Source organism: Solanum lycopersicum, chromosome 3 (genome assembly GCF_036512215.1).
Source record: "Solanum lycopersicum chromosome 3, SLM_r2.1".
NCBI lineage: Eukaryota > Viridiplantae > Streptophyta > Magnoliopsida > Solanales > Solanaceae > Solanum > Solanum lycopersicum.
In genome coordinates, this window is record NC_090802.1 from 3,260,145 (window position 1) to 3,401,673 (window position 141,529).

Consider the following 141,529-nt stretch of genomic DNA (forward strand, 5'->3'; position numbering starts at 1 on the left):
AACATTTTATACTTTTAGGCTCCGAACTCATCTTTAAATACTTTGCAAAATATAGCGGTCTATGTCAATCCTAATTGTTTTTATCACCAATAATCGCATAGTTTTCATCTAAAAATTGACCCTTTTTGTTCTTAAATAATTATTGCATGGTATTAATCTGAAATGGCTTTTTCATCACCAAATTTACATTTTTCTTTTTTTTATATAAAGGCAATAACTGCATGATTTTTATCTAATCCAACGTTCTATTCTCAAATAATAATATAACCATCTCTAAGCCAAGAAATATAGATGGTAATTCTATTTTAAAAAATGCTAAATGCCTTCTTGCTAAAACTTGATGAGAAAACGATCTTTTATACACACTTAAATCTTAGTAAATAACTTTTTTTTTTACTCAACTCAACAAATATTTCTTTTATTTTATAATAAATATAATTTTAACATCATATTATAATTGTAATAATAGACTTGAATCATATTTTCAAAGAGGCCAGTGAAGTTGACCTGTCGATAAAGGCCTACATATTTTTTGGAGCCTAATATCCTATCTTGTTCCTCATTTTATTATTTCTGCTTTGGAAAAAAGACTTTAGAAACTTTTTTCAAACTTGTAATGATATTGTTGTATTTTATTTTATTTTTTCAAAAAAAAATATTTATTACACAAAAGAAAACTTGCCATTATCATGGATAATCAATTTGGCATTGATGAAGCACGTAAAAAATAATTGTGGGGGTACGTTTTTTTGTGGGTTTTTATCATTTAACAAGTCCATTTCATTACACTTCTTAATGATAATTTGTCAAATTTGGCGGCTAATTAAATCATATTTGGCATAACTTATAAAAATAAATTACTTTAGAAAAAATTTCACAAATCTAGAAAGAACTAATTGACTCTTATGTCTATAAAATTAATTCTTTATTTGGAAAGCATACATTGAGCTAGAGTTTTAGACTTATTCCATGGAAACTTGAATTCCGTAGCCAATTCAAATTATATTGTTTCTTCCCTCTTTGCTTCACAATTACTCGTTTTTACCAAATAAATGATATCTTTTTAACTTCCATCCACTCTTTACTAAACTCCAAATCAAATTTTTATTACGACGTATTATGATTTATTTTCTATTACTAGTAAGTTGATATGAAGTGCGTGTTCAACCTATAATATACTGATCTGATCGGTCTATAATTCGAAATAGGTAATCTTCAAATTGATGTTTAAATATATACATCAATAAAGAGATGTTATAATAAACAGTTTAATCGAATAAAAATGTAATCATGGTAAAAAGAAAACATAAATTTGTACAAAGCTATTTTTTTTGTTCTTAAAAAGTCACAAAACTCTCACGGAATATATATTAGACTAACAGTGATAACATGACATGAATCAAATTCATCGCATATCCAACATACGTATATTGATCTGATCGATCTATAACTCGAAATAGATGACCTTCAAATTGACGTTTAAATATACTCATCAATAAAGAGATGTTTTAATAAACAGTTTAATCGAACAAAAATGTGATCATGGGGAAAAGAAAACATAAATTTGTACAAAAAGCTATTTTTTTTTTCTTAAAAAGTCACAAAACTCGCAGGGAATATATATTAGAGAGTAACAGTGATAACATGATATGAATCAAATTCATCATGAATATCAGTTCAACAGATGACACAAGAATTTGGATCTTCTTCAACGCTTCGTTGGTGATAATAAGCAGGAACAGGGGTTTGATAATGTTGATAAGGATGCTGATTATAGTGATAAAATATAGGAGCTGGAAAAGCTTTCATTACTGGAAGAGCTTCTTCTTTCGTCTTATCGGCTCCTCCTTTTTTATCATCCCCTTTTTTAGCCCCATCATCTTTTTTGCCGTCATCCTTTTTAGCCCCTTCATCTTTTTTGGCACCGTCGTCCTTCTTTTTCTCAGGCTCTTTTGCTGGTCCAACTGAGACGATATCAGTGTGACAGAGCTTCCTCAATTTTGAAACCAGTGAAACTGGATCTATGTTCCCTGTTATTGTTAATTTCTTCTCTTTTGAATCTATTGAAATTGATTCCACTCCTACAACAAAATTCACACCACAAAACCATCGAAATTTTCAGTATCTTTAACTTTTGGGCTCAATTTTTCAACAGCCATCGAAATTGAGTAATTATAGCTTAATTCAACAATACCTTCAAGACCAGACACTTTCTTCATGGCTTTCTGCTTGATTTTCTCGTCGAAATACTCCAATTTCAGAATTACTTTCTGTAAAACAACGTTTCGAGTTTAAATTTTAGTTTTCCTTTGAAAATCCACCAATAGCGTGAAAAAATTGAAACAGAGAGAAAAACTAACCTTCATCTTTAAATATGCTGATAATTAGAGATCTGCTTTTGCTGGTGTATCTTACAAAGTATCAGATAAAGAACTGTTTTCTTACTTTTTGTAAGATTGTTATTATTCCGTCTCTAAATAGAAGAGAATATTCAAAGGAATGAAAGACAAATAGAAGAAAGAGAAAAGAGAAATGAGAAACTTGTTCAAGTGTAATGAATAATGAGCTTATTTAGTTGTTTGTATTTATATGAGTGATATTTTCTTTTATTAGTTTGAGTGGGTAATGTGAGGAAGAAGCAACGTAACTCATCAAAGTCAAGTGACATTAGAGAAATGAAGAAAAGTCGACTTATTGGTCAATATGTTTTAAGTCATCAAATGTGGCTGCCAGCTTCTTTTACTTTTACCGTTTCACCAAAGAAAATAATTAAACGCATAATGTATTTTTTAATTTGCCTTTAAATTATATTTATGTCTTTCAATTTTAAATGTGTACAAATAGACACTTAAATATGTATAAAGTTGAACAAATAGACACACATGTCCAACATGTCATTCTACGTGTCATTTTTTGTCTTACATAGTGTCCTACGTGTATTTTGCCATGTCGGATTCATGTGTTTTATTTATTTAAAAGTTGGACAGTTAAAATGTCTATTTGTGCATTATGAAAAATTGGAGGTCAAAATTAAAATTTAAAGTCAAATTTAGGATCCAATATATGTACTATGTCATTATTAAAATATCTATATATTCCACTGCTGCACGAGCGCGATGGAGAAGAAACTTAGAATGCAAATTAAAAAAATATTGATTTGGCTAAACTCGTAAACTATATATTAGCTCCGCCCATGGACGTGAATAAACAACAAACGGATCGATCCCATATGCTCATTTTCTCCTTTAATTTTTGAAATTAAATTTTTTTCTTCTGAAATATATAGTTCAATGTTTCTTTTTTATTATTGTCCGAATAACATTATATATTTCAATTTAAAATATTTCAGGATGATTTGTGCTGCTAATCGGTTAGAGTTATAGAGATTTTAATAATATTGGTGACAATTATTTTATTTTTTTAGCTTGCATAAAATTATGCTTCTAACATATCAATTTTTGAATTACAAATCAAAGTCATACTATGAATATTAACTTACTCAATTACTCTTTAACAACTATCAAATATGACGTTGTATAACTCATACAAAACTAAAACATGAATAAGTTGCATCCTTACTAACATGGCCAAAAGAATATACACATTATTAGTAACATTAAAATAGAGGGAAGTTTGTTACGTAGAGCTGTCAATATGGGCTAGCCCATCCCATTCGGGCTAATTCATATAGATTTTTGATATTTTACGGGTCAGGTCGGATTAGCTCATTTTTGTGTGGGCCAGAAAATGGTTAGACCAGGCCGACCCAACGAGCCTAGCCTATATTGACTGACTCTATTTATATGCTTGAAAATTCTTATGCGTAGAACACTAAAAAAACAACAATTTGACAGTATTTGGCATGTACCTAAAAGTAAAGGATGATATTCAATTTGTAATGGAGAAGCAACATTTCATGTCCTTTGGTCAATTGTCACACACCAACTTCTTTAACTTTTTTTGTCATCTATATCCTTGTTTTCATTTCCTTTTAGCTTCCTCTGAAAGCTTAAATACATACTACGTATAATAGAGTACTATTTTAATATTAACAATTACTATAGGAATTAATATTTTCAGAATATTTAATTTGAACAAAAAATAATAATTCGGAATATGCATTTGTATGAATTTTGAAACAATCTCTGCTAAGTGTTTGAGCTATACGACCGTCTTGACACGATCGATTTCTCTATATTACTAAGTTAATTAATGTATTGAAAATTTTCACTCAAAAATGTTTTGTGACTATTCCTACAAATATTTTAATTGAATTCCTGAGAAAAATAAAAAAGTTCAAATATAATTATTGCCAGTATTTCAACGAAAACTTATTTTCTAACATGTATACATTTTCCTAATGAGCTAATTTGGTGGGACTAATATGAAAATTCATGTTTTATAATATGAATTTCTTAGTGGAAAAAAATCTATATTTCTAATATAAACTAGTCTGTTATGTGGTATTTAAAAGTCCTATAGTATTATACAAAGAATGACTAAATTGAACACAAATAAAAATAACGAGATGTTTTGAATTTTATATAGGACTTCACATAGGCATTCGCTAGTGCGAGATTGGATTGTTTTTCCCAACACTATGTTCCATTGGAACTTCTGTCTGAAAAATATTAGGTAACTATTTTCACGAATATTTTAACATTTCATGAGAAAAGTAAACGTTGAGCGGCTATTTTCAGTATTTGAATGGAAATTTATTTTTCATTGTGCAATTCGCGGTGAAAGCATGGTTTGATTCGGGTAAATCTGTTAACGGCAACCAGCTTGAAAGTGTGGTTTGATTCAAGTAAATTAGAGGGTTAAAAATGAATCCAAATATATGTAATCCGTTCAACTTATTCAGAATTTTAAGGGTTGGAATCAAGATAATTTGAATTGAGTTTAATCTCAACCCATTCAAGTCTAACCATTTTAAGAAAATCCTCAATTGAGCCCACGTATATTATTGAGATTAATCGAATCACATTGAGCAGGGTTGAAACCCAACTCGTTTTTTAATTCATTTGCACCCAATCCATTTGAGACCAAAGTAAACATGGACGGATCAAGACGCAATTCGATCTCTATTCCAACTCATTTTAATATCTCCAATTTCAACTCAATTCGCCTATTTGACGTCCCTAAAATAAATGATATGATGGTCTTTGCAGACATTTCACATCTTTTTGTCCGACTGAGTTGTATAACTCTCTAAAACTGATTCAACCACAGGATATACAGAACAACGGCGGATCAAGGATCTATAGGATATTACTATATAGCAGCCATGGATTTAGCTTAATAACAAGTACTTATATATGCGTTATTGTTTTCACCTGTGCAGTTCGTCCATACTGTAAAAAACAAACAGAGATGAGAATTGTGATGCTGAAAATTGAAGAAAGAAAGGAGTCAGTGATATTCTATTTCCATCAAGGTTATTTTAGTTTCCTTAATTATATTATAATCTAGAGAGTATCTGATTATCTAATCATTAATTAGTTTAAAAGACAAAGAACTTGTTAATTGCATTGCAGAAATCGTTCAACTCTAGTATGTTTACATATACTGGTAACTGGTATGAATCAAGATATTGATATCCAGAGATAAGAACTGAAGTTTGATTTATTTAACATCCTGATGAATGTAGTGTTATCCTATAGTCAGTTACTTTTGCTACTAAAACAAGTGCCTGCAAGCTGCCTTTCTGTCCAAACCTAATGAGGGTATTATCTTCAAACTTCAGCAGGAGATGAGATCTGTGCAATTATTGTCAGCAAGCAATTGCGCACTCCATCAAAATGATCAATATCTACTACATACTAATATTCTATGGCGCATACTTTGCTGCAGAGACCGGAAGTTGGATAGCTGCAATTGAGTTTCCTATTTGCTTCCGGTTATACATCAGCAGCATCTGGATAATTTGCAGTATGATAAGGACCTTGAAATCTGTCTTCAGATGAATCTAGCAGATGGAAATAAGAAAAACAAAAGAATAGGCATGCTAACAAATTGGCAATTGCTTAGCATTATGATTTGAGGCTGAAGCTGTTTTGAACATCTTCATCCAGCATGAAACTAAAATAAAGACATTACAGTTGATACAGTTGAAACTTATTGAGAAGATGGTCTTATGCTTTACATGGTGCTAACATAAAAGTTTCATCTTCTTCTTCATCATAACGTGTGCTACATAGCAATGACAGATCTTGAGAAGAAATTAGAGACTGCTAAATGTAACATGGATTAGAAGCAGTACTAATCATATGTCATAATACGCTAGATATGTAACTACTTATATACACCATATAGAGATACATATTAACTGCTTAAACAGAGATATATAGTTGAAATGTTCTTGGTACTTTTCAGTTAAAACATTTACCTTTCCTAATACAAAAGAAAATGGGAAAAGTAGCTGAGACAAGTATGGAAGGCAAAACCTGAAGTCACTGCCCAGATGATTAAGTCATCATAGCCTTTCGAATTCGAAAGGAGTCGCAAAAAATTGGGACTTGGGAGAAAGAAACTACTAGAGTAGGGTATTTGAACTTTCTTCTAACCGAAATTTGGAAACATTGCAATGATGAAGAGAAATTGAGTAATTATTCAAACTCTTTTTCCCGCTCGTTGGGTTTGGGTGATGGAATCAATTCCCATTGCTGGAGAATGACAAATTTTAAACAGTCCAGATAAAAGGAAAAGATGTTTTCATGCAGTATCAAGGATGGAGAATGACCAAATGAATACAAGTTCCTGTCTTTCTCCAATGACAGGGTCTTATGTATAATTTAGAGGTAAGAGAACAGGGTCGGAAAAGGTACCTCACTTCATATTGGAAATCCAAATCCGGGGTAGTGTAATTGTTGATGATAAGTCTCAGGTAATTTTTGCATGTCATCCCATTGTTGTACAACATCATAAACGACATGCTCACTAGGATCTGCTTGTGATTCACGTAGCAATTCCATATGCTGAAGAGAATTATCTGGCTGATACAACATTGGATACCGTTCAAGATGTTCATATTTCTTTTCCATGGCAGGTGCGGTTTTCATGGAAGACTCGTGATGAATTTTAGACCAAGGGTAAAAATATATTGCAGGAGGGTAATAATGACCATGTTTTTCTTCTCTTATATTCTTGAAATGACTGCAAGTAAAATAAAGATCCAATGGATGAAAAGTTGGAATTTCTGGATTAACATGGATACACGAGGTCTTAGAAGAGATCTGATGGGGATATGGTTTCTGGTGGATTGCAGAGCTTGAAACTTTCCGACCAGGTAGAAAGGATTTCTCATAACAATGAGCAACTTCTGGGTGTCCGGTACTGTCAGAAGTGAGATTAGGCTTCAATCTATCAGTTCTACCAACAAAAGTTACCTCTGAGCAATGGTCTGAGAGGGACAAAAGATGGTCAACAGAAATCAAACTGTCCTCATCAGGCAAATTGATTTCATCTTCCACAATATCTAAATCAATAGAAGTGTCCACATTAGCGATTTTGGGATCTTTTGGCTCTTCCTGATAATTGAGCAAATCCAATTCATCTTCATCCTGTATATGTAGTGGAACTTCAGATTCAGTTACTTTAACTGTATCAGCTGAGTAACTGTCCCTAGATTCTTGCTCCAAATGAATAACATCCAATATTTCAGTCCAAAAATCATCAAATGGACATTCACTCTCCTCGATCTCATCCAACTCAAGCTCACAATCAAAGATAGAATCTGCGATGCCTTCACCATCTGTCTCAAAAGCTCCACAATCGCTGAGAACTGATGCTAAGAAGAATTCATTGGGCTGTAATTCTTTGGTTTTAGATATCCTCTCATACAAATTTTCCTGTGAAGGAAAGAATGCTTCTCCTAAGAGCAACTCATTATTGATTTCAGCTTCAAAATCTTCCTTGGACTCCCAATTCAATTTAAGATTTTCATGGCTTTCTGCTGCTAAAATGTTGGCTGTATGAATACCATTCTCCATTCTACCAGTACATGGCCCCTTCAAGCATCTTGTTTCAATGACAGGAAAGTCAGTATGTTGCAGTGATACTTCCTTCTGCAAAGAAGATGAAACAAGACAAACTTGCATCACTATAATTGCAGTTGTGAGTTAGGATGTATCATGCTTATCTAACTGGATGAAAATGGACTCTACAACCACATTTCATTTGTTTTCTCAACCTTCCTACCCCTCCCTCGTTGACTTAACGAAATGTCATCTAAATGTCAAAGCAAACTATAAAATGTGATACTTGCAAGGAAAATAAACTTTCAAATCTAGGAATGTCCCTAACACCACTTACAAGACAAAGCTGATAATTTATCACAAACCTACCAAGAAAAGAGGGAAAAGGGGATAACAAAACGAAAATTGGGACTTAAGTATCTCTTAGTAATCAACATCTAAGCATGTCCACAACTTACCTCTAGTGACTCTCCAAATTGTCTTGTTTCAAATTCTTCCAGATTAATAATCGCAATTGATGCTTTAGGTTCAGAATCAAGAAGTTGTTCTTGCTGAGTAGTGATGGCACCATTGATAGAACCATGTGTTTTGCAATGTGACTTCTCGTCATCCACAAACTTGATGACAGATTTTTGGGCTTCAGATAAGTTTGCAATCTGCTTTCTCCAATGAGTACTTTTATTCCCAAGTACATCATCTTGAAAAGTATCATTTTTTGATTGTACATCCTCTTGAACAGAAAAGGCCGTGTTAGTCAGAGACTTTGTTCCTTTAGATGAATGGCTAGCATATGAATTGGAACCGCCAACCTGCATAATAACCAGTCTTAATCTATAAAAGTTAAATGCTCTTCATGGAACACGTACAAAAAGATCAAGCTTATGTAGGTCACATACAAGTGAGTTATTCTTTTGCTCAAGAGACGTACTAGAACATTACAAGTGAGTTATTCTTTTGCTCAAGAGACGTACTAGAACATTATAGTGTTAGAGGAGCCATAATCATGACCAATTTTGAGTGCATAATAACCAGACCTTGTAATACTGTGGTGGACGATAAGGGTTCTTGCTCTTACTAAGAAATGATCCCAAAATCCCAGAACAATAATTCTGCGCCCTGGAATCTGCATTACACATATTATCAGAACAGGGCTATGAGCACTACGTTCTTAGCTACGTATTAGTTAAATAGTGAACCATCTGTGACTGAGCCTTAGAAATGTATGCAACATCAACACGTAGAAAAATGAAGTGTGCTATTGAAGCATTGATTTAGCCAAGAGAAATTGATCCACCAGAACATAGAAAGCTATTACAATTGTTTCCTGTACATAAAAACTCTGTTTCTTGAAAGAAGCTTGATAATACAGTTCAAGTGCTCTGTGCATAAAGATTTTACACTTAAGCCTGTTCCTTACATGGTTCACAAAGTGAAAATGTGATATCAAGGATTGAGTTTAATTGATCATAAAGAAAAAGAACAAATTCGATGCACGCACTGACTATACCTGAATCACAGCATCCCTGTGAAACTTGTTTTCCCAATCTCCCACAGCATAATCGAGAATCGGCAACCAAATCACATCTAAGAACAGGTGATGAGCCAGTGTAATAATTGTTTGAAGTATATGGGGGTAGGATTGTAGATGTTTGTTGCATTCCCAGCATACACTCAGATAAACCATCAAGTTCGCTGTTTCAAAAGCGATTATAAGAACACGGAACCACCACGTCACGAGAAACAAATAAGAAAATTTTTAACCTATCAGTGTCGTGCGTCCACCAGTCAACGTTGGCTTTGAATATAATATTTCTGTTTTCATTTCATTTTCTTCTTTTTCGTATCATTTTCTTCTTTTTCGTATGGTAGGAAACTGAGTTGTTATCAGCTAATAAATGTAAGACAATAACGACATCAAAATTCTAAGCTGTACATGGAAATACACAGATTAAGTTCATGGTGGCCAGACAATTAAATTCAAGTGAAATTTCTTCTTTTATTAGCAATAAGTGGCAGTTCAGCACTTTTTCTCGCAGCTAAATCATGATGAACTATAAAGCAACCAATAATGCAATGTCAACAGCAGAGATCTAAGCAAACAACAAAAAGTTGTGAAACATCACTCACCGCAAAATGGATGGATCAAAATCTTTGGGCAAGTCTTCACAAATTTGCAGGTTAGACAATGATAGCATGAATGTTTTAGTGTACGTAAGCCTTGAATATCTGCGTATAAAGCATGATGAGATAAAGCAACGAAGAATCCAATGTCAAAAACAGAGACCTAATCAAGCAACTGAAAGTTATGATTTATCACTAATCATTACCGTAAAACTGATGGATCAAAATCTTTGGGTAAGTCTTTACAAATTTGCAGGTTAGACAATGATAACATGAATTCCTTAGTGTACGTAAGCCTTGACTCTCTGCAGATAAAGCATGATCAATTGATGATATAAAGCAATCAATAATGTATTGTCAAAAATAAAGATCTAATCAAGCAACTGAAAGCTGCTACTTATCACTCACTGTAAAGCTGATGGATCAAAATCTTCGGGCAAGGCTTTACAAATATGCAGGTTAGACAATGATAACATGAATGCTTTAGTATAAGTAAGCCTCGAATCACTGCAGCACAAGAATTAAAAGAAATTCACGTCAACAGTTGCTAATTGATTAACCGCTAGTATATGTAGCTAGTTTCCGTTAAATAAACGCAATAACTCAAAAAAGTACTAATATCACTTTAAGATCTCTGCAGTGGTTCTGGTTTCCTCCGATTCCAACTGCTCTTTCGAGCTGCATTGTTCAACTTCCACACTCATCCCAAAGTCACAGCACAAATTTTCACAGCCCGTACAAGTTCCTGCAAGCTTATGCAGTTCCCGCATATAACTCTCCACTACGTTCATCTTCCGAGCGTCAAATTCACACTCGCAACCAAAATCAACTCTTTGTTTGAGATAACAAGCTTTTGTATCGTCAACGTTGATGTATATGTTCTGTAAAACCTTAGCTACCGCACCTGTGCAGAATGAGGAAACTAGAAAACTCGATTTCCAAAGTCCAAACGGAACTCCATGGAAATGCGCAGAGACGATTACCTGTTTACATTCTTTCGCGGTTATGAAGATGAGAGAGCTTTACAAATTGCTGGAAAACGTGTACTTTTTTCATACTAAAAGCGGAAAGAAGATTGTAGAACAAGAAATAAAAGCATGACTCTCCAAGAGTAGCAGAGGTGAGAGGTACCTGTCTTTATAGTAACAGATTAACCAGAGGTACTTTTGCTTCTCCACCAACGTACAGAGGTATAGGTGGGGTTAGAACAGTCTTTACACTATAGACATATTTTGAACAACATTTTTTTTATTTTAGAAAATTTTCAAAAACTTGCCAATAATTAATTTCATTTTCAGTATACAGTCTCAGAACTGTTTCGAATGGCAAAATAGAGTCCTATTGTGTTGTGTTAATGAAAAATTTTCTTTTAAAAAGTTCGGAAAACTGACGCAAAGCAGAAAAACACTCTAATAGTTTTTTAAAATAGAAGCAAGGTTACAGGTCGTTGCAATTATTTCTTGCCACAGTCGATTTAAAAAAAAAAAAAAAAAAGACGAAACAAATGAGTAATAAGAATAAGAAAAAAGACCCCGAGAAGATGATCTCCTGTCATATAACACCTATCATAATGTCAAAATTACTTTTTTTTGTTCTTTAATGAAAATGAAACTAGACTTTTCTCTCTTTCTTTTTTTTCTCTCTTTAGTTGAAAGGATTAGTGGTTCAATTTTTGGTATTTACAACTTTTCTGGAAAATGTTAGAACTCATAATGTATTGTCATTTAAAAGGTTATATGACTTCATTAACATATGGTGAGAATAGCCAATTGTGTTATGTGTTGTACATGGATTTTAAACATATTTTTTTTAAGAAGTACTATTTCATACATTCACTCTTTCAATGCTTTTATCATTTAAATCGGTAGAGTAAAATAAAATGGATGAAATAATTTCTGTAAACTACATGATAATTTTAGAATTCAAAATTAAGTTCATCATTTTTTTGACCCAACAATATAAATATATATCATTTATTACACAGCTGATATATACACCTTTTCACTCAAATGCCTCTGTATTTGGTCCCTTCGGGCAATCATTTTATGCTACAAAGATGGATAAGAGGACGGAGTCAGCTAAGAAGAATACTATGTTACGATTGATTGCAGGAACTTCTCCTCTACCCAACTCACCAACTAATACAGTTTGTTAATCCAACGTTATGTTTCCCTAGTACTTTTTGAAGACTAACAGGTTGGATTATATATACTGGAAAAGAGAAGAACCGAATGAGAATAGCTAAAACCAATGTGACCAAAATAGAATTTTATAACATTTCGGTTAACTGATGGACATATTCTCTTTAACACTTGGACAGGACACAAAAACACATTACTTACACAACAGACGAATAACCCATCTGAACTACTAGCCACAAAAAAAACTATACTAGACACAAGATGAGAAAAAAAGCAACACGCTCAAATTGTATTTTCACGCATCTCAAAAGTCTCAACTGATTTCAATGATTAGTCCACTTCTTCCATCTTGCTTTCCTCACCAATTTCCTCCAGTGCAGGCATGTCGGCATCTTCACCAGCTCCTTCTTCTTCCTCTTCTATGCTAAGACCCAACTTTAACATCCTGTGAATTCTTGCGGCAAAGGTATTAGGGTCATCAAGGCTAAAACCAGATGTTAGTAGAGCTGTCTCAAAGAGCAACAACACAAGATCCTTCACTGATTTGTCATTTTGGTCTGCCTCAGCTCTCTTCCTCAATTCCTCCATGATTCCATTATCAGGATTAATTTCCATCGTCTTCTTGCTGGACATGTATGAACTCATGCTGGTATCCCTCAAAGCCTGAGCCTTCATGATCCTCTCCATGTTGGCTGTCCAACCGTATTCACCAGTCACCAAGCAACATGGAGAATCAACAATCCTATCAGAAACAACCACCTTTTCGACCTTGTCACCAAGAATATCTTTAATTATCTTGCAGAGATTCTCAAAAGACTTCTTCTTCTCCTCCTTTTTCTTCTTCTCTTCTTCACTATCATCATCAAGCTTCAATCCCTCCTTGGTGGCAGAGACCAGTTTCTTACCATCATATTCTTTCAGCTGTCCCACAGCGTATTCATCAATAGCATCAACCATATAGAGCACTTCATATCCTTTTTTCTTGAGACGCTCCAAGAACGGAGAGTTCTCAACTGCCTTCTTGCTCTCTCCAGTAATATAGTAGATGTCTTTCTGGCCCTCCTTCATCCTAGTAACATAATCCTTCAGGCTGGTCAGCTCATCACCGCTCTTGGTAGAGTGGTAACGGAGGAGGTCAGCCAACTTGGCTCGGTTCTGGCTGTCTTCGTGAATTCCCAACTTCAAGTTCTTTGAGAATGCCTCATAGAACTTGTTATAGTCCTCCTTGTTCTCAGCAATCTCATTGAACATCTCAATACATTTCTTCACCAGGTTCTTCCTAATCACCTTGAGAATCTTGTTCTGCTGCAGCATCTCACGAGAGATGTTGAGAGGCAAATCATCGGAGTCCACAACACCTTTCACAAACCCAAGGTACTCAGGCATAAGTTCCTCACAGTTATCCATAATGAATACCCTCCTGACATAGAGCTTGATGTTGTTCATCTTTTTCCGGCTGTCAAAAAGATCAAATGGAGCTCTCTTGGGCACAAAGAGGATCGCCTTGAACTCTAGCTGCCCCTCAACAGAGAAGTGTTTGACAGCAAGGTGATCCTCCCAATCATTGGTCAAACTCTTGTAGAAGGAGGCATATTCCTCCTTTGTGATCTCCTCCGGTTTGCGCAACCAGATAGGTTTCTGCTTGTTAATGAGCTGCCACTCGTGAGAAACCTCCTTGATCTTCTTCTTCTTGCCTTTATCCTTCTCTTTGTCCTCATCAACCTCCTCAACCGCACCCTCTTCGTCTTTCTTGGGCTCATCATCTTCATCATCACTGATCTCTTTCTCAGTAGTCTTCTCTGTCCAAAGGTAAATAGGGTAGCTAATGAATTCAGAGTGCTTCTTTACGAGGTCCTTGATTCTTCTTTCTTCCAAGTACTCCAGCTGCATAGTATTAACCCAAAATTAATAACAATCATCTCTGAGTCAGGCCTAATGAAATTATGTACAACCACGTAGGAAATACTGCTGCTTACCTGGTCCTCCTTGAGGAAGAGAGTTATTTTAGTTCCTCTGCCTAATTGCTCTCCACTGACATCCCTTGTAACGGTGAATGAACCACCGGCTTGTGATTCCCAGACATACTGCTCATCATCATTGTGCTTGGTGGTCACAATAACCTTCTCCGCTACGAGGTAAGCAGAATAGAAACCAACACCAAATTGACCAATCATGCTCACATCAGCACCAGCCTGCAAGGCTTCCATAAATTCTTTGGTGCCGGACCTTGCAATTGTACCCAGATTGTTCACCAAATCTATTCGGAACCACAAACAGAGACATCAGTACCGTTATCCCAACTGAATCTAAAGACCAAAAACACCTCCTCCTAAAAATATTCACCACTAGTACCAAACCGTTCACAGTCCTACTCTAAAGGATCAGATTAAGTCTCTGTGAAATTAAAATTTCTAGCAGGATCGACAAGAGAATAATTAATTCTAAATGCAGAACATATTACATTATTTCGAAATCCAAAACATATCGCAAAATCCATAGCTGGTCGCTAATCATTGAGAAGATTGGATATCACAATTCACAGGGACCAAACGGAGAGCTTAAATATGTAGTTATCACTAAAAGGAAAACCGATATGTTCAGCCGTAGCTAAATTTCATCCGTGCATTATTTATTTCAGATAAAACACAAACAACGCATGCAGAAAAAAAACGTCCATCGCCAAAATACAAGTGCACAAAACTTAGCTCTCGCATTTTTCTATGTAAAATAAACAAAGCATTTATGCAAATAACAGAAAAGGAAAAGTAGAACAAATGCGATTACCTGCTTTGGTCATGCCGACACCGCTATCAATAATGGAGAGCGTCTTGTTCGCCTTATCAGGAACAAGGCGAATGAAGAGCTCAGGTTGAGCATCTAGCTTGCTCTTGTCCGTCAAACTCTCGAATCTGATCTTATCCAATGCATCAGAAGAATTGCTAATAAGTTCCCGAAGGAAAATCTCCTTGTTGCTATAGAAAGTGTTGATGATCAAGCTCAATAACTGGTTGATCTCAGCTTGGAAAGCGAAGGTCTCTGCCTCAGCCATTTGAACAACTGCCATTAGAGAAAAAGCTTAAAAAATGTAAGTCGTTACTTGCAGAAAGCAATGGAGAATGAAAGCCGATTATGAATGGACACTTTCGGTTGATATTTTCGTGAGGGAAGGGAAGGAGGAGGGGTGATTTATATATGAGTGTAGAAGATTTCTAGGCTCTTCTAGCTTGGAGAAAGAGGTGACGACTGTGCTTCTGGATTTCTTTTATTATTTTTTACTTTCTTTATCTTCTGGAATATTCTACGGCCCTCTACAACACATATTTCTTACTTCTACTCGTCTCTTCTGGTACAATCCGACCCGGCACCATTTTTAATGCCTTCTCATTTAGTTTGGAGATAAATTTAGATTTTAACTTTTGTGATATTTGATAAAAACATTTTATTTTGATTAATCTAAATATATATTTAAAATTATTTTTTAGCTATTGAAAATGTCATAATTACCCGTTCCCGCAAATAATAATCATTTTATAAATAAAAAAATTGAATATAGAATCGTTATAATTTTGAAATTTGAATAACTTCAAAAAAAAGAAATTCTGCTTCATATAATTTTAAAATATGAAAATCTCTATTTTATGGAACAACCAATTTGGTATGTTCCTATTTTTACTTAATTTGTTTTTTCAATTATATCTTTACATATTATTTCAAAATATTATTTTAACTTTTACCTTAATTATTTAAACCTATTCAAACCCACTACCCTAGAATAATTATGGATATTTAAGTAAATTTATAAATTACAATATAGTACCATAAAATCAAGCCAAACAATTAAAATGTTATTAAACAACAACAAATAATACAATCTAGTTAAACATTGTATCTATCATACAATACAGTACAATAGAGTACAATACAATACAAAACATTATGAAACAATGGGTAACAATGATCTAAACAAAGTGTAATTGTCATGGTTTTATTTTTAGAGACAAAGTATAAAAACTTTGACTAACATTTTAAGATGTATTCTTTAATCATGTTGATGTGCAAAAAATTGCAATGTATAGTACTTTTTATATAGTTTTTGAATATCTAAATTTTTTGCCTAAAATATCGAATTAATGTAATCTAAATTAACTTTGAAAAATAGTTAAATTGACTTTCAAAAAATGCAACATGACAAATAAAAATGGACAGAGAAAATAAATTTTTTTGTCTCAACTTGTATGATATCATGAAACTTTAGAGCTTATCAAAACTTTATATAATTTTAAAAACATTTTAAATTGTTAATTATTATAATTTATATATTTTTTGCGTATTATAAAATAATAGCATATATTTTTCTCTTTATTTTAATTATGTGGTATATATAGGATTCAAAAATCAGCCTTTTTTTTGTCTTTTAAATATATTAAATTATTAATTATTATAATTTATAATAACATCGTTTTAACGTAATTTTCAAACAATATATGTTATGTTCAAAGTTATGTGACAATGATAGATTTTCTGGAGTCAAGTAATATTTTTGTATGTATTTTATTTTTTAAAAATTATGAATTATTGTGATTTATAATAATTTTTACGTCAATTTTAAATAATATATATTTATCATCTAATCAATTTTAAAATCTTCCATATTCTCAAGTAATTTAAACCTTGTCTTTTTCTTAAATTAAAATCCTCCATTTTTCTAAGAAATCTTAGAAACCATTCAAAAGAATTTCAACCTTTGTGGATGTATTGAGATACAAAAGTATTTTATATATTTTGTATGTTGGATCTTCATCTGGAAGAAATATCGGGTGAAAAAATGTCATTTTTGAAGTGACAATATTAGGATAAATCGCTCAAAAGTATTGAATTGGATCTGGAAGATGTGTCAGGTGAAATAAGTGATTCTCGAACACACTCTTCACCATTCAGGTTAAAAAATAAGACATATTTTAGTTCAATCACATCACAACAACTCATAAAGTTATTTCTTATTTAATTAATGTTAATTACATGCTTACTGTTATAATTTTTTTTTTATTCTTATTAACTTAATATACGTTTTTTACTTTCATCACTTAATCAATATATTTGAATGGATAGGCACTATCATGAAATAATATTTAGCGCGATTTCAAAAGATAAGAAAGTATTACTTATTTGATCGATAACAATAACAAATGTCTATTATAAAATAAAATATATTCCTAAATAATATATTTACTACTTTATGTATATTATTTTACATTGCATTATATTAGATTAACAAAGTTTTTTAATACAAAAAATAGTAATATTAACGATGTAACTTGATGTTGAATTTTTAAAACATAAATCAATATAACCTTGTTAAGGTAAAAATGCTCAAAATATTATTTTCTATAAAAAATCTATTTTACTAAGATGAGGTTTTTATAATATTTTATTGATATAATATTTAATTTCATATGCACATTTATGATAACTTTATTGGTTTAAATTTAAAAATTATTTTATTTGAAATATTATTTTCCTTGATTTTCTCCTTTATTAACTAATTATTATTTTTTTCAAATTAAACAAATGATAAAAATACATAAATCAACAATATAACAAACTAAATATTGTCATTTTTAATAAATATTAAAAATTCTGCTATGAGGCCCCATTAAATATTAAAATATTATTGTTTTGAAATATTTTTCGAATTTCAAACTATTAATAACGATAACAAGAGAAAATCAAAATCTATAGCAAAAAATAAATCAATAATTTTTTTTTATTTGAGTTATCAATGTTGATTCAATTTTAAACCCCCTAAATTACCATCTACTATCACATAATTTTAGAACATAATATTCTCCAAACTAATTAATTCGTATAATCAAATATAAAACAAAATAATTCTTACAAAATATCTCAAATTTCCAAATGAACTCCAAAGACATATTTGATTAATTGGAAGTCAAAGTTGGCAATTGGAATTAGTCATTAGACCACGCTTTTCATCGCGACTATTCACGTAAATCTCCCACCCCCAACAATTTCCGTCGTCGTTCCCGGCGTGCCCTTCCGATAGACCGGAGGAATCCATGAACGTCGGCGTTTATGAGGTGTGGACCACATGCCAGGCGCAAAAATGAGAAAGAAATCTAATTCTAGGAGAGTAAACTCCCTACCTCAACAACCTTCCATGGCTTCTTCCCTCGCTAGTTCCTCTCGTTTTCTTCTCCATTACAGAAAGATCTCCGCCCTTGTATTTTTTATCCTAGTTGTTTGTTTGATAGTTGTTTTGAACACCTCGTTGCGAAAGGAAGGCGTGTCTCAATCAGATGTTCCCTCGAATCGACTTTACACAGTCGAAGTGGTCAATGAGTTCCCTCACGATCCCGATGCATTCACTCAGGTTTGTTTTTGTTTCGCTTCTATTGATCCCAGTTGATCCTCTAGATTTATGTTGAATTCTAGTGTCGCTTGTATTTAATTTGTGTAATCAGAAAGAGGGATTAGAAATTTAATCATACATGAGGAGAAAAGAAGTCCAATTTGGATTTCTAGTAGTGTAAGATTGAGCTAGGATATTGCTTAATTTTTTTAAGTGAAAAAGAAGAAACTTACTCAGTTCACAGGGCATACCCCGGCTTACTATAGCGAAGATAAAGAGAGCCCCAGCTCCTCTTATCAAACACATGTTGCAGGATCCGCTGGGTTTCTAATTCTAATTTCTCTAGGGATGTAATGAGAGCTAGTCTTTTGCTTAACAACAGTACAAGCATCTGGCATTTTTATCCTTTCAAATCGAAACCATGATCAGTTATTTAGCTGCATTTACAATAAACATCACCAAATAATAGAGAGTTCAGCTAACCGACTATAAGAATGAACATCAAGATGGTATCTGATGACTGCAGTGGATATGTGAATCTGCCAGTGAAGTGTGCATTTTAGATGAAGTATCTAGAAAAGATTCTTTGTCCATGGATTAGCTTGTGTTCATTCACATTTGATGTTTCTGTTTCTGTTTCCTTAACATTTATAAATGAAATGGCTACAGGCGGAATATTTTAATGTGATTATTCATTCCCTGTCTACAGATGTGGAAATTGTTTTCCATGTACCTTGATCAACTATGAGGATAGATTTATGTGTAGTGCGGTGAAACTGTTCAGTCTAATTACAATTAACATTTACAGCGAAAATCTAAATAAGTAAAGATAAAATAGATTTTTCTTTGGATCATCAGCTTTCAAATAGTAAAATCTTAACTATTGTTGTAATATGATTAAAATCTGTGGATGGTGTGCTATTTGATATGAATGTTCTTTCCTCTCTTTGGTTGCTTTTGAGGTTTCAAGCTTCTTTGCTTGTTGATAAACCTGAATATTATGGGTTCACTACACTTATCCTACTTCATTCTATTTAGAAATCCAAAGAGTTATCGTATTAATCAGATGGTGCTTTTATCTTGGTGAGTTATTAGATACTAGTGTTTTTCATATCTAATAGTACTGAACATTTTTCTACAGGGACTACTGTATGCAGAAAATGACACCCTATTTGAGTCTACTGGGATGAATGGGGCTGTGAGTTTCCCTCTGGTTCTGTAGTTGACTCCAATTGATTATTTATTTGGAAGAATTGATTTACCAGAATATTGTTTTGGGTTCATAACTGATCGTGCTTATAATATTTGATTACAGTCATCTGTTCGGAAAGTCACTCTGCAGACTGGCAAGGTAATTGCCTAGATGCTCTGAGTGAAATCGGCCTTGATGCTGAGTTGGTATATCATTGAGCCCTTTCTTTCTGGCATTCGCAGGTTAAGGCTATTCAGAGAATGCCGTACTCTGATTTTGGGGAGGGCTTAACTCTTCTTGGTGATAGGTTTGTGATCTGAACTAAAAGGTTTTGCCTCATTCAGCTGATGCTCTAGGTTTTTTCTTACCTTGATTCAGTAAGGGAAGAAATTCATGTGACATAAGCAATTTGTTCTTTTTCCAAAACAAAATAGTGGTTCCCATTAGTTATAAGTTATACAGGTTGTCAATAATGCTTCTCTGGAACATACTTTCCAGGAAAACAGGATGTTGACGGATATGTTGTTTTTGGTTGATTACAAAAAAGTTGTTTTTGTTGCCCACATGGGTACAGGTCCTTTTAGGCTTCTGACCACTCTTATCTTTTATGACTTGACGATTATGTCCCTTTTTTTGTGATAACCGTATCTTCTACCTTCCACCAACACAAACATCTAGCATCTTTGCTGTCTGCTGGGATTTTTTTATTTTTTTAATAATGGTAACTGTTGCTTTCTGCTGGAATTTGAACCTTTGACCTCATAGTTCTCAACTCACTTCGTTGACCTCTTGGCCACACCCTTGGATGCTTTTGCATGATTATGTCTGCTAAATAAGTTGACAATCTCCTCAAATCTGAAGGACTTCTGAAACGCCTTTGATTGGGAAAGTACCCACTATACTTCCTAACGGTGATCTAAATTGAATTAAAAAAAGAGTTTTGACCCCTTTACTGCATGGTATATTCTCAAATTCAGTCTTTCCGTGTACAATTGATTGCTGCTTTCTCTTTTTATGTGAAAAAGATGGTCCTATCATCTAATGTAGTATCTTAATATATTTCGCAGGTTGATTCAAGTAACTTGGCGGCAGAGTACTGGTTACATATATGATCGGCATAATCTCAGCAAAGTATGCTATACTTTTTCAGTGTTTTTTGCAATTTTGTGCTATTTACGTTTGTATCTTGCTTAGATGATTTCCAGTTTATCTTGTACTAATATTATGATGTTTATTGCGAATATTCTAGTTTGAAAAAGGAGATTTTCCAGTGCTGATCATTCTATTTTGATCTTGTTTGCCAAATCCCAACTTTTGACTCTAAGTCAGGGCCAAAAGGGTGAAAAACTTAAAAATGGTATCATGATCTCATTGACTACAACAATATGTTTCTGGAAACTTCTACTTTGGCTAATAGTATGATATTGGGAAAATTATTTATCTTTGGCTGCTCAGTTATATTATACAGGTCTCCCTAACCCTGAGGGTAGCTCAGCTGGTAAAGGCCTGAGGACAAAGTTCTTCAGGTCGCCAGTTCGAGCCCCAGCAGGGCCACTGGAGGCATTACAAACCGGCCGCGTCTCCAGGGCCCCGTGGAACTAACCGTGGTGCACCCGTCTTGAAACAGCGGGACCCGGTGGGTACAGCTAGTCGGGTTCGCAAAGCGATACCTGAAAACCACGGCAAAAAAAAAGAAAAAGGTCTCCCTGTCAGTTGGGACCTTTTCTGAGTTGTCACTAGCAAAGCATTCCACTACAGTTTCTTTGACAACCATCTGTATACAGTTAATATGTAATCAATTATAATGGGTTCTTTTTAGTTTGCTGATAATGCTTAAGATGATATGGCAATATCAGGCAATTTCATCTATATTCTCAAGGTTTTGACTCTTCTTCCGGTGTATATTTCAAACTGGAAAAAAAACCCTCCAAAAACTTAACTTCAATTTCCTTCTCCTCACAGAAACTTAGAGCTGGTTTCGCTTCGATTTCAGTTGTCTTCTGTATTCCATCTGCTTGAACTGTAAGATCACCATTTTCAGAAAATGACGCTCGGGTTTGTCCAAAATCTTCTTATACCATATAAACTGTCATTTTGTTATGCAGAAATATGCTGTGTATTAATCCTTGCCTGTTTTGTGGTTATTTGTATTGATATGTACTCGGAATTTCCTTTATCACCCCTCCCCCACCCCCACCCCCAAATATTCTTACAGTTACAAACTTGTAATTTCTCTTCAGTTTGAGAAGTTTCGCCATGATATGCCCGATGGTTGGGGATTGGCAACTGATGGAAAAATCCTTTATGGGAGTGATGGATCTTCTACACTGTATCAGATTGACCCTCAAACTATGAAAGGTTTTGTCGTCTGAAGGTCAAATTACAATTCAGTTGTTTTATTCTTCATATAAGAATGTATTATTTTGTTCTTATGCTTTCTTTTCTCATTGTTGCAGTAGTTAAGAAACAAATCGTAAATTATCAAGGTGATGAAGTACACAGACTCAATGAACTAGAGTATGTTTATGACGAAGTTTGGGCGAATGTTTGGATGGTATGGACTTGTTCTCCCACAACCTCCTCTTTAGAACGATTGATTTCCTATTATACATCACAATTATATTCATCAAACATGAACCTGTGAAAGTTATTAGGAAGAATCTTTTCTCTAACTACGAAGCAGAGCATCTTGAGATTCTTTTTGAAACTCAATCTGTATTTTACTTGTTCTGCTAGTGTGAGTACTTATGCACAAGTCCATTTATGGGGCAACAAGGCATCATCATTAAGACTTAACAATGACTGCTTTGTCCGAACTCAATATATGGGTTCTGGATATTGTACCTTATCACCGAACTTGGATCAATTGCTGCTTTTTGATTTTCCGTGTAGTGGTTTCTTCGATTTCTATGTTTAATGAAGAGCTTTCTTTAATAACACGAGCAACCAAAATGATAGAGGATATTTTCCGAGTACATAAGTTCTCAGTGTTGTCAAAGGATCACTTCAGAATTCAGATCCTTATATAAAAGAATCACCCAGAGACATCTTTAAACCACGGTGTTCTTGTAGGCAACACTTCACATCACTTAGACAGAGCTTCAGAGAGTGCACGAAAGCGCTAATGCATGAGCCTCAACAATTCTGGCTTGCGCTGTCTTGAAGAGAGTGTGGCTCTGAACTCTTTTAGGTGGTAGTCCAGTTTAGAAACCAAGGCACCTAAGCATTTGCCTGAGTGTCCATAGGCTCCATCTTGCACGAGACATTAGGTATTAATTAACAAAACAATTGGTTGTTAATAAAATAAGAAAAACTAGTCCGTAAGTTTGAATTGGAGACTCAAAGCTGCATCATCACAACTGAATCAGGTATTTAATTGGTATTTGAATTGATTGATTTATAAAAAAGTGATTTTTGAGCTTGATTGACAAAGCTTTCTGTTTCATATAATTCACTGAATTGTTTCCAACTCCTTTTTATCTATAATTACTTTTGTACTTATAGTTATTTCTGTAATCTGCCTTTCTTTGCCAAAGAGCGCATTAACTGTGATTTGTGCTGGAGTCCTAGCTAACTTTTGTGATTTTTTTGTTTAACAACAATACCAGTTCTAGTAAACATCATTGTACAATAGCTCCTGTTTGATTCATGAAGCCCAAACCATTTGGATAATTTCTTTTACAACTCAAGTGTGACGTAGGGTTAATTCTGACACAATGTCTCTGCAGACTGACTGTATAGCTAGAATATCACAAACTGATGGCTCAGTTCTTGGATGGATTCTTCTCCCCAATCTGAGGTTCTTCTATCAACTCTTTCCTAGTAGCATCATTCCAGTATTTGGAATTTTATTACTTCATGAAAAAGTTCTATGTAGAGTGAAATGATGCATTAACTTCTATTTCTTATGTAGAGAAGGATTGCTACACAATTTGAAAAAGGTCAGTGTCCTATAGCAACTGCTTTAGGTTCTGGGTATGATGTTTACTTGGACCGTTGGAACATTTCCTTTAACACTTAAATTTTCTGCAGCAAATTGACGTGCTGAATGGCATAGCATGGGATAGGGATGGTGACCGTCTTTTTGGTAAGCTCCGTTTGATATAAATTCTATTGTTCTTTAGTAACAAGTATACCATTGCGAGGAAATATTCATTACGGCAAATTCATTCTTTATTCAGTCACAGGCAAATTATGGCCGAAGCTTTATGAGATTAAGTTGCACCCTTTGAAGACACCATTCAACGGAGACATCAAGCAGATGTGCATGCCCCCGGCATTTCCATTTTCATGATCCCTCCAGTGGATTTTTCTTTTTCAAATTCTGGATTATTCTGTTAGTGCATCGATTTTTGGGTCTAGTTGGAGAGAGAGAGAGAGAGAGAGAGCCACATGCAGATTTTGAGAGTGTACTGAGTACACAGATTTTTCTATATGTACTTCCCCAGAAAAGAAACAAATTGTAGATACTCAACTCAATTATTATTTGGTTTAGAGTAAAATGCAACTCAAGTAGAAACAAAAGATGACGTTTATGATCGAGTATACTATTCAGCTTTTCATTTGATTTTTAGTTTGATCCTTCAAGCTTCAGGAGTTAATTAATTTCACCATTGGCTGCTGTTTGAAAAGCAAAAGGTATGGTACCTTCATCAAGCTTTACTTGGGAAAAAATTCATTATTTTGTTGGGACTTGGGAATACCTCTCTGATCAAACACAGTTACAATCTTCATATTTTTTTCTAATCAAGTTTTTGCGTGGATCAATTATTTTGGGGTGGTCTTTAATTTTTGTTTCTACGGTTCTTTTAATAAAGAATTATGGGCCAAAATATTTTTAAATATGATCTAAAAATTGTGTTATATCGACTTCGGAGGACATAAGTACAAAAAACTTTTGACCTTATACGACAAAAGTTCTATATAGATAAGTTGCATATGTGGTTTCTAATTTGAACTTATGCCTTTACCGGTGCAAATATCGCAGGAACTAAAATATGTTTTGTAAGGTATAACTTTGTGATTTTTGAATTGAACTTATGACTCTATTGGCTTAAGTCTTGTAGAACCAAAATATGTTTGTAAGACCTAACTTGTGTGTGTTATGAATTTTTTAATGCATAGTGTTTTCAAATTGAAGTTAAAATCCCTTCTGCCGTAAACTAGGTAATGCCTAGTAAGACATAGCATATTCTAGTAGGACTTAAGCTTATTATGATACAAAATTTCAAACATTTAAGGTTATTTTCCACCACTCTTTAGGGCGAAAACTAAAGACCACCAATAAATTGAGGCATTGTGACCAATAAATCGAATAAAAAGAAAATGTAATTGGGTTATTGGGTTTATAAAAAAAATTTATTGAGTTATTGGTTCGATATGAATTTTTTATTATTGGATTATTGGGTAAACGGATAATCTAATATGACAATAATAATTTATAATATTACCCTTCCTAAATATTAGATATTACAAATTTAATATATAACTAAACACTCTAATTATATCGAAGTGCTCTATCCACTTCAAGATTCACAATTATAGCTTATATTGATTTAGTTTTAGTTTTAGTCTTGTTGGACTATTTGATTTTAGTTTTAATTTATAATTGCAGGTTGTAGCTTTTGGTTATTGTATGTCATGTGTATAAATTTATAATACATTCTACTTCATTAAATCACGTAATAATGAAAATTGCATTGCTTTGGTGTTAAAATACGGTGCAGATGTTTTTTCCTTTTTGAGCTATATTTTCTCTCATTGATACAATAAAAACATTTTAGAGAACTGAGAAGTCATATAATATTTTATGGACATTTTCGATTAAAAATAGATAAAAAATATGTCCTATTAATTTGTTATTGGGTTAACATACTTAAAAATAAAAAATTGATAATACATAAAACGGAACCGAAACATGATTCAATATTTGTGCGAATGAACCAATTTTGTTGAAGATATCCCGCTGCATAAGGATGTCACAATTTTGTTATATTAAATATCACAGCATTTAAATTACGAGACGTTAAGAGTTTTAGTTGAAAACAAACTCTCTCTTATTCAAAGTCTCTCTCTATAAAAGGCTTTTTTACTCCACTTTTGCATTGTGTGAGAATGTATCTCAACTTATCAACCATCATACAGAGGCTTTCGAAGCCAATTCCATTATCTGGGATCAAATTATGGATTGCAATTATCACTTGCATTGTTCTTTTCGTCCTCATCTGTATCACTACTCTCTGTATCATCATAACCAGACAGTGTCGCCGCCGTAAAGCACGTAAATCCTTGAAGCCAATCGACATGAAAAGTATCCCAGGAAAACAAGTGATAGTTTCTACTAGTAGAGCAACTAAGCCTAATTATCAATTCAGATTGATAGAGATTCAAGCGGTAACAAATGATTTTGCTGATGAAAACGTAGTTGCTTGCGGAGATTATGCCATTGTTTATCATGCTATCATGTTTGGCAATACTAGAGTTGCAATAAAGCGGTTGCTCAGTTGCAGGTAAATATAAATAGGTAGACATTCTCGTTTGAATTTTAGGAGGATCAATTTTTTCATTGTATCTTATTATTCAATTCTTGTTTCGAACATAGGACTAAAGCAATGGAATTTACAGGGGAGGTGGAAGTATTATTGGGACTGAGACACAAAAACTTGGTGAAATTGATTGGTTATTGTTTTGAAGGGAACTACAGGTACTACAAATCCTGTATCTATAATCCATTAAACTTCCATTCTTAATGCATTTGGATGCCAACTTTGTTTATAAATTATTCGATCAGGATAATCGTGGAGGAGTATGTAGACAATGGCAATCTAGGGCAGTGGCTTCATGACTGCACCAGTGAAGTTAGCCCCTTGACATGGAATATTCGGATGAACATTGTGCTTGGAATTGCAAAAGGGTGTGTGTGTTTTAATTAACAATTTAGTTAAAAATAAAACTGGTGCACTAAGTATGCACACACGCTCAAACCAGTGACCTATAGGTCGTCTCACGGAACATTTGGATAAATTATTTACATATTTGTTGCAGTTTGGCTTACCTTCATGAGGATACTGAACCAGCTGCTATAATACATCAACACCTGAAGTCAAGTAGCATTTTGCTAAATAGGCATTGGAATCCAAAAATTTCTGATTTTGGTATCACCAATTTCTTAGATTCTGATGAAAGGAGTAATCACCCAATAACAACCCCTCCTGGAATGGCAGGGTGAGTTAGTTTCTTTGTATATATTGCTCGAACTCTTCAAAAATGTTTTCATCTTACAATTTTTGAGGATCCAATACAAGGTGCTATAGCATTTTAACACTACAAGCCTCTCTTTTTTCGATTGATTAATAACTTTCTTCTTTATGGCCTTGTTTCAGCTATCTTGCACCAGAATATTTATCCACCGGAATTTTCGACGAGAAGAGTGATGTTTACAACTTTGGTATACTTATCATGGAGATAGTGTCTGGAAAGCCTTCCATAGAGTACACTAGCACAGAAGATGAGGTCAAAAATTTTCTACTCTTTTTTTGGCATAATTGCTCAAAAAAGTGATCTAAAATGAGTTATGATCAATTTGCAGGAATGTTTAATTGACTGGATGAAATCAATGGTGGAAAGACAACAATATGATCAAATAGTGGATCCAAAGATAGCAGAAAGGCCTAATATGAAAGAAGTGAAAATATTTCTGCTCATTGCTCTTAGATGTGTTGATCCAGATGTCAACAACAGGCCTAAAATGGGAGAAGTGATTCATATGCTGCAGCCGCGCGATTTACTATTGAGCGATGTAAACATGATTCCTCTGCTTCATCATAACTTCAAAAGCATTAATAAAAACAAAGGCGTTTAATCTTTATACACTGACTGATCCATATGTTACCGCTCATAGTAACCTGAAAAATAAGACAGATAACTTGTTACTATGACATGTTAGATCACAGCATCACACTAATAGTTTGGAAACAAAGAACCTATAACAGGTATGTTTGTCCAAGAAAATTTTGCTAAAGTAATCGAGTTGTGGTGCTTACATTCCCTTGTTTACTCATTTTTTAGAGCGTGTTTTTCCAATTTTCTTGTGTTTGGTTGGGACAAAGTTTTGGAAAATGTTTCCAAATCAACTCATTTTCCTCGAAACTATGGAAAATGACTTTCCTTCAAAAATTAAAGAAAACATTTTCCAAATCTTTCCTCCAATTTTAAATTAAATTTTTTTAGGAAAAACGATAAAAAAAAATTTCATTTGAATTCATATTTTTTAATTGACATATTTAAATTCTAATAAATAGCTAAAATAGGAAAATATATTTCTACCAAGTAAAATTATCAAAACTAACAAATTTTAGATTGAAAATAATGAAACCTATATAACAAGTTGATAACTTGAATCACTTTTCGATACTTTAATGTGCTTAAAAATATTGAAGTATAGATCAAACTAAGCTATTATAGTATTCACCAAACTAAGTCATTATATAAAGTAATTCACCAAAATAATATATTTTTAAATTTTTTTACAAAACTAGTATAAACGTATTTTACAGTAACGTTTTAGGGTATATTTTATCATAGTAACCTTTTACTCCTAAAACGTTACTGTAAGTACGTTTTAGAAGTAAACCGTTACTCAAAAAAATATTTTAGGAGTAAAACGTTACTGACAGTATCGTATATCAACCTAACGCCGTTAGCTTTTAAAAAATGAAATATACCCTAAAACGTTATTGTGAAATACGTTTATACCAGTTTTGTAAAATTTTTAAAAAATATATTATTTTGATAAATTATTTTATATAAGGTAAATGATTAATATTGGTATAAAACAAAAAAATTAAAATAAAAATGGCAATTTACTTTGAATTGTCTTGTTTTTATAGAATTGTTTATGAATGGAGAAAGGACCAGAAAATATGGAAGGTAACAAGAGAAATATATCCTATTCGAAGAAAAATTTAAAATAAACTAATTTTGGTTTCAAGTTCTTTTCTGAAAGAACCTTACATTTCTTTTTAAGTCAAACTCCATAAAAAAAATTAACCAATCACCATACACCAACCTAAATAATTGTACTGGCTATAATGTAGTGCATATTTTGATAGAGAACCATTAAAATCACAATAATTATATTTAATTGTTTACTTTGTAAAATACTAGTACTAAAAATAAGATGAATATTACTGCTATAATATTTTAAGTAGTTAACGGTTAACAATTGAATCATGCTTGACACTAATCTAAAAGCATTTTAAACAAGTCTTTTCTAATTTCTAACTAAATAGAGAACATAAGAATTAACAAATTAATTAACATCAAGCTGAATTTAAAAGAACAAAAGATAATAAGAACTTGTTTGGATGAGATTTCAGCTTTAAGTCAACCGTCATAAATTAGAAATTCCTATTATTTTGGCTTAAAACTAAGTGTTTATAAGCACTTCTTTGAGGTAAGCTATACAATTAGGGTTGACTTGGTAAAATGTATAAGAACAATGCAAAATAGGATGTATTAGTAATACTTGCATTACTAGTGCTTGCACTAGTTATGTTTGCATTATTTCTTTTTAATACTGTATCAAATTTATTAACATTACATGAATTATTATCAAAAGAAATAATTTCACTCTAAATAACAAGATTGATGATATATCAAATTTTTTTATTTTTTATTTTTTAAAATTTCTAAATAGTCACGACAAGAGCATTTTCATTTTTAAAGGAAGGAATAGATTTTCACATCCATAATTAAATTCAAACACGCGATGCACATGGAGTTTGAGCAAGTATACTGGGGCAGAAGGGCCAAGCCGGTTACCCATCTTACCCTATATCAATCAAATCCGACGGTGGAGATAACTCGACGTTGTCAACAGGTCAACTGATTTATAATTATTTTTCATCAAATCCTCTTAATAATTAATCATCAATGGCTTCTTCTGCTTCAACTACTCACCTTGACGAGAAAATGTCTCTGCTAATTCGAAGGTTTGTAGTTGTAGGCTTGATTGTTCTGCTGAGCTTTGCCGTATTGAGTGAAGCTGAAGCATCCTATGGAGCTTACAAAGTCGAAGTCATCAATGAATTCCCTCACGACCCCGAAGCTTACACTGAGGTTCCTTACTCTTTTCGCGATTTTCTCTATTTTTCAACATTAGCATTATGATTTTCGAGTTTTCTGGATTATATAGTTGGTGGAAATGAGAAATTTAGGCGCTGATCACAATAGCTCAGCTAATGTTGTTCGTCCCCAAATTTTTGGTAAAATGTACTTTCTGGTGACGGTAGCTTTTACTTGGAAACATTTTTTTAAAAGTTGAATCTGAAGCATTTTGGTGATATTTTTTGAGTTCATGAAACTTAATTATTTGTGTTCGGTCCTGATGCGATGTGTTTATTCTTCAGGGGCTTCTCTACGCAGAAAATGACACACTCTTTGAATCAACTGGACTTTACGGACGTGTGAGTTGTCTTGTATATATATATATACATATTTGATTTGACTTCATGATTATTTTTTAGGCTTGACATGGATAGTTCTCTCTTTCTGAAAAGTGCAGTCATCTGTTCGGAAAGTTGCATTGCTGAATGGTAAGGTATGTCTACAATTGCTTACGAAAAAGTAAAACTACAATACAATTTTGAAGTTCTGTGAGGATTTAAAATAAGTATTCATGTTTGTTTTTTCTCTGTTGGCTTCTCCGTCATGGCTGGAGAATAAGAAGATTTTGTCACTACATTTCTGCTTAGTATAGCAGGCGCACAGGGCAGCTTCTGCCAATTGAAAATGCTAACATATCTATCTATAAGCTGCATTATCTGTTTTTATGAAGTTTATGGTGCGAGAAAGAACAGGTATCTATTGTTGAAACATAAAGTGTGCCATCTTGGACCTAAAAGGAACCTTCTATTGCTGGCTCCGCAGGTTGAGACTGTTCATGACATGCAGGCTTCTGACTTTGGAGAGGGTTTAGCTCTTCTTGGTGAGAGGTAAGGCATTGATTCTGGAAATAATGTGGAAAATATGTTGTGATAACTGCTAAGTAAGCAACCTTTCATTTATCAGATAGGATAATATGTAGCACTTATATGCTGTTCTATCATCTCCTTGTAATGGTTGAAATTGAATTCTGTCCTGAATATTGCAGCATTTTTTGAATGGTTATGAGCACATCAAATTTTTGTAGGAATATCTGTAAGCCTAGTGTTGCTTGTATATCAATAGCATTTAGCTTTTGTATTAGTTTTGGGCCAATTGTCATTATGAAACTGCAGATAAGTAAATGCTGTTGCAAATAATAATTAACCGACTCGAATTCGGTGAAACTTTGTTTATAATCTGAAGTTTTGGCTGTGCTCTAGTAGCAGTCTTTTACTTAATTAACAACTCCGGCACTCCCTATGTCCAATTTGGTTCTCCAACTTTGACTAGGTACATAGAAGAAGAAGTAAGAGTTGAAATTTTATTCCGTCTTTAGAAATGGGTTTAAAATTATACATGTATGGAAGCTTCCCTTTAATGAAAACATGCTTGAGATAGCCGAAAATAGAAACTATAACAATTGATTCGGAAGAGAGACAAAGCTGATTTTCGGATTACTTAGATATTCATAAATCATGATATATTTTCTGGTTGTACGTTAGACCAGACCAAGTTTTCTCTTCTTTAGCTTTTCCTTTTTGATCGTTATGTCTTTTTGTTTCCTTTCCTTTATCTTTTAGTGATAGTTTACTATTTTGAATTTAAATTGATCACTAGTTCTTATGCAACAACTGTCGATTTTTGCAGCTTGTTCCAACTAACATGGTTGCAGGATACTGGTTTCATATATGATCGATACAACTTTAGCAAAGTATGCTTGGCTCCATTACTTTGTGTGCTTTCATTTGAATCATCTTCTTTTCATGATTTTAATTTGGATGTTGCTTGTTGTAATATGAAAGCTCCTCATGTATTTTATGAGAAAAGTAAGTAGGATTATTGCCTCATTTAACTTCACTGCCTTCACATGTTAGTTAACTGTTTATATTGTGCTGTTTCATCCTTGATATGTGGTGTCAGGTCCTCTGTTTGACGTTCAAGTTAAAATTGTCATCTCGAATATGAAATTCTCCTTTCCTATAACTTCACATGGAACTATGAAAATTTGATTGACTATATCCTTCTCTTAAGAAGCTGGCGGAAGCCCTTTACTGGAGCAACCAAATTCTTTTTTATAGTTACCCCTAGCTCACTATTTTTTTAAATTAAAATTATATGCAGTTCAAAAAGTTTACTCATCACATGCAAGATGGTTGGGGATTGGCAACTGATGGGAAAGTACTTTTTGGAAGTGATGGAACATCAACATTATATAAGATTGACCCTAAGACAATGAAAGGTTTTTCCATCTACGGTCTACATGATATTTAGTTTTTTCTTTGCTTCCTTAAAATGGAGATACTTATTTTCTTAATGCAGTCATCAGAAAACAAGTTGTCAAGTCTCAAGGGCATGAAGTGCACTACCTCAATGAGCTGGAGTATGTGAAAGAGGAAGTATGGTCAAATGTCTATGCGGTACAAATCTCTCTTTTACTGAGTTCCATTTGGGCTTTAGATTTGTTATCCCCATTTATTTACACTATCCACATATTTAGAAGCCATGGAGCAACTTTAACAATAGTTGTTTTGGTTATGGTATTCAGTGGAATAAGTCCTGAAAACAACCTTGCTCAAGAAGCTAGTTGTATTATGTCAAATAAGTTTGTACAACTTATTAGGTTTCTGATAAAGATATATATTGTGCATGACATCACTGTACGAACCAGTATTCTATTTGTGCCACTTAGTTAAGTCCTCTCCTTTTCTTATTCAGCTAGAAATTAGAGCAACCTGTCTAGGCTAGCCTCTTTATAAGCATACTCCCATTTGATATGGTTATGAGTATGACACTCAGATGTGGAATATGACACTAAATGGTGGCAGATAACATTCTTTCCACATCTGAGTGTCATATTGTTAGCTCCAAGTTTGACACTGAATTAGAGACCAAAATAATGTTGGTATTGCCTTTCTCTGCAGACTGATTGCATTGCTAGAATTTCACCCAAAGATGGCACTGTGATCGGATGGATTCTTCTTCAATCTCTAAGGTATTAGCTTTTGTTCTTTGTCGTAATGTATTGCAGTTCACAAGTTCTGGTCAAGATTTTTTAACAGATAGCTTCTTTTAACTTCTTTCAGAGAAGACTTAAAATCAAGAGGCTATAAGGTAACTTTTTTTACTATTTTACATAAGATGCATTACTTCCTTTTTGATTTTTATTATGTTCTGTTTGGTAGCCTTTGATAGTGTAACACTGGTTGATGATATGGATGGGTAATTAGCTGTACGGCTGTACCTTGTTCGGAGGGAAGATGAAAGAAAAGTTAATAACCTCTACACTAGATGGACAGAAGGCTATACTGATGGGAAGTGAGAAATGCTTACCTATATGAAATAAGTTACACCAAGATTTTAAGGATTTGATTACCTTCATTTCCTCTCCTTTAACTGAATAGACAGGAACTAATAAAGTCCTTAACTTCCATTATTGAAAGAAATTTATCCCTTGTGCTTTCGTATTTCCATGCTCATCCCCCCCCCCCCCCCCCCCCGCCCCGGTTCTTTGATGCAAATATAGAGCAAAAGCTAAATCCTCTATTGCTCTTCACTGCAGTATATTGAGGTCCTGAATGGAATCGCATGGGACAGAGACGGTGACCGTATTTTTGGTAAGAATTGATCATTATAGTATTATGTGTGATCTTCATCAGCTTTTTGGATAGATAGGCACTCAAGCTTAACCTCTTAGCATTTATTCTATAATACACAACCAAATTTCAATTTTCACCGAATGAGTATCAATAAAATATTTCTAATCCTCTCCCTCTATCATTAACCTGCAATCCAAGCATCGGAAGCTCTCATTCAACTTAAGTAGTAGCCTCGATTTGTAAGGCACAAAACAATTTGTACCTTTGGTACCAATATAAGATCTCCGATAAAGGAACGTCCGCCATGATGCTGTGTTTTTAACAATGTTAATTTAGTGATACTTAGAATTTGGATGGCTCTATGAATGATACCATTCTGTTCTTCATTGCAGTGACAGGGAAACTATGGCCAAAGATATTCGAGATCAAGTTGCTCCCCCTCCCACCAAGTGCTCCATTAATTCGAGAAATCAAAAACTTGTGCATGCCAACACCATTCTATCTTGGAAATTTGGAGAGCTGATGATGTTTATCATTTCTCATGTAAACATTTGGAGCTGTTTTTTGCAGCAACATCCATATCTTGATCACCTCATCCTATATTTTACTTCCATTGCTATGTATAACATCAGCTACTTATGCATATTGCAACATAATTAAAAAAATGGAATAAGGCAGTAAAAGTCGTACTTAGTTTTATCTGGTGTGTTTTAACACCCACTCCGACTTCTTTTGAGGCCTTTCAAAGATTATTCGCTACTTTATCCTTAAAGACATATTATCCAAGTCTAAGGGTGAAGCATTTTGCAGGAACATCTATAAATTGAGTTTACTGGAAGACTGGAAACCATGGACTGGATGTTATTTAATTAATAATCAAAATGGTTCCAAAAAATTAAAGCATAACAGGGGACTAGCTGGGTACTTCACTATCTTTTACTTAATGCATAGTAGTAGCTGCAGCACATGTCTGGAACTGAATCTTATCAACAGGTAAAGTATCAGTGGGAAAAGGACACTCAATATTCTTATCAGGCAACAGAGCACAGGGCTGAGGAGTGACTTGGCTAGAAACACCTTCGATATTACTTCAGTTCCATTGTAGTTGCTTAGCCTGTTCTGACAACTCGATGGCCACATTCGATATGCAAATTCCATTGAAGGTATCACCATCTATCCCCACTAATTTCCCTGCTATTGTCACATTCTTAGCTACAACGTCTTTTACATTGATTCCTTGAATGACAGGAAGTGCTTTCGGATCATAATGCTCGTCAGGATGAGCCCCATAATCGCCTGTTATCCAAAAGGTATATTTCATTGTCTGCAATGTCATTCCTCTCACAAACACGTCTTTAATGTACGCCCCTCTTCCTATAGCAGTTTTGATCCTCAGGCCTGATTCAGAACTAATTGCTCCAATGTTTTCAGCTCTCACATCTTGAATGCCACCGGACATTTCGCTTCCGAGAGCAATGACTGCACTATCAGGTGATATGCAGGTGAGGTTTCTTATGATTAGGTGCTTTGTAGGCATTCCAAATGCAATTCCATATTCATCCCAACCGCTTTTCACTGCTATGCAATCATCTCCCGAGACTATGAAGCAATCTTCAATTCTTGTGTTGGAACAAGAATCTGCACAACCAAAAATGAATTAGTAACTACTTCACTAGAGGATGTCATCTTCTCACATTTTTACTATAGTTTGTTCTTGTAACAAACCAGGGTTAATTCCATCTGTGTTTGGCGAATCAACTGGTGCAAGGATTGTTAATCCCTTGATTACCACAACACTGCATTTTTCGGAAGTAAAAAAAAGTTAGAATCAAAGAGTACATATCAAAGTAAGTTAACAAGCACCACTAGGGAGTGTGGTGGGATGATAAGATCCCTCCACCCTAATCAGATGCTTAGTTCGTCCCTTGAAAATGTAGAAACTCCTGGTAGGCGGGTTTTCCTTTGGTGGGCTCCAGATGGCACAAATCCAAAGATGATCACGTGAAATGTAAAAGGATATGATATAATGAAATTAGAGGAACAAGAAATAAACCTGCTGTAAACAGGATGGACATTCCATGAAGGAGAATTGATCAATGTAAGATTGGAAATCTGAACATGATCAGAAAACATGATCTCAATCAGGTAAGGTCGGGTTTTTTTCAATTGACCTTGTCGAAATTTAGTCCACCACGGTTGACCTTGACCATCTATGGTGCCATTTCCACCTAATCATCATCACCATACATATAAAACAACTAACACTACAAGTGTTGGTATCAGTATCTGAAATATTATAGACCCAAACAAAGGATTTATTATATTAAGGATTCATATGTCCGATCCCAATTAGCTTCAGACTGAAGCGTAGTAGTTGTTGGCATATTATTTTGACTTGATAGTACAAAGAGGATATTTACCTGTAATGACTACATCAGTCAAGTTTGTTCCAAAAATGAAACTGATAAACCTTGGTCCTGGAGTATCCCTTCCTACTCCATAAGATGGCAATGGTGGAATTAAATCCCACTCTGCCTCATCCTGTACAAACAATCACATATGTGTATATCAGCAACAGCTGTTGCATCATCTTAAGTGAAGTCAAGAATTTGTTAAGGGTATCCGAGATTCATTATATGTATAAAACAGTAAAGTTTGATCTATATAATTAGTATGTGGCTACACCACTGCTTACGTCAAGGAACCTCGTCTAGGTTCGCTAGGTCAACTCAGATATAATGTTAATGTAGTTCTTTAAAGTGATATGTCTAGCTTAAGTAGAGATTCTTATGTGTCATTTCTATAAATGAAATATCAAAAATTAATTAAAAGGTGAAACATTGAGACAATTATAGAAAAATGTTGTGATAATACACAATTGGTTTATCTGAAACATTTATATGGTGTAAATTTTCTGGTTTAATTTGTATCGTTGATACCTGCTGACGATTTTAAGGGGTATCAAGAAACAAAATAAATTCTGGAGACCAAATTCCTCTGTCCTCCCATCACTCGAATGGATAGAGCGGGAGAACAGGGATTTTGTTTGTTTGTAATGTTGTCAAAGAGTTGAACAATATTTTTTTCGTACACATTTAAACGTGAATAGATTTAATTCAGTGAGATCCTTCATTCGCATTCTTTTTCACCAAAACATTTTGGTTCGGTGATTAATCTATGTGATCAACCAGATAGTTTTCGGGCTGATTCTTTCCTTTTTACCCCCTAGATAAGAAAAAAGATCAAATAAATGTGCTTTTTCTTCTTCTTCTTCTTCTTCTTTTAAGGGGGAAATAGAGGAGGGGATTACAAGATGGGAAATCGAACTCTCACCCACAAGGTGAGTTCAGGTTTCCGCTCAAACCAATTTTTTTTAAAGTAAAAAGAGAAAGGGACAAGGAATGAATGAAACCTGAGAAACTAGAAGGACAGCATCCTTGTGTATATAAAGAGTGAATTTACTAGTAAGATTGAATGGCCCTGTTAACCATTTCCCAGGAGGAACAATGAGCTGTGCTCCCCCATCTGTTGCAAATTTGCTCAGTTCATGTATAGCTTTTCGAAATGCCTTTGTGTTCGACGTTTTTCCGTCACCTTTGCCTCCAAAATCTGTCAATAATGCTGTGTGTTTTCGACAACTTAAAGCTTCATACTCAATACAGTCCGCTGCTCTAAGACAAAGTATTCCCCATGTCAAAGCGATAATCAGTTTCCCTAGAAACTGTTCCAAAAAATAAAGAAAAATCCATAAGAATCAATGAAAATGGTAAATTATATAATTAATGGACATTGAGAAGATCTATGCATAATGTATATTGCCTAAATAAAGAGAAATATATTTACATGGCATGTTGATTGGTGGTACAACTCCATTGATGAACAAAAAGCTTTCGAATGAATGAATATTGGTTGTATGATTCTGTTATATAGTGTAGTGTAGATTGTGCGTCAAACTAAACATTTAATAACTAACCATTTTAAGAGATTTTCATATTGGTAAGTATATTAATCTTATTCCAATTATTATGGCGAAAACTTTGCTATTTATTAAAAGTCAAGAGAAATTGAAATTTACTAGATGCAAATTTGGTAATAAGAAATTTAATGATTTAGTTATGAGAGAATCCACTTGCTATATTGCATTTGGAAAGTGTTTATTCGGTAATGCAATATTAAGCCAAGGCAATAAATCTTACAAATGAAATAAATAAGAGATAAATCGGGACAATGAACCCTGACGTATCAATTGTAGAGAAAAGGACATAACGGTTTGTTATATTTACGAGTAGATTCAAAATAATTTTGTATGTATTAACACAGTTAATAAGTTTTTCCTTCTTTTAAGTTAAGTCAAATATTCTTTTAGTCTACTTTTACTATAAGATACGTTTTTCGAAAGTCAATTAAACTAATTTTTAAAATTAAATTAAATTATTTTAATCAATATTTTAAACAAAAATAAATAAATACTTAAAAACTATACAACAAGTACTATAACTTGTAAATTTTTACCTATCAATATAATGAGAAAATATATCGTAAAAATATTGATCATAATTCTTATTGTTTGACTTTAAAAAAATAATCGATAATTAAAAATGAACGAAAAAAATATATTTTATCTGTCAAATATTTATTGAATTCTATTGGGATTTAGTAGGAACTCACAGTTGAAAGGGACCATTTTTGTAGCATATGCTATTCTTTTGTTTATTTCTAGAGTTTGGTATGATGTTCACTGCTTTCTTCTCTTCTTTTTTTTTGGAAATTTTTAATGTCTAGAGTAATTTTTTGTGTGTTCTAAATTTTTTAAATTTAATGGAGCTTTTTTGGTGTATATGATTAAATCTTTGACTTTTTCACTATTTCATCACATCTAACGAACATAAATAATTAAATATTTAATGGATATTCAAAGTGTTGATTTTGATTAAGTTTAAAGGACCAAACTTGTTCCATGCATAGATTTTTGCATTTGCCCTTCTAAATGGGAGTATCGTTTTATCATAATTAAAATCAAATGTCCTTAATATGTATAAGAACAAGCAAAGAGGGTAGGTCATATTATCAATTTTAATTGACTAAAGAACCTCTACTAATTAACAAGTATGAGTTAGACAGAATTAGATATTCTATGATCATTATTAAGTTTGTACAAATTTGTATAAATGTATAGATTTAAATCATAGATCGTCCATCTATAGGAACCAGAAATATGTTTTTCTTATCTTTAACTTTCAAATCTTTTTGATAATACTTAATAATTCATCACTTCTTGGATTTATCGAATTTTATTGAAGCTATTGACATTGTCATGTGATTTTGATTCGCCAATCGCATTGATAGAGATGATAGGATTGAATTTGTGATATTTTGTGATCTCGCGGGTCAAGCCTATTTTAATGACTCTAGATGTGAGTATGAAGTAGGTATTGAAAGTGCAATCTTATTAATTTATGTATGATTTTAGTGAAAATCTACTATCATATAGGTTCCTAACCCTTTTTCAAACTGTATAACATTAGCTCCCAATTGATTTTTTTTAATTATTGATTAAGCTTTATTCCTCACTTATTACCATTTTATATAATAAATTTTATGTATACACTTAATTATTAAAAAAACTTGTTTTAATACCAATTTATACATCACTATGAATTATTGTTGGTGGATGTGAGTATTAAATAGATATTCAAAGTGCAGTTTATTTATGATTTTAGTGAAATGTGTGAAATTCATATTATAATATAGGTTTCTAATCCTTTTTCAAACGGTATAAAATTAGCTTCCAATTAATTAAGCTTAATTCATTGCTTATTATCAGTTAATATATATGTCATTATTTGTGAATTATACTATTAGATCTCGTGGGTATTAAAATAGATTAAAAAAGTTATGTTTGTGTGACGTTTGGAATCTATACAAATAAAATAAAATAAATTATTAACTCTCCTCAATGTGTGTAAAATCAGATCCAAAATAATTAAATTTAATTCATCGTTTATAATCAATTTATATATTAAATTCATACACTTAATGAATAACATCGTGAAGCGATCCCCATTAATATTTGTTTAAATATCAATTACATACTCTACCTTACATAATATTGTGACCAACACTACCTTGTTTGAATTTTCTTATATTTATTTTGTTTAGAAGTCTTTTTTATATTTTGTTTTAAAAAGAAAAAAATCAATTTGGATACTACAAAAAAGAAAAAAACATTAACATTTTCTCATGTACCACGAAAAAAAAGTGATTAGAAAAGACAAGAAATATATATTTTTTTAAATGTAAACAGAAAAGATGAAAGAAAAATAAAATTTTCTGATTAATAGGAGAACTCAAAACAAACCAATTTTGAGAAATTTATGGAAAGCAACATTTAATATTATACTCCTAAATTTATTGAAAGTATATACTCTTACCAATCCATTATTAATTTATTTATTATTTACATGTTTTCTTTTTAATAAAAAACAAATATGTTAAATGTTGTTAGAATTCTAATGTTAAACTTAGAAAACATAAAGTCCTGTTAAGACTGGTAATAATAACATTGAAATATGTCATTTATTCAATTTACTCTTAATTTTTTTACGAATATATTGTATGGTATAAATTTCTTTCTCCTCTTTTGATACATTTCTTTTATGTCATTATAATTAAATAATTTATTTTATTTCTTCATAATAGAGTTAAAATATTAATAAGTTGCATATGACGAGGGGTTTGACAAGGAGCTGAATATGGTGATGGATCTACTCGTAAAGGAAGGCCTAGAAGAAACTTGTCGAAGCATACCTAAAAATTATTTTTGCTAGAAATTTTCTTACCTTTAACTTGTAATAGTAGTTTTGTTACGCCTCTTTATAGTGTTGTTCTAAAACTTATGTCATAAAAAAAAAATCAAAGTCTATATAGAAGATCGTAGTCTATAAAAGATCGAGAAAATTAAAAAAAAAAATCTTCAATTCAATGCCGTAGATTATTGTTTCAAAATTAACCTCTTATATTCCATTTACCTTACCACTTACATATCATTTTTTTGTTTAACAAATAATATTTTATATATTGAAAAAAAAACTATATATTATATTCAGGACAAAAACAAAAATCTATAGTATCTTCATTGCCTAATCTGAAGGTATATAAATATTACATACTACTTCGTTTAAAAACAAGAACCTATCTTATCCTGTGCTCACCTAAAGGTAGCAATTACTAGTTTTCGTTATATCAATTATTATTATATAACTGTGTGAAACGCGGATAATTTCACTAACAAGGGACTGGCTGGGTATTTGACTATCTTTTACTTAATGCATAGTAGTAGCTGCAGCACAAGTCTGGAACTGAATGTTATCAACAGGTAAAGTATCAGTGGGAAAAGGACAATCAATTTTCTTATCAGGCAACAGAGCACAGGGCTGAGGAGTGACTTGGCTAGAAACACCTTTGATATTACTGCAGTTCCATGGTAGTTGATTAGCCTGTTGTGACATCTCGATGGCCACATTCGATAAGCAAATTCCGTTGAAGGTATCACCATCTATCCCCGCTAATTTCCCTGCTATTGTCACATTCTTTGCTACAGTGTCTTTTATATTGATTCCTTGAATGACAGGAATTGCTTTACGATCATAATGATCGTCAGGATGAGCCCCATAATCGCCTGTTATCCAGAAGGTATATTTCATTGTCTGCAATGTCATTCCTCTCACAAACACGTCTTTAACGTAAGCCCCTCTTCCTATAGCAGTTTTGATCCTCAGCCCTGATTCAGAACCAATTGCTCCAATGTTTTCAGCTCTCACATCTTGAATGCCACCGGACATTTCGCTTCCCAGAGCAATGACTGCACTACTAGGTGATATGCAGGTGAGGTTTCTTATGATTAGGTGCTTTGTAGGCATTCCAAATGCTATCCCATATTCATCATAGCCACTTTTCACTGCTATGCAATCATCCCCTGACACTATGTAGCAATCTTCAATTCTTGTGTTGGAACAAGAATCTGCACAACCAATAAATGAATTAGTAACTACTTCACTAGGGGATGTCATCGATCTTCTCATCCCTTAATTACTTGAATCTGTTCTTGTAACAAACCTGGGTCAATCCCATCTGTATTTGGTGCATGAAATGGTGCAAGGATTGTTAATCCCTTAATAATCACAAAACTGCATTTTTCGTTAAGAAAAAAAAAATCAGAATTAAAGAATACATATCAAAGTAAGTTAACAAGCACCACTAGGGAGTACGGTGGAATGATAAGATCCCTCCGCCCTTAATCAGATGCCTAGTTCGTCCCTTGAGAATCGAGAACCTCCTGGTAGGCGGGTTTTCCTTTCGTGTGCTCCACATGGCACAAATCCAACGATGGTGACATGAATTATAAAAGGATATGATATAAACAAATGAGAGGAACAAGAAAGTAAACCTGCTGTAAATAGGATGGACATTCCATGAAGGAGAATTGATCAATGTTAGATTGGAAATCTGAACATGATCAGAAAACATGATCTCAATCATGTAAGGTCGGGTGTTTTTCATTTGACCTTGTCGAAATTTAGTCCACCACAGTTGACCTTGACCATCTATGGTGCCATTTCCACCTAATCATCATCAGCATACATATAAAAACAACTAACATTACAAGTGTTGGCATCAATGTCTGAAATATTCATGATATTGAGGATCCATACGTCTTTTTTGATCCCAATTAGCTTCCGACTAGAGCGTAGTAATTGTTGGCATATTATTTTGACTTGATAGTACAAAGAGGATATTTACCTGTAATGACTACATCAGTCAAGTTTGTTCCAAAAATGAAACTGATAAACCTTGGTCCTGGATTATCCCTTCCTATTCCATAAGATGGCAATGGTGGAATTAAATCCCACTCTGCCTCATCCTGTACAAAAAATCACATGTGTGTATATTAACATTGATACCTGCTGACGATTTTAAGGAACAGAATAAATCCTGGAGGCCAAATTCCTCTGTCCTCCCATCCCTCGAAAATAGATAGAGCGGGAGAAACAGGGATTTTGTTTGTTTGTAATGTTGTCAAAGAGTTGAACAATGATTTTTTCGTACACATTTCTGTTTCGATGATTAATTTATGTAATCAACCAGATGGTTTTCGGGATAAGAAAAAAGATCAAACAAATGTCCTTTAAGGGGAAATGGAGGATGGGATTACAAGATGAGAAATCGAACTCTCACCAACAAGGTGAAAGTTCAGGTTCCGATCAAACCAATTTTCTTTTAAGTAAATAGAGAAAGGGACAAGGAATGAACGAAACCTGAGAAACTAGAAGGACAGCATCCTGATGTATATAAAGAGTGAATTTACTAGTTAGATTGAATGGCCCTGTTAACCATTTTCCAGGAGGAACAATGAGCTGTGCTCCCCCATCTGTTGCAAATTTGCTCAGTTCATGTATAGCTTTTCGAAATGCCTCTGTGTTCGATGTTTTTCCGTCACCTTTGCCTCCAAAATCTGTCAATAATGCTGTGTGTTTTCGACAACTTAAAGCTTCATACTCAATACATTCCGCTGCTCTAAGACAAAGTATTCCCCATGTCAAAGCGATAATCAGTTTCCCTAGAAACTGTTCCAAAAAATAAAGAAAAAAAATCCATAAAAAATGGTAAATTTATAATTATTGGACATTGAAAAGATCTATGCATAATGTATGTTGCCTAATTAAGAGAAATAAATTTACATGACATGTTGATTTGTGATACAACTCCATTGATGAACAAAAAGCTTTCGAAAAAAATAAATATTGGTTATTTGATTCTGTTATATAAGTGTAGTGTAGATTGTGCGTCAAACTAAAATAACTAACCATTTGAGGAGGTTTTCACATTTGTAAGTATGTATATTTAATCTTATTCCAATTATTATGGCGAAAACTTTGCTATTTAGAAGTAAAGAGAAATTGAATTTACCACATGCAAATTTGTATGTGTTGTAAAATTCTATAATTTAATGGAGTTCTTTTGGTGTATATGATTACATGTTTAATTTTTTACTATTTCGATCATAATTGTTAAATATTTAATGGATATTCAAAGTGTTAAATTTTTACAAGTTTAAAGGACCTGTTTGTGCATAAATTTGTACCACTAAATGGAGTACTGAATGTCCTATTAAAATTAAAATTAGAAGTCCTTGATAGAATAAGTACAAGTAATTAAGAGGGTATGTCATGTTATCAGTCGCATTAAGAAAATAAGAGTTAGAATTAGGCAAACTACGACCATTATTAAGTTTGTATAAATTTTCGGTATAAATATACAAATTTAAATAATAGATTGTCCGTCTATAAGAACTTAAAGTATGTTTTTCATGTGTTTTCAAATTTTTTTAATAATACTTGATAGTTAATCACTTCTTGAATTTATTAGATTTTGTTGAAGCTAATAACATTGTCACGTAGATAGAGATGACAGGATGGTACCCGTGGCATTTTGTAGCCAAAACAAATGTGCTAATCCTAACTAAAACTTCAAATTTTTATTTGTAAAGAAGAAAGCGAATCAAAACATCTATTGAATGGTGACTTTAGCTTACTAAAGACATCAACATATTGTTTTAGCTTGATGGAAACAAAATATTTTTCCTAAAGATCATACTAAATAGAGATCAATTAAAATGATATTATATTTTAATTCATATTTGAAGCGTGGATACCAAGCAATCCATTTAGATTTATTTGAGATATCAATGAAATAGAATATGAAAAAGTCTATATTTAAGTGTTTAATCTGACTAGTTATGTCTTGAAACAAAATCCCCAATTATTTTACTATCCTAATTATGCAGCGTTCAATGTGTTTACTTCTTTATTTTGTTATTTCCTTTATGATCGAAATCAATTAACTAATTCTTTTTCAAATAAGCTCTTCAAAAGAATTTCTACGAACAATATCCTTTGACGCATTAGATTGTACGTAAACTTAATCAGACTTTATTTTTTTAAAAAAAAAATTGCAATATAATCTCCCTTTAAAGTGAATTGCAATTGTACATACTTACTTTTAATAATCCAATGCGTGCTATATTTACCCTTAAATTATAATTGTTGAGACAATAATTTTCTTAGATATAAATTTCTGGCCATAAATTACTTAAGAGAGAGGGGATAGCTTCTTCTCTTTTTTTTTTAAGTCTAATGTTCTGTCTGGATCATTGCTATCCATTGTATTGCATCATTACTATACCTAAAAATATTTGTTTTGATGGTTACTTAAAAGATATTATATTGTATTGTTAAATTCTGTTGTTACGTTATAATGAAAATTCTCATTTTATAAATTAACTAATTTGGTGTGTTTTCATTATTACTTAATTTCTTTTTTCAACTATATCTTTACAAAACCTTTTACCCTAGAATAATCAAAGATATTTTAATAAATTTATAAATTACAATACAATACGATACAGTAAAACCAAACAAAAAAAATGTTATTAAACAACAAACAATACAGTCTAACCAAACATTATATCTACTATACAATAGAGTACAAGACAATATATCACGAAAAAATGGATAACAATGATCCAAATAGAGTGTAAAATTTCTTGATACTTTTTGTCTTGAAATTTTAGAAGTTTATAGTGATTAATAAGAACTTACCCTCAAACATAAGTAAATGGAGAAATTATTCAATTATACAAATATATCTATCATATTTATTATTTTTTTCTATAGTTTAAAATAATTACATTTTATCCCACTAATTAATAATTTCATATCATATTTCAAGTGCAGTATATTTCGAAACACATTTTGCTATCAGATACACTCAAATAGAAAAAGTGACGAGCGAAAATGGGAGGAAGGTGAGTGAGATTTGTCTATGTATCTCGGAGATACATGCAAATCATATAAAATACATGTATTTGGTATGATTTGCATGTATCTGGAATAATATGAGAGTGATGAGCGAGATTGGAGAGATGAAATTTATCTATGTGTCTCAAATACATGAATTCACTTGAATACAGTGTATCTAGAATAACTTATATATAACTTTGACACCATATATCCCGAAATACATGTGTGTATACGTATTTGGACGCATCAATTAAAAATTAGCATATATCTAAATAATTATCTCCTAAACTAGTGGAATTTTTATAAGTTACATAAATAAATATGACTCCAACTAATTAGTGATCTTCCCAAACTCAAAATTTCACTAGCCTTTTGCATTTCTTGATTGATCGATTGTGATAGTTTCGCATTTCAAACTCCATCACCAACGGAATTTAGATTTATTTGAACAGACTATACTCTTTTTATTTTTGTTTTACTTTGATTCTTATATTAATTTCTTTTTTCTTTTTATAGCACTAAGGCAGTGGATAGATTTCTTATACGATGAGCAATTATAAACCATCCAATCATATTTTCTCGAAGAAGAAACAAACTATAAAAACTTTTTGTAATAACGTTTTTTCCCCAACATTTTTAGCTATAGAACAAAACCCTGTCCCCGTCCGTAAGTACAAATTAACCTAACTCGTCATAATTTGCATAAAATAAAATGTCTTTATAAATTTCTAGAGATAATATTTTCGTACTTAATTATGCCCTAAAGGTTATTTCGATAAATCAATGGATGAATTGAGGCTTTCGCGTGTCCTTAGAAATTATTTAATTTTTCTTTATAGCCTTAGAGATACTTAACTATTGAATATTATACCTTTAAAATCATTTAATTAAGAGTAAAAAAGTAGAATATAATTTATTTTTAAAGTATATCAATGTTCTTTAAAGTGTATTTCAAGTGAAAAATTATTTAATTTGGAATAGATAAAATAACTAATATCAATTTTTAATTATGAATTAATTAATTTTTGAATATATTAAACTGAATACCAAACGTCAAAAAGAATAAAATGAGGCCAGAGTTATGTCAATGGCAAAGCTATAGTTGGGTCCATGTGCAACGCCGTGAAGAGAGAGTATTTGTCTATTTAATGTGAAGGAAATCTTTTCTCAATTATATTTTTTATAATTAATTATTTAAAATATCTTAATCTTTTAGGTTCTAGTCCATTTCGCTTATCTAATATTTTAATATATTAATACAAATAGAGGAACTTTCACGTATAATCATTTTAAAATAGTTTAATTGCTCATTGTAGTTATAGTTTGATAGTCACAATTCGTAGCAAGCGAGACTGGGAGAGAGAGGGGAGAGGAGAGTGAGAGAGGAAAAAAGTGAGAGAGAGATGAATTGTATATTTATATTTATTAAATAATTGTATATTAGACATATGTATTTGTATGTATGGCAAACAAAATTGGGAGAGTGAGGAGAGAGAAGAGCGAAAGAGGACATAGAGCGAGAGAGAGATGAATTGTATAGGTATATCGGTTAGATACTTGTATATTATACATATGCATTTGCATAAATGGCAAGCGAGATTAGGAGAGGGATGAGAGAGGCGAGCGAGAGAGGGCAGAGAGTGGGAAAGAGGTGAATTGTATATGTAGATAATTGTATATTATACATATATAGTTGTATATTCTGATAAATTATACATATAAAAATGTGGCTAATTATAGAAATTCGAAGTCAACCTACGTTATTAATGTATAATGTTAGTCGTGAATAGTAATTATAACAAGTTATATGTGATGAGCCCGTTTGGATTGACTTAAAAAAATAATTTTTAAATCAAAAATAAAAAATTAAACTTAAATGACTTTTAAGTTAAAAAAATAAAAAGCACGGGGAGAACTATTTTTGGTTTCTGACTTAAAAACTTATTTTATGTCATTTTTTACTTATTTTAAGTTATTTTTATCTTGTCAAACACTTCATAACTTATTTTAAGTCATTTTTGACTTATTTTGAGTTATTTTTTTATATATGTCAGACACTTTCAGGAATTAAAAACTAACTTAAAAGTAGATTTGATTAACTTTTAAGTTAATTTTAAAAAACTCAAAATTTTGTGTAACCGCATAATTTTTTCATATATAAGTAGGAATTTTTTTTATTTAGCAAATATTGAAATACTTATAATTTCAAACAAAAACTCATTTAGAATTTTTTTTTTAAGAAAATATTTTTGCGTCGAATCAGACACACCATTGAGTTAGTCGGTCAATAAATTTGTATTGGCTGTTGCTAAACAATTAAGTGCTAAATTTCGTCATACAATGGAAAATTAATTTCTTTTTTTTGGTTCACCAAGTAAAATTAGACAAGTCCCATTTCTTAATCCATGCTTAAAGTTTTTAAATATTTAATTCAAAATAATGAAATATAAAATTGCGCCGATTTATCCCACCGCCCTTTCCTCTTATGCCCTTTCATGGTCATCTTTTATTTTATTATTTTATATGTATTTTATTTTTTTTCTTTTATCGTTCCTCGTCAATTAAAATTAATCTAAAGTATTTAAGTAAATACATTTAAATATGTTCAAAGTTACATTCAAATAGTTAAAAATGTGTTTGTCATAATTCATTATATCATTTTGTCTAATAAATTCATTATCTAATTTTATTTTATTTTTCTCTCACTAATTAAATTAATGATTTTTTTGGAATATGACTCTAGATATATTAGTAAGATATACTCATAACTCATCAAATTAGTGTTTTATATAATTAATTTGTATTATTTTATCTTAATAGTTTTGTAATTTTTGTTTTTCTCTATATAGTTATGCTTTTATTAATTTAACTAGTCAGGTCTTATTATATTAGAATATACTCAAATAATTAAATTTATGTGTTACGCAACTACTTGATATTCCTTTTTAAAGTAGTTAACCAAAGAGAATACATTTTTCAAGATTTGTGAAATCAGTTAGTTAATTATTTTTTCAAAAAAATTGTAAAAGAAGTATTACGTCCGGTTGCGATTTAGGATGATTTATGCCAATAATAAAAGCCTATTTGACATTGTGGTTAAAAAGGCTTGTTTTTATAAGTGTTATTTTAGAAAAACAGCTTTCAGAAAAGTGTAAAAAAAAATATAAATATTATTTAAAGTCAAATTATGAAAAAAGAGCAATTGTTAATGTACTTTTAATATTAAAATTATTTTATGGAGAGAAACTATTTTAAATATTTATTACAATAAATTAAAAGGTACATAACTAGATTTTCAATAAATATTATACCTTTTTTTGAAGGATTGAAATCTTTAATTTTTATTTTTTTTCATTTCTAGTCTTGCAAAAATATTATTGTTACCTTTTTTTAAAAAAAATGTGCATATTAATACATATAATGTTAAATAAAATAATAATAAATAAGCATAAAATAAAATAATAAAATATATCATATAAAAATAAAAATATGAAAATCTTATATGAAACAGTACAAACTTAATTAGATATGTTAATTAATTAATAAGAGATATATTGAAAAATATGTATACATGGAAGGATAGAAAATATGATTTTCTGCTTCTATTTTGCCTTTTTAAGAAATAAAAGTTTTTAGTTTCTTCTAAAAAAGAAATCGTTTTTGCTTCTATTTAAAAATTATTTTATCGATTTGATAATCACCTAATCTTTCATGATTTTTCAAAATAAATATTTTTTAACTTTCAATAAAAATCTCAAACAAACCTTAAAGCATGCATTGCTTTTAGTAATAACTTAACGTTGTGTTTGATTTACAATTTTAAAATTTATATAATCAATACGTACATAAATTATGAAAAAAATTATATGTTCCTTGATCAAAAGCAAATACCAGATAATTATACAAAAAATAGTAATCAAAATTTAGAAGGGAGTGAGACTACTTTAGAATTGTGAGAAAATTAAATAACTAAAAGTGGCAATCTTGTAGTATTTGTGGAAACAAGGACTATAAGTTTAACAACTAGTTAGTTAAAGAGGACCCCAGTCCCCTCCATGCTTAATGGTGCCAACACGTTGTTTGCACTCTATTTATACACTTTCTCCACAAACTAAAAATCCATCGTATTCGTATATTTAACCTTCCCTTTCATTTTCACTGAATTTGGATCCTCCACCGTCCATGGCGGCCGGAATTTCAGCCTCCGCTAGTTCCCGAACCATTCGCCTCCGTCATAACCCGTTTCTCAGTCCAAAATCCGCCTCAACCGCCCCGCCGGTTCTGTTCTTCTCTCCGTTAACTCGCAATTTTGGCGCAATTTTGCTGTCTAGAAGAAAGCCGAGATTGGCGGTTTGTTTTGTGCTGGAGAATGAGAAATTGAATAGTACTATCGAAAGTGAGAGTGAAGTAATAGAGGATCGGATACAAGTAGAGATTAATGAGGAGAAGAGTTTAGCTGCCAGTTGGCTGGCGGAGAAATTGGCGAGGAAGAAATCGGAGAGGTTTACTTATCTTGTGGCAGCTGTGATGTCTAGTTTGGGGATTACTTCTATGGCGATTTTGGCGGTTTATTACAGATTTTCATGGCAAATGGAGGTACTAATTAATGAATCACTCCATTCTTCTTTCTTCTTCTTTCTTAAGCTTAATCTTAAAGCTTTTTGATAGGGTGGAGAAGTGCCTTTTTCTGAAATGTTAGCTACATTCACTCTCTCGTTTGGCGCTGCCGTAAGTTCCTTTTTTTTTCTTCTTTCACATGTTCGATTCTTCTTCCCATTTTGTCTAATTTGTGTGATATAATTTAAATTTTGAGAATTAAATATTTTGATTTTTGATTTTTTTTCAACTCAAAATTCAAACTATTTGATATAAATTAAATATAATACATAAATATGTACTTTAACTTGGTTTCAAATCACATTTATGTCATTCAATTTTGGATGTGTTCAAGTAGATACTTAAATTTGTATAAAATTGAACAAATGGACACACATGTTCTACATGTGATCCTACATGTCATTTTTTGTCTTACATTATGTCTTATGTGTATTATGTCATGTAGGATTCATGTGTTTATTTTTTTAAATGTTAGATAATCAAAGTGTTTGTTTGTGCATTATGAAAGTTGGAGGTCAAATTTAAAATTCAATATATCTATAATAAAATGTTTAAAAAGTAATAGAAGTTTCAAAAATGAGTTGATTTGCTGTAATTTAATGCTGTGGTCCTTCAGGTAGGAATGGAGTACTGGGCGAGATGGGCTCATAGAGCACTATGGCATGCTTCTTTATGGCACATGCACGAGGTTAATTTCCAAATCTTTACACTAAATTATTAGGCACTAATTTGGATTCTTATTTAAAAAAAAATAAAGATTCTTGTCAAAGTTTTTCAAAATTTTGACTGTTCATGATTTTTATATAAATATTTGCAGTCGCACCATAGACCAAGAGAAGGACCTTTTGAGATGAACGACGTTTTCGCCATAACAAATGCTGTTCCAGCTATAGCTCTTCTTTCCTACGGTTTCTTCCATAAAGGGATCGTCCCTGGCCTCTGTTTCGGCGCTGTATGTAATCATCGACTAATTATATGTATCGATTTTTTTTTTTATGAGTTTAAGTTATATATATTAATGCGGTTTTTATCTCCAGGGATTGGGGATCACAGTATTTGGGATGGCTTACATGTTCGTTCACGATGGACTGGTTCATAAGAGATTTCCCGTAGGGCCTATTGCCAACGTGCCTTACTTTCGGAGGGTAGCTGCAGCACATCAGGTAATAAAAAGTTTATTGGACTGTAGCTATACTCTTAATCTTACTTTAATCAAAATTAGTACCATCATTTAAATAGATTAATATTTAATTGATTGTCTTTTTTTTAATTAATTTGTATTTTAACGACTCAATCTTCTTTGATTTTGCTGTCTGGGGATTTCAGCTTCATCACTCGGACAAATTTGATGGTGTCCCATATGGCTTGTTCCTAGGACCTAAGGTGCTACTTTTTCCCTCCCTTTTTTCGTCGAATGAATTACGATATACTGTTAATTCGAAAATTTTAGTAGCTCAGTTCATTGATTTTTTGAATTGTTACTTTATCAATGTGGGTTTGATTCCCTTACCCCAAATTTTATTTTTAATATGGATTAATGGCTATTTGGTGCAGGAATTGGAAGAAGTAGGAGGACTTGAAGAGTTAGAAAAGGAAGTCAACCGAAGGATTAAAATTTCTAAGGGATTATTATGATCAAAAGATACGTCTGATAATAATAAAATGCGATTGTATTTAGGCTGTAGATTATTATTGGGAAAAAGATAGAAAGATATATATATGAATATAATATAAAATGCAACAAGCTTTCTATGGAGAAGTCCTTTTCTTTTTTGGTTCCTGTACGTAAAAGGTGAACAATTTGATGTCCTAGTACTTGTTGACAAACCAGAAGAACGATAATTCAAAACAAAGAAATGTACAATTACACTTATCGTATTGGATAATAAGAATATAGTGTTTTGGTCGTGAACTTAGAATTTGAGTCCGTGAAATCACCAAGAGCTTATTTAAATTGATTTTTTTAAAAAAAGAAAATATATTTTAAATTAAAAATAAAAAATTAAACTTAAAATTTTTTTAAGTCAAAAATAGAAAACAGGGTAAACATATTTTGATTTAATATATTTATTTTTAAGTAATTTAAATTATTTTTAAATTTGTCAAATATTTTTGTTTTAAAATAGATTTAATCAATTTTTAACTCAATTTAAACACTCTCTAAATCAACATCTATATTTAAAAATTGAAATCTCTATACATAAATAAATTTATTTTTTTATATTTTGTGTATACATATCGTGTAATTTATTATCGAAAGTGTTTTGAGCCATAAGCCTGGTCATTTCTCAACGTGCTACATTCATTGGCGCTTGTGCTTTGCGTGTGAGATCCTGAGGTGTGTTAGGTTTGGCCGGTACACGTCAAACACGGGAAAATAGAACCGACTCTATTTGCTCCACCTTTGATATTAATCAAAATTTTCTTATATTTAATGATTTTAAATTAAAATAATATGCTAGTTACTACATTTTTAAAAATCAAATTGTTCATAAATATTTTGTTTATTTATTAATTAAGTGAGAATAAGAACCGACTCTATTTGCTTCTATGGTCCATTAAGTTTCTTGGTTATTTATACAAATTGAAAAAATGAACAACAAAAATTAAGACGAAAGTAATTCTTCTTTATTTATGCTTTGCAATGATTTCATGTGTTATAGACAAATATAATTGTGAAATAAAAAGTTCTAAAGAGTTTTTAATATACTTTTTTTATTTTTTATTTTGACTGAATTTTCCTGAGACAATTTAAATCTTTTAAAATGATCCGGTTGAGATTCATGTTAGCTGATTTAAGAATAATATTTGTTGTAATGCTAGAATTTAAAATGTCTATTGCATGTCATTTATCCAATTAAAGTAACTTTAATTAAATTAAAACATTAACAATAACTAGCAAAAAGGCCAGTGAATATTGAATAATGTAATGTGACATGTGTCGCCTCAATAATAATATTGTAGGTGGCCAGTCCAAATACATCTAACTGAAAACAAAAAAAAAGAAAAAAGAGAAAAAGAGGATTCAACTTTTGTCTTGATAATGGTCTCCCTTATTATTTCCATTATAATCCATTTATCTACATGCCAAATGTTGTTTTTCTATTTAAAGAGAACAAATCAGATCAAATCAAATAAATATATAAAAAAAAGTTAATTCCTTTACTAGTCTAGTATACTGCTTTAATATTATTTTAAATTGAGCCAAGAGTGTAATTCCATTATTGATTGAGTTGTCCACCAAAACCAATCAACCAAAGGAACATATATATCTTTGTTACCAACAGTGACAACATTCAGCGTTGTTAGGTCCAATAGTATAACACAAAGAAAAATAGTAAACAACAAATATTAGTGATCGATAAATTTTTATAGTTTCACAAAAAACACATGATGTAATTAATATATTTTGAATCAAACTATTAACGGTAATATCGATTTTAAATCAAATTATTGATTTTGTTCTTTATATTCTCCTTTTAAATATGATTATAGATTCTCAACGAATCAATTGATCGATGACTAGGGCTTAGGGGCTTAGTAATGGACTTGACAGTAATAATAGTTTATTTTTAACTTTATCATTAAAAAGAAAAATTTATATATATTATCGGATAATGTTATTTTGCTACTGGTTGAAAGACTATACGTTTTATCTTTTAAGCTACTTTGACCTTAATAACTTAAATAAACACATTATTGCTATGAATCTAGTGGGAATAAAGTGGGGGAAAAACAGTCAATAATTATGCTCTAGACAATATCATTATTTTAGTGAGTTGACCATCAAATCTTATCGTAAAAAACAAAGGTCGGCTTATAAAATGCCAGGTGGTTATGTAATAACAGTGTTAACTAACTGATTGTTTAAATAATTATATATATTTAGAGTAATACTTTATGTATTATCCCTCCATCATGAACTAACAGATAAACGTCACTTTGTTACATCCTCCACCAATTAACGTTGCTCTGTCATCTTATCACCAAACTATCATTCTATTTATTTTTGAAATTTTGATATGTAACCGTTTAAAAATAGTTTAATTATCCTTCATGATTATAGTTTGTTAAATACAATTCAAATCTATATGTTATAGGAAGGAGGGTAACGAGCAAGATTGAGAGAAAGAGAAGAGAGGCAAGTGAGAGAAGGCAAAGAGTCAATGTATATATATGTATATCTGTTAGATTATCGTATATATGTAAATATTGTGCGTGTATATATATATATATATATATATATATATATATATATATATATATATACTGTATTTGTATACCTGCATAAAAATTTGAATTCATATACAATTGAATGGAGTTAAAAATTTCTCTCGCATTATACAATGTATAATTTGTGTTTATATAAAGCAAGAAAGAGAGAGAGGCGAAAGAATTATGGACAGGAATAGATTTATATTTGTATCATTATAAGTGTTAAGGCTAAGAGATATGTATTTTATTTGTATATCCTGTCTCTCTCGCTTTATACTAATAAAAATACAAATTGTACATTTGTATTTGTATAAGCGAGGGAATAAAGCGCGCGAGAGAGAAAGAGAGAAACGCAAAAGAAAGCTGACATAGGAAGATTTGTATCAAGTGTATAGAGCGGAGAGATATGCATTGGTATTTGTATATCCCGCTCTCTCGCTTTATACAAACACAAACACAGACTATACATTTGTGTTTGTATAAATTAAGAGAGAGACTGGCAGAAGAGAGGCGAGAGAGAGACAAGGCAGGGAGAGGAGAGAGGCAAGGGAGAGATGACTGGACAAAAAAAAAGGAAAATGGCGAGCGAGATTCCAGAGAGAAGGGAGAGAGGCGCGAGAGAAAATGTAATTATAGCTAGAAGTAAGTTCTAAATTGTAATTAATACAACTTGTAAATATGTTAGCTAATTAGTCTCTCCGTCCGCTACTGTTTGTCATGACTTCTATTTTTAAAGTCAAACTATAAGAATTTTGACTAATATTTTAAGATTTATTACTTCATCATATTGATATGCAAAAAATTGCAATTTATAGTACTTTTCATATGATTTTTGAATATCTAAATCTTTTGTTTAAAAAATATCAAATTAATGTAATCTAATTTAACTTTGAAAATTAGTCAAAAAGATACAACATGACAAATAAAAATGAATGGAAGAATTAACTAATATATATTTGCTTAACCGCGTAAATTTTTTATAACTATAGCTATTATAATGGGGAAAACAAAACAATTTTTCAATGGAAACCCTATAAAATTGATAAAAATATAGATGGATACAAATATAATCTTTATAAAAATGAGAACAAAATCAATTAATAGATAACTTTCTTATTTAATATTCTCTTCATTCTTTTTTATATGTCGTCTTTTTAAATTGCACTTGCATCAAGAAATTAAATAATTTTGCCCTTATATCTTTATTAAATGTTTTTTTAAGTCAACTTTTTAATAAATGATGAATATGTTAGATTTCAAAAATTAAAATGCATTTGGATGACTATTTAAAATTTTAGAGTTTATTTACAAAATCAATTTTTATAGAATAGTGAATGGAGAGAGTAATTAATCAATGTGCGAAGTACTCCAATCAATATTAATTACTTATTAGTTTTGCTAGTTTGATCAAAGCATAAATGTTTAAGACTATTTAACTAATCTATCAAAAGTATAAATAGGAAGAATATAGTACTTTATGCATTAATTTTATGAAAATGATAAATCTGATCCAACTATTTATAAAAATGGATGACATATAAAAAAACTGCGAGAATATTTCATATCTTTCCTGATTATTTGTTGAAAAATTTACATAAATATATTATAATTAAAAAATATTTATCAATTATGGTAATTAATATTTTATTTCACTTAATCACTTTTAATACATGTATAATACACTTTTAATACATATTGCAAAGAATAATTAATTATTCACATATAAGACAATTTTTATTGATGGATAATAGATTTAATACACTTTTAATATGATGTGTCAATTTGTTACCAAACAAGCATAATATATTTTTTTTAAAAATGGCTATAATACATATACACTGAATACATAATTTACTTTTAATACATATAACAGATTTAACATAGTGTTTTTATAAATGATAGTAAATGAAAAATATTGCTAAAATCAGTAATTATTTATTAAAAATTACAACTCCTGTATATGATCAACTTTGTTATTTATTGTGTATTTGTATTCATATAATATTAAAAAAATTATAGCTATTTATTTTAAATGTATATTAATATTTGTCATAATCTATAAGTTTTCGTTGTTTTTTAGTTGATATGTTAGAATACTCCTTTTTTATTTTGGATAGAACTTCTTTCGTAATTGGTTTGGTTTCCATTATAATATGTTGAGTAACAGATATGAGTCAAATGAACTGATTGAGTTGGATTTTAAAATGTAAGGTAAATTGAACTAATAAATAAATAGAAAAATAATTTATTTTAGTAAGAAGTAAATTTAAGTAATTTTTTTGAATAAATTAATTGCTAATAAATTCTCAATAATTTAACTTCCTTTTTAAACACGTAGATTTTGCAAATTTAGAAATTACTTTAGTCTTTGGCTGAAAACCCTTTTCCCTATTAGTAGACAACAACAAAAAATAAATATAAAAATTGCAGATACTGCATTATTAGTGACCCCATTTTCAATCAGATAAAAAGATGCTAAAATTGGTAAACGTACCCCAAAACAATTTATACCTATAGATGTTATGATATTTCTTCTTTTATATTGTTTTTTCTAAATCGTGGATCAATGTTGTCTAAAGTTATTCTATTAAAATTAGTATAATGTAGAATTCACGTCATAAATATATTAATATTGAGTCATTCATTCATAATTTTTGGGTTATTTTTATTTTTAATCGCATAATCACGAAAGAAAGAAAAAAAGAGCTTTAACAAATAATGTTACAAAAAATTTGTACCTATTTAGCATTAAGGCTCTAATATTAGTATGTGCAATACCTAAATTATCCCTCTTAAAACTAACACATCATTATTCTCATAAGTCATAAGCTTCATTTAATAATTTTTCCAAGATCACCCATATTTTTTAATTATGGCTCGTTTGGCTTAAATATTAGTCATGTCGAAATTAGTTATAGTATAAAAAGTAATGTCATGATAAGTTATGATGGAAAAAGTTATATAGTGAGTAAAGGTTGGTCGTTTGGTAGAGCGTATAAGAATAATGGTAAATAGAGTGTATTAGTAATGCTTACATTAGTAATGCATGTATTAGTTATGTTTGCATTAGTTATACATAGATTATTTTTAGGGTTAAGTCATTTACGGTCCCTTAAAGTTGTCTGCATAATTCATTTAGACACCTTAACTAAAACCTGTACGTATTTGAATACCTCAGATGGTCACTCAACTATGCACTCTTCTCTCAAAAAGTCACTCAACTTTCAATTTTCACTCAAAAGTCACTCAACTATGCACTTCTTTCTCAGAAAGTCACTCAACTTTGAATTTTAACTCAAAAGTCACTCAACTATCCATTCTTTCCTCAGAAAGTCACTCAATCTATTAAATTGTTTTTTTAACTAAAATTTGTTGATATTAATTATTTATATAACAAATCAAAAATTTTTAAAAATAAAAATACCATTTAAACCATTTAGTGATCCACCCACGTAACCAATCCATTAAAAAAACATGATATGACCCATTTTATTTTATCTTTAATCCTAATTCAAGGTTTAAAGAGAGGGATTAATTTAGGATTAAAGATAAAATAAAATGGGTCATATCATATTTTTTAATGGGTCGGGTTAGGTGGGTGGATTACTAAATGATTTAAATGGTATTTTTATTTTAAATTTTTTTTTGTTTGTTATATAAATAATTAATATCAATAAATTTTAATTAAAAAATAATTTAATAGATTGAGTGATTTTCTGAGGAAAGAGTGGATAGTTGAGTGACTTTTGACTTAAAATTCAAAGTTGAGTGACTTTCTGAGAGAAGAGTGCATAGTTGAGTGACCATCTGAGGTATTAACTCGATATTTGTGTGAAAGTATTTCATTAGCTTTCTTCTTCCTTACCTCTTTTCCATCTGTTCTTCATCACACTAGTTTGCTCCATTGTCCTTCATGTTATCAGTCCATCGCTATTACTGTCTTTTATAACGGTCATTTTTATCATTTTAATTTGTAAAGGATTAAAGTTTGAAATTTGTTTCTTTAAAATCAATATATATTTTATGTAAATGTAAGATGTTCTTTTATTAAAAAAAAAAATCAGTTATGAATCAGACAAAAATATTCGATGTAACTTCACTTTTTCTAACAATATTGATAAGAACTTATTAATTTTTAGACCGAATTCGTCTTTATTTTACCAAAAATGGGAAAGAAGAAGAAAGGTACAATTTATTTTGATTATTTAAGAGATCGAAGAATTAACGTGTTAGAAAACTTGATGGCTCGTTCGTTCCTAAGCCATCAAAAATAGTCATAAAATTTTTAATCCTTTTGCCTTTTCTTTTGATCCTCTATAGTAGAAGTATAAAAAATGTTTAAAAACAATATAACATGGTGGGTTGCCGTGTTATTGAAATGTCTATGTCATCGTGCGTGTATTTCACACATTTTATATTTTTAGTTTATTGTCATAAAATATTTAAATAGTTCAAATTCGAAAGGATAGAAGTGTTAAATAGATAGATGTCTTAATTCAGGTGTCTATAGTAGAAGTATAAAAAATAGATAGATGTCTTAATTCAGGTGTTTATAGTAGAAGTATAATAAATAGATAGATGTCTATAGTAGAAGTATAAAAAATGTTTAAAAACAATATAACATGGTGGGTTGCCGTGTTATTGAAATGTCTATGTCATCGTGCGTGTATTTCACACATTTTATATTTTTAGTTTATTGTCATAAAATATTTAAATAGTTCAAATTCGAAAGGGTAGAAGTGTTAAATAGATAGATGTCTTAATTCAGGTGCCTAAGTAAATTATGCGGACAACTTTAAAAGGCCGTAGATGACTTAAACGTTATTTTTATGCATTGTTTCTTTTGATGCATAAAAAGATAACATGCAGTGCATAAAAAATTAATCTACAAAGATACCCTACACTATTATGGTAGAAAAGATGTAAAAAAGATTTTGAGGGGCAATTGGATCTTTAATCATGCTAATGCATGCATTAAAACCATTGCATTGCTAGTAGCTAAAAATCCATACATGGCGTTAACAATACACACCTTACACAATAGAGTGTATAAATAATGTAAGTTGAAAAAGAGTACCAAACAAGATATTAGTAATACACAAGATTAATGTATGCATTATTTTTCCTAATACACTCTACCACACGATATGGACATCTCCAACCCAAATCATCAAATTTTACACTAAATTTGGTGTCAACACTATTTTTGGTGTAATCAACTCTAACCCACCACATCAAATTTTACACCAAAAAGAAATATTTCTCGCTCTCTTCATTATTATATTATTATTTCTTATTTCATTGATATTTTCTTAGACGAAACAAATCATTTCTAAACATTTACTATCTATAATTCACATTATTTCATTTTATACTCAATTATGATTTATATTATAATATAGTAAAATTAACATAAATTTAATTTTAAAAAAAAATTATACATAAAAAAAATTATATATAAAAAAATTAATTAATAAAAAAGGTAACTATTATATCTAAAATTAATATTATGAAAATATTACATAGAATTAATTAAATATATAAGAAATTTAATTAAAACGTACTATTTATATAATGTGTAATTAAAAGCTTGTATAATAAATTAAAATAAAAATTTAAAAAGTAATTTAGTGTAATTAACAAATTTGGTATAACACTATTTATTTACGCGTTAAATTTGACGTAAAATTTGGTGCGAGTTGGAGATGTCTTTGGTGGAATATTACAAGGCTAACAAAGTAAATTAACAAGGATATAAGGACCTAATTTCCCTTTGTATAATTTAATTTTCTTCACTTTTTCTCTGACGAATTTTGAATGCTCCCTAACAGTAAACACGACATAAGAGTGACTTTGCTTTGAGCCCCGACGTCCCCACCTCGAAAAATGGAACTATCGGCAATAATGTCGCCGGCGAATTACCTAGAAAAAAATTCCAGTTATTCTCAAGCAATTACTCTCACAAATCGCCGTCAAATAGTTCACAGTAGCAAATTAAAATACGTTCGAACAACTTCCCCTTCTTTGAAATTACCCCCAGTGACTACGGATTGCGACAATGCAGAAGTCATCGGTGCAAGAGAGCGCAGAGGGAAGGAATGGATTCACTTTGTCGGCGTCGGAGGTTGCGGTTTGTCCGCTCTCGCCATGCTTGCTCTCAAACAAGTATATATTCTCTGTCATTCACTGACTCACACACTATGTATATTTGGTGGCTAACTTCTTTTTGCTATAAATTTCTGTAACTATAAAGTTGTGATTATGATGTTGCTTGTCTGGAGTTTCAGAAATGTTAATTTTATTTGCCAGTGATTATATATCATGTTTGAATTGAATAATTTGACTATGGAACTCCAAAACCCTGTTATGTTTTTTAGGATGTATGAAATAACCTTTTCACTTTCATAAAATAGCTCGTGATACCTCTCTTAATTCTAAGGATGATTTTGTTAGCCACAGAAAGAGAAACAGTCTAAATGCTCATAATGGAATACTACATCTGATTTCCAACATAAAGCTCAGCAAAAAAATGCCGTTTTTATGCATAAGATTACTACCTTCTATTTGCAATATAATTCTACATGCAACATTTGGTATTAAATTATCCAAGCTTGTATAATTATCCATCGAATAACAATTGCATATCTCCTACATTATTAAGCACATAGCAATATTATGTATCATAATTCATAGCCTTTGCATGCTAACACATGAATCAAACGATGCATTATTATTTGGACAATTGAACTAGTGTGCTGGTAGTTAGTTTGAAATGTTTATTTCCCGTATTAAATTGAATTAAATTTGGAAATACTCTAGGGTTATGAGGTCAGTGGTTCTGATATGATGTGGAGCGATGCCATGGACGCATTGCGAGAAGCAGGTGCCCGAGTGTATATAGGCCATTCTGAGCTTAACTTGAGAAAGAATAATGGGTTGGTGCCTGATGCCCTTATTGTGTCAAGTGCGATTCGTGGGGGCAATGTGGAGATTTTACATGCCGAGTCTGTTGGAATACCTGTGTGAGTATGTTAATCTTAACTTTGTGATTGAACTTCTGTTACCGAAGTTAGACTTGGACTCAGATAGTGATTCTGTTCGTGTAGGTACAAGCGAGGAGCTTGGTTGGGTAGGATCACCAAAGGTTACAACCTCATTGCTGTCAGTGGGAGCCATGGTAATCTTACTTCTTTTGTGTTTACGGGGTTATTGTCAATATGTGACAAATCTATTTGATACCAAGCTTTGCTAAATATGGACAATGTTATGATTTTTGACTAGACTCAATATTTGCTTGTATTTACACGGAAGTCTGAAATATGAAGAAAGTTCCCTGAGGTGTAAGCATTTGTGTTAGCCGACTTCTCTTGGGTGAATCTGTTGTAAACTCATGTGGAATTGTACTTGTGTTCAATATCAACGTAATTATGTACAGAACTGAACATTTTATGAGATCTTGACTCGAATCATGATGTAATATCATGTTCCCAAGGAATCTGAAATACGAGGAACTTCACTATCTTGCTTATAGCGTAAACCATTTTGCATTTCCGCTTGTGTTAGTCAGCTCTGGCAAAACCTTGGTACTCCTCTGCTTTATTATCGTAGCAATTTGATCCATGGAAACACTTCTTGGCAGAATGTGTATCTGCTCTGGTTTTTGTGCGCATAGAGTATTCAAAAGAGAGAAGAACAACACCATTGACTGAAGGGGTTATTCTGAGAAAGAGAAAAAACGAGATTTAGGCAACATTTTGGAGAAGAGAGTTTCAGGTTTCCCATAAGCAAATAACAATGTTGCTAATGAACTATTATGTTATTAGCAAATTAATAGGTAAAATTCATGTTATGAGTGCATGAGTAGACCTTTAAGGCCTGATAAGATGTTTGGCTTTGAACTCTGTGATATCTATCAGTGGAGACTGATTCTGGAAGGTCTTTGGCTATTGTCTATTATTTAGTCTGGTAATTTGATCCACTCTTGTTTCAGCCTTTTTTAACACCAAAGTTTCACTTTTCGTGCTTTCTTTTGATTTACTCACCAATGCAGGGAAGACTACCACCGCTAGTATGCTTGCTTATGTATTAGATGCAATGGGGGATGATCTTACAGCTGTAATTGGGGCTCGGGTACCACAGGTAGGTTCACTCTGCATCTTTATGGAGTTTCTCTTGATGTGCTCATTGTGAGTTTGTCAACAGGGCTTGCAGGTTGATAAGTTGATTTTTGTTCACATTAGAGCATTTGAATCCTACTGTGGGTATTTTCAAACTTACTTTTGATGTAATTTCCTTCTGCAGCTGGCTGAAAGAAACATCATCTTTGGGACTGGTTGCAACTTTGTACTGGAGGTATCCAATCCATTCACACCTCTTTTCTTGTATCTAGTTGTCTGCATGAGTTAGTTTTTCTTTGTAAAATTTTAAGAGATAGAAAACTATTATGATTGTTATTCCTGTGAGTCTAATCTATGTACTTTCTATTGTAGGCTGATGAATATGACTCTTGCTTCCTTGGAGTAACACCTCAAATAGCTGTGGTAACAAATGTAGATTGGGAACATGTAGATATGTTTCAAGACGAGGTTGGTGATTCACTGCTTGTAGTGTCTGCCATGTATGCTAAATTTGATTTTTTTGGTCTCTGGAAATGACCAGATTATCATCAGATTGTTTCTTTGTCATCTCAGGAAGCAGTTAAAACTATTTTCAGGAAGTTCATAGGGCAGATAAGGGTTGGAGGACATTTAATTTTATGCGGTGATAGGTATATATTGATAACTTCTCTTACAAGGTTGATACATTTCATGGATTGAGCATCAAATTTTCTTACTCAAATGGACACTTGTTGAAGATTTCACACCAAAAAGAAATCTCATTTTTCATAGGAAACATCTTCTGAAGGAGAACAATCAACTATGCGATATTCGTTTTACAGCAGAAAATATACGCCTGATGCTACTTTGTTGGTCATTGTCCTTTAGAACAGTACTCTGAAGATATTATCCATATATTATGCAGAGTTCACAGACTACAGTTCCTATAAAATCATGTCTAAACCAACCTGTTGATGCTGCATATATGAGGATATGGAACATTAATCCATAACCTGATACCTTGATCATTCTATTACAGAAGGTCTCATTTATGTTTTACAAACTATCATTTGGTGGCTTGTGTATCTTTAGTTATAGATCACATAAATTGATTTCATTCTGAGGCTAACAAAAGGAAATATCAATTTTTCATGGCTAATGTAGTTACCAACAATGATTTTCTGATTGGATTTACAGTCCTGTTGCATGTTCTTTGGTCAACAAAACGGGCTCAGGCTCTGCTCTTCCAGTTCTTCACAATGATGCATTCCAGATTTCAACTTACGGAATTTCTAGTTGTAACGATTGGCATGCCTTATCAATATCCCCAAACTCTTGTGGGGGTAGTGACTATCAGCTGGTAAGTACATTTGTTCTTTGAAATATATAGCTCTAGATGAAATCTACTAGTCTATGTAAAACTGTAATAAGTCCATTAGTTTCTTAGAAATATTATCTGAAAATAACATTCCGGGAACTTGTACATAGCTTATTCCTAAGGAAGTGAAAATGCTTTGCTAATTCTGCACGTGCTTTGTACTTCAGTTGGCTACTCTAGGCTGCATGATCATAAATTCACTTGTCAAGAAAGTGTTAGAGCAACTTAATAGAACTCTACGTAAGATGGATATCATAAATTAAGTCTTCCTCGACAAATCTTTCTCCAAAGTTCAATTCAAAACAATTTCTTAGTTCTGTTTCTTTCAAAGACTATTAAAAAGAATGCAACAACTCACAATAACGTGAACATTTGGGAAGTAAGCTCCTTTCTTGCTCCCTCCATCCCCAAAATAACCAAATACGATTTGGGGTACTTGGAAATAGGATCAAAGAGTCAACTGTTCGAATTTCCAACCAAATACCAAACACCAGAAAATAAATCATGCTTTCTGTCATTACCAAATGCACTCTGAAATTTGAAAAACACACTGTACATTCAGTTGTTAACTTGGACTTTTTATTTGAAGTTTTAGTCAGTTTTTATTTGGAGTAGGGATCAGATAACTAGAACGAACAAAAAACAAACATTAGATCAAATGAATATGAAGTAGACCAGGTTCTGATATTCTTTTTTGATTCTGAATCTTCACGTGACCTAATATGAGTGCTTGACCTTATTCCATCTCTTGAAATATGCAGCACGGTTACAGTGTCACTTCAATTGAGTTATTATACATTCTTTATTTGATTTTGGAGGACCCGAATTTGCTTGTGGATTAAAGAATATATATTGACATGGACCAACAAATAGGTTCTAGGTCTTGTGAAGAAACTCTGTTTTATAGCAAAATTGTCAAGTCCAACTTTTTATTTCTGTTAACGAATTTGAAGCTTTACAAGTTCTGTATGGTGAGAACTGCACAGTATTCTTGCAGAAAAAATGCAAAAATATAGTGCCATCCATGTACAGTAATTTTTTGCTGTTTTCTATTTATACCTGCTCTCTGAATTATTTGAAGCAAGTGGCGTATTGAATACCTATTATTCCCGTGCATGTATGTAGTCTAAAGATATTATTTCCTCATTCCAGCTTCACAAGGGACATCATATTGCAGACATCAGCCTACAAATGCCTGGAGTCCACAATGTTCTTAATTCATTAGCAGTAAGTAAACATTCAGAAGTTATTTTTTGTTTTATCAGTGTAAGTAGACGTTTAAGTTGCAGAACTATTTTCTTCTTATATGATCTTTACTCAAATATTATTGGCTAAAAAAAAATGTCAGTATTAGTTAATCAATCTAAACTTGTTCATACATCAACGGGGCCAAAACTGGAAAATTATTTTATTGGCTGCTCGTGATTATATCATAGTTTAGACATCTGTAATTGAAGAAAACACGGTTCAGCTTGCTAAGTTGTTTCATTTCCCCACTGCTAGTAAAGACATATTTTGTTGAGTTCTGTTGCTTTGGATATTCCAACCGGCAGGTCATTGCAACAATCAATGCTCTTTCTACGGATGAGAAAAACTTTCTCAGTTCCATTGCTTCTTTGAAATTACGCTTGCAAAATTTTGAAGGTGTTTCTAGACGTTTTGAGAGGATAGGTACAGTCCGTGGGTGCCATATATATGATGACTATGCTCATCATCCCACCGAGATTCAAGCTACTCTTCAAGCAGCACGCCAGAGGTTTCCATTTCAAGAACTTGTAGTAATATTTCAGCCTCATACATGCAGGTATTTGCAAGAGTATTCTCCTTCCAAATTACAATTACATTGATTGCACAATGCTTGAATTTTTCATAATTTGCAGTCGTTTAGCAGCATTGAAAGACGACTTTGCTATTGCATTCACTAATGCGGACAGGGTTGTGATAACAGAGGTTTAGCCCCATTTTTGAATTCCGATGTTAAAACTGCTTAAGTTAATATATTTGTCCCCCTTTTCTGTCTTGGCTAAGGAGATGTAATTTGTTTCTGCTGCAAGATTTATGAAGCCAGAGAAACAAATCTGTGGAAGATCAATGGACGCGATCTTGCAGCATCTATAGTTGGCCCACCATCTGAGTTTGTCCCTTCCCTGGTATGCCGGAACAGAAAACTTCCTCACAGTTGTAGATGTTGGAGTTGCCTGAAATTTTGCTCTGATGTCCTTGTAGTGGCAAATGTTTTGAACATAAAAATAATCAAGTCTAATTTCACAAAATACGGAGTTCCTATTCTTAGGTCTCTAATGAATAAAAGAATTTCTCTTTGTGAAATGCGTTGGTGTGAAACAGAGGAACTTCTCTTTCTCTAATTAACTGTATATCTATCGTCGTTGTTCTAAGTATACCACATCAATTATAGTACTGCACAAGTCAACTTGTGTTTCATCTTGGTTAAACCCCATCTCTTAACGGTGTTTGACTAAACAGATACAGGTGTTGGAAATGCTGGTTGTTCAGATATCCAAGGATCCCGATCATGAAACTGTCATCATGACCCTAGGAGCAGGTGAACATTCTGATTTCCATGACTGGAAACCCTTGTATAACATTAGTCCATTGTCTAAGGAGATCATTCTTCACTAGATCGACCAAAAGGGAAACATGAAAACAAAGACAGTAATAGTAATTGTAAAAAAAGTACACAAATTTTACGCTCCTTATTTATGAGATTTGAATTGGACATCTTTTTTTTCAGGAGACATAACTTCAGTGGGTCGTAAACTACTAATTGAATTGCAGCACAGATTACTATAATATACTGCATCACGAGACTGGCAGCAAACTCAAGATGTTAATAGCCTTTACATATAATTGGCTAAATTTGAAGCGAAGGTTCCTAGAATTGTGCGCATTCATCTGCACTAAATATATGGCGGCAAGCCTGACCTCATGATAGATGATCTCGTCATGCAGATATGAAGATCATAATGTTCAACTGCTTGAGATGTTTGCATCCATTGATTGCTTTCTCTACTGCAGCAAATTCACCACTCTGGGAACAGACCTGGTCAATGATGCAGAAGGCATGGAGAAAGAAAGTACTGAGTTGCACCCCAATAGTATTTCTTGATCCCTATCAGTTCACCTCCCAGCATCACTGATCATCTTGATTCTTGACTATGCATATTGGTAGCAGTACAGTTCCTCCCTTTATGGACTGCAATCATGTGGATCTTGTGAAGGATATAAGAGAACTTTCGAATGTTTAGAGGATGGCTATTCACACTCAAAGTATATCCCCTAATTTCTAGTTTCTTGTTGGTGCATTTATGACTACAGATGATAGCTCGTCCTTTATAGAGAATCATAGTGTTGTAGGTCCTCTACTGTTGATTAATTGCTAGGTTAAGGAGATCCAAATTTTTAATAGAAGTATTTGTCTTGGCAAAAAAATGATCACCAATCACATGATTGGCTTCTTTTTGTAGAGCAGGGGCTTTTTGCCTTGTACAATATTGTTGTGCACTGTAATCAATTCTATTCAATGCTTATGGTAGTTCAAACAGGTTCCATTTCGATTGAGGCACTGTGCATATCAACATCTAATGAGCTGTCTGCAAAGAGACTACATAATTCTCTCACTAATACAGGTATTTTACACCCACAAATATCTAAATTTACCACTGCTGAGGGAAACTTATAGAAAATCTATTTGTGAGCACTGATTTAAGTACATGCATAGTAAGCAAGTAAGGCTACAGAGTGGAGATCACAGAGTGGACTGAAAGTGAGAGTAAGTAACTCAAATTTAGATTGGAAGAGAGGAGGAAAAATCACAGAAGCACATGACAGTTTTCAGCTCAAATCCAACAAAAACAAAACAGTTGCACTAATCTTCAACTATCCTACAAACAGAATCTTGAATAGTAATAAAGGAAGAATGCAAGCGTTTAACTCTCTACTATACACAGTTTTCTTGTGTCAACAGTACCTTCCAAAAAACACAATCAAACAATTACAGAAAGCTTACCAAAGCCACTACTAAGAAGAGAATCATTACGCTATCGTCCAAAAAATGAGAAAAATCCACGTTTCTTTGGCTCCTCCTCCATCATTACAGTCTCCATACTATCTTGCTCCACCAACCTCCAAGCTGCTTGCTCAAATGCCAGACCTGCCAAAGCTGGTGGCTTGTTCAACACAAGGGGATAACCTCTGTTAGTACTTCTAATAACTTCTGAATCCTCAGGTATTACCCCCAACAATGGAAGCCCTAGCATTTCCTGCACATCCAATACAGACATCATATCTTCCCCTTTTATCATATCAGTCCGAACCCTGTTCACAATCATCTTAATATCCCTAATTCCATCACATTCTAACAATCCTGTCACTCTATCAGCGTCTCTTAAGCTGGTAATATCTGGCGTTGTCACTAGTACAGCCTCATTTGCCGGAGTTATAGCCGTGATGAACCCAGCATCAATGCCGGCTGGACAATCAATGATGATGAAATCCGGACCACCTTCATCACGAGCTTTTAGGGCATCCACAAGCCAAACCAAAGCTTTCCCACCAAACCCTATCGGCAATTTGGATCTGGGCTTGGAAATACACAGCAGCTCGAAATTGGACCACCGCTTATCACGTACAAGAGCCTGATCAAGTCTGCAATCACCGTTGAGAACCTCGACAACAGTATAATTCACCCGGTTTTCTAAGCCCAGGAGGAGGTCAAGGTTGCGGAGACCAACATCGCAATCAATGGCGACGACAGAGAAGCCGAGCCTAGCTAATGAAAGACCGATGTTGGCGGTGGTAGTGGTCTTCCCGACGCCGCCTTTGCCGGATGTAATGACGACGACTCTCGGCGTATCTCCGGCGAGTTGAGGCTTGCGGTTGTACTGGAGCATAGAATGGATGGAAGGGTAGAAGTTTCTAGAAGGCCTGAAGGCCGGAATGGGTTTTAGGGTTTTGGGAGACAAGGAATTGGGAGGGGTAAAGGTGGAAGAGTAGAGAGAGGAAGGTTTAGGGTTGAGCGGCTGCAGAGATAACATTTTTGTGTAGAAGAACGAGAGTTGTATTTGAGTGAAAGAGAGGAAATTTCACAAGAACATGTTTCGATGTCGCTTAGCAGAAAGGAGAAGAAGACGGCTCTGGAAGTGAAAAAGGTAAGATATCTTTCTTGCAGCTAGGAGTTAAATTGTTTTAATCCGAATCGAAATTGATAACCCAGAGTAAAAAAAAAAATGTTATTGATTTATTAGTTTTGATGGCGGTTTTTAATTTTTTTGATATTAAATTTTTGATTTTTAACGGTTAATTGATAATAAATTATCTTTATATCATTGGGTGTATGAAATCAGGGTTAAATTTCATACTTCAATTTCTGTTTGTCTTTAACCGTTGAGTGTCAACCATGCTACCTTGTATCAATTTTTGCTTTTGAGCAAGAAATAACATGTCAATTCAAATTTATGATTTATTTGTTTGTCAATTTGTTTCTAAATGACTTCCAATAAAAATTTTAATGATTAAATTGACAATTATCAATAAGTTGAATCAATATACTTCAAAATTGAATAGATTGATACAAGATCCTAATGCTCTTAATTCCTCTTTTTCTTTTTGTGGTTATTTGTGTTTATTATTATTTTAGATAAGACATATATGAATGAGTCATTTGTGTATGTAGAAGAGTGAAAATGAGGAAGTTAATGATGTAGGTTTTGACTGGTATCTATAGCTATGAGTGTTACCCTTTACCTCCTAAGAGTATAAAGATGGTGTAGGAAATAAAAGGTTATAGATAGTTAAAAATGTCGTATCGTGCAATTATTCGAATTTATTTGTTTGGCTAGTGTGTGTTATCCTAGAAACAACACATTTTTATGTGTCTCATTTAATTTTTCTAAGTAGAATGACCTAATAGACTTATGTATCATATGCCCTTTAAATAAATCATATAAGATGACAAAGTAAAAAAAAAAGGTTTAAAATAGTGTTATAACTAATCTAATGATTCAATTGAAAAAGTGGTAAGTAAAAGGATTTAACTGATAAACAAAATCAAGTACAATATTCTCTCGAGTCATTCTGTCATTGTTTAACTATTTGTACTCAGTCTTACCTAGTTCCATGTGGGTTCCGTTCAAACCAACCAATTGTTTTAAATTTTCTTATTATGAATATACGGTTAAAAAAAATTATACTACTTAATTAGTTATCATAATTATACTTTGTTATAATTGTCACTTGCGACTAACATTAATCATATTATTTGGGTTGATTTTGAGTTTGTATAACTAATCGTGTTTGTATAATTCGTAAGTAACAATTTTTCATTTGATTTATATTTGTATACGATAGTTTGTATTTGTATATGACGATGATTTTCTTGGGTTTCAGTTTTATCACCATATATATTCAATCTTTTTACAATAACTTTTTAAAGTTTGTATAACTGTGTAGTTTTTGGATTATGTATGATAATTTGAATAAATGTTTACAGTTCATATGTTTATGTTTGTATCAATTCTTTATTTTGAGTTTCATATATTTGTATAATTTCATACTTGTATTACTCAATTATATAAAAATACGTGAATTGTACAAACATACCTGTGAATTATACAAACGAGATGTGAATTATACAAATAATTGTCCTCTCTTGCTCGCCTCTCTCCTCCCTCTCCCAATATCGCTCACTAGATATAAAACTACATATGTATACCAGTTACATATATACGATTATCTAATCGATTACATATACGATTCATCTCTCTCCCATTCTCTGTCCTCGCTCGCCTCTCCCTCCTTTCCCAATCTTGCTTGTCACTTTCCTCCCTATAACATATAGCTACGAATCAAAATTATCAAATTATAGCATAGAGCATAATTAAGCTATTTTTAAATGAATATATGCGAGAGTTTCCCTTCTTATTATTTACAATTTTAATTGAGTTATCATATAATCCTTTTGGAAGCCAGCGACCCAAAGAGGTTCTAAAAGTCCAAATGCTTATGCAATTGCCCAAGTGAGCACTAACATCTTCAGCTAGTGGTCCTAAACTTTTATTCTAAAGTTTTAGGAGTCAACATAATTTGGTTATATATAAAATTAAATGAAGTACAAAGTAAAAAGGGTTATTGTTACTTTAAAAATATGATAATTGTAACTTCAATAAAATGGCTATTTGTATAGGTAATGTATCTATATTGTGTATATGATATATAATAATCCATCATATATATATATATATATATATATATATATATATATATATATATATATATATATAGGTAATGTATCTATTTGCTTTCCTTTTATTTTGATTTTAGTTTCTTCACTGTTAATAAAGGACTAACTTGAAAGGGTAAAAAAGTGATATACTGAAAATAGATATCCAAGATTATTGTCAATTTAACCAATTAAGAAATAATTAGTCATTTTTTTCTAATTCCGCCCTTAATAATTACTTCATTTTGTTCAATTGAAAAGTTTGTAGACTTTTGATATTCTTGCTATAGTAGGGTTATATTAGTCAAATTATACTTTGTATTAAATTTTATTTGAGAGGAGTGCATGACCTTAACCTGACAAACAATTATGAACGGAGGAAGTAATAAACAAATGTTCAACGAAAATATATATAAGACAATTAAAATTGTTTATACAAAAACCATATTATGTATATATAAATGTAAAATCAAATCAATTCAAATAAAATTAATTTATTTAATTATTTTAAATCGATTTTTATCCAAATTATGAGAACACATAACCTATCATCTTTGCTTCATGCTTTTAGCATGTGACGACATAGTGAATGAACTCATCCAATTATAACCAACCATCCACTTCTAACCATACAATCTTTGATTCCCTAATCTACTCCAACTAATAACCCTATTTTCCTCCTCTTTTTTCTTTTTCTTTTTCTCAAAACAAAAACAAAAACAAAAACAAACTCCTTATTTATCAACAAGAAAAAGCAAAAGCAAACTCCTTTTAATAGAAAAACAAAATTCATTCAGATCAAGCGGCGCAAATTTCTCCATTTTCATGGTTCCCCCACTACAACACAATCTGAACCGTTCATTCCAAGTGTCCTTCATCACTCAAAGTTCTAGACTTCCACGTGTCTCACAACTAGATAATCAAATTGACGATTTTACCCTTCCTTCTCCTACACATCCCCGTCTCTTCCAAACCGGCAAATTCATGTGATCAGTTTGGTTATTATATTATCTTCTCTCTCTCTTTTTATCTCTAAATTTTCTTTGGACACCAATTTTTCTGTGTTCTCTTTTGCGATTTAGATCTATAGATCTTTTATACTCTTTTATTGCTAGTTGACTTTCGCTGGGAGAGTTTTTCCTGTGGCCATTTTCTCTCGAAGGTTTGTTTTTTCTTGATATTTAGAGCTTTGTGTTTGACTGAGATCTGAAAGATTTGATTTTTATGGGTTGGTTTTGTTTTTCTTTCTGATTTGGATTCTGGGTGTTCTTGATCTGATGTTAATTGTGTGCGGAAGTGATTGATTTTGTTGAAAGTTGAGGTTTTTGTATGTGGGTCGGAATTGGATTAGTGAAGTTTATATACGGATTGTGATTTGGATATAAACTGAATTTAATTGGAATTATTGATTTGTGTAGCTTTTGGTTGAACTTTTGATCTGATGAAGTCAATTTCTGATTTAGGGATCTTATATGATCCCAATTTTGTGAAATTAGGGTTTTCTTTAGTGTCATAGTCACTATGACAGGAATTGTATGCTAACTCACTCATTAACAAATGAATTTACGTTACTAGAGGACTATTAGACTTAGAAATGACTCTTATGACTAACCAGTCTCTTAATAGGCCTTAATCGATACTTCATATTTGAGAACATGAATGTATAGGATTCAATTTCTGTGTTGTGAAACTTTATTGGTGTTCTCACGGATGCTTGAGGACACTGATGATTTTTCTGTGTTGCTATTGGGATTTTCAAGTCTCTTAAACTTCCTTTTCTAGATTTGTCAATGATAATGGGTATAGATTCATTTTTATGTTTCTTTAATAAGCTGCATGAGTACTATGGATTATCCTGTACACAAAAAGTTGGGTAGATTTTACAACCATCTAGTTTGCTGTGTGTGTATATATATTGTGATCTCTCTATATATGTATATATATATATATTTGTTGTGAACTAAATATGTCTAGGAACTCTCTTGATTGTGTTTCCAAAATATTTGTTCAGTTAATGTCTGGATTTTGCATACTAAAGTTTGATGCAAACTCTGCAGGGAGGAAGGCCATGTGAGTTGTTTGCATAGCAGACAAGTATAGACATCATTTTGTTGGGTTTTCAGAGGGCTTAGTAGTTTGTTAGTTGTTGTCAGATGGGTAAATGCAAGGCTTGTGGCAAACTAGGAAGAATGGTGAGTGACGGGCCTATGAGTGCTTACCAGTCTTCTCTTCTTCAATCTCCTGTTGTTTCTGTCTGGGACTGTATTGTTCGTAAAATCCGGTATTCCTTTAGACCCGAGTTTGTGTAAGTGTAACTTTAGCAAAAGCTTTAGATTGAATAGCATAGTTTTGTTTTTTTGGCAATAGTATTAATAACAGGGCACAGAAGAAAAGATAATAAATTAGTTATAGAGAGAATGATCTTGTCTTAGAGATATCCACAACAAAGAAAAATTCGGTAGGTTCAAGTGTTACTGATTCATAATTAGTTGTCAAAATGGAATGTGCTAAGATGGCACCTGCTGTTAGAAAAGGGAAGAAGAAGCAAGTTAAGGATGAGTTGGATCGAATTAAACAAGCTGAGAAAAAGAAGAGGCGCTTAGAGAAAGCCTTGGCCACTTCAGCTGCCATCCGTTCTGAACTGGAAAAGAAGAAGCAGAAGAAGAAAGAAGAACAACAAAGGCTTGATGAACAGGGTGCCGCGATTGCTGAAGCAGTTGCACTTCAGGTTTTACTTGGCGAAGATACAGATGATTCATGCAAGCTACTCCTAAAGAAGGAAGAAGGATGGAACACGTGGGATCTTAACAGCAGTTTTGACTTCTTCGTGGGCAGAGGAAGACCCATGCTTCCGCGCCAAGACTCTTCAACATACTATTCAGTTGAAGGAGCAGACTGGGTTTCTGGTGCAAGCGGGTACAGATGCATGTCGAATGAGTGGGGAAATTCCGAGTGGATGGTTTCATCTGAAACTTGGGTAAGGGATGATATTAACCATCAATACTTTGATGAGGGAAACTGGGAGGTTGCAAGAATTTCTCCTGGTTTTATTGCAGCACAGTCTTTATCATCTCTTCAGATAGCTGAAGATGCTCCAGTAGACTCTTGTGTCTTCAATCAAGTTGAGGGAGTAAATTAATTGGAAGTCTTGGGTTTGTGCCGGTGCTGAACTGCTATTTTTCTTTTTTCCTTTATGGGTTTGAATAATTACCCCTGTATATATTTGAAGGTGAAACTCTCCGCCTCTTTGTGTTGCGTCATGTAAGGTTTTGCTCTTGCTCGTCTTTTAAAAGACATACCGCTGGCGTTTATATTAAGTAATGTACTGGTGATGGTTTTTATTTTTCTTACTATTATGGTCTCGAAATCTTGCTTGAAAGTGTTGACATTAGCTCGTTGAACAGGTTGCTGCTTATTTCTTGATTGATGTATATGCTGGGAAAAATTTTTATCGAGAAGAAGAAAACAAAGTATATGAAATCATAAAAACGACAATACGTAGTATGTACTAAAATATCAAATTTTTGTGACAAATTAGCGTTGCCACTCTTTCTTGTTATTTCATACCAGAGGAAACTAGGATTATAGAGAAACAATTTAACCCAACATCACATCTGCCATGTAGATGAAATCGAAGGAAGAAAAGTCGTCATAGAGAAATCACATACCTGCTACTTTGAAGACGATGAAAAAGGAATAGCTAAGATAGTTAAGAAAATCGTTTGTGCATATGTAGTTCTCTAAGCACTAATCAGCGTAACCAAAAGAGCAGAGCAATTTACATAATCCCATAACAAATTGCAACATTTAAGCAGCACCAGAAAAACAAAATGATTTACATATTCCACAACAAATCAGGATCAATCAGCTTGGCATTTTCTAGACAATAACAGGAGTCATTGCAGGACACGATATTTCCTCGTGTCTGACTACAACATGAACTATACTCGGAAACAAGACGGATGAGTGGAATTTTTTTAGCTTTCCTGACGCTAGTTCTGCCTCAGAGGGGTCTCTGTTCCATGCTGCTGCTGATGTCCTAGCACCTCTTCACTATCTGAACCAGATGGTTTGGCACCAGTGGTGATAAAATTTTTGAACCAATTCGCTTGAAATCTAGGAGTTCCCCGACCAGAGTTGCCAGGAGAGTCAGGGGAAGCTGAATTGTTAGAAGCAACTCCTGCGAAGAACCTATATGCCACTTTACTGGCTGTAACGATCTCTGTTTTAGCTTGCCTCAGCTACAAAGAGATAAAGAAGTCATATTGAAGCAAAAGTTGTGCTAAACTAGCAAGCCATGTTAACAACCAAACAAAATTACATCAAGGTGCTTATTAATCAAACAAACATAAATAATCTTTTAAGCTGCTTAATTCATATTTTTAAAGACTTCGATTGAGTTAATAGTTGAATGTGGAAAATAAGTTGAAAAAAATATCCAATCAAGAACCCAGTAATCAAGTAGATTGATCTTACATAAAATTAACTATTTGAGAGAAATTTTCCTTTTAGAAAAGGGCCAAACAATTAGTACACATAAACAGAAGTAGAAGCAGAAGAGAACTTTGTTTCGCCCGACCAGCAGGCACGCGGCACTGGGAACTAAGGGGATTAGTAACTACACATATTACATTAGAGATAAAGAAATGCACTGCCAAAGTAGAAGAATCTCACCCTAAAAGCAGTAGTTCCTGCTATCTCAACGGCAGCATCACCAGCATGAGCAAACCTGTTAACCCAACCTGTTACAGAAGCTATAAGAAAATGGTCTATGCTGGCGAGCTTCAGACAGGAAATCAAAATCCAGAAAATTTATGCTGCACAATGTACATATGTTTGTTAAAGAGGTTGCTTGAATCAGGCACTTGACTAGTACTCTAGCACTAGTTACAGTTTTTGGCCATATCTATTTCTTGAGGTGACATATCCAGACAGCATAGCAATCAAAAATACGATTTGTCCCAATAACCAATCATATTGCAGTGAACATCTAACACCAATAAACTACAAGAATCAAGTGATATTACAAAGATCCCATAAGAAACAAGGCTAGTTATTCTCATGATTAAGGATATTGCTTCAATCAGCATGCTTATAGCACTCAAATATCAGTGGACAGTTTGGTATCAAGCTTCTATCTTTCTGGAGGCAGTATTTTGGATGGCGAAAGGCAACAGAAGGCGACAAGGGTCTGTCTCGCCAGTCGTCACAATGCGAGGTGCCTTTTTGAAGTTAGGCGCCAATTAATACCAAAAATTTAAAATATTTAATTGTGTATATAAATAATCAAAATCCAAATAAAATAGCAATAACATATAGCTAAATATTTCAATCCAAAAACTGAGAATAGATGGTAAATACTAAAAGCCTAGAACTTGAATGAGGAAGAACTTGAATGAGGAAAAAAAGAACAAAAGTCAAAACAGTGAGAAAAAAACTGAGGTAGAAATAACTGTGAAGTCTGAAGAAGAAGGAAAAAGAAACGGAGGAAGAAATTAGAAGAAGAAATCTGAAGAATAGAAGAAGAAACAAAGAAATACGTATTGGTTAGACTTTGGAGTCTCTGGATAAGTCTGGCTGGTCACTGGAGAAGTCTAGTCAAGTCGACTGGTTGGAGTCGAAGTAAAGTCCAAGAGTGCAATTTTGCAAATTTGGAAAGAAAAACTTGAAACCTTTTAACTTTTAAAAATCTAAATTGGCCGCCCTTCGTTTTTTTAAAAAAGAAATACAAAAGGTGACACCTTTCTCGCCATGGTGTCGCCTTCTGAAGATGGAAGCGCTACAGAGCTAATAGGCGATGAAGAGGTGATCGCCTTTCACAGCACTGTCTGGAGGTGATTTATTCAAACAGTATTAACAATCACAAAGAGATACACAAATCAACAATTAAATTGCGGTGAGTACTTAGCACATCTATACTCAAAGAGACAAGTTATACTACAAGTTTCCTGATTACAGATGGGTGTTAAACTCATGTCCTTCAGGAGAACACTTAATGTGGACATCTAACTTTTTAATGCATGCCTGATAACGTGGACACTTTAGGCCTGCTCACTAGCAGATGAAGAGGCAACAAAGATTAAGTACTCGGTCTGACTTCACTGCATGAAATACATCGCCAGCATCATCATTTGTATTATTAAGGCAAAATAATATCTCAATTTGTCTGGAACTGTTATTCTAGTGCACATCCTGGAAACCTCAATACAAGCAACAATCACAAGGCAAGGCAGGACTTCAGTCGATACTTACATCTAAGACCCCACCCCTCCCACAAAATAACACCCAACAGCACCTACATTGGAGAACCATATTTGACAGACTACTTCAGATAAAATAGAAGGTTCTCACTAGCGTGAATTACACTACAGGCAAAATTTATCATGCCCACAAAAAACTTTTTTTGGCAAGCATCTGACAGACTACTTCAGATAAAATAGAAGGTTCTTACTCGCGTGAATTACACTACAGGCAAAATTTATCATGCCCACAAAAAACTTTTTTTGGCAAGCATCTGATTAGATACTTCTTTTGAAAACCAAGAAATTTCCGAGGGCCAGTGATGCACAGTTCAGAACTATGAGAATTAACGGGCCAGCCACTCTACCCTTCTCCACTTAAATATTAGGGTTTCAACTAGCAACAGCATCCAAACCTGTGATATCATGAGCTTAACACTTCAATGTTGGAATAAAGAGTTGAAGAAAAACTGGAGAATCATTCAAGCATGTGTTTTTTGGGGAGAGAAACAGAGTGTTCCGAAGGGAAGGCATCATCAACACAAGATTTTTTTTGAAAATGAGAAATCAAGACATGATTTAAAACATAGAAGTTTATGCAATTTCGCATTATGGTGAAATTTAACTGACGTATAATATCTGGAAAAAATGACAACATATATAGCAGCTCAGACAAATACCTAGCACCGTCTTGAGTGCTTGGCAACTAATGGTAATGAAATATTAGCTTACGTAACAGTGCAGTGGGAAAATCAAAATATACTAGGTGTGTGTGTTCCCTGCAGCACAGATTAGGGGTTCAACTATAAAATTAAACTTTCTGAAGTTATTCATTCTAATGTGTAACCATGGATCATGATCAAAATTTTGTCAAATCTAAAGAGGGACTTTGGTAGTGTTCCCATCATGTTTGTGCACCTTGTTTCTAAGCCTGAAGGTCTATCAAGCAATAATTACATAGAAATCAAAACTAGTAAATATGGAACCAAACTTGGAAAGAAAGAAATAACATTCACAGAAAATGTCAACGAAGGTCGAGTTCAAGATGGTTTTCATGAGCATTGACAACCAAGAACTGTCCCCGGAGTAAACATCTCACCCCGTGAACAGATATCACCCAATTGAGAGAGATGAGATGGCAAATACATAGTAATTTGAGCATTTCTCCTGACACCAAAAGTTGCAGACATACATTTGTGCCACATTCAAGTTCACCACCAAGAGTTTGTCTATGAAAATGGTTATAGCGCAAACAGAATTAACAAGCAACAGAGAGGGAGAAAAAGATTACCAGGAAGCTTTTGAACACCAAGTCTTTCACATAATTCATCACAGAAGTGATTGCAATTCTTTGACAATAAATCATATGAGTGTCCAGGCCACTCTCTACTAAGCTCTCTCAATATCTGGTTCACTTTGAAAATAGAGTGATTTGTGTTTCCAAGTACAATGCATTCACGGTACGAATACATTGGATTTTTTCCAGCAGGACAGCTAAAAACTCCAGTACCTTGTTCACAGAATCCGAATGACCACTCGTCATCTCCATAAACCTATGCAAATATACACCAAATCTAACATTTATTAACACGGGCTTAAAAGGATAATGACATAAAGCAGAGATATATACAATATAAGCATAGCAACATTTTGACAAAACGAAGCTAGTTGATGAACAAGTGACAAAAGTTCAGCTAAAAGTTAAAGAGCTACTGAAAGCAGGAAGTGATGAGCTTAAATGGACACTGCACAAGATGAGACCATGCAACATTTCTGCAAATAGTTACTGTCCAAGTATATCATCGCAGAATAACCAATGCATCTCATTTTATTTTTATAACCATGGTGTCTAGAGCAGAATTGCACACACATGGATTAATTCGATGAGTACCTGCTACCTCCTACCAACACAAGTATCAGGTAAATTCGTCTCTAGAAGATGGGAAGAAATCATCTAGTGTAAGATATGAACCCGAGACTCCATGATTCTCAACCCACTTCATTGAACACTAGGTTACACCCTTGGGTGTTGTTCTTTGTAACTTAACTTAATGGTTCCTATTTCTGAAGTTAGATAAACGAGATTAGATATCAACTTCTTGAAAGCAACAATGCCACTTAGTTCATCTTCGGTAAACTACAAGGATCATAAAGCTTAGTATTACATGATTAACCCCAAATATGGAAATGTCAGGTGGACGTCATCTCATACAGTTCAGACATTATCACCAACACTAGTACCGTAATATTTCTTGAAAAATTGGAGAAATTTGTTCCAATGCTCAAGTAGGAACTCTTTCCTTTCTAGTCAACACTGAAGAAAACAAAAAATTGTACCAACCATTTTTTTAGAACAAAAATGTCGTTGCCAGAAAGGCAAAAGATATTTTATCTTTGAAAAGACAGTAGACACGAATAATTTCTTAGCTAACAGCAGAAATAATAGAAGGCTCAGACTTCCAAGAATATATATTTACAGATGCCTGATGGTGAAAAGGAAACTATTCTGTTTAGATTACTAGCCTATTTCATTTCTAGTTGACGATGAAAAGATTATTCTGCCCACCAAGGGTAAAACTGATGGACTCACACCATGTTTTATAGCTAGGATTAGAACCTAGGCATCTCTCGGCTATTACTCCCATTCCTCAACTACTAGGCCACCCTTGGAACTAAACAGCTTTCAAGTATTAACAGATTTCATAGACAAAAAATTGAGATAATAGTAAGTCATATGCACATCAAACTTGTTCTCAACTTCTACAATGATTCTAGATGGTGACAAGTTGTAATGCTGACATCTACTATGAACTCAAAAACCTCAGGATTATTAAACAAAAGTTGTGTGTCGAAGGAGAAGCAAAAAAAGAAAAGAGAGAAAAACAAACACAAGAAACTTGATGCCCACAGGCCACAAGGCAATTGATTTTACTAGTTAAAGAGCATAAATCGAGTCAATTCACACATCCTCATAACCAGTAAGTTCAAGAGAAATCTTAATTGACCAAAAACAGAAAAGCATATGTTTAAGAATATACCACGAACACATTCAACCAGATCCCCTTATATGAAATATATTCCCAGGCATCAAAAATATATGATTTAACGCACTAAAACAAAACAACTTTCACTATCCAACAGCTCAAAACAAAAATCCACTCCCACCGACACTAAACCCTAGATCCAATTACCCTACACAGAACACCAAATGACCAAATTGAGAGGGGAAAATTTACAGAAAATCAAGGCAATTGAAATTCGTAAAGAAGAAGAAGTGAACCTGAACGGCACTATGAAAGATTCCACCAAGACCGATACCGTCTTTGAAAAACTTGTTGATCTGAACAATGGTGTTGTTGGTCTTATCGGAGCCACTATTCGTCACATCATATATGTGGAGGACCACCTCCGTCATCCTTCTTCAAATTAAAAACCCTAAGAAAATCCTCAACAATCTCCCCCAAAATAATAATGAGAAAAAAAAATTGAAATTTTCAAATCAAACAATGAAATAAAAGCAACGTGGTTGTTGTTATCGTAATAATCACCATGGACCGTTTTGGTTTGGCGATTCCCTTTTTTCGTTTTTCTCTCTCTCTTTTTTCTGCAGATTTTGTCGATGAATTTCTTTTATCGATTGGATAAACTTTATGCTTTAATTTTTTTTAAAAAATTATTTTTTAGTATATAGTTCCTCCACACTGTTTTAACTTGTTTTGCAATCGTTGCGGTTGTTTCCGACTGCGGCAAAAGGGACAAATTGAGGAAGTGGGATACACGCTACACGGATATGGCAGCGAAACGGGCGGTGGGTCCTTTGTGGGCCCATTGTGGGGCCCATTAGTCAATAAGAGATAGAGATGTTCATTATTGAAATTTGAAAGGACGAGATATTTTTTTTATCGAACATACGATATTTATGTTAAAATTTAATTAAATTTAAATTTGTGTTAATGAATATCATATTGAAAGGTAAAATAATTTCTAACAAAATCAATTTGTATTTAAGAAATTCAAAATGAAAGAGTTTTTACCACTCGATCGCAATCCCGATGGATAGACAAGATGCACTCATTGTTCACACCGACAGCTTGGAATTATTTATTAATTAAAAAATGATAAAAGTTCTTCATTTAGCTGGCAATTCATCACTAATTTTAGTCCAAAAAGTTTGGTCACAAGTTCGTTTTTTATCCCTAACTTTTTGTTTGGTCTTTAATTTAAATCGAGTATATAGTTTAGATATGATTCAATCGAGTATATAGTTTAAAAGGAAATAATAATTTTTGTCTCAATTTATATGAATATATTTACATAGATATAGAGTCTAATTTTTTAAATTTATGAACTAAAATATATAATATTTATAAAATTATAAATTATTTTATTAATTACATAATGAAATGTGTCTAATCGCAAGTATAAAATAGAAAAAAAATAATTAACTTTTGGGAATGACAAAAAATAAATAAATTATCATATACAAAAACATTTAATAACGAAGTTGAAAAAAAGAGAGAAAGTTGCCTATCTTCCAATTCAAGACATTTTTTTTTCGTCTTAGGGTAGGGTTGCTAGAAGCTACGAAGAAAAATTCATGAAAAAAAGTTTTTCTATAAAATATTTTAATAAAAAAACATATATTTTTAAATATTTGATAGATAAATAAATATTACTTCGATAATACTTATACACAATTTAATAAAATATTGTGGGAGTGAAACGAGACGAGGTTGATGGTTTGGGGCGGGGGAGTGTTGAGACTTGAATAGTTAGTCATTTATCATACTTATGTTTTTATATTTTCATTAGAAACGTCATAAATCGTTTTAAAGCTCATTTTCTATCATATTAAAGTGGAAAGGAGGTTTAGATTTAATATTTATCAAAAGTGGTGGTGGAATGATAAGATCTTAGTACAAAGTCGTCTTTGATTGACAATATTTTATCCCCCAAATTCGAACTTCTCGAATGTATTTGAATTAATCAGGATTCACAAAAATATAATACCGAAAAATAAAATAAAACAAAATATTAATTCTTACAAAATTTCAGTGGGACCCAATCGAATGGCGGTTATTTGAATTTTAAAAAATTAAGAAAAATGGAATGGTTCATGGTTGTATTATGCCATATGATTAAACTAATTTATTCTAGTGTTGTTTGGTATTAGGTTGCAAATATTTTTCCATTAATCAACTTGATTAAGACAAAATTAAGTATTGGCAACAAGTCTTTGCAGTCAGATTAATTGCAACTTGTTGGCTGTTTTCACTAATAGCCACCACCTATATTAGCTAATTACCTAATTCAAGAATATTATAGTTACTAAAAAAAATGTGCTAGGTTTTTTTTTAGTAATAGAATAATCATCGAACTAAATTAAGTGCTAAAGTTGGTGGAAAATGTGTCAATATAATAAATTTAAATTTATCTTAAAAGAATGTTATCGTCTTCCAGAATTTTCCCATGTGCATTATATGACTTTTGTAACGACATATTAAAAATTTCTTTTTCTTTTCTTTTATCTTTGAAGAAAAGAAAATAACTCAGAGATAACTATTGATAGTTCAAAATTTTCAAATTATTTTTATCGAATTAAAATAACTTGAGGTAACTATTGATAGGAATAAAATGATAATTTCATAAAAAATTTCAAAAATAGTTTTTTCGGATCATTACAATATATATATATATATATATATATATAAAATAATAAATTAGTTGATAAAATTCATGTCTCGTTATAGAGACAGATTGATATTCCTTTTTGAGAAATTTATAAGTTTTCATCGTGTCAAATCTTGCGAGTGAGTTTATGAATCCGACATGTAAAATAGGTTAAGTAGTTCTCCAAAGAAAATTAATCATCAATTTAAATTCGTCAATAATTTAATTTATTGATTTGTATATGTAATTGTAATAGGGGGGATTACATAAGTGTTAAATGATGAATTCCGAAATATAAATAGAAGAGTGCAATTACGAATTTCTAGTAGAATGATTTGTAATTTATTATGGTTAGCATAATTCAAATCAATTATTTGAAATTATTTCCACAAAGTATCGATAATTAATTATGTGGTTCCTATAATGCCCATATTTAACTATATCTCATAATTCTATTTTAATGGGAAAAGAAAGAATAATGTGATTTTTTCTGATTTTTCAGAAAAACAAGATTTTCTACTATTTTTTGTACTAAGAAGAAATCTCTATAATTAGTAGTTTAAACTGGAGATAATTTTGATATAATAGGCTTAAATATGACCTAATTACTCTAACTAGTAATATTATTTCATTTTTATTATAAAAATATTTTATATACTATTGTGAATGTCTATTCATTTATGAGAAAAGTTAGGGTTAATTATTTCGTGACCGAAAAATTAGAGGGGTCTCATTCACTGCAATTTCATGTAATCCTTTTCTCTTCTCACTACCTTTCTCTATAAATATATTGTTCTTCTAACTTAATTATTTTTAATACGTTATCATCAAGAGATTTTACCATTTCATGTAAGTTTTGAATTAAAATCTTATTATAAAGACATTTGTTTTACTGATCCAACAACATCACACATATAATATTTAAAGATAAGCAAAATATTTCTCTCATTAACCTATGAATCGCGAAAGAGTGTTACTATAACTAAATTTATTGAAGACTTCGAAAAGAGACATTATAATTTTTCAAAAAAAAAAAAACAAAGCACATTTTAATAGTAAAATTTATTTATAAGCCCCGAGAAAATGTACATCACTACTATATCTGCTAATATTAATTTTACTTTCAGACGATTACATATATTATCACTTTTTGTATTTTATATCCATATATTAATATATTATTTGAAGATTCAATAGATACTCACATCCCTTAAAACTATGATTGATTGATTATATGCTTAATTAACTCTTTCACTTCAAATCAATCACTATCTCTTAACAATAACTGATCAACTCTCTTCTTCTCAAGATATCATCATTATGGTCGACAAAATTTTCTGAACCCAAATATTATTCTATATTGTTAATTTCTAACGAGATCAAATCAAAATAACTGATACAGAAAAAACTTTCAATTTAGAGTGGATCTTGATTGTTTTTCATTTATAACAAAATCAAATCAACGCGACTGCTAAAGAGAAAACTTTCAATTCAAAACGGGTCTCGATTAATTTGTATCCGGTAGAAATGAATCTTGTTTTAATTATGTTATGCCACAACGCAAAATGTTACAAAGGAGTATTGTAGATAATCTTTGTTTGCTAGTGTTCTTCTAATGCTTTTTTTGGTTAATCTGACATGGCTGTGATAGTATTAATATTACTTTGATATACCCCTTAAAACATGTGTATCTAATAAGTAGTAATCTTAATTAATATCTGAGTTGTATTTTTAGTTATGGGGTATCTGACCATGTATTTGTATTCACCATTAAATTTCGAATACATGATTTTTAATTACATAATGATATTAATGATATGACAGATACTCAACCATCGTTATATGCTCCTAAATTCATGTGTTTCACCTATATTTCATATTTCGATACACATAATTAAATATATATATATATATATATATATATATATATATATAATACTAGATACGTATTCAAATACATGAAATTAATGCTAGATACTTTGACACATATGGATGTGCTTGTATGACACTCATGTATCGAAGTGTTTAGTTTGTTGAATACATCATATATATCAAATAGATAAACCGAATTAATGAATTTATTTTTTTAAGAGTAATAATTTGAAATTAATCAAATTACATTACCAAGATATACATGTTTTATCTTATATTTATAATATTAATGAATTTACTATTTCAAAAGAATAATAAATGAAATTAATTATCTATCTATTTTGAAAATCCTCAATTACTCCTCTAATTAATGAAATCAGTTACAACAAGTTAATTTAAATAAATAAATTTTGTACTTCAATTTTAAAATTCCCCAGATATATGTATCTCATATTGAGACTCATGTATGTTAATCTTAAAATATGATAGACAAAGTAATATTTACTATTGGAAATCTTAATAATTAAGACCTAAGCTAGTGAGATTTACGTGGTTTAAACTTTTAAAAACATCATATATGAATCTATGTTCCAATTTTCTGCAAGATTACTTGAATAATAGGTTTAAATGTAACTAGAGGTTTAGGTGATTATATTTTTCTTTATGTATTGATATTGAATAACATGTCTTCACACTTAATTACATTCTAATTCAATTACAAGATAAACCATTCAAGCAAACATGTTCATTTTACACAACTTTTGACCAGATTATATATACTGTTGTACAACACAACTTTTTAAACCATATTTCAGAAACTTGCACACAACCAAATAATCCAAAAAAAAAGAAAGAAAAATAGTAAAAGACAATACATACATCCTTGTTTTTTTTTGTGATAGAAGCAAGTAGAGAGCATCACCAATTAAAGCTGATAGACTCAAAATGTAGGTTTTGTGCCAAGCCAGAAGCACATATATTGGCAACCTCATGTCTCATGCTCTTTGGCCCACAAACAACAACTCCAACATCTGATTCTTTGCAACCAAAAAGTATTCCTGTCATTCAATTCAAAATAACATAAGTTCAAGTCTTTCATCAAAAAATTATGTTGTATATACAATTTAAACAGGCATAATACATATATTAGACCCTAAACTTGATTTCAAATTTTAACTTTGACCTCCAACTTTCAAAATGCACAAACAGACAGTTTAACTATCTAACTTTTGAATAAATAAACACATGAGTCTTACATGACAAAATACACGTAGGACACCATGTATGACAAAAAATGACATGTAGGACATGTGTGTCTATTTGTTCAACTTTATACAAGTTTAAGTGTCTATTTTTGCACACCTAAAATTGAAGAACGTATATATAATTCGAAACCAAGTTAAAGGGAATATGCGATTTAAATATTGAAGTACCAAATAAATTAGCTAGTAAACTTACTTTTTAGATCAGGCCTAGTACCATAATGCACCTTAGTAGCTTGAACAATTGACTGATGAGGAAGGCTTTCCAGCTCCCTTTCGATACCACATAAATTACCAACAGGTGAATTTGTAGGAATTTCCACATTCTGAATTTGTTTGCCTTCAATTTCATTCTCCCTCTTTTGCCACATAAAAATAACACTAGTGACAATAAATATCGAAGCACAAGCCAAAAACATATCCCAAATAATTTTCGCGCTGTAATGATACAATTTCCCATCGCGTTCAATTGGATATATGGAGTAACGCGTAACGAGGCCTAACAAAAGGAGAAACATGAAGAATGAAGAAGTAATTATCGCTCCAAGCCAGAGCCAGCTGCTTTTCCCGAGTGCTGCAGAAATAGGAGAGTCTTTCGGATTTTGTTTGAACACTAGGAGTTGTTGTTTCGACTCGTGTTGTTGTGGTTCGTTTTCTCTAGTGATATAAGCTTCGATTTTGCATTCTAAGTTGGAGATATCGAAAGGAGCTGTGGTGATAGGGAGCAAGAGATCAAGCATTGTGAGATCTGATGTGTTTTTGAAGGATGTAATTAAGATGACTTTTGGTAATTTGGTGTTTGGTTGAAGTGTGCTTCTGTAAATGAGCTCTCGAAATATTGAAATCATGGGAGTAATTCCACTTCCTCCACTAATCATCACCAAGCATTCTCGACTGAAATGTGTATGTCACATTGGCTTTGTTAAATCAATGAAATTTACACACATATGCTAAGTAATAGCTTCAAAAATATTTTACAATGTTTTATGTAACGTTCTAGTAGCTTAAATTTAAATGATTATGTGATCAACGAGCATTTGTTTTATTTGAGTTACTAATCATTGTAATTAAGTGTAATAAATGAATTTCTAAACTTGTTAGGTTTTCCATCAGGTCAGGTACTTCAATTACGTCATTTTCCTATTCAATCATTCAACCACCCATAATTTGTTCCTTTTAAACTTTGTTTGACTGATTTTGATCGTCTTTTTCGATTGTAAATGTCTTTAATTGTGTTCGTATTGCAATGATTTTGATTGAAGGAATGAAGACAAATTGTGTGTTAGTTTCATTTATTATCTAATGTGTTCAAATGACTTGAAGTAAAACACAATTATTCTCGAACTATCAATTGGACTAATGAGTATGTCTTCTCTATCAATACCTTTCACAAAATCTTATTCCACATCAGCCACCGTTATTTAAAAGAAACAAATTATAGGTGGTTCAATGATTCAATAGGAAACTAGCATAGTTGAGGTACATGAGGGAAAAATCCTACAAGTTTAGGGATCTGTTTATTATTTGGCCTTTGAAATATGTATTAGATATTGAATACTCCATTTAATATCAGCGTAAAATAGACACAAAAGGTTAATCTATCTCTTAAATTTTTCAAACTGAACAAGTATTATATTGAACAACTATTTTTTATAGTGCAGTGAACCAGTAAAAATAGACGGAGGGAGTAATTAATTACCTTAAGAAATGAGACGATGAAGGTCCATAAGGTCCCTCTGTTGATATTTGTAGGTGATCTGGAGAAGAAGAAAGTTGTTTTTCTAATTTTTGGCTCCAACTTCCCATGCATTTAATTACAACACTTAATTTATCTGTCTCCAAATTACTGCTTGAAACAATAGTAAATGGATGCCATTGTAACTTGGATACACTTGGCACGTTCACAAACAAGATGCTTGTAGGGTTGTATGTTAATGCTGTAATAATGTGAAAAAATTATAAGTACGTATTAACTAACATGTGTAGTACTAGTAATAGTACTAGTGTACTACTACTGCTAATTTCAATGTGTGTGAACATATTTAATTAATTGGGAATAAAGTTCAATAATAATGGAGTGATTACAAATGCTATTATAAAAATTACATTGGTTTAATAAATCAACAATATATAGTAATTAGCGATTTTTCTTTTAAAAAAAACCTTCCTCATATGATATGAACAACCATTCATGTCGAACATGAGATTTTTTTTGTTAAGTTTAAAACCGTCTTTTCTTTTTTGACAAAATATAAACTTATTGTTCAAGTTTCTCATTTAAAAAAAAATTGGAAATACAACTTGGTATTTCAAATCCGACTTAAAAAAATTTAAAGTTTGAAATTGAATTTTTGTTGCAATTCATAAACAAATGTTGATGTCAAATTTGAGTTTCATAATTCTAAGGCCAATCACCTACTGATAACGCTATAACATTTGGTGTATAAAACCATCTTAATCATACATTCATACTATAAAAAGTTTAAATTAAATTATTTCGAATTTAGAAAAGAATCATTGCTTTATCATCGAGTTATAAAGGAGATAGATTCACATGTATGTATTGAAAGAGACGGAGAGAGTGTGTGTTTGTATCTTCTTAACTAATGTTCTTGAAAAGTTAGCATGCTTTTTGTAATTAAGCATGGGGTTTAACTTATCTTTTTAAGAAAATTAAAATTTATGATCTTAGACTAAAAATGTTTATAATATATCAAAGGGATAATGCACAAGTACACCCTTAACCTATGTCCAAAATCTCAGAGACACACTTATACTATACAAATGTCCTATTACCCCCTGAACTTATTTTATTAATAATATTCTACCACTTTTCGATTTACGTGGCACTATCTTGTAGGCCCAACACTGGTTGACTGGGTAGAAAATTACTTATAAAATAAGTTCAGGGGTAGAAGTATCTTAGTATAGTATAAGTGTGTCTCTGGGATTTCAGGCATAGGTTGAAGGGCTACTTGTGCATTTTTTCTATATCAAAACTATGTTCTTTGAATATAATTTTTTGAGGTCATGTGTGACTAATCAATAGAGGTGAAATATTGGAGTATATATAATGTACCTGGATTCTTGGAAAAGGTGAGTTCGAAAGTGTTACAAGATAAAAGTCGTGAAGAAATTAATCTAACACTTCTTTTAGACTGTAAAAATCTCAAGTATCGATCGATAAGGAAGAGAAAAATCCCAGGTAAGATCATGCATGTGTAGGCAACTCCAACATGCAAAAGGTAGAAGATGATGTATAGAGTATATAGTTGATGTGTGTAGAAGAATAAATCGAACATCTTTCTCCTTATCTTGTACAAACTTGTAACCCACATTGCTATTGCAACCAACGTCGCTATTTCTCCAGCTACATTCGATACGTACGAACTACTCCATTCTATCATCTGCAGAATATATACACACAAATGATATCGCGATCTTTTTTGATTAAAAATTTGTAAAAAAAACAAAAAAACTAGGGTTATTTTTTTGTTGTGATGCGTTATTGGAAAGTTGTGTAGCGTTAAAAACCCTCACTTGGTTGATCCATGAAAAAATTTCAGGGTCTTGAAAATAATGAATTCAGAGAGGTTTTAACCAAAATTAAGCCATTATATAAAGCCATTCACCAAAATAATATGTTTTTCTAAAATTTTACAAAACTAGTATAAACGTATTCCACAGTAACGTTTTAAGATATATTTTATGTTTTAAAAGTTGATGGCATCAGATTGATATACGTTACTGAAAATAACGTTTTAGGAGTAAAATGTTACTTACAGTAACGTATATCAACCTAATGCTGTTAGTTTTTAAAAAATAAAATATACCCTAAAACGTTACTGTGAAATACGTTTATACTGATTTTGTAAAATTTTTTAGAAAAATATATTACTTTGGTAAATTGTTTTATATAATGGCTTAATTTGATTAAAAATTCGAATTCAGATGAAACAGAACTAACCCTAAAGAAATTAATTACCTCTATCATTTGATTAGACACGGCATAGTATACGACGAACCCAACACTATGAAGAACTGCAAGGGCCATAGAGAGATGGCCAAGCCATATGTGATATTTGATGCTTGATTCAGAAGTTAGCCCCACCAGCGGCAAAATTGACGATAATCGAGTCACTGGGAAAAACAAAAACGCATAACAAACATTCCCAATGTACCCAAGCCTCAATGCAACACTTCTAAACTTCGCCATCCAACTGAAAATTGTTAAACCAAAATATTTACACCAGTAACTACTAGTTGAGTGATCGAGACCATATGAGTCTGATAATCGATGACTTACACTTTTTCGGCGGGATTATGCATATGAAGATTACCATAGCTGATGTAGATGTAGTTGGCTAAAGACCAAATAAGAAGAACGGTAAACATCGCAGCGAAAATAAGTTCAACCGCGTTTACAATTCCAAGAGATTCAATTACAAGCCGTGGCCGTCTAAAATATTCCCGCACTTTATTACTACTCCTAACAATATAATTGTATGTTAGTTAAAAGAGATATATCAAAGATAGATCATTAATAATTAGTATGTAATGTTAGGATCGAAAATAAGCAGGTGTAAACGCGGAAGCTAGCGAAGCAAACCTCAAAGGACTACGAGTAAGAAGACAACGAGAAATATACCCAAAGACACAAAGATTTAACGTGGTTGCAAATAAAACTCAACATGTAATTGATTAACCTGTGATTAGAAGTTGACTTGTTGTAAAGATGAAGATAAACACAGCTCACAGCAGCTATCAACATTATGGGAAATGTAAATAAAAGAAGATTTATCCCTGTAAATTGAGAAAATTAGTGCAAAAGTTTATTAAATAACATAATATCATCCCCAATTACAATCATTAGCCTTCTAGGGTTAGGTCACAATTTGGGATTCAATATAATTAAATTTTTTACCTTGTTCCCTGAAATATGTAGAGTTGAGTTTGATTAGTAGATGTGGAGTCCATGAATTTTTGTAAGTAGGTGTAGGTAACATTACCCATATGAAAAGCCATCCAACAAACACCAAAAACACAAAACCATTCAAAATTGTCTTGCTCCCCATATTTTTTTCTTCTTCTTTTTTCTATCTCAATAGAAGAGATGTTATGTGTGTATATATAGAAGGGGAACACCATGCTTCATGCCTTTAGTTTTTACCTATTATGATTGATGTTAGCTACAAATTCTTTTGCGTGGACTTATCAAATTGTACTATTTCCTTTAGTTTTTTTTTTTTTTAATGAAGTTCTTTTAGGGTGAATGTCAGTCTAGTAAACTTGTGTATTATATATTAATGCCTTTAAACAAACTGGAAGAGCCACTTTACCACTTTTGACAAGTTAAAAGAGGGTTTAAGTTGAAATAATCACGTGAAAGTTAACAATTGCAAACCTTGATAATGATAAATGAGAAGACGGAGTATATAATTGAGTGCGGAGTTAAAAGGGTAAAAAAAATTGTCAAAAATTTCAAAAGGGCATATCAATTTTTTTTTAAAACCAAAACGGTAAAATCGCTCGCGATGTAGCGACTTTTGCATTCTGAAAAAGTAAAATCGCTGCAATAACAGCGATTTCTTAAATTTGTTTTTTTTAAAAAAAAAAAATTAAACAAATTGCTCCACACGGAGCGATTCTCAAAAATAATAATAAATTTTTTTTGTATAAGTCGCTGCTTCTGCAGCTACTTCCATCAATTTTTTTTTATTTTTTGCTTTATTTAAAAAAAATTGATTCAAATTTTTTTTAAAAAAATAAATCATTGGCAGCGATTTTTAATTAATTTTTTTTTAAAAAAAATCAAATCGCTGTAAAGCAGCGATTTACACTTAATTTATATTCTTTTTTAAAAATTTTAATTAAATCGCTGCAAAAAAAATTAGCCGATTAAATTAAGTTTTTAAAAAAAAAATAATAAAAATTTAAGTGTAAAACAAAAAATGTGTTAATTAAGAATTCATAACATAAACACATATAAAGATCAGCCCCAAAAAATGTGTTAATTAAGATTTTTTTTTTTGAAAACTTAATTTAATCGGTTAATTTTTTTTGCAGCGATTTAATTAAATTTTCAAAAAAAAAATTAAGTGTAAATCACTGCCTTTACATCGATTTGATTTTTTTTTAAAAAAAACTAATTAAAAATCGCTGCCAATGATTTTTTTTAAAAAAAAATTGAATCAACTTTTTTTTTTTAAATTTTGAAAATTGCTCCGTGTGGAGCTATTTGTTTGATTTAATTTTTTTTTTTAAAAAAAAGCAAATTTAAGAAATCGCTGCAATTGCAGCGATTTCGCTTTTTCAGAAGGCAAAAGTCGCTACATCGTGAGCGATTTTACCGTTTTGGTTTTAAAAAAATTTGATATGTCCTTTTAGAATTTTTGACAATTTTTTTTACCCTTTTAACTCCGCACTCGTATTTAATTGGACAGTTAGCCTACATATGGAAAACAAAGCAATTGAGAGAAAATCTCTCGTAAACAAAACTCTTTAATGACTACATTATGGATGTTATTTCGTCCCTTATTGTTAAAATTTATTGTAAAAGTAATTATGTTTGGCCTGGCACTAACAGTATCACAAAAAGAGTTGGGATGATATGTAGCACAATATCAACAAGATAAATTATGGATCAGATGAATCCACATTAGTTGCTATATCAAAGAACCATTCTCTCTTTTCCGTCAAGAGATTTTTCTATGAAAATTTGTTTCCTGCGAATTTTCATACTAATTTACAGGAAAATTGTCATGTAATTAACAGTTTTCTTCGTACTTCTTGGATGATAAGAAGGATAATCAATGCTTGATAAATAACAAAGCAGATCATTTATTTGTTCATTGCGAATATATTTACTAGGAGATTTATGCAAAATGTATTGATCATATAGTATAATTTGAGAGAAAATCTAAGGATCTTTGAAGGTAACTGTAATGTCACAAAATAGCATACACTTGTAATGTTAGATCAGCTTCAGTACGATACCAAATTGTGATAGTTTTGGTATGGGTTTGTAATTCTTATATATGGCTAGCCTAAACAAAAATTTATACTATTATGTCATTTTTATTTGTCGTGATCTTTTTATTTTCAATATTACAAATCTCGGAGAAGTTTATGTGTTACATAAGTAACTTGAATAGTGTAAAAAAAATCTTATGTTTGACAATTTTACCTTTCATTTAAAAATCAAAGTACAAACTTTATCTATTACTTAATTAATCATGATTATTGATAAATACAACGATAGAAAAAACATGTCTACACTTCATTAGTTAGATGCAAATATCAAGTTTGAGTCAATTTTATGTAACAAAATTACGTAAATGATTTTCTTGGACAAATTAAACTACTAAGTAAGTATTATTCTTAAGTTGAAATAATTGGAGATTAATTAACTAGTTGACCACACGCTTAGCAAATAGGAATTAGGAACAATGCATTGATATATTTTTTTTTTTAAAAGACGAATGGATAATTTAATTTATAAAGATATATCCAATGAAAAATTCCAAGATTTGAAATGGTACTACTAAAACTGCAAGTACAGTTGACTAACAAATGCAGTACACAAGTTTAGTAGTACGTTCAAGGATTAACAATGTGTTTATGGTTGGTTAATTAGGCATGGTGGGCACATTTATTTCTGAAAACAAAAATAAAAATGCAAAACACTTTTAATTAAGAATGAGTAGAGGAAGTGTAAGTTATAAATTATGCGTATCAGTCTTACAAACTATTTAGATAAATTATAGCGTTTTGATAGAATATATTAGCAAAAATAATGTATGCGCTAATTTTATGTATTAGTAGTTTCTTGTTTGATATATTTTTTCATTCTATGTATAACTAATACAATATTGAAAAGTGTATTGTTAATATCATTAATTTCTAGATGTTAGTAATACAAAAGGATTCAAATGCATGGTAAAAGATCCAATTACCCTACAACGCCATAATTGTGGAGGATATTTTTTTAAATAAATATTTTTATACAATGCATACTATTTTTAATATACCAAACCAAACAATGCATAAGAAATAATCTATGCATAACTAAGCTAATATAAGCATTACTAATAAAATTTATTAAACATTATTTTTATACATTATGTCAAACGATTCGATATTTGGTAATAGATTTGAAATGTTTGTTTTTTTCTTTATATACAATTCTTGAAATTGAAGTTGAAGATAAGATCATGTTTGATCCTTATGCTTGCAAAGATTATTTGGAATAATATTCATTTTTTAATATACTCTTTTAAAAATCATGAAATAAGATTTATAACCAGCAATAATCTCTCTAAAAGAGTTATTTACATAATAGTAGTCACGTAATGTCATAAGAATCTCATGTGTGAAGTACGATACACTACATCAAGCAGTAGCTTAATTGTCGTTAAAATAAATATATATTTTAAGCAATAATTAATACTCTTAATGTCTTTCTCTAAATTTTTTAGCGATATTAGTTTTAATGATACTTAACTAATATCGGTAAAGAGTTAACATTCTTTATTAATATTTATATTTGTTGCCGCTGAAAGTTATTTTTATTATAGTGATATGTGATAAATTAATTATTTACCAACTTATCTTTTTCTTTATAGAATTTTGGAGTCAATTCCCCAAATGGTCACCCAAGATAAGAGAATTGCCTTAAAATATCATTATGTTTCATTTAGGACCAAAATATCATCCAACTATCACTATTTTCCTTAAAATATACTTGACAATTCAAAAACATCACTATCTCCTAGTTGACATGACATGTCATTAAAGTTTTTTTAATAATAGACTAATTTAATTCATTAAACTCATTTAACTAAAATAATGATCAAATTATTTTTAATTTTTTAATTAATTTATTAAGAATATATTTTCATACTTAAAATCTTTTATCATAATTAAACCTTTTATTTTTTTATGTTATGCAAAATGCGTTTTTAAAACTTAGTATAATCTCATTAATTTTAAATACTTATAAACACATACATAAAAAAAATATTGATATACAATCACTCATAAACGCTAATTTACTTCAGTTAATCATAAATTATATAATAAATCAATAATATTTAAGATCGATTAATTATTAAAAAAAATTATTTGGATGCTTTGAAATCCATATATACTTAAAATATCTTTTTTTTTAAAAAAAGAAACTAGTAAGTGAATAATATTTATAGAAAATAAAATTTTGATCTTTATTTATCAATATATTAATCTTATATAATATGTATATACTATCGAATTAAATTAGTAAAGTCAATCAATTATTAGTTTATTTATTGATGTTTAATTGTATGAAAAGTTATAATATAATATAATATAGAATAAAAATAAAAATAAAATTAAAAAAAGTGAAATAAATAATTTTCTTTTTCTTACCAATTTTTTTACCTTACAAATTTATCTAAATACTTTTATTAAAAGAATTGTTTAAAATTTTCAAATAATTTAGTTAGAAATTTTAAAATTTTCAGGTAATAAGTGCACAGAGAAATTTTTCATTGATGTTTGGTAACAATATATAAAGTTACTAGACTTTTTAAATTAGTTTTCTTATAATCTTCATAAATTCTCATGTAATTTGTATATTTATTTTGTAGAGACATAAGTTTGATGAACAAAAAGGTCTATTATTTTTTTTTAAAATGATTATTTAATAACAAAGCATATCAACTAAAATTTAAGGAGACTTTTGAGGTATTTCGTATTTCTAGTGGATAAAAAATATAATATTATTCACTTTCTTTTTTTAAAAAAAAATATAATATCGAAAGCATAAATTGCAAAATACAATTAACATTATTGTTATAGTTAATTGACCTTTAATATTATTGATTTATTATATAACTCGTGATTAATTGATGTAAATAGCATTAATGAGTGATTTATATTTTTTTTTGAATATATATGTTTATAAGTATTCAAAATTGATAAAGTTATAGTACATTTTAAAAATATATTCTTCATAACATAAAAAATAAAAAGTTCAATTATGAAAAAAGATTTTAAGTATGAAAATTTATTCTTAATAAATTAAATAAAGTAAAAATAATATGATCATTATTTTAGTTAAATAGGTTCAATGAATTAAATTAGTCTATTATTAAAAAAAGATTTTAATGACATGTCATGCCAGCTAAGAGACGGTGATGGTCCATTTACTGTAGCTTACTTCTATTTAGGGTTTTATGTGATTTAAATAAAAGAAACTAAATGAAAAGTAAGTCATCAAGAAGCCAAATTGAGGAAAATGAGAACATTCAGTAGGTAGAAGCACAAAGACTGGCCAGTGTGCAAATTAAAAAATATGGTTATTTTGATACGAAAAATAGGAATCGATAAATTTATGATTTCGAAAAAAATATCTTTTATTTTTGATTGAATTAGAGTTCTTAGCACCCACACTTGGGAGTCAAGATTTAAAGATGATTATGAGGAATTTCTTAATAATTACTCATTTTTCCATTCTCTTGTTACATATTAAATATTTAAGTATGTGCTATTTTATTAAATGCGTAGTTAAACGGTAAAAAAAATTGTCAAAATTCCAAAAGGGTATATCACTTTCTTTTAAAATTAAAACGGTAAAATTGCTCACGATGTAGCGACTTTGGCCGTCTGAAAAAGCAAAATCGCTGCAATAGCAGCGATTTCTTAAATTTGCTTTTTTTTTTTTATAAAAAAAAAATATTTTTTTAATAAGTCGCTGCTTCTGCAGCGACTTACATTTAATTTTTTTTACTTTATTTTTTTAAAAAATGGAATAATTTTTTTTAATTTTTTAAAATCATTGACAGCGATTTTTATTTAATTTTTTTTAAAAAAATCAAATCGTTGTAAAGGCAGCGATTTACACTTAATTTATATTTTTTTTTGAAAATTTAATTAAATCGCTGCAAAAAAATTAGCTGATTAAATTTCCTTTTCAAAAAAAATAAAAAAATTTAAGTGTAAATCTCTGTAATTTTAATAAAATATTTAAATAAAAATGGTTGCCTTAGCGATTTTGCCAAGATTTGATTTTAATTTTTTTAAAAAATAAAGCAAAAAAGAAGAAGTTTAATGTTAGTCGCTGCAAAAGCAGCGACTTATTAAAAAAATTATATATTTTTTTTAATTTTGAAAATCGCTCCACTTGGAACGACTTGTTTAAATTTTATTTTATTTTTTAAAAAGGAAATTTAAGAAATCACTGCTACAACAACGATTTTACTGTTTTGGTAAAAAGAAAAAATTGATATGCCCGTTTAGAATCTTTAACATTTTTTTTACACTTTTGACTCCGGATCTTGTTTATGATAATATTCTATGTTTAAAATTAAATTTGTTGTTTATGTATATATTAAATTAATGGCTTTTATTTCTAATGAAGTGGGTTTATTGTTTCGTTAATTATTCTTGTCTTTTAAATATTTTCAAACTAAAGCAGATATCTACGCTAGAATTCACCCATTTATTTCGATTTGATCTTGAGATAAGAAAATGAGGTTTATTAACAATAATTAATTAATTAAAATATATAAAAATAACACTACACACATTTAAGATGATAAATATCAAGTTATAAACATACTTTTTAATAATAAACTACTTATAGCATATTATTATCAAGTTATAGCATATCAAGAAAAAATATATTATTCTCATTAATTTTTTTAAATAATAATTAACTTATTTAAATAATTACATTTATTATTCAGTTACCTTTTTTAAACCAATGTTTTTGATTAAATTAATTATTATAAGTTACATTTTGCAAACAAAACTCTTTAACTAGAGTAAATAAAATTAAACATTATATAGTTACCTTTTTAAAAAAAATTACAAAATAATAGGGATTTTATCATTCCATAATTAATAACTACCAATCAATATCTAAAATAATAACAGTTTTCTTTTTAAAACTGTCACACGTTATTTAATAAAAAAAAATTATATTCCCCAAATATATTGTTCTTCCCCAAATCTTCTTTTTGCACGCCTAACATTTAATCTTCACCAAATTTGGTTCAAAAAACTTCCACTTTTAACATTCTTCTTCACCAATTCTTCCACTTTTGCACTCAAATTTTTCATTTTTGCACTCAAAAATTGTATAATGTCGAAGAGAGGCAATGAAACCCCGCGAAAAAGTAGAAGGTTGAATGATGAAGCAAGATCCGAGGAATTTCATGCTTCATCTTTAAACATTTTGTCACAAACTCAGTCTTCATCTGCAAAAGACAAATCTAGAACAGAAAAATCAAAAATGAAAAAAAAAAAAACAGCCAAAGAAAATCGAGAAGAGAAAAGGGAAAGAAAAGCAAACCGTAGTAATCAATTATCACACCAATCTTCATTTTAATTACACATCAAAAGATAATTACTATTACGTAATATTTAGTATCAGAAAAACATCGTAATTGTATCACAAAAAATACATCAAATCAACATCTGTAATATAACAGAAATAAAAAAAAATGACACATTCTATACATGACAACAAAAAAATATATATAATTACAACCAATAATTTATACTTAAAACATAACAAATCATAAATAAAACTAACCTGATGAATTCCATTTGCCACCATGTTTAATTAAAATTGACACAATTTTCTCCATCAAATCAAATCTAAACGTTTTCAACGTCAAATTTTAATTATTTTTCAAAAAAAAAAAATGAAAAAATATATCAATATTCAAATATAAGAATAATCCTCACTTTCTGAAAAAAAAATCAAACAATGCACGTTTACAGAAAGAAGATAACAGATTAGAGTTTTTTAAGGATTAAAATCATAACTTATTAACATTTAAAACAAATTGAGACATTAATTAAAATATTTTCAAATCCCTTAAAATGTGCACATTAGTTATCAGTTAATAATAATACCTAATTTCACGCACATTATCTAATTTTAATTAATCCATTTTTTTATTATCTAATTTTACAAAATTAAAATTAACATTATTTTCTTTTAAAAAAAATGCTATAACTTGATATATTAAATGTTATAGAATGAAAATCATACAAAATTAAAATTAACAATATTTTCTTTTAAAAAAATGCTATAACTTGATATATTAAATGTTATAGAATGAAAATCAAACTCTTATGCCATTTAATATATCAAGTTATAGCATTTTTTAAAAAGAAAATAATGTTAATTTTAATTTTATAAAATTAGATAGTAAAAATAACAATAAAAATGAATTAATTAAAATTAGATAATGTGCGTGAAATTAGTTATTATTATTAACTGATAACTAATGTGCACTTTTTAAGGGATTTGAAAATATTTTAATTATAGATAGACACCATAAATGTCTCAATTCGTTTTAAATGCTAATAAATTATGATTTTAATCCTTAAAAAATTCTAATCTATTATCTTCTTTCTTTGAACGTGCATTGTTTGATTTTCTTTCAGAAAGTAAGGATTATTCTTATATTTGAATATTGATATATTTTTTCGTTTTTTTTTTGAAAAATAATTAAAATTTGACGTTGAAAACGTTTAGATTTGATTTGATGGAGAAAATTGTGTCAATTTTAATTAAACATGGTGGCAAATGAAATTCATCAGGTTAGTTTTTATTTATGATTTGTTATGTATTAAGTATAAATTATTGGTTGTAATTATATATATTTTTTTATTGTCATGTATGGAATGTATCGTTTTTTTTATTTCTGTTATATTGCAGATGTTGATTTGATGTATTTTTTGTGATACAATTACAATGTGTTTCTGATACTAAATATTACGTAATAGTAATTTTCTTTTGATGTGTAATTAAAATGAAGATTGGTGTGATAATTGATTCTACGATTTGTTTTTCTATCCCTTTTCTCTTCTTCTCGATTTCCTTTGGCTGTTTTTTTTTTTTCATTTTTCATTTTTCTGTTCTAGATTTGTTTTTTTGCAGATTAAGACTGAGTTTGTGTTTGTGACAAAATGTTGAAAGATGGAGCATGAAATTCCTCGGATCTTGCTTCATCATTCAACCTTCTACTTTTTCGCGGGGTTTCATTGCCTCTCTTCGACATTATACAATTTTTTGAGTGCAAAAGATGAAGATTTGAGTGCAAAAATGAAAGATTTGAGTGCAAAAGTGGAAGAATTGGTGAAGAAGAATGTTAAAAGTGAAAGTTTTTTGAGCCAAATTTGGTGAAGATTAAATGTTAGGCGTGCAAAAAGAAGATTTGGTGAGGATTTGGGGAAGAACAATATATTTGGGGAATATAATTTTTTTTTAAACAACGTGTGACAGTTTTAAAAAGAAAACTGTTATTATTTTAGATATTGATGGGTAGTTATTAATTATGGAATGATAAAATCCCTATTATTTTGTAATTTTTTTTAAAAGGTAACTATATAATGTTTAATTTAATTTACACTAGTTAAAGAATTTTGTTTAAAAAAGGTAACTTAAAATAATTAATTTAATTAAATACATTGATTGAAAAAAGGTAACTGAATAATAAATGTAATTATTTAAATAAGTTAATTATTATTTAAAAAAATTAATGAGAATAATATATGTTTTCTTGATATGCTATAACTTGATAATAATATGCTATAAGTAGTTTATTATTAAAAAGTATGTTTATAACTTGATATTTATCATCTTAAATTTGTGTGTAGTGTTATTTTTATTACATAAAATACTATATACCTAATTTACACCAAAAATATTTGAGGCCCTCACGCCCATCTAATAGTTCGAGTTAGAAATAAAAGATAAAAATATTCAATTGATCGTCTTTATAAATTACAATTGCATAAATTATATTACATATTACACTTCATCGATTTTTAAATACTCTTCACAAAGATCCATTTTTCCGACTGTTATTGCATGTAAGGTTGAAAAGTGAAAATATGGGAATGGGGTTTCATAAAAGTCAAAAATACTACTTTGAGAAGTTGTTTGAGGGATTTTATGACATGAAAAAAGTTGTTTTGGTTAAATTTTGCATTATAAGAGAAAATTGTCAGAGGAAAAAAATAATAATCATTTAAAAAAAAAGGAATCTATATATATATATATAAATCTGGATATGAAAGTGCTGATGTGGCACCCTTCATAGGTAAGCATTAGAATTTATATATATATTTTTTTTTAAAGCTTTTTTTTTCTCTTAATTTTATCTTGATATATTAGTTAAATTAAATAAATATCCTCTATTCATTATTTCTCTTTAAATTCGTCCATTAATACCTTTATTATTTTAGGTATATATAAGTTACAATTTATCCCTTTAAATATTTAAACCTTTCCTTATTCCTTCTTAAAAGTATTACTAAATTATAATTAAGGCATTAATGACCAATATAAGTTACAATTGTAGGTATTGATTACTCCATTACTCTTTTAATTTATTTATTCAATAGTTAAGAATTTATGGATTACTATAAATACTAAAACCATGTCATCTTCACCAATGCAAAAATTTTTTATTTTATTTTCCCTTTCTTTATCATATTTATACTAAAGTACATCACTTTGGTTATTTCTAATTTTATAATATATAGTTTATTTGTTACTAACTTTTACAATGTGGAAGATAAGATGAGCATTTGACAATTTTGAAAATTCAAATTCAATGAGAACAATATCTAATTTGAGTTACCAAGGTACATCACTTTGATTATGTCTAATATATATATGTATATATATATATATATATATATATATATATTCTTTGTGACTAACTTCTATTGTTAACATTTAACAGCGTGGACGAGTAGACGAGTATATGACAATTTTGGAAATTCAAATTCAATTTTGATGAGTACAATATTTCACTCATGTTACTCTTTTTATTTCAGTTTGTTTGATGTCTTTTATTTACAATATTTTTTTTATTGCTTTTTTCCTCATTATTGATGATTTTAGTGTACTTATTATTTTGCGCATTTTTTTTAAAAATAATCTTTATTATTTATAATGGAAGACAAGATGAACATATGACAATATTTAAGTTTAACTTTCATAAACTCACAAGGAAAAGGAACCCTACATTAATGTTTATGTCCATTAATCTTCAAATGGTGTAGTGAACATTGAGAATGTATACAAATTGAATAATTAGAGGCTAGGATAATTTTCTTTGGTATTCCTACAAAGATTATTTTGTTTATTTATTTAATTTTAATTTATTTTAATTTTCTTTGGTACTCCAACAAGGATTCTTTGATTAATTTATCTAATTATAATTTATACCTACACTAAATAATATTATTGAAATTTTAGGTATATTAATTTTAACTTTGAACACTTGAATCGTTTTGTTTATTATCTTTTAAGGTTTTTTTAATGGTTTCAACATTGTATATATTTTATTTTGAATAATGAAATCAATTTTGACGATTAGGAAATTTCACAATTTTTATTTATGTTTACCTTTTAGAATAATTTAGAAATTGTAACTAAAATATAGGTAAGTTTAAAGTTGTATTTTAGTTAATACATATATATAATTTGGGTTTAATTTATTTGAATACTGTATATTATTTACGTAATTGAGACTATTTATCTTTCAATCTATTCATTTTTATATAAATAATAGGCAGTATATTATAATCGTAGTAAAATTAGTCAAGATAGAAAATGATTTACAAACATTTCATAATCTAAGATTAGTGAAAGATGAAAAAAAAATTCATTACTAAAGGAAAGTATAATACTTTTGAAGAAAAAGAATAGATATTAGAAAAAAACTATATTTACATTAAGCTTATTATATTATTAAATTAAATTTAAATTTATAAAGAGTTCAACTTACTACATTAAATTTACTTTTCATATTAAAATAAAGAGAATAAATATAGATTTTTTTTTATAATTTCAAAAATTCTTAAGCGATTTCAAATTACAAAAGATATAAAATTTAAGTACTAATAATAAACTTAATTAAGACTTAACATTTGATATATTTAGATTAAAGACTATAAAGAATCTTTAGAAATATATTTAATAATCAACTATTCAAAAAATTAATTATTTAGCAGATTTAACGAATAATTTTTTATCGCGCAAAGCGCGGCTAAGTTCACTAATTATATATAAGTAGCAATCAAAAGACAATTGATTAACAAATTACAATGTCTAACACTACCAAATGTCGTAATACATAAATATGCTTTTTAACTTGGCTTCGAACTACATTTATGCCCTTCAACTTTGGGTGTGCACAAGTAGACACTTAAACTTGTATAAAGTTGAACAAATAAACACACATGTCCTACATATCATCCTACGTGTCATTTTTTGTCCTATGTAATGTCTTACGTATATTGTGTCATATAGGACTCATGTGTTTATTTATTTAAAAGTTGAATAACTAAAGTGCCTGTTTATGCATTATAAAAGTTGGAGGTTAAAGTTAAAATTTGAAGCCAAGTTTAAGATCCAATATATATATTATGCCCAATTAAAATATAGGTATTGAGCTTGTTGTAATATAACAATGTCCACAAACAATGATGAAAAAAAAAAGATTTGGGCTAAAACAGTTAACAAATACGACTGCGTATCCAGAATATAGGAGGACCAAAATTATTTGATATTTTTGTGGAATATATATAGAAAAAATGTGTGGTTAATCAACCAAATTACTTGTAGCATAATGTTTATTATGCAAAATGTGGCTTTCCTAAGGGCTGATGTATACAAAAAAGTCAATAGTTTTTTTTTATTAAGGTAATATAAACAAAAACAAAAATAAGTGAGCAATAATTATTAGGATTACGTAATTTTAATTACAACAGGATCCAGTGAAAGAATTTTCTTCTTCATTTGCTCAATCAACTATATCTGACTTGAGATTTATTAAAAAATATAATATTAAAAGTAAACTAATAAAGCTACTTCAATGTCAAAATTTTATCCGTGTAATCACTATTACATTACATTATATTAATTTATCATTATTAAGTGAATAATATACAAAAACAGTTACTTCTATGTTTCAGTAAAGAGTGAATACGTAAGACTTGTGTCACACACATATCATAAAAAAAATTTAGCTAGGCTGATCGTAATCATGGGAAATCTATAAGACTCCCTAAATCACATTCAACACAATTTTATTAATGAGTGATAGTTTAAATGTATTCTTATGCTCCCAATAAATTAGGTATGAAGGTAAAAGAAAAAACGAAAAAGGTGATAGTTTAGGCGTGTTTTTAACACATACAAAGTTATCAGATCTTTCTTTCGCATCCTCTTTATATAATAGCTACAACTCCACCATTCAAGCTTTCGACCCCACAACATATTTAAGTGAAGCAGGAGGGAGGTAAATATTTCAGAGATCTTAAGTAGCAAACAACAAGGTATTAGAAAATTTTAGCATATACTTTTCAACAACAATATTGGTTTTAGTTTCAAGAAAAAACATTACTTAGTTTAAGCTGTTACTACCTCTTTGATGTCTACTGCTTTTAGTGGCCCTTTTTAAAACAAAAATACTATCATATTATAGGCTTTATCCTAAAATTACCAACGAAACTGTAATCCAGATGTTAAAATTAAATTAGTCTCTTAACATATGTTTAAAATTTTAGGTTGAACATACATTGCAAATAAGCAATTGGAAAGTTGGAGATGATAAAGTTCTACAGCAACAAGCTCTGCAACGGTGGGAGGCTATGCTGAAGGTTATGCAAATTGGGAATATGTCACCTACAGCAGTGGGAAGAAGACTTGGGCAGATGAAATAGAAGAGGAGAATGTGCGCACAAAATCGCAAGGGTCGGTATGGGATAACTTTGATATGGCCAAAGTATCTAATGCAGGGTTCAAGTTTGAATACATTTCTCCTATACAAACTGGAGAGGCACCTATAGTAGAAATCAAACTTGAGGATATAAGGTTTGGAGTTTGAATTCTGGAAAAATGTTGTGGTATGTTATGTACTAGGGGCTCATCCCCCTTTCGCTGAGATTTAAAGGATATATTTAATGACTATGGGCCAAACATGGAATAAACAAAATGTTGATGTTGAAGAATGGGATTATCCTTCTTCGTTTGGTTCGGTTTGATACAGCTGCAGGGAAGAATGAAGTGATATAAGGGGGCATTTATCATTTTGATAACAAGCCATTGATAGTGAAGGCATGGGATGCGGATATGGAGTTTACAAGGACAGAGTGGTATACTGTCCTGATTTGGGTGAAGTTCATGGATTGGAATTCAAATATTGGAGTGCTTAAGGGCTCAACAAGATAGGATGTTTGGTGGGGAAACCATTAATGGTAGATCAGAATACTGAGAAGAAAATTGGGTTAAACTGTGCTAGAATTTTGATAGAAGTGGAATTGGATGCCAAATTCCCAGAGAAAATTACGTTCAGGAACAAAAAGGGTAATCTAATGGAGCAAAGGCTGGTGTGTGATTGAAAACCAACCCTCTGTACAAATTGTAAAAAGTATGGGCATGCTGAAGGAGATAGCAGGAAAAAGCTAACCCCTCCACCAGTGATCCAGAATGCTGAAAACACCAAGGCGAGGGAAAACCAGGGAGGGAGAGAGTTCGTTTCTGGAGAGAGTTCGTTGAAAGAGCAGCGAACAATAGGTGCAAAGGTTGTAAATCAGAAAATGAACAAGCAGGGTAACCAAAATTCACGGAATTTGCAAGAGCAAAGTCAAGGGAAACGAACAAGCAAACAAACCAAAGTGAACAAGCGGCACCAACTGAAGAGTGGGTTACACCACAAAGAGTTGGCAAGGCTACTCAACAACATACAAAGCAGTGTAAAGTGACTAATTCAAACACATTTCAGCCTTTACATCAGGTTGGGACTAGCGCAAAGAGTATAATTGAGACGGCTAGTAATGGGGGAGGTCAAACCATTACCCTGTATGGGAATGGTTAACATATTATGATGGAACGTTAGAGGCCTGAATAAGCAGAAAAAGGTTGCTCTTCTCTGCAACACTGAAAAAGTGGGTCTAGTAGGCTTACTACAGACTAAAATAAAGAAGAACAAGGTGGAGCAAGTAGCGAGAAAATTGTTTGGGGGTTGGCACTAGTTAACTAACCTAGGTTATCATTATAATGGGAGAGTTTGGCTCACTTGGAGACCTGATCAATACCAGGTGATGCCTATCAGTATGACTGCTCAGGTAATCACTTGCAAGGTGACTTTCCGACAGAAGTAATTGAAGTTCATGCTTTCAGTGGTGTATGCATTTAATACTAAGTAAGAAAGAAAGGATCTATGGAACTACCAAGAGAATTTATCTCAAGGGTGTCAAATGCCTTGGATGATTCTAGGGGACTTTATTCAGTCCTTAAGGATGAAGACAAAATAGGAGGGAATCCAGTGCTTTGGTCAGTAGTGATTCATTTCCAAAATCGTGTGAATAATTGCTCACCAGTCGAAATGCCCCAATAAGGAAACAAGTACACTTGGGATGACAAGAGTAGTGACCCAAGAATCTTTTCAAAGATAGATTGGGTATTCACTAAAGGAGAATGGTTGGCTTCTATGCCCACATCTATGGTGAGGTTCTTGCCTGAAGGAATCAGAGATCATTGCCCAGCCAGAGTATCACTAATAGAAGAAAGATCTAGGAGAAGGAAATCATTTCAATTATTGAAGGTTCCAAAATGTTGAAAGTTGTTAAGAAATTGAAAATGTTGAAGAAAGCGCTCAGGAATCGAAATACTTGCCACTTTAGGAATATCATTGATGAAGCAAATGAAGATAGGGTGTCACTTAAGAAGGCTCAAGAAAAATTGCAGTAAGAGCCCACAAGAGCAGACCTCCAGGAGGATGATAGGATAAAATATCATAAACTTCTATGTTCATCTTATTTAGCCGAGCTATTCCTCCAGCAAAGAAGTAAAGTAAATTGGTTAAACTGAGAGATTACTTCTATTCAGTGATCAAGTACTGGGGACTAAAACAAGCCACATCTCAGTTGAAGGATGAGAAGGGCGTGCGGAAATCTGATCCAGATGACATTGCAAAAAAAAAAAAAATTGAAAATGGTAACTTTGTCTATTCCTCAACAGTCAGTACACTGATGTACATTGCAAAACTCTTTGTATCCTATCATGAGAATTTACTTGGGAGGAAGAGTAATGCAAGAGTTAAGACTTTTCAGAGTTTCATCATAATTGGCAATACTAACTACTGAACATAAGGAGAGATTAATGTTGCTTTATACGATGAAAATGTCAAGAATGCCATATTTTCGATAGATAGTACAAAGAATCCTGGATCAGATGGGTACGGGAGTGGATCTTTTATAGCAGCCTAGGCCATCATAGGGGGTGAAATCTCGGATGTTGTGCTAGAATTCTTTCATAATGGCAAATTATTGAGGCAGATCAATTAGACCATATTGCACTGATTTCCAAAGTTTGTGCTCCAGAATGTGGAAATCAATTTAGACCCATCTCTTGTTGTAATGTGATCTATAAGAGCATATGAAAGATGATATGTAGCATGTTGAAGGATGCAATTTAACTACCTGGTGGCAGATAACCAATCGGCTTTTATGCAGGTTAGATCCATGGTACATAATGTCTTGATTTGCCACGACCTATTAAAAACACTATAAGTGGAAGACATCCCCGCAGTGCCTAATGAAAATAGCCTCAAAAAATCCTATAACATGGTTAGCTCGGAGATTTTGGAGGAGGCTCTAAAGGGTTATGGGTTTCCAAGGGAGTTCACTCAGAAAATCATGACTTGTGTTGCATCTCCTATGTTCACAGTAAAGGTGAATGGAGAAGGATCTGGCTATTTTAGAGGATAAAGGGGGTGAGACATGGAGATCCCATGTCATGGAGTACCTTTCAAGGATCCTAAAAAGTGTAAGGTCATTGCCAGACTTTAAGTTTCATCCCATGTGTAAGCAAGTCAAGTTGACACATTTGATATTTGTTGATGTTGTATGGTGTTTTGTAAAGGGGAAGTAAAATCCGTGAACAAAATGTTTGAAGGACTGGCCACTTAAGTTAGCTCACATGATTAGAGGCGATTATGGAGAAGTCCAGCATTTTTACAGCAGGGGTGACTGAGACTAAGGAAGCACTACTCAATAGAACTGGATTTACACTTGGCTTTTTTCCAATCAGATTTGTCCTCCAAGAAGTGGTCGAAGATGGAATGTCATCAACAGATTGCCAAAATAACCCAGCGGATAACTGTCACTTATTCGAAGAAGTTATCATACGCAGGAAGGTTACAAGTGATAACATCAGTCATATTCTCGATACATAACTTCTGGGAATCTGTCTTTATACTACCCCCATAGTGTTGTCAAAGAGGTGGATAAAATTTGTAGGACCTACTTATGGGAAAGTACTAAAGATAAAAGACGAATAGCCTTGGTCTCCACACTAAACATAAAAGACGAATAGCCTTGGTCTCGTGGGAGAAGGTCTGCATACCTATGAAGTATGGGGGCTCCACATTAAAGGTTGCCATGACTGGAATGTTGCTTCGGTCGGAAAGCTGTTAGGGCAATTAATCGAGCATAAAGAATCTTTGTGGGTCAAGTGGGTACACGTCGTCTATATGAAATCAGATGATAATATTTGGTCTCATATTGCTCCTCCAAACAGTAGTTAGTACTGGAAGAAACTAAATGGATTGAAGAATGAAATGAAGCATTAAAACGCTTTGGAGAACTCTTTGGAAAATGTTGCATTGATTTGGAATAGAATAGCACAACCAAGGCACAAGTTTATATTGTGGTTAGCTACACTGGGCAGACTCCTTACGAAAGAAAGTTAATATAGATGAACATTAAGGTGGAAAAAGGAGAGTGTTGTCTTTGTGACACACATGAGGTCGGGACAACAGTCCATTTATTTGGTCATGTGTATGGACGCAGAAGGTAAATGAAGCAATCATGCAGTGACTCACATACAGATAGAAGCAACTGGAAATGATCGGGTACTACAGGAAATCAAAAGAAAGTATTGAAGTAAAGCAAAGAAAGAAATAATTGCTGCTCTATGGGGGCTATGGTATATCACACTTGGAGAGCAAAGAATTGGAAAATATATAGAGCAGTAAATGTACAAAAGGAGCAAGTTATAACACAGATCAAAAAGGAATTCATAGACAGGATAGCTAGATTTGGGAATCAAAAAAACTGTATAAATGTAAGAGTTCTATTCAAACTTTAACTGGTAACTAGTTGTGAGGAGAAGAGAATAGACGAGGAATCAATGTTATCAAAGGCGCGCTTAAGCCCTGAAGCGAGGCTCGAAACGGGTTGAGTGCTTCCCCTCGCTTTATGTGCGTTTTGCTTTATGTGCGCTTCAGTGTCGTCATCAAGGTTCTAAGGCAAACATTTCCTTGTCAATAAGCCTCGTATGAAGAAGTGACACTGAATAATTGATATTTCACTATATCATCAACTTTTTTTCAATTTCTTTGGTCATATTTTTGTCATTCATGTTTATAAATTATTAGTCTTAGACTAAACATAAATATTTGTATCTTTTCTCCCTTTGCGCCTTTTTTCATTAAAGCCCACACTTTATTTGCGCTTTACGCTTAAAGCCCTCACAGACCTTAGAGCTTTTTTGTGTTCTTCGCCTTGATAACACTGCTAGGAATGTTGTGCTGTTAGGTGATCAAAGTTGTAATTCTCGTTTGTTATAAATGTCATTATGGTAATGTTCACAGATGTTACAAAAAAAACTTCCTAGTCTTCCTAACTTTGTTCACGTTAATTTGTGAGTCATTTGGTCCAACGAATAAGGAAACCAATAATGCTCCTTTTTCTTGGTATTGAGTCAAACCACAAGTTTAAATAGAAATAACAGCTAACAAAGATGGTCGAACAAATAAGTTTTCTTTTTTTGTTAAATTATGGGGTTTAAGCAGTAGATATCCAATTTGATAAATGTCAGTGGCAGCAGTGAATGTATCGAGAAAAAGACTAATGAACAAGCTATAGCAATGTTCATAGTACCACATTGACATGCCAGTTTATAGTAATCATCAATCCAGATTGGAGGTTATTGGATTAAATACATCCTTTAGTTGCCAATTATTTCTTATCTTGTGTCTCTTCTTCTATCTTTTCTTTTGTTACCGCATCGATTGTGATTCCCCTTGTAATACAGATTACCTCAAGGCTATTCATTCACGAACTTCAAAGTATTGATGGATCGTTCACAAGGATGGAGGCTGTTGAACACGTATGGATGACGAGGGGGGAGTTTCATGCCTTGCATGGGAACATATGCACCTTAAAGCAGCTCCCAATTGGGAAACACCATGCTTGGATGATAGCTTGGAACGTGGGAGGCCTAATGAAGTGAGGAAGAGGAATTGAAGATGTGCTCCATTCGGCGAGAGGACAGCGACTTCGGCGACTCACCAAACCCCTTTTGGCAAGAGTCCCAAGGTCGCCAACTGGTCCAAGGAGCTACATAAGGGAAAGCTGACCATTCGGCGAGATGGAGGCCATTGGCGCATCGCCAAATGGATTGAGTGATGGTCCCCAGACCGCCCAAAGTTCAAGTAGCTCCCCAGCCAAGTCAAGGAGCAGAGTTCCTCGCCAAGTCCATTGGGCGCATCTCCCATTTCGGGTCATTTTTGGGCCCATTTATGTAATAAGTCCCAAGTCCTAACACTATAAATAGGTGTCTTAGGGTTCATTTTAGGAAGACTGATTTTGAATATTGATAAATGATAAATTTAACTCCTTATGTGAGTGCAGAAAGCTTGGTAAGCTTTTGTCGAACATTGTTCAAAAACGAGGGTTGCTTGGGATATCGATTCCCTTGAGCTCTTTGTAAGAGTTGGGTGTTAATCAATTGTGGATTAATCAATTGAGGTCTTTAGGTTTACTATACCTTTAGGTTGCTTTTGATTTTCTTTTCATGTGTCTATCTATTTATCCATATTTGGTACCTGTTAGGAGCTAGATTGGAGGTTATTGGATTTAATACATCCTTTAGTTTCCAATTGTTACTTATCTTGTGTCTTTTCATCTATCTTTTCTTTTGTTTCAGCATCCATTGTGATTCCCCTTGTGAGAAACGCAGCAATAATATTTCACTTTATACTCATTAAGAGCCAATTTCATTTCTTTAACTCACAGCCATAGGACAACCTAGAGTTTCCCATATAAATTGATGATTACAAACAATTGCTCATTAACAACACACATAGAATTTCAAAAAATAGCAAGTTAAAATGAAGATAAGACATAAAAATAAAGGTGAAGTAGAAATCACAAACCATTTTTAATGAGTTCTCCATGCCCTGAAGTACTATGCATATGATTATGCAAATGACAACTTCATGCATAGAGTTTACTTTTTAAAGCCACGGCAGACCCGGGTATGGAAGTGTTCCTTCTCTTTATCTCCAGTAGAGTCTGCAAGATTTGGACAAGATTAAGAAAATGGTTAAACATCATGAAACTGTCTTAAAGCCCCATTCATTAAGTATAATGAACCAATTTGTTTTTGTCCATGCACCAAGAAGATGTAGTTTGCACTCAGCTGGTCTTCAGCTGATCTCGTCCAAAACTAAAACATCAGGATGAGCAACTCAGATGAACAAATAAGAATGTTTTTTGAAGATTTTCGCTTTGACCTTGACAATACTTATTTTTATGAAGTAAAGGTAAATCATTAAAGGTATCCAGAAAACGCAAGCAAAAATTACAATAGAGGGATAATGCTTGCTCATATACACAACATGACTATTCAATCACTACTACTTCTTAATACCCGTCCCTCCCAATTTCACACCTGTTCCAACTAAATGTCCAGTGATTTTTTAGTGAAGAGTCTCTAAAGGAACCACAAGAAAGTACAAGATAAAGATTAACCTCCCAGAATTCTTGGAATCGTAAGGCAAAAGTTCTGCATTTGAATAGGGATATTAGAATCAAGCTTCATCCTTCAACTAAAAATTTATCACAACGGTAGGGAGTACTAATACCTGTAACTGTCTTCAAGATGCTAAAGACCTTGCAACAAGAGGCTTTGAGCATGTCAAGTAAAAGTCCAGTGAGACTCAAGGACATTCTGACTTACAAAAGAGCGCTAATACAGAATTCACCATGCATTGACAATTTGAGGGATTCTTTGCAAGAGATATACTCATGATGCATAGAAGTTATTATTACTTACCATTAGGATAACTGATAATGAAAAAGAAAGTTCAACATACAAAGTTTATTACTCACCAAACTTTAGATAGACTTGTCAGTTGAAACTTAAAGTAGTTCTACTTTCCTATCAACATTCATAGCCACTTGTGTTTTGCTACCATCGACTCTTGTTTGGGACCAGTCATCAAATTTCAGAAATGAATGTTTTTACTTTCCTATCAACATTTACCATCACCTGTGTTAGCTATCATCGACTCTTGCTTGTGACCAGTCACCAAATTTCAGAAATAAGTTAGTGGAGACATGAAGGCATCAAGACTCGAGACCATGACATTGTTTGCCACTCTTTTCATGAAAATCAAATTATCTCACAACATTTTTGAAAAAATAAAATCAATTTTAAGATTTAAAAGCAGTAACTGAATTTTTAGATCAATTCAAGAAAGCCCCTAACAGATACTGTTTCAGTGATCAAATCATGAAACGTTATGTTAAATTGAGGTAGGAGGCTCAGATTTTTGCCTATGTAATCAAAGAGCAGAGATAAAACAGGCATGGCTGCAAAGATTGGTTGCCTCGTAATAACGGACAACAAGAAACTTATTATTTCTCATCCTCCTTCACAGACCTTCCAAGTTCTCTTTGCCAAGCCACGTCTTGGAATTAACTCAAATGTTTTCCTGTCTTTTTTAGGATAATCTTCATAGCCTCAGAATTTTTGGACTATCAAGATATAGAAAAGGGCATCAAATTTGGGAATAAACGCTACTTTAAATAGGTATGGTATAGAATAAAATAAGATAAATTTGGCTCATTTCTTTCCTTCTAGGCTAACCTTTTCCATGTTTGGGGAAATTATTTGTTTTTTTCGTCTTCGAATTTCCCGCTGTATGCCTCATTCTTCAGAGCTGAATTTTCAACACAGACCCATAATAGGTTTTCCGAACTGAGAAGACTCACTTTCAAAAACCATGAAACAAATTATTGAGGGCTCAGATTTGCTGTATTTGAATCAAGCGATTGAGAAGAGCGACAACGCCATGGCTGCAGACACTAGTTTGCTATTCAAAGCCTTAACCAGGTTGCCCTGCCAAGATACGGGTCGGATTTTCTCAATGTCGTGATTGAAAAATGCTCAAAAAGGAAGCAAGCAATCATCACAGCCCCTTTAAAACATCATCAACAACAACAACAACAACAAAAGTAGGGGTGTCCGGACGAAGTTCATCCAATTATTTATTTATTTATTTTGTTTATTTTAAAGGGCTGTTGGTTTTTTTTTTTGGTTATGAATGGCGAAATCACTGGCAAAACAGAGATGGGCAACCACCCTTCGCAGAAAATCCCAATTTCTCAGATGCCTCATTCTTCGTCTTTAACCCGTAATGGGTTTTCCAACCCGAGAATGGAATCACCATTCAAGACCAAGAAATGGGATATTAAGGGCTCAGATTTTGCTGTATTTCTTAACAAAGCAAAAGAGAAAAGCGACGCCGCCAGGGCTGCAGACACCAGTTTGCTATTCAAAGCCTTAACAGGGTCGCCCTGCCAAGATACGTGTCGGAGTTTTCTCATTGTTCGTGATTGAACATAGCCCAGAGAGGAAGCAATCAATCATCATAGCCACATTATAACATCAGCAGCAAAAAGAGCGGTGAAAGAGAAGAGGAAGAGGAACAAGAGTAGTTGTGCGGGCTTTCCTGGTTCATTTGAAAGGGTTGTTGGTTTTTTGTTTAACGGAGAAATCACTGGCAAACTGGAGATGGGCAACCACCGTTTAGAGAAAATCCCAAATTCTCTGTCGCCTCATTCTTCTTCCATTCTTGGCTATGCTCGAATTTGATGCTTCTCAGAGAGTACCTGTGTGTTAAATAAGGCAAAATTCTGGGGAAGTGGAATCAGGGGCATATTGGTCAATAGATAAACTATTTGCCTTTTTCTGAAATAAATTAAATTGAGTTGATTATCCTGATGGAAACTGAATCTGATTGCACAATTGAATTATGGAGGAAGAAGCAATCACAATTTTATTATTGATCAGTTCAACCACAATGTATTACTCTCTACATATATATACACATGTACTAAGTGACTTATTTACAAGAAAACCATCTTCTAGAATCTTCTCAATATATCCTAACTAACTATCAACTAACTATCAACTAACTATTAACTAACTATCAACTAATCTAGTTAATTATTTACAATCTCTAATAGCCCCCTTCAAGCTAGAAGATATGAAGATGTTCTTCATTCCTAGCTTGGAGATAAGATGAAAATGTTGATGTTTGCTTAGTCCTTTAGTTAGGATATCAGCTGGCTGTTCAAATGAGCATAAGTATTGTAAGACAACAAGACCTTTTGACACCTTTTCTCTAATAAAATGACAATCAATATCAATATGTTTGGTTCTCTCATGGAACACTGGATTAGCAGCAATCTGAATAGCTGCTTTGCTATCACAATGCAGTGAAACAGGTAACACCAATGGTACATCCAATGTCTTGAACAAACCAATGATCCAAGTAATCTCTGCAATAGTGGAGGCCAGACTCCTGTACTCTGCTTCAGCAGAGCTTCTAGAAATAGTAGACTGCTTCTTGGATTTCCAAGATATTGGAGAATCTCCATACTTGATTATGTAACCAGTAATTGATCTTCTAGAACTAACACATGATCCCCAATCAGCATCACAATATGCCTGAAGAGACTCTGTGGAGTTGGATTGTGTTGTCAATAATATCCCAAATCCTGGTGATTGCTTAACATATTTCACTACTCTGATGGCAGCATTCATATGAGAAACTTTAGGAGCCTGCATGAATTGGCTGAGACTTTGAACTGCATAAGATATATCTGGTCTGGTGAGAGTAAGATATAGTAGCCTCCCAACTAATCTTTGATATTCACCAGGATCTAACAAGAGTGAATCAGATGTATCTCCAACTAAATCATCAAACTCAGGTGTAGTAAGTTTCAGATTTAATTCTGCAGGTGTAGACATAGGTTTAGAACTCCCTAACCCCAAATCTGAAATCAATTCTAATGCATATTTCCTTTGGTGCATTAATATTCCTTCTGAATTTCTAGCAAATTCGATGCCTAGAAAAAATCTAAGATCTCCAAGATCCTTTATTCTAAAATGATCCTTTAGAACCTGCTTTGTTTCCTCTATCAGTTGGCAACTGCTTCCTGTCACAAGCAAATCATCCACGTATATAAGAACAACTACAATGTCATTTCCAACTTTCTTGGTCATGAGAGAATAATCAAGATGACTTTGTTGGAAACCTGCTTCAATCAAGGCATTTGTTAGCTTAACATTCCACTGTCTTGAGGCTTGCTTAAGCCCATAAAGAGACTTAATCAGTTTGCATACCGGACCTTGACCTTTTCTTTTCTCATCAGCTTGAAATCCCTGAGGTAATTGCATATATACTTCTTCCATTAAATCTCCTTGTAGAAAAGCATTATAAACATCCATTTGTTGAACATTCCACCCTTTTGCTGCTGCTACAGATAACACTGTTCTCACTGTCACCATTTTAACAACAGGTGAGAAGGTTTCATGATAATCTAATCCTTCCTTTTGATTATAACCCTTAGCCACCAACCTAGCTTTGAACCTTTCAACCTGTCCATCAGCTTTGTACTTGATCTTATACACCCATTTACAACCAATGGCCTTTTTTCCAATAGGTAATTCAACAAGTTCCCATGTCTTATTGTCTTCAAGTGCCTTAATCTCCTCCTTCATAGCTTGAACCCACCTTTCATCTTTCATAGCCTGATGATAAGTACTTGGTTCTTTCTCCATTGAAGAGTTGGCAATATAGCATCGATATGACCTTGAAAGACCACTATAATCAATGTTATCTGATATAGAGTACAAGCAATTTGACTGGTGTTTAGATTTCTCTGATTTTGTTAGAACAAAATCTTGCTGCCATAATGGAGCCTTGCTTGATCTGCTGGACCTCCTCTGTGTCATTACAACATGATTATCAATGTGATTTCCTTCTTCTCCTGGCACATTATAGGTAGAAGCAGTCTCTACTGCAGGTAAAGGAGCTGTGTAATCTTCAACAGCATTGGCATTCATAGAAATTTCTGCTTGGCTATCTTCCATAAACTCCAAGTTAGTATCATGCAAAACATCTGTAGAATGAGACTGCAAAACATCTGTAGAATCAGACTGAAAAGGAAAAATATTTTCAGTGAAGATCACATCTCGACTGATGAAGAAAATATGATGTTCAAGATCATACAATTTGTAGCCTTTCTGCGTAGTTCCATATCCCATCAAGACAGATTTAGTTGCTCTTGCACCAAACTTATCTATCTTTTGTGTATTTGTAGCATAACATAGACACTCCATGATTCTCATGTATGCTATATCAGGTTGTTTTCCAAATAGTACCTCAAAAGGAGATACATTATGCAAAACAGATAAAGGCATTCTATTGATAATGTGCACAGCTGTTAATATGCACTCTCCCCAGAATCTAATAGGTATGTGTCCTTGAAATCTGATTGCTCTAGCCGTTTCCAAGATGTGTCTATGTTTTCTTTCCACCACACCATTCTGTTGAGGTGTGTGTGGACAAGAACTCTGATGTATGATTCCATGATTAGTGAACAAATCAGCACATTGAGAATTGAAGAACTCCCCTCCATTATCTGATCTCACAACCTTAATTTGTATATCAAACTGAGTTTTAACCATCAAAATAAATTGTCTAAGTATAGTAGAAACATTTGACTTGAGATGAAGCAAGAATACCCAAGTCCATCTGGAATGATCATCAACTAATGTAAGGAAAAATCTCATGTTATTATGTGTAGAGAACTTTATAAGGCCCCCATACATCCATGTGAATTAGATCAAAACATCTAGTACTTCTATTGCTACTAGCATGAAAGGGAAGTCGAATTTGTCTTGCTAATGGACATACATCACAATGACTCATGACAGAACTCTTATTGAGCTTAAGCATACTGATTTTTCTAATCACATTCAAAGGCACATGGCCTAATCTTTGATGCCACAATACTTCATCCTCACATCCTCTTGTTGCAACAAATGACTTTGATCTATGTGAAAATCGATCTTGATTCTTCAACATGTACAGTCCATCTTCCTCTTCACCAATCTCCGTCACTTTCCCAGTGAAGAGATCCTGAATGAAGAAGAAATCAGGATAAAATACAATATAACAATTCAATTCCTTAGTCAGTTTTGACACTGATAAGAGATTGAACTTAAAATCAGGTGCACATAAAACATCTTCTATAACATCACCTCCTTTAAGTTGAGAACTGCCTGAATTGGTAACGAGTGTTGTGTCACCATTAGCTAACTGAACCCTTCCTGGATTTTTTACTGAAGATCCAGGTTTCAATAAGGTAAGATCTCTAACCATGTGATTAGATGCTCCACTATCCACTATCCAATCTGAAGAACAATTAGCTGCAGTATTACAAAAAGAAGTACCTGCAAATGTACCTGCCATATGTGCATTAATCTCATTCATGTTGTGTTTCTTCAGCATTTGTAATATCTGATTATATTGATTTGGAGTGAAGTAAGAAACAGGTCCAACTCCTCCACTTGTGCTTGGTCCAAATTGAGATTCAACTTCAGATCTCTGTTGTCCTTGCATTTGTGAAATCCCTTCTGCTGGTGAAGCTTGTACAATATTAACTCTTTTCTTTCCTTTCCAATCTGAAGGATATCCAATTAATTGAAAACATATATCCTTTGTATGACCCTGCATATTACAATGAGTACAGTGCTTTAATTTGTTACAATCTTCTCTGGTATGTCCTCTCATTTCACAATGATCACAATAAGAACCACCTCCTCTTTGTTGACGACTAGATCCATAACTTCTACCTCCTTTTCCTCTAGAACCTGATCCTCCAAATTGATAACTACCTGACTTATTTGTCAATAATGCAGTAGGATCAGTGATGCCTCCACCAGAATATTCACCACTGAGTTCACGTTGACTCTCATCTTGTACAATCATGGCATAACATTGATTAACACTGGGTGGTGGATTTAGCATAAGTATCTGGCTTCTAGCTTGTGCATAGCTTTCATTCAAACCCATAAGAAATTGTAATAACTTCTGCCTATCCATACTATCAGAATAATCCTTCGATTTAACACATTCGCAAGATGGAGGAGGAACTATTGAATCGAATTCATCCCAAAGGTCTTTCAGCTTTGAATAATAAACTGAAACAGGGGAAATACCTTGAGTATGTGTAACTATGGCTTTGTGAAGATGAAAAATTCTGGACATATTGACTTTATCAAATCGTTCCTGCAGATCTAACCAAACTTGAGCTGCATTTGATCGAAAAAGAATTCCACTGACCAAATCCTTGCTAACATTGCTCATAATCCATGACAGGACCATTGCATTACATCTGTCCCACTGTTTCTTCTCAATTTCAGTCGTGAAACCATCTTTTTGTATGCTGCCATCTATGAATCCTAACTCGTTCTTCGTGAGCAAATTCAATTGCATCGCCCGACTCCATAACGTATAATTCTCCATTCCAGTAAGCTGTGTCCCAATTTGCACTGCCCCTGGTACATCGGAAGATCCCAGAAACAGAGGATGATCATGATCTATCTTCTTCGCCATTGATCATCAACTGTAAGCTACAGAATTGAACAGAAATTAACAGATCTCAATCCCTAAGCTCTGATACCATGATGGAAACTGAATCTGATTGCACAATTGAATTATGGAGGAAGAAGCAATCACAATTTTATTATTGATCAGTTCAACCACAATGTATTACTCTCTACATATATATACACATGTACTAAGTGACTTATTTACAAGAAAACCATCTTCTAGAATCTTCTCAATATATCCTAACTAACTATCAACTAACTATCAACTAACTATTAACTAACTATCAACTAATCTAGTTAATTATTTACAATCTCTAATATATCCTTGATTATTTGTTAAGCTTAATTTTAGAAACACTAAATTACTATGAATAAAATTTATATACAAAACCTGTGTGAAGAACAAGATATGTCAATGTTAAAAATAAAAAATTTCAAGCAAATATCAAAGAAAATAAGATTAAATACATTGCTTGCAAAATTGTGCTTCACGTTGTAAGAATCCTTTTTGCAAGCTTGTGTTTTCAATGAATATACTATTTAAGTAACTAAGTTCAGTCTGTATTGATGCATAATTTAAGCGTAGAGGAGCAAATCCAGAAGCAAAAGGAAGACATAATAATATACACCTCTTCATCATCTTCTTGACACAAAAATAATGTTGACTAAAAGAAATTGTCATATGAGTTACAAGACAGAATCACAATCAGTTAACAGTAATTTTGTCTTCTCTTCCTGTCCTGCATGTATACATATTTCTCTTCATTTATCTTTTCTAAAGTTGGTAAACAATATGAGGCAGGAAAACGTTTTTCATGGCTTATGAAAAACTTAACTTTTTAGATAGCCAGTAGTCATCGGGAAACAAATGAAAGTCCGGAATTTTGAAGAACCTAAAGAACAAAAATAATCCATATAGAAAAACAACATATGCTCGAGGGATACCTACAATGAATTTTCATATTTAAAATTAATGTTTACTAAGAGGAAGAGAGTGAAATCAATACGTACAATAAGCGGACAAGCGTAATTGAGAACACTCCATTAGGCTCTAGCATTCTACCCTGCCAACAGAAAGTGAGTTTTGACACTAGTTTATTTGAGAGCAGTGGCAGCCGAACAGTAGAAAGCCTCTGTTAAAATTAATAGACAAAAAATAATATAACAAATTTGGCATATATTAAAGAATTAAAAGCTCAGAATATATACAATTAAATGAAACCAAAAACAAAATGATAAAAGTAAAACATTGCAGTACAAAAATTAGCAGTATACAATTTAGTAGTATCGATGCTATTAAATATGTATAAAGTGTAAGCGAACTCCCAAAACATCAGAAATGAACAAATAAAGAAAATCTCAAACTCAAAGTAAAAGTAAGCGAAGACTAAAATATCACAGTAAGACTGCTAACAATTGTTAGTAAAACCTATTTTCATCACCCGTTCAACAATAACATACTTGGTGTAGTGGAAGGTTAGGATGTACTTAGACCTTACCCAATCTTTGTGGACAAGACTCATTTTCTGTCATACATCCGACTCAAATAAAAAACCAATCTCGACATAATAAGCGTTTCCACACATCATTGGGATCAGAAGAGAATAGCTACGAGCCAAATAAAAGAGAAAGAACAAAACAAACACTAACATCAACTTTCAAAAAGAGAGTCCCAGCAATGCCATGGCTGCAAGACCATCAGAAAATCGTTATGGATCAGATAACCTCAAATGTGCAATTAATCAGCTCAGAAGGGAATTAAAATTTGATCAAAATCATTGTCTCACCTCTTTCAAGCAGACTGATTATACTCACCACCATCGCTTCTACCACTCCCACCGTCAACATACAATGCTACGCAAAAGCATTAAAAAAGAAAAGAAAAATATTTGAAGGGCACAGAAACACTGTCACGATAACAACCATCCAAGCGAGCTGTGAATAATATACTCAAACAACAAAAAACATACCCAGTGTATCCCATAAGTGGGGTCCAATAATCTCAATGCAATGACTGTAACTGTTCCAAAAGGGCATGTTTGGATGACGATTTTGTTTTTTCCTATCTTGTTTTCTTCAAAGAGCTGTTAATTTTTTGGATATCAATGGAAATCACTGGCATAGCAGAGGGGCAACCCACCCTTTAAGGAAAACCCCAATCCCTATGACGCCTCATTCTTCATCCTTTCAAGGCCATGATCAGCTGACAGTGAACAAATATGGTGATACATTGGGACTATAAGATGATTTATAGCTTGTAGCAGATAATTACAGGTCCAACATAAAACAAAATCATGGAAAAGTTCCTTTTTTTCCCTCTTTCCAAGCAAATGGGGCTCAAATGTATTTTATGATAAGGCAAAAGAGAAGCCACCCAAGCCATGGCTTTGACTGGGAGAGAAGTCTCAATCACAGGCCATACCGTGTTGCCACGCCAAAATACGGGATGGGTTATCTCCATGCCCAAATTGGTTAAGGCAGATATAGAAACATCATCATCACTGCCTCTTTATGTACCTTCCATCAACACAGAAAACACATGTGTACACACACACAAGAAAAGATTTGTATATATATTAAATCCATTTTGCATTTTGTATTTTCTCCTTCTTCTTTTCTCATGAAACAAAGGCCTGTTGGTTGTTTGATAATGGAGGAAAATCAATGGCAAAACGGATAGGAGCAACCACCCTTTAAAGAAAGTCCCACTACTCTCCGTTTTGCCTCATTTCATTCTTTCTGGGTAACCTTCGTATTTTGGGTAAACTACTTGGAGTTTTTCACCTTCAATAATGAACTGTCTATTGGAGACCATGAAACTGGTCATTAGGCTCAGATTTGTGTTTTTGTACCACAGCAAAAGAGAAGGTGACCATAACATGGCTGCAGACAACAGTTAGCTACATAAAGACATATTGGGTTGCGCAGCCAATATACAGGTCGGATATTTCTCAATGTCGAGACTGAACGTAGCCCATAACTCTTCACAACCTCTTCACAAGATAAGCAGCAGCAGCACAATGAATTTTATTTTATTTTTGTTTATAACAAAGGGTTGTTGGTCTTTTTGGTTATCAATGGAGAATCATGGGCATAGCAGAGAGGGGCAACCACCCTTTACAGGAAATCCCAACCTCTCTGATTCCTCATTCTTCTTACCTTCTATGCTATGTTCAGCTAATACGGAACACATGGTGATACATTATTGTATCAGAAAATGGCAGGTTCAACATATACAAAAATTATATCACAGAAAAATATTCTTTTTCTCTTCTCTCTTTCCAAACAAAACGTGTCCAGATGTGTATTATGATAAGGCAAAAGAGAAGCCAGCCAGAATATGGCTGCAAACGCCAGTTACATGGGAGAGAAGTCTCAATCACATGCCATACTGGGTTGCCACGCCAAGATTGGAACGGGTCATCTCCATGCCCAAATTGGTTAGCCCAAATATAATTATCATAACTGGCTCTTCATGGGTCATCTCCACAACAGTTAAATCCGTTTTCCACTTTGTGGCAGAACGAGGGGCAACCACCCTTCAACACTCCGTTCGGATCGTTGTTATATATTTATTCATAATGTATGACATTGTATAGGATTGTGTTGTATCATATTGTTTTAATGAACACAATGTTTTGGATGGATTGTATCATTTTTTGTCGTTCAATAATGTCGAACATCAATAATTTAAAGGAGAAGCCTATGAAAATAGTAGGATGCAGGTTATAAGTTTACAAGTAGTATAAATAGGTATGATAAAGAATAAAGGAAGATAATTAAATTATAAGCAAAGACAAAATGAGAATGAAAAAGAATAAGGTAATATCTTGATCATGCCAAATCGGTTAAGTAACAACACAAAGCAATACAATACAATACAATAGATTAACAACCATTTCAAACAAGCTTTAAAGGAAAACCCAAACTCTCTATATTTAGCCTCATTTCTTTCTTTCTGGGCTAACCTTTTCCGTGTTTGGGGAAATTCTTTGTTTTTTTCACCTTCGAATGACCTGTTTCTCCAATGCCTCATTCTTTCCTATTGAATTCCTCGTTTCTCCAACGCCTCAACCTTCAGAGCTGAAATTTCAACGCAAACCCATCAAAGACCATGAAACAGGTTACTGAGGGCTCAGATTTGCTGTATTTGAATAAAGTGAAAGAGAAGAGCGACGCAGACATGGCTGCAGACACCAGTTTGCTATTCAAAGCCTTAACTGGGTCGCCCTGCCATGATACGGGTCGTATTTTCCTCAATACCGTGATTGAACATAGTCCAGAAGGGAAGCAATCAATCACCATAGCCCCATTACAACATCAGCATTCAGCAATACAAAGAGAGGAGAAAGAGAAGGAAGAAGAGTATAATTAGCGTGTGTTTGGAAGAATAAAATATTAATAATGTTTGTTATTCTTGTTCTTTTAAAAGGGTTTTTGGCTTTCTGTTCCATTAATGAAGAAAGCACTGGCTTAGCAGAAAATCTTAAATTCTCTATTGCCTCATTCACCTTCCATTTTTTGCTATGCTCCAAATTGTTGCTTCTCCGGGAGCACCTGTGTGTAAAATAGGGCAAAAATTTCTGGGGAAGTGGAATCAGGGGCATATTGGTCAATAGATAAAATTATTTGTTAAGCTTAATTTTAGAAAAAAAATTGATATACAAAACCTGTGTGAAGAAGAACACATCTAAACGTTAAAATTAAAAGTTTCAAGCAAATATCAAAGAAGATAGAAATTAAAGAAAAAGAAAGTCTTGTTCAAGAGTGTCTCCAATTTAGTATTGGATTTATAATTTCAATTTAGTAATTAAACTTTAAGTTGTTGTGTTAAATATTAAGAATGATGAATGTTGATGTTTTTCAAGGTGATTTAAGAATGATTGCATGTGATTTTATTCTTAACGATTAAAACAATTTCAATTCATTTTAATTTTAATAGATTTATCGTATAATATCCTATGTCAAAATTGAAGAACCTATTTAAATAGCTATAATAAAGTTACAAGCTTGGATTTGATCTATGTGGCCATGATATTTGTGATCTAAGTTTTGTTTATTGCATAGTATTCATTTTTACAAAATCATTTCCTAGTCTATACAAAAAAACTTTCATGTTTAAATAGAAATAAAAGCTAACAAAGATGGTCGAACAAAAAAGTTTTTCATTTTTTGTTAAATTCCGGGGTTCAAGCAATAGATGTGTAATATGGACACCCAATTTGATAAATGTCAGTGGCAGCTGTGAATGTATCAAGAAAAAAACAAATGACCAAGCTATAGCAATGTTCACAGTACCACATTGACATGCCAGTTTATAGTAATCCTCAATCTAGATTGGAGGTTATTGGATTAATACATCCTTTGGTTGCCAATTGTTTCTTATCTGTGTCTCTTCTTCTATCTTTTCTTTTGTTTCCGCATCGATTGTGATTCCCCTTGTGAGAATCACAACAATAATATTTCACCTTAGACACATTGAGAGCCAAATTTCATTTCTTTAACTCACAGCCATAGGACAACCTTAAGTTTCACATATAAATTGATGATGACAAACAATTGCTCATTAACAACATGCATAGAATTTCAGAAAATATTAAGTTAAAATGAAGATAAGACATAAAAATAGAGGTGAAGTAGAAATCACAAACCATTTTTAATAAGTTCTCCATGCCCTGAAGTACTATGCATATCATTATGCAAATGACAACTTCATGCATAGAGTTTACTTTTTACAGCCACGGCAGACCCGGGTATGAAAGTGTTCCTTCTCTTCATCTCCGAAAGAGTCTGCAAGATTTGGACAAGATTAAGAAAATGGTTAAACATCATGAAACTATGTCTTTAAGCCCCATTTATTAAGTATAATAAAGCAATTTGTTTTCTGTCCGTGCACCAAGAAGATGTACATTGCACTCAGCTGGTCTTCAGCTGATTTCCTCCAAAATAACTACATCGTCAGGATGAGCAACTCATATCAACAAAAAAGAATGTTTTTTGGGGATTTTTGCTTTGACCTTGGGAATACTTATTTTGATGAAGTAAAAGTAATTCATTTAAGGCATCCAGAAGATGCAAGCAAAAATTACAGCTTGCTCATATACACAACATAACTATTCAATCACTAAAGCATTTTGCTTGATGTGTAGGTTTAAAATCTCATCAAAGCATCTACAATTCCGTTCATTGCAGATCCCCCAAAAAATAGCAGCAGGTACTAATTCCCAAACCTTTTTGATGGATTTTTCAATTTCCCATACACCAGCTTTCATATGCCAAAAGTAGAGATAACATGTTCCAAATATCATATTCTACAGAACAATGCAAAAAGAGATGTCTAAACATCAAATATTTCCAGACGACGATATTAAAATACTACTACTTCTCAAAGCCTCTTCCTCCCCTTCTCACACCTGTTCCAACTAAATGTACAGTGATTTTCTTAGTGAAGAGTCTCAAAAGGCACCACAAGAAAGTGCAAAATAAAGAATCACCTCCCAGAATTCTTGGAATCGTAAGGCAAAAGTTCTGCATTTGAATACTTGGGCATATTAGAATCAAGCTTCATCCTTCAACTAAAAATTTATCACAACAGCAGGGAGTACTAATACCTGTAATTGTCTTCAAAATGCTAAAGACCTTGCAACAAGAGGCTTTGAGCATGCCAAGTAAAAGTCCAGTGAGACTCAAGGTTATTCTGACTTACAAAAGAGCGCTAACAGAGAATTCACCATGCATTGACAATTTGAGGGATTCATTGTAAGAGATATACTCATGATGCATAGAAGTTATAATTACCTAACATTAGGATAAGTGATAATGAAAAAGAAAGACCAATAAACCAAGTTAATTACAGACCAAACTTTAGATAGACTTGTCAGTTGAAGCTAAAAGTAGTTCTACTTTCCTATCAACATTCATCGTCACCTGTGTTTGCTATCATCGACTCTTGTTTGGGACCAGTCATCAAATTTCAGAAATGAATGTTTTACTTTCCTATCAACATTCACCATCACCTGTGTTAGCTATCATCAATCTTGCTTGGGACCAGTCACCAAATTTCAGAAATAAGTTAGTGGAGACATGAAGACATCAAGACTCGAGACCATGCCATTTTTTGCCACTTTTTTCATGAAAACCAAATTATCCCACAACACTTTTGAAAAATAAAATCAATTTTAAGATTTAAAAGCAGTAACTGAATTTTTAGATCAATTCAAGAAAGCCCCTAACAGATACTGTTTCAGTGATCAGATCATGAAACATTAAGTAAAATTGAGGTAGGAGGCTCAGATTTTCGCCTATGTAATCAAAGAACAGAGCTAAAACAGGCATGGCTGCAAAGATTGGTTGCCTCGTAAGAAGGGACTACAAGAAACTTATTATTTCTCATCCTCCTTCAAAGACCTTCCAAGTTTTCTTTGCCAAGCCACAACTTGGAATTAACTCAAATGTTTTTCAGTTGTTTTTAAGATAATCTTCATAGCCTCGGAATTTTTGGACTATCAAGATATAGAAAAAGGGCATCAAATTTGGGGATAAACACTACTTTAAATAGGTATGGTAAAGAATAAAATAAGATAAATTTGGCTCATTTCTTTCCTTCTAGGCTAACCTTTTCCATGTTTAGGGAAATTATTTATTTTTTAAATCTTCGAATTTCCCATTTGTTGTATACCTCATTCTTCGGAGCTGAAATTTCAACACAAACCCATAATAGGTTTTCCCATCAGAGAAGACTCGCCATCCAAAACCATGAAACAAATTATTGAGGGCTCAGATTTGCTATATTTGAATCAAGCAATAGAGAAGAGCGACAACGCCATGGCTGCAGACACTAATTTGCTATTCAAAGCCTTAACCAGGTTGCCCCACCAAGACACGGGTCGGATTTCTCAATGTCGTGATTGAAAAAAAGCTCAAAAAGGAAGCAAGCAATCATCACAGCCCCTTTACAACATCATCATCAACAACACAACATCAAAAGTACAAGTGTGTGTTCGGACGAAGTTCATCCAATTTTTTATTTAATTATTTTGTTTATTTTAAAGGGCTGTTGTTGTTTTTTGGTTATGAATGGCGATATCACTGGCAAAACAGAGAAGGGCAACCACCCTTCACAGAAAATCCCAATTTCTCAGATGCCTCATTCTTCGTCTCAAACCCGTAATGGGATTTCTGACTCAAGAATGAAATCACCATTCAAGAACACGAAATGGAGGGCTCAGATTTTGCTGTAATTCTTAATAAAGCAAAAAAGAAAAGCGGCGCCGCCATGGCTGCAGACACCAGTTTGCTATTCAAAGCCTTAACTGGGTTGCCCTGCCAAGATACGTGTCGGGGTTTTCTCATTGCTGTGATTGAACATAGCCCAGAAAGGAAGCAATCAATCATCATAGCCCCATTACAACATCAACAGCAAAAAATGCAGAGAAAGAGAAGTCGAAGAGATAGAAGAGTACCTACGCGTGTTTCCTGGATCATTTAACAGGGTTGTTGGTTTTTTGTGTAACGAAGAAATCACTGGCAAACTGGAGATGGGCAACCACCGCTTACAGAAAATCCCAAATTCTCTGTCGCCTCATTCTTCTTCCATTCTTGGCTATGCCCGAATTTGTAGCTTCTCAGAGAGTACCTGTGTGTTAAATAGGGCAAAATTTTGGGGAAGTGGAATCAGGGGCAGATTGGTCAATCAATAGATAAACTATTTGCCTTTTTTGAAGTAAATTAATTGAGTTGATTATCCTTGATTATTTGTTAAGCTTAATTTTAGAAACACTAAATTACTACTAATAAAATTAATATACAAAACCTGTGTAAAGAACAAGATATGTCAATGTTAAAATTAAAAATTTCAAGCAAATATCAAAGAGAATAAGATTAAAGTACTTGCTTGCAAAATTGTGCTTCACTTTGTAAGAAGCCTTTTTGCAAGCTTGTGCTTTCAATGAATATACAATTTAAGTAACTTAATTCGTAGAGGAGCAAATCCAGAAGCAAAAGAAAGACATAATAATATACACCTCTTCATCATCTTACTGACACACTAATACTGTTGACTAAAAATTGCCACATGAGTTACAAGACAGAATCACAATCATTTAACAGTAATTTTGTCTTCTCTTCCGGTCCTGCTTCTATACATATTTCTCTTCATTTATCTTTTTCTGAAGTTTGGTAAACAATATGAGGCAGGAAAAGGTTTTTCATGGCTTATGACAAACTTAACTTTTAAGATAGCCAGTAGGCATCGGGAACCAAATGAAAGTCCGGAATTTTGAAAAGCCTAAAGAACAAAAATTAATGAAAAACAAATGCTCGAGGGATACTTGCAATGAATTAAAATCAATGTGTACTAAGAGGAAGAGAGTGAAATCAATACGTACAATACGCAGACGAGCCTAATTGGGAACACTCCATTTAAGAGAAGTTGCAGCCGAACAGTAGAAAGCCTCTGCTAAAATTAATACACAAAATAATATAACAAATTTGGCATATATTAAAGAACTAAAAGCTCAGAATATATAAAATTTAGTGAAACCAAAAACAAGATGATAAAAGTAAAACATTGCAGTAGAAACAATAGCAGTATACAATTTAGTAGTATCGATGCTATTAAATATGTATAAAGTGTAAGCGAACTCCAAAAACATCATAAATAGACAAATAAAGAAAATCTCAAACTCAAAGTAAAATTAAGCAAAGACTAAAATATTACAGTAAGACGTCAATAAGACTGCTAACAAATGTTAGTAAAAGCTATTTTCATCATCCATTCAACAATAACATACTTGGTGTAGTCGAAGGTTAGGATGTACTTAGACCTTACCCAATCTTTATGGACAAGACTCATTTTCTGTCATACATCCGACTCAAATAAAAAAAAATCTCGACATAATAAGCGTTTCAAACATCAATGGGATCAGAAGAGAATAGCTACGAGCCAAATAAAAGAGAAAGAACAAAACAAACACTAACATCAACTTTCAAAAAGAGAGTCCCAGCAATGCCATGGCTGCAAGACCATCAGAATTCTTTAAGGATCAGATAACCTCAAATGTGCAATTAATCAGCTCAGAAGGGAATTAAAATTTGATCAAAATCATTGTCTCACCTCTTTCAAGCAGACTGATTATACTCACCACCATCGCTTCTACCACTCCCACCGTCAACATACAATGCTATGCAAAAGCATTAAAAAAGAAAAGAAAAATATTTGAAGGGCACAGAAACACTGTCACGATAACAACCATCCAAGCGAGCTGTGAATAATATACTCAAGCAACAAAAAGCATACCCAGTGTATCCCATAAGTGGGGTCCAATAATCTCAATGCAATGACTGTAACTGTTCCAAAAGGACATGTTTGGATGACGATTTTGTTTTTTTCCTATCTTGTTGTCTTCAAAGAGCTGTTAATTTTTTGGATATCAATGGAAATCACTGGCATAGCAGAGGGGCAACCCACCCTTTAAGGAAAACCCCAATCCCTATGATGCCTCATTCTTCATCCTTTCAAGGCCATGATCAGCTGACAGTGAACAAATATGGTGATACATTGGGACTATAAGATGATTTATAGCTTGTAGCAGAAAATTACAGGTTCAACATAAAATTAAATCACCGAAAAGTTCCTTTTTTTTCCTCTTTTAAAGCAAATGGGGCATAGAAGTATTTTATGATAAGGCAAAAGAGAAGCCACCCACGCCATGGCTGCAAACCCCGTTTGCCTGGGAGAGAAGTCCCAATCACAGGCCATACCGTGTTGCCACACCAAGATACGGGATGGGTCATCTCCAGGCCCAAATTGGTTAGCCCAGATATAGAAACATCATCATCACTGCCTCTTTATGTACCTTTCATCAACACAGTAAACACATGTACACACACACACAAGAAAAGATGTGTATATAAGTTAAATCCATTTTGCATTTCGTATTTTCTCTTTCTCTTTTTCTCATGAAACAAAGCGTTGTTGGTTGTTTGATAATGGAGGAAAATCAATGGAAAAACGGATAGGAGCAACCACCCTTTAAAGAAAGTCTCGCTACCCTCCGTTTTGCCTCATTTCTTTCAGTCTTTCTGGGTAACCTTCCGTATTTTGGGTAAACTCTTTGGAATTTTTCACCTTCAATAATGAACTGTCTCTTGAAGACAATGAAAATGGTCATAGGCTCAGATTTTGTGTTTTTGTACCACAGCAAAAGAGAAGGTGACCACAACATGGCTGCAGACAACAGTTAGCAACATAAAGACATACTGGGTCCCGCAGCCAATATACAGGTCGGATATTTCTCAATGTCGAGATTGAACGTAGACCATAACTCTTCACAGCCTCTTTACAAGATAAGCAGCAGCAGCAGCACAAAGAATTTTATTTTATTTTGTTTATAACAAAGGGCCGTTGGTTTTTTTGGTTATGAATGGAGAATCATGGGCATAGCAGAGAGGGGCAACCACCCTTTACAGGAAATCCCAACCTCTCTGATTCCTCATTTTTCTTACCTTCTATGCTATGTTCAGCAAATACGGAACACATGGTGATACATTATTGTATCAGAAAATGGCAGGTTCAACATATACTAAAATTATATCACAGAAAAACATTCTTTTTCTCCTCTCTTTCCGAGCAAAAGGTGCCCAGATGTGTTTTATGATAAGGCAAAAGAGAAGCCAGCCAGAACATGGCTGCAAACGCCAGTTGCATGGGAGAGAAGTCTCAATCACATTTCATACTGGGTTGCCACGCCAAGATTGGAACAGGTCATCTCCATGCCCAAATTGGTTAGCCCAAATATAATTATCATAACTGCCTCTTCATGGTTCATATCCACAACAGTTAAATCCGTTTTCCACTTTGTGGCAGAACGAGGGGCAACCACCCTTCAACACTCTGTTTGGATCGTTGTTATATATTTATTCATAATGTATGACATTGTATAGGATTGTGTTGTATCATATTGTTTTAATGAACACAATGTTTTGGATGGATTGTATCATTTTTTGTCGTTCAATAATGTCGAACATCAATAATTTAAAGGAGAAGCCTATGAAAATAGTAGGATGCAGGTTATAAGTTTACAAGTAGTATAAATAGGTATGATAAAGAATAAAGGAAGATAATTAAATTATAAGCAAAGACAAAATGAGAATGAAAAAGAATAAGGTAATATCTTGATCATGCCAAATCGGTTAAGTAACAACACAAAGCAATACAATACAATACAATAGATTAACAACCATTTCAAACAAGCTTTAAAGGAAAACCCAAACTCTCTATATTTAGCCTCATTTCTTTCTTTCTGGGCTAACCTTTTCCGTGTTTGGGGAAATTCTTTGTTTTTTTCACCTTCGAATGACCTGTTTCTCCAATGCCTCATTCTTTCCTATTGAATTCCTCGTTTCTCCAACGCCTCAACCTTCAGAGCTGAAATTTCAACGCAAACCCATCAAAGACCATGAAACAGGTTACTGAGGGCTCAGATTTGCTGTATTTGAATAAAGTGAAAGAGAAGAGCGACGCAGACATGGCTGCAGACACCAGTTTGCTATTCAAAGCCTTAACTGGGTCGCCCTGCCAATACGGGTCGTATTTCCCTCAATTCCGTGATTGAACATAGCCAAGAAGGGGAAGCAAGCAATCATCACAGCCCCTTAACAACATCATCATCAGAAGCAACACAGAGAGAGGGGAAGATCAAGACAACTATAGTTCATCCAATTTTTATTTTATTTTTTTTGTTTATTTGAAAGGGCTGTTGATGTTTTTGGTAGAAATCACTGGCAAAGCAGAGATGGGCAACCACCCTTCACAGAAAATCCCAATTTCTCCGATGCCTCATTCTTCAGCTTAAACCCGTAATGGGTTATTATTAAGGGCTCAGATTTGTTGTATTTCTTAACAAAACAAAAGAGAAAAGTGACGCCGCCATGGCTGCAGACACCAGTTTGCTATTCAAAGCCTTAACCGGGTCGCCCTGCCAAGATACGGGTCGGATTTTCCTCAATGCCGTGATTGAAGATAGCCCAGAAAGGAAACAATCAATCATCATAGCCCCATTACAACATCAGCATTCAGCAGCATAAAGAGAGGAGAAGGAGAAGGAAAAATAGTATAAATATGTGTGTTTGGAAGAACTAAATATTGCTAATAATGTTTGTTTTTCTTGTTCATCTAAAAGGGTTGTTGGCTTTTTGTTCCATTAATGGAGAAATCACTGGCAAAGCAGAGATAGGCAACCACCCTACTACAGAAAATCCCAAAATTCTCTGTTGCCTCATTCTTCTTCCATTTTTGGCTATGCTCCAATTTGCTGCACCAATTGTGTAAAATAGGGCAAAAATTGAAGATATCTTAATGTTAAAATTAGAAGTTTCAAGCAAATATCAAAGAAGATGGAAATTGGAAGGAAAAGAAAGTCTTGTTCAAGAGGGTCTCCAATTTAGTATTAAATTTATAATTTCAATTTAATAATTAAACTTTAAGTTGTTATGTTAAATACTAAGATTGATGAATTTTGATATAATAATTTCATGTGATTTTATTCTTCACAATTAAAATAATGTCATTTTATTTTGAGTGTTAATATATTTATTTTATCATATTCTATAGTGTTAATATATTTATTTTATCATATTCTACGTAAAAATCGAAGAACCTATTTAAATAATTAATAAAATATAAGTTCATTATCACCTAGAAAATACACATACATGAATGAATATAAGTATAAGTTCGTGAATAAACTCAGAGCCTGTTTGGCTCAGCTTAAAAGCTGGTCAAACTGACTTAAAAGCTGGTTTTTGACTTATTTAGCTGTTTGGCAATACTCAAAACAGCTTATTTTAAGTTTAAAAAAAACTTATTTTAAGCCAAAAGCTGGGGTAGGGATGCTTTTTTATTTTTAGCTTATAAGCTGTTTTAAGTTGACCACATTTTTATCTTTTTGTGCTTAATATTTTTATACAATCTCCAAATTACCCATATAACCCTAAAAAACATTTCTTTCTTCCATTTATCCCTTTTCAAGTTTGACATAACAACTTCAGCACTTTTATCGTACTTTTTTAAAGCTGCTTTTATTAAGCCCATCCAAACGGGCCCTCAATGTACAATCCAGTTAATTCAATGAATTCATGACACTAAAAAAAACAAATTGCCATGTGAGTTGCAATACAGTGAAGTTTAAGAGAGAAGAATGGAGGTAAGGTGTTACAGTTGAGATTATCGAAATGAACTCAAACATAATGTAAATGACATTAACCACATATGTTGAACATTTTTATGGGCTCTTCTACGATCAGTAGGAAAGTTCTCTTCTCTTTGAAAATGGAAGCTTAACTTGCATGCTAAACATGACTCTATTTTGTATTTTTCAATTTTTACAGGTAATGCTTAGTAAGAAAAATTGAAATATCAAAACTTAGACCTAAGAACAATAACAAGACCCTAAACCGGTGTGCAAAAGATCAAAAGTTACAGGATCACAATATTTCACTAGACCCTAATTATTTTTACGAGACCACCTGTTCTTTGAATTTTCATCTGCAAAACTTCTCTCATCTATCCATCTAGAACTTCGTTCAGGAGGGCAGTGGCCTCTTGTTGGAGATGAGAAATCTTTACCATAATTGGCTGTAAAACCATGTTTCCGAAAGGGCATTCTCGTTCGACTCATTCTGGCATCAGACCTTATATCCGGAGATCTACTATGCCTTCTTCTGCTGTTGAGGTCTCGTTCTCTCTGTGTATGCCACGAATAGGGAGAAGGTGTTCTAGATCTTGAACGAGATCTCCTCCTCAGCAGTGGAATACGAGCTACTCTACTTGAAGCTGGAGAACCAGTTCTTTCTCCTCTGGGGGGTACATAATGAGGCACGCGTACATCACCAGGCATAAACTCATACCCTTCTTCCCTTGCACCTCTTGCAACCCTCTCAGAGATACTTTCAGCACCATTGCGGCTCCGGTAGGCTCCTCTCACTGCTACCATCCTCCTATGAACATCATAATAGTCATCCCTTTCAACGGATGATCTCCTCCTCAAAGGTGGCCTGCGCGCACCTTCTGAGGGAAAATTTATTGATTGCTGATGATCTCGAGAGCTAAACCCACCTAACTTGTCAGCAGAATTTGCAAAATTGCGATGCCTTGAGTAGTTATCACTCTCAGGGTCACGATAAGCATTTGGGTAGCAATCTCTTGAATTCGAGCTATTCCACTGGCCATTCGTTGCCCTTTTGTCTTGTGAATTATAACCAGACCGATATCTACCAACGAATTTATCTGGACTAACTTCTCTTACAGGCTTATTGTAACAACCAATAAGGTTATGGGGCCTACAAGAATCATCAAGTAAATTATAAGAAAGTAAGACTCAAAGGAAAGAACCATCTTAAGAGGCATCATAGTCAGAAAACAAATATTCACATGCATTGGTGCTAAAATTATCATGTAATTTATAAGAAAGCAAGACTTTATGTAAGACTTTAAGGAAAGAACACTGTAAAGGACTTAGTCTCAGAAACAAAAAACCCACCTATTTTGGTACTTCCGTGCAGCGCTATTCCCATCTGCCGCACCCAAATGTAGGGGTCCTTCAATACGTGACTGTAGCTTCCCTCTGTTTGCCTTTGAACTAATTTCCCCCGTGTATGACCCTCTGAATTCATATGCTGCCATGCGATCAGATGTATGCGCTTTTCTAAAAGCATCTTCTTTTCTTCCAATCTTATCATTGAACCTTAGAGCTGTAGATCTAGATCTAGATCCAGATCCAGGACCCAACCCTTTCTTTCCACCACTATCACCAATGCTATTGTCCTCCCTGTTGAAATGCCTCTTTATAAAGTTTTTTGCAGATCCACTCTTCACAAAATCTACTCCTGCTCTGCTGGTTGACGAGATTCTTTTTTCTGTACTTTGTGAACCATCAGAACCTGCTTCAACCATTTCAGAGGATGGGTAATCACTGGCATCAAAATCCAAGTCAACTCTACCTTCTGAAGCATAATCAACACATTCATCTTCACCATCCTTAATTTCATTGTCCTCCAAAGAATACATAATTGATCCCCTTAGTTCTCCGTCCTCAAATGGAGAATCATAGCCAGCCTCAGTTCTAGTCACATGCTCTCGACTAATAAGTTGACCATGATCTTCATGAGATATATCAGAATTATGGCTTTCTTCAAAAGCCAAAGCACTCCTTGCAAATTGACTAGTGTCATCGATCTGCAATCCCTCATTACAGCTTTTTGAGGAGTCCTTCCCAGAAGTTGTGCATTTTTCCACTTGATTAGATGTTAAGTTATCACTGAACTTAGAAATTACTTCATTCCCTTCTAACTGCATTTGAGAATCAATAGCTAAAATGTTGTCATGTGGATTACTATCAGAACTTTCAACATCCATGACATTCAAAATACTAGTATCAGAAACTTCACTGGTTATAGGATCACTACAGTCAATGTATTTATTAGAGGCGTTCTCACAATCAGGCTTTGCTGGGTATGGGACCTCAGATAAAGCAGCTTTATTAAATCCTGCAGCCTTTACAGAAGACTCTCTAATCTGTGTCAAAACTAGGCCATCAGAAGCATTCGTAATTAATCCATTTGAAACAAGCATGCATGAAGCATTCTCTGATTTAACTAAAGAAGAATCAGCTAATGGTGCATCTCCAGTGACAAGTTCATCAAATGTTTCTCTTTGCGCAGATAAAGAGTCCAAGGCTTTGGTAGAATGGCTAACAATGTTTCCAAACTCACCAGCATTAACTGAGACTGATTCAAGCTTGCATACTTCAGCAAACTCATAAACTGTTGCATTTTGATCAGCAGGCCCAGAAATGGGTTTACAGTATTCGAAACCCCCCTTTTTATCACAAATTTCTATTATGTGTCTCTCATTCTGTGCTCCATCATCTAAGCCATTGGCAAAGGCATTTTCCACAGAAGAATCCTTGGGAGGTTGCACCCATGTTTCAATTGAAGTGTTGAGATCCCAGTGTATTCTGTCGACCTTTGGTGACACTGGTCTACTTACAACTGAAGGTTCTTTAAAGTCAGCAAAACTTTTAAGAGCAACAGCCGATTCATTAACAGTGGAGGACTCCATGTTGCTTCCATGCATCATATCTCCTCTACCAGGATCCGCCAACTCCTTCAGGGCTGATATGTCCTTCGGATGAGGAGTAGACCCAACAAATCCCCCTGGTGCTGCACATGCAACCATAGCATGTGCTTCCTTTGCATTATCAAGGTCACCATCCTTGTAATTAGTGCAAGCAGCATCAGCTAAAAGCACAATTCCCAAGAAGTCTTCTGAATTGTAAAGTTTCCGAGTAGCAATCTTAGAACTTTTAGCATCTACTAATTTATCACTAAGACCAACTTTGCGGGCTGCCTTTCTGTCAAATCTCAATGCACGTCCTCTAGAACGTGGGTCTGAACTCCAATGATCAGATGAATGGCTATAAATCGAAATTTGGTCGGAGTCTTCTGATGGCATAGGAGTTGCTAGACGAGATTGAGGTGATAGTGAATCTTCACAGTCAATAGATGGATTTCGAGATTGCGCCGACGAAGTTTGAACCAAATTCCTTCTTTTCTTAATTGGAACATGTTCAGCTTTATCAGAAGACCAACTGCCAGCTCCATGAATCTGCTAAATATTTAATAGATGCAACAATTAGACATACTAAAAATGGTATTGATAAAATCATTACAAAAGAATCACAAAGTACCTTGTCAGAACCTGAGCCTGAAAAATCTCCAACCCTCTTGGGACTTCTGTTCATCTTCATACCCTCATTGAGGCGTCTAGCAACTGTCCTCCTAGACCGCCTTTTCTTTGTCACAGACTTCCAACTCAGCTCAAGATCTATAGACTTTGCAACTTCCGGACTTACAGTATTAAGCATGTTGCCAGATATGGATCCCATCAACTTACAAACTCCCTCCACAAGTCTTGTGTAACGTCTCAATAGGCTTTTTTCTCTTAATTGAACTCCTCAAATGTCGATTTTAAATTATCAGGACATGTACACAAGCGAGTCTGCACAATTAAAATATTCCACTTAGCATCGTTAAGCTATTTGAGACTCTGCAATTGCAATATTTTCATAAAGTAACAAGACACAAATTACAGGCATACTTTTTAACTAGGTTTACCATAGCCACATTGCTTCATACAAACTCAAAATCAGAAGTGTATCTCATTACACGTATTAATTGGGCAGAGAAAGATTATTAACATAGTTTAATGCTTATTAACTAAAAACAGTTTCAAAATCAGCTGTCATATTGCATAAATATCCGTCAATCTCTTCAACTACTATCTTTCGATTGTAATGTAAAGTGTTCTAGCATTTTCTAGTGACGAGCCCTAATAATAATGCTTACTCATCCCTGCCCTAAAACTTTAATGAGCTAGAGGCATGGATAAACTATCAGGGAGGTCATTAGACTTTTAGAAAAAGTCTATACTCATTCTGTATTAAACTATTAGAACGTCAAGGACTTAAAACAAGAAGCAAAGGGGAGAGGGGGGCAATGTCGCGGTGAAGGTACAGATTCCAATTTTGTCCCATTTGTGCAGGTAAGATGGGAAAAAGGTGAAAGCAGAGAAAAAAGAGAGATTAAGTAGAGATCCTATATATTTAACAAATTACCTTGGATGAAACAGATAGCCTAAGTAGAGCACACAAAGAGTTAAATATATAGCAATGAAGTAGACCCAGAATTGCAACATGGCAGAGCCAGGAATTTGACAAAAGGTGTGTAGTTTTTTTTCTCAGCAGTGTTACAGAAATGCAAAATGATATATTATACTCATAATAGCCAACTAATCTTTGTTCACCACCCTTCCTCTAAAGTTGGCAGAATATGATCTCTAGCATATGAATCTAATCGAGAATCATGAATCTAAAAGAGCTCAGGGCTTTGAAAATGCAGACATTACATATGAATCTAAAAGAGAGGCGGAAGCTCCACCTAAGGTTTTGAAGATGAGTCATTCCAGGAATGGGGCCCCGGGAACAATCTGATGGTTGGCTTAGGTATCTGGGTATTCAATCCCTCCACTGAGATGCTTAGTTGACTCCTCAATCTCTTGTTTAATGAGCTATTTCTGACCTCCCACCACAGATCCTATGCCACCAGAAAGCACTTAAGTCTTCAGCTATTGATTGATATACATGAGGCCAGAAAACATTCATCAAAGATAAGGCTATGGATATGAAAATCCAAATCGAATGGAATTTTGATCAAATCGCAACTTCAATTGCCTCGGTACCAGAGAATCATTATACAGTAGAGAAAACAAAGGCACTTTCGGCCTGATCCTGAATCGCAACTTCAATTGCTTCAGCAATTGATTGATATACACGAGGCCAGAAAAGAATCATCAAAGATAAAACTATGGATTTTTAAACCTTGATCAAATCGCAAATTCAATTGTCGCGGCTCTGGAGAATCATTACAGAGTAGACAAAACAAAGGCAATTCCGGGCTGATTATGAATCTTGAAGCCATTGACAGCTTGAAAAGGAAGTAAATAACCCTAGATTTGTCTTCTAAAACCACAAATCTGGTAGTCCCAAACATTTGTATATTCTCCTCCGATGATTAGTGAAAAACAATGAACAAAAAATCGCAGAAAAGCATTAGCTAGGGTTTTCAATACCTGTTAATTTTCTTCCCAACAAACAAAAATTAAACTCGCCGACAAGTACAGATTCCGCGACGACTTCTTCTACTCAAAACTTGACGATCCTCTTCAGAAAGAATGCGATCTTCGCAGAAACAACTAAAATCTTCAGGTCTCGCTAACAGAAACAATGGCAGATCCTTCTTCTTCTTCTTGATATATTGGTTTAATCATGTGAATAAAGAAAACAAAACAAATCTCAGCCGGAAAACTCGATCGGCGACGCCAATCACTCGCCGGAAACTAGCCTTGCGATAGTCGACGTTTTGTTGTTATTCTTCTTCTCTTCCTCACAAGCCTGGGGAAGATATGACACAAGTTGGAGGAGTAAAACGCCACGTATTTAAGGTTGTCTTTGTGACCAAACTACCCTTGTCTGCGTGCTTAATTTACTCTTCATGCCCCTAGCTGGCTTCCAAAACCTAAAAAGCCCAAACCCTATTATTTTGTTTTCTGAAAATTACCGTCAGCATTGTTCTCTGACGTTTTTGCCCTTCTACCACAGATAAATTACAGTCAAACCTTGATCTTCGCAAATTTAACAAGTTGTTTGGATTCATTTGCAATTGAGTGTCTTAAGCTATACACTACTGATTATTTTTTTTTCTTTTACTATTTCATTGTATTATTAAAAAAAAATTATCGTATTCACGATTAAGTTCAAAAAAATCGTTTCACAATTTTATTTATTGGTGATATACACATAAATTAATCTACAGTAAATTTTTAATACTATTGAGAAAATATATATTCAACGATTTATGAAAATATCACATATTACTACAAGATATCATTTACACAGACGGACTCACATTCAAAGTTAGGTTCATATACACTCATTAACTTTTTTTAAAAAACGTGTACATATAATATGTATATCTATCTTGAAAAACTGAAAGAAATTATGATATAATTAATAGTACATCTGTGAGGAGTATAGAAGTGTTGTTGATGCAAGTATAAGAGATCACTTGCGTGACCAAGATTCGAATTTTCATCATTATATATCTTGTCAAACTACTGCGTGTTAATCATATAATATTACTTGATCATAATATAATTTTGTGTAAATAATCTAAGTAATTATACTTAATCCTCAAGATGAGAGTTGTTGATAATTACATTATAGATAATGTAACATTTCAATTTACATTTTTCCTTTTCAAATATAATAAAAGGGTGAAAATATTTCAAACAATTTTAGGTTTAATTTTGCGACGTCATTTAATTTATTTATTTTTCAATTCGAATTGTCATCAATATAGAATATTATGAATGGTCAGATAATATTCAATGAGCTTTTGACCCTTAAAATCACTTATGTATAAGATAAAATAATGAACAGAAGAAATGATGTTACAAAATTTTCATATATTTATTTATCGATCTCATGTGTTATAGTTTATCAAACTCATATATAATTGATTACAAAGATAAAATAAATGCATCCAAAATTCAATCTTCCTAAAAAAATAATTCTTAGTTTAACTTAAAATGTACATTCATGTATTGTCTATATAACAAAAAATTATTCTTTCCAAAGAAAATGATAAAAAAAATTGTCTTTTTTTATATATTATATTTTTTCATAAAGAAAACAATGTTATGGACAAACTTTTAGAGGTGAAAATCTATCTTTTTATTGAAGATAAAATTTATGTGATTCTTGATTTTTGACCTAGTCTTGTTGTTATGAGAACTTTTGTGAAAAGATTGAACATGTGTGGCTGTGAATGGATGATATTATTAACTTCATGAACTTGGCCAAGACTATTTCTACCCTCCTATTATTGATGTTGATTTCAGTGTATATGATAAGTTTGAATTGATTCAAAATATGTAAAAAGTTGAGAATTTGTGATTAAATACATCTTAACATTTTTGTAAAAAAGTATTAAAGATAAAATGAAAAAAGTGAAATTATTATTAGGGATGTCCACGGTTTGGAAAAAAATCAATTCAAATCGAAAAATCAAATCAAGCAGGTAAAATAAAAATAATTTTATTTTGATTTGGTTTGTTTTGGTTTTCGATTTTTAAAATTCGATAATATTTAATTTGGTTATGATTTTATTCGGAAAAAAAACCGAAGAAATAATCAAATTACATACTTATATTTTATTAATATACATACTTAATATATAAACAATTTTAAAGATCGTATATATGTTTTCATTTAAATTTCTTTATACTTTACTTATTGAAATCAAAATGTCCAAGGTGAAAACAATTATTTTATTGATTTCATGTATATGAGTGTTTATGACAATTCTTTGTGGGACTGAAGATGTTATTGCATCTTTCTTCTAAATGTGGTGAATTTTTAAGCTTTATTGATAGAAAATCCAGTGATTAAAAGTTCGGTAATTTAAGTCCTTTTGAACTATTTTTCACTTTGAATGAATTGTTGTCACTTTTTCACATTTTAAATGAGTTTTTTTTTTTGTGTGTGTGTATGGTCAATAATCGAACCAAACCAAACGAAACTGATAACCACCAAACCGATAAATGTATGTAGTATTTTGTTTGGTTTTGATAATTTTAAAATCGATTGAGTTGATTTGATTTTGATTCTGACCTATAACCGATCCAAATCGATCCGTGAATGTAGTGATGATGAATTAGAGTCACAAGAATTTCTAACAAGTTTGCCAACACACTAGGATATCACTTGCGATACGATGTGACAATTAGAATTGAATTTTAAATGAGAAAACAGATATTATTAGATTGCATACGAGAACTAATTGAAATAGATTCCTTCCTAGATTGTGGCTGCGTAAGATTAGTTACTCATCTAATATTTGTAACAAATATTAGTTTTACATATGAGAACTTATTGAATCAAAACCTTTCCTAAAAGATGGTTGCGTAGATTAGTTATTCCAAGAATATTTGTATATTGTAACTTCTAAATTATAAGTTGCAATTAGATTTTATTGAATAAATTTGACAAACTTTATTCAAGTCTTTCTTTATACAATTATTGTCTTTCATTTTAATTTTAATATATACAATTATACATACATATGTAAATATATACTAAACTAATTTAA

The 141,529-nt window shown here is 32.3% G+C and overlaps 15 protein-coding genes and 3 long non-coding RNA genes across 35 annotated transcripts; 8 read left to right on the forward strand and 10 right to left on the reverse strand.

Moving 5' to 3' along the window:
- Window positions 1-1,311: 1,311 nt before the first annotated feature.
- On the reverse strand, window positions 1,312-2,677 carry LOC101263877 (heavy metal-associated isoprenylated plant protein 39). The gene is made up of 3 exons (XM_004234169.5): window positions 2,361-2,677; window positions 2,195-2,270; window positions 1,312-2,081 (listed from the first exon to the last, which is right to left on the reverse strand). Exons 1-3 carry the CDS (start codon window positions 2,364-2,366, stop codon window positions 1,678-1,680), a joined length of 486 nt encoding a protein of 161 aa, XP_004234217.1. The 5' UTR covers window positions 2,367-2,677; the 3' UTR covers window positions 1,312-1,677.
- A 2,483-nt stretch (window positions 2,678-5,160) lies between these two features.
- On the forward strand, window positions 5,161-6,381 carry LOC112941201 (uncharacterized). The gene is made up of 2 exons (XR_003246282.2): window positions 5,161-5,437; window positions 5,538-6,381. It is a non-coding gene; the product is annotated as an uncharacterized lncRNA (long non-coding RNA).
- Window positions 5,508-12,282, reverse strand: LOC101259315 (uncharacterized). Of its 6 annotated transcripts, none has more exons than XM_069296171.1 (10): window positions 12,095-12,282; window positions 10,722-11,080; window positions 10,506-10,604; window positions 10,304-10,402; window positions 10,104-10,202; window positions 9,484-9,668; window positions 9,011-9,099; window positions 8,435-8,785; window positions 6,828-8,066; window positions 5,508-5,917 (listed from the first exon to the last, which is right to left on the reverse strand). In XM_069296171.1, the coding sequence occupies exons 1-9, from the start codon at window positions 12,137-12,139 to the stop codon at window positions 6,834-6,836; spliced, it is 2,559 nt and encodes an 852-aa protein (XP_069152272.1). In that variant the 5' UTR covers window positions 12,140-12,282; the 3' UTR covers window positions 5,508-5,917; window positions 6,828-6,833. The 6 variants fall into 6 exon arrangements, with proteins under 6 accessions (XP_069152272.1, XP_069152273.1, XP_069152271.1 ...); XM_069296172.1 differs by lacking the exon at window positions 12,095-12,282 and adding an exon at window positions 11,081-11,207 and having other exon boundaries at window positions 10,722-11,001; XM_069296170.1 differs by having other exon boundaries at window positions 5,508-8,066.
- A 68-nt stretch (window positions 12,283-12,350) lies between these two features.
- LOC101264183 (heat shock protein 83) lies at window positions 12,351-15,636 on the reverse strand. Its single transcript, XM_004234170.5, has 3 exons — window positions 15,023-15,636; window positions 14,215-14,495; window positions 12,351-14,122 (listed from the first exon to the last, which is right to left on the reverse strand). Exons 1-3 carry the CDS (start codon window positions 15,300-15,302, stop codon window positions 12,569-12,571), a joined length of 2,115 nt encoding a protein of 704 aa, XP_004234218.2. The 5' UTR covers window positions 15,303-15,636; the 3' UTR covers window positions 12,351-12,568.
- Window positions 15,637-17,973: 2,337 nt separating this feature from the next.
- On the forward strand, window positions 17,974-24,324 carry LOC101264492 (glutaminyl-peptide cyclotransferase). 2 transcript variants are annotated; one of them, XM_010319202.4, is made up of 11 exons: window positions 17,974-18,629; window positions 19,750-19,806; window positions 19,924-19,959; window positions 20,043-20,107; window positions 20,868-20,931; window positions 22,041-22,158; window positions 22,257-22,354; window positions 23,529-23,599; window positions 23,714-23,741; window positions 23,833-23,887; window positions 23,982-24,324. In XM_010319202.4, the coding sequence occupies exons 1-11, from the start codon at window positions 18,348-18,350 to the stop codon at window positions 24,092-24,094; spliced, it is 987 nt and encodes a 328-aa protein (XP_010317504.1). In that variant the 5' UTR covers window positions 17,974-18,347; the 3' UTR covers window positions 24,095-24,324. The 2 variants fall into 2 exon arrangements, with proteins under 2 accessions (XP_010317504.1, XP_025886167.1); XM_026030382.2 differs by having other exon boundaries at window positions 18,185-18,629; window positions 19,750-19,821.
- A 1,590-nt stretch (window positions 24,325-25,914) lies between these two features.
- On the forward strand, window positions 25,915-27,667 carry LOC101259612 (probable serine/threonine-protein kinase At1g01540). Its single transcript, XM_069295456.1, has 6 exons — window positions 25,915-26,309; window positions 26,402-26,503; window positions 26,591-26,713; window positions 26,845-27,024; window positions 27,183-27,312; window positions 27,389-27,667. Exons 1-6 carry the CDS (start codon window positions 25,915-25,917, stop codon window positions 27,659-27,661), a joined length of 1,203 nt encoding a protein of 400 aa, XP_069151557.1. The 3' UTR covers window positions 27,662-27,667.
- Window positions 27,668-29,467: 1,800 nt separating this feature from the next.
- On the forward strand, window positions 29,468-41,639 carry LOC101264894 (glutaminyl-peptide cyclotransferase). Of its 4 annotated transcripts, XR_011220331.1 has the most exons (18): window positions 29,468-29,919; window positions 30,210-30,266; window positions 30,365-30,400; window positions 30,730-30,794; window positions 31,594-31,657; window positions 32,068-32,185; window positions 32,266-32,363; window positions 32,868-32,938; window positions 33,030-33,057; window positions 33,506-33,560; window positions 33,935-34,085; window positions 34,353-34,463; window positions 34,536-34,705; window positions 34,791-34,852; window positions 34,974-35,044; window positions 40,879-41,087; window positions 41,173-41,234; window positions 41,308-41,639. XR_011220331.1 is itself a non-coding variant. In XM_004234172.5 (11 exons), exons 1-11 carry the CDS (start codon window positions 29,734-29,736, stop codon window positions 34,063-34,065), a joined length of 909 nt encoding a protein of 302 aa, XP_004234220.3. In that variant the 5' UTR covers window positions 29,468-29,733; the 3' UTR covers window positions 34,066-34,241. The 4 variants fall into 4 exon arrangements, 1 of the variants encoding a protein (XP_004234220.3); XR_011220332.1 differs by lacking the exons at window positions 40,879-41,087; window positions 41,173-41,234; window positions 41,308-41,639 and adding an exon at window positions 35,271-36,678; XR_011220330.1 differs by lacking the exons at window positions 40,879-41,087; window positions 41,173-41,234; window positions 41,308-41,639 and having other exon boundaries at window positions 34,974-36,678.
- Window positions 34,379-37,556, reverse strand: LOC101265204 (probable polygalacturonase). Its single transcript, XM_004234173.5, has 6 exons — window positions 37,386-37,556; window positions 36,955-37,263; window positions 35,963-36,083; window positions 35,596-35,770; window positions 35,268-35,338; window positions 34,379-35,180 (listed from the first exon to the last, which is right to left on the reverse strand). Exons 1-6 carry the CDS (start codon window positions 37,413-37,415, stop codon window positions 34,633-34,635), a joined length of 1,254 nt encoding a protein of 417 aa, XP_004234221.2. The 5' UTR covers window positions 37,416-37,556; the 3' UTR covers window positions 34,379-34,632.
- LOC101265512 (probable polygalacturonase) lies at window positions 40,653-43,492 on the reverse strand. Its single transcript, XM_010319217.4, has 6 exons — window positions 43,280-43,492; window positions 42,857-43,165; window positions 42,342-42,462; window positions 41,989-42,163; window positions 41,658-41,728; window positions 40,653-41,562 (listed from the first exon to the last, which is right to left on the reverse strand). The coding sequence occupies exons 1-6, from the start codon at window positions 43,406-43,408 to the stop codon at window positions 40,865-40,867; spliced, it is 1,503 nt and encodes a 500-aa protein (XP_010317519.3). The 5' UTR covers window positions 43,409-43,492; the 3' UTR covers window positions 40,653-40,864.
- Window positions 43,493-49,521: 6,029 nt separating this feature from the next.
- CrtR-b2 (beta-carotene hydroxylase) lies at window positions 49,522-51,773 on the forward strand. Its single transcript, NM_001279052.2, has 7 exons — window positions 49,522-49,996; window positions 50,069-50,128; window positions 50,634-50,705; window positions 50,835-50,969; window positions 51,055-51,180; window positions 51,344-51,400; window positions 51,572-51,773. Exons 1-7 carry the CDS (start codon window positions 49,583-49,585, stop codon window positions 51,650-51,652), a joined length of 945 nt encoding a protein of 314 aa, NP_001265981.1. The 5' UTR covers window positions 49,522-49,582; the 3' UTR covers window positions 51,653-51,773.
- An 8,250-nt stretch (window positions 51,774-60,023) lies between these two features.
- Window positions 60,024-68,838, forward strand: LOC101259915 (uncharacterized). Of its 4 annotated transcripts, none has more exons than XM_010319205.4 (14): window positions 60,024-60,397; window positions 61,052-61,254; window positions 61,339-61,409; window positions 62,283-62,371; window positions 62,534-62,584; window positions 62,722-62,817; window positions 62,923-62,999; window positions 63,526-63,688; window positions 64,859-64,933; window positions 65,260-65,510; window positions 65,587-65,656; window positions 65,761-65,856; window positions 66,191-66,269; window positions 66,459-68,838. In XM_010319205.4, exons 1-14 carry the CDS (start codon window positions 60,119-60,121, stop codon window positions 66,515-66,517), a joined length of 1,659 nt encoding a protein of 552 aa, XP_010317507.2. In that variant the 5' UTR covers window positions 60,024-60,118; the 3' UTR covers window positions 66,518-68,838. The 4 variants fall into 4 exon arrangements, with proteins under 4 accessions (XP_010317507.2, XP_069152275.1, XP_025886168.2 ...); XM_026030383.2 differs by having other exon boundaries at window positions 60,038-60,397; window positions 61,052-61,258; XM_069296174.1 differs by lacking the exons at window positions 66,191-66,269; window positions 66,459-68,838 and having other exon boundaries at window positions 65,761-66,140.
- On the reverse strand, window positions 63,744-64,742 carry LOC138347792 (uncharacterized). The gene is made up of 2 exons (XR_011220333.1): window positions 64,065-64,742; window positions 63,744-63,887 (listed from the first exon to the last, which is right to left on the reverse strand). It is a non-coding gene; the product is annotated as an uncharacterized lncRNA (long non-coding RNA).
- Window positions 67,537-68,760, reverse strand: LOC101266303 (septum site-determining protein minD homolog, chloroplastic). The gene has a single exon (XM_010319206.4). It carries the CDS (start codon window positions 68,758-68,760, stop codon window positions 67,765-67,767), a length of 996 nt encoding a protein of 331 aa, XP_010317508.1. The 3' UTR covers window positions 67,537-67,764.
- A 3,090-nt stretch (window positions 68,839-71,928) lies between the features above and the next one.
- LOC101266602 (uncharacterized) lies at window positions 71,929-74,275 on the forward strand. The gene is given in 2 exon segments (NM_001347597.1): window positions 71,929-72,105; window positions 73,001-74,275. A coding segment is annotated over 1 exon segment (642 nt). The 5' UTR covers window positions 71,929-72,105; window positions 73,001-73,440; the 3' UTR covers window positions 74,083-74,275.
- A 356-nt stretch (window positions 74,276-74,631) lies between these two features.
- Window positions 74,632-80,944, reverse strand: LOC101266906 (uncharacterized). The gene is made up of 4 exons (XM_004234179.5): window positions 80,463-80,944; window positions 78,474-78,735; window positions 75,618-75,685; window positions 74,632-75,184 (listed from the first exon to the last, which is right to left on the reverse strand). Exons 1-4 carry the CDS (start codon window positions 80,595-80,597, stop codon window positions 74,936-74,938), a joined length of 714 nt encoding a protein of 237 aa, XP_004234227.1. The 5' UTR covers window positions 80,598-80,944; the 3' UTR covers window positions 74,632-74,935.
- A 4,420-nt stretch (window positions 80,945-85,364) lies between these two features.
- LOC101268463 (ferric reduction oxidase 4) lies at window positions 85,365-91,174 on the reverse strand. 2 transcript variants are annotated; one of them, XM_069296176.1, is made up of 8 exons: window positions 90,911-91,174; window positions 90,693-90,789; window positions 90,293-90,475; window positions 89,972-90,206; window positions 89,066-89,393; window positions 87,686-87,923; window positions 86,183-86,880; window positions 85,365-85,782 (listed from the first exon to the last, which is right to left on the reverse strand). In XM_069296176.1, the coding sequence occupies exons 1-8, from the start codon at window positions 91,059-91,061 to the stop codon at window positions 85,643-85,645; spliced, it is 2,070 nt and encodes a 689-aa protein (XP_069152277.1). In that variant the 5' UTR covers window positions 91,062-91,174; the 3' UTR covers window positions 85,365-85,642. The 2 variants fall into 2 exon arrangements, with proteins under 2 accessions (XP_069152277.1, XP_069152278.1); XM_069296177.1 differs by having other exon boundaries at window positions 90,293-90,469; window positions 90,911-91,141.
- Window positions 91,175-99,341: 8,167 nt separating this feature from the next.
- On the forward strand, window positions 99,342-114,130 carry LOC109119270 (uncharacterized). 2 transcript variants are annotated; one of them, XR_011220334.1, is made up of 4 exons: window positions 99,342-99,429; window positions 99,518-99,582; window positions 99,907-109,129; window positions 110,102-110,237. It is a non-coding gene; the product is annotated as an uncharacterized lncRNA (long non-coding RNA). The 2 variants fall into 2 exon arrangements; XR_002026527.3 differs by having other exon boundaries at window positions 99,907-114,130.
- Window positions 114,131-133,104: 18,974 nt separating this feature from the next.
- On the reverse strand, window positions 133,105-138,890 carry LOC101247498 (uncharacterized). Of its 4 annotated transcripts, none has more exons than XM_069296178.1 (5): window positions 138,450-138,890; window positions 137,759-137,914; window positions 136,510-136,820; window positions 134,302-136,427; window positions 133,105-134,101 (listed from the first exon to the last, which is right to left on the reverse strand). In XM_069296178.1, exons 3-5 carry the CDS (start codon window positions 136,705-136,707, stop codon window positions 133,267-133,269), a joined length of 3,159 nt encoding a protein of 1,052 aa, XP_069152279.1. In that variant the 5' UTR covers window positions 136,708-136,820; window positions 137,759-137,914; window positions 138,450-138,890; the 3' UTR covers window positions 133,105-133,266. The 4 variants fall into 4 exon arrangements, with proteins under 4 accessions (XP_069152279.1, XP_010317642.2, XP_010317644.2 ...); XM_010319340.4 differs by having other exon boundaries at window positions 134,302-136,430; window positions 138,450-138,803; XM_010319342.3 differs by lacking the exon at window positions 137,759-137,914.
- Between the last annotated feature and the right edge of the window lie 2,639 nt (window positions 138,891-141,529).

What these genes read in the sequence shown, in the direction of transcription:
- LOC101263877 (XM_004234169.5), bottom strand. An exon ending in GAAAGTGTCTGGTCTTGAAG is followed by an intron (nt 2,082 to 2,194) that starts GTATTGTTGAAT and finishes ATTTTGTTGTAG; the next exon opens with GAGTGGAATCAATTTCAATA.
- LOC101259315 (XM_069296171.1), bottom strand. Translation starts at nt 12,139, where the DNA reads ATGATTGCCCGAAGGGACCAAATACAGAGGCATTTGAGTGAAAAG. An exon ending in ACCACTGCAGAGATCTTAAA is followed by an intron (nt 10,605 to 10,721) that starts GTGATATTAGTA and finishes CTTGTGCTGCAG; the next exon opens with TGATTCGAGGCTTACTTATA. An exon ending in ACAGGGATGCTGTGATTCAG is followed by an intron (nt 9,100 to 9,483) that starts GTATAGTCAGTG and finishes TGTGTAATGCAG; the next exon opens with ATTCCAGGGCGCAGAATTAT.
- LOC101264183 (XM_004234170.5), bottom strand. Translation starts at nt 15,302, where the DNA reads ATGGCAGTTGTTCAAATGGCTGAGGCAGAGACCTTCGCTTTCCAAGCT. An exon ending in TGTCGGCATGACCAAAGCAG is followed by an intron (nt 14,496 to 15,022) that starts GTAATCGCATTT and finishes GGTTCCGAATAG; the next exon opens with ATTTGGTGAACAATCTGGGT. An exon ending in TCTTCCTCAAGGAGGACCAG is followed by an intron (nt 14,123 to 14,214) that starts GTAAGCAGCAGT and finishes AATACTATGCAG; the next exon opens with CTGGAGTACTTGGAAGAAAG.
- LOC101264492 (XM_026030382.2), top strand. Translation starts at nt 18,348, where the DNA reads ATGCCAGGCGCAAAAATGAGAAAGAAATCTAATTCTAGGAGAGTAAAC. An exon ending in ATCGGCATAATCTCAGCAAA is followed by an intron (nt 20,932 to 22,040) that starts GTATGCTATACT and finishes ATTTCTCTTCAG; the next exon opens with TTTGAGAAGTTTCGCCATGA. An exon ending in TGACCCTCAAACTATGAAAG is followed by an intron (nt 22,159 to 22,256) that starts GTTTTGTCGTCT and finishes TCATTGTTGCAG; the next exon opens with TAGTTAAGAAACAAATCGTA.
- LOC101259612 (XM_069295456.1), top strand. Translation starts at nt 25,915, where the DNA reads ATGTATCTCAACTTATCAACCATCATACAGAGGCTTTCGAAGCCAATT. An exon ending in TGTTTTGAAGGGAACTACAG is followed by an intron (nt 26,504 to 26,590) that starts GTACTACAAATC and finishes TTATTCGATCAG; the next exon opens with GATAATCGTGGAGGAGTATG. An exon ending in ACACTAGCACAGAAGATGAG is followed by an intron (nt 27,313 to 27,388) that starts GTCAAAAATTTT and finishes ATCAATTTGCAG; the next exon opens with GAATGTTTAATTGACTGGAT.
- LOC101264894 (XM_004234172.5), top strand. Translation starts at nt 29,734, where the DNA reads ATGGCTTCTTCTGCTTCAACTACTCACCTTGACGAGAAAATGTCTCTG. An exon ending in TTGCATTGCTGAATGGTAAG is followed by an intron (nt 30,401 to 30,729) that starts GTATGTCTACAA and finishes CTGGCTCCGCAG; the next exon opens with GTTGAGACTGTTCATGACAT. An exon ending in TTAGCTCTTCTTGGTGAGAG is followed by an intron (nt 30,795 to 31,593) that starts GTAAGGCATTGA and finishes CGATTTTTGCAG; the next exon opens with CTTGTTCCAACTAACATGGT.
- LOC101265204 (XM_004234173.5), bottom strand. Translation starts at nt 37,415, where the DNA reads ATGGAGTTGTACCACCAATCAACATGCCAT. An exon ending in ACCACCAATCAACATGCCAT is followed by an intron (nt 37,264 to 37,385) that starts GTAAATATATTT and finishes TTTTTGGAACAG; the next exon opens with TTTCTAGGGAAACTGATTAT. An exon ending in GTCCATCCTGTTTACAGCAG is followed by an intron (nt 35,339 to 35,595) that starts GTTTATTTCTTG and finishes CGAAAAATGCAG; the next exon opens with TGTTGTGGTAATCAAGGGAT.
- LOC101265512 (XM_010319217.4), bottom strand. Translation starts at nt 43,408, where the DNA reads ATGGTTAGTTATTTTAGTTTGACGCACAATCTACACTACACTTATATA. An exon ending in CTGTCCTTCTAGTTTCTCAG is followed by an intron (nt 42,463 to 42,856) that starts GTTTCGTTCATT and finishes TTTTTTGTACAG; the next exon opens with GATGAGGCAGAGTGGGATTT. An exon ending in GACTGATGTAGTCATTACAG is followed by an intron (nt 42,164 to 42,341) that starts GTAAATATCCTC and finishes GATGATGATTAG; the next exon opens with GTGGAAATGGCACCATAGAT.
- CrtR-b2 (NM_001279052.2), top strand. Translation starts at nt 49,583, where the DNA reads ATGGCGGCCGGAATTTCAGCCTCCGCTAGTTCCCGAACCATTCGCCTC. An exon ending in GGGTAGCTGCAGCACATCAG is followed by an intron (nt 51,181 to 51,343) that starts GTAATAAAAAGT and finishes TGGGGATTTCAG; the next exon opens with CTTCATCACTCGGACAAATT. An exon ending in GCTTGTTCCTAGGACCTAAG is followed by an intron (nt 51,401 to 51,571) that starts GTGCTACTTTTT and finishes TATTTGGTGCAG; the next exon opens with GAATTGGAAGAAGTAGGAGG.
- LOC101259915 (XM_069296174.1), top strand. Translation starts at nt 60,119, where the DNA reads ATGGAACTATCGGCAATAATGTCGCCGGCGAATTACCTAGAAAAAAAT. An exon ending in CCATGCTTGCTCTCAAACAA is followed by an intron (nt 60,398 to 61,051) that starts GTATATATTCTC and finishes GAAATACTCTAG; the next exon opens with GGTTATGAGGTCAGTGGTTC. An exon ending in ACAGGGTTGTGATAACAGAG is followed by an intron (nt 65,657 to 65,760) that starts GTTTAGCCCCAT and finishes TTCTGCTGCAAG; the next exon opens with ATTTATGAAGCCAGAGAAAC.
- LOC101266303 (XM_010319206.4), bottom strand. Translation starts at nt 68,760, where the DNA reads ATGTTATCTCTGCAGCCGCTCAACCCTAAACCTTCCTCTCTCTACTCT.
- LOC101266906 (XM_004234179.5), bottom strand. Translation starts at nt 80,597, where the DNA reads ATGACGGAGGTGGTCCTCCACATATATGATGTGACGAATAGTGGCTCC. An exon ending in TGGTGTTCAAAAGCTTCCTG is followed by an intron (nt 75,686 to 78,473) that starts GTAATCTTTTTC and finishes CTTCTGTAACAG; the next exon opens with GTTGGGTTAACAGGTTTGCT. An exon ending in CAGGAACTACTGCTTTTAGG is followed by an intron (nt 75,185 to 75,617) that starts GTGAGATTCTTC and finishes ATCTCTTTGTAG; the next exon opens with CTGAGGCAAGCTAAAACAGA.
- LOC101268463 (XM_069296176.1), bottom strand. Translation starts at nt 91,061, where the DNA reads ATGGGGAGCAAGACAATTTTGAATGGTTTTGTGTTTTTGGTGTTTGTT. An exon ending in CATAATCCCGCCGAAAAAGT is followed by an intron (nt 90,207 to 90,292) that starts GTAAGTCATCGA and finishes AACAATTTTCAG; the next exon opens with TTGGATGGCGAAGTTTAGAA. An exon ending in TGTCTAATCAAATGATAGAG is followed by an intron (nt 89,394 to 89,971) that starts GTAATTAATTTC and finishes TATATTCTGCAG; the next exon opens with ATGATAGAATGGAGTAGTTC.
- LOC101247498 (XM_004234416.5), bottom strand. Translation starts at nt 136,707, where the DNA reads ATGGGATCCATATCTGGCAACATGCTTAATACTGTAAGTCCGGAAGTT. An exon ending in CAGGCTCAGGTTCTGACAAG is followed by an intron (nt 136,431 to 136,509) that starts GTACTTTGTGAT and finishes TTAAATATTTAG; the next exon opens with CAGATTCATGGAGCTGGCAG. An exon ending in GCACGGAAGTACCAAAATAG is followed by an intron (nt 134,102 to 134,301) that starts GTGGGTTTTTTG and finishes TGATTCTTGTAG; the next exon opens with GCCCCATAACCTTATTGGTT.